Source organism: Rhinoderma darwinii, chromosome 2 (genome assembly GCF_050947455.1).
Source record: "Rhinoderma darwinii isolate aRhiDar2 chromosome 2, aRhiDar2.hap1, whole genome shotgun sequence".
NCBI classification, from domain to species: Eukaryota; Metazoa; Chordata; class Amphibia; order Anura; family Rhinodermatidae; genus Rhinoderma; species Rhinoderma darwinii.
The window spans coordinates 338920213-339064391 of NC_134688.1; the positions used below are offsets into that span (position 1 = coordinate 338920213).

The 144179-nt window shown below is 43.8% G+C and overlaps 1 pseudogene; it reads right to left on the bottom strand.

The window, feature by feature from the left end:
* Positions 1-34761: 34761 nt before the first annotated feature.
* LOC142741845 (T-lymphocyte surface antigen Ly-9-like) lies at positions 34762-85335 on the bottom strand (annotated as a pseudogene).
* Positions 85336-144179: the final 58844 nt, after the last annotated feature.

Genomic DNA, 144179 nt, shown 5'->3' on the forward strand with positions numbered 1-144179 from the left:
GGGTGTTTCTCTGCTAAGGGCACAGGACTACTTCACCGCATCAATGGGAGAATGGATGGAGCCATGTACCGTCAAATCCTGAGTGACAACCTCCTTCCCTCCACCAGGACATTAAAAATGGCTCGTGGCTGGGTCTTCCAGCACGACAATGACCCGAAACATACAGCCAAGGCAACAAAGGAGTGGCTCAAAAAGAAGCACATTAACAGGTTCCCGACCGCTGGCTGTATTTTTACGGCCAGCGGTAAGGGTCTCTGAAGTCCACCGTAGAGACTAATTCAGAGACTGTGCATGCGCGATCGCGTGCACACAGCTCTGTGCCCTGGCTGTTGCTATCCATCTATCTTTTTTTCTATCTACCTTTCTTTCTTTTATTCTATTGGAATAGGCAGGTAGGGAGTATATAATTATATATATATCCACATTTATATAATATATATAGCAATAGCGGTTTATTTTTTTGTTAGCGGTAGTGTAGATATATATACCAGTTAGTTTGTGTGTTTTATAATAAAAAAATAATAATAATTTGTTTAGTTAGTGTTAGTGTTAGTGACGTTATGGTGAGGAAGTTGTTTAGCGCCGAGGAGACATACGCCATGCTGTGGTCTGAGTTGGAGACCACATCAGAGGTGGCGTCAGAGATGGAACCTGTTTTGGGCAGTGACGATGATAGCGTTACTTCAGGTTCATCTTCATGGGAACTTTGTCCCTGATGCAGTTGAAACTGCAGAACATGAAAGCGCAGGGCCAAGTAGCGCTGTAGCACGGGACAGCCTGGTCCCTCCAGTCCAGGCTCTTGTATGGGCACCTGCCCCATCTTTTGGGCCTAGAATCCACGGATTTACTGCCTCTCCTGGCATAACCGTGGACAATACAAATTTTGTCCAAATGGATTACTTCCATTTATTTATAATGGACGACATCCTAAATCTGATTGTCCACGAAACAAATTTATATGCCGCTCAATTTATAAGGCAGAAACCTTCATCCACCCATGCCAGAGATTGGACGCCCACCAATTTGCAGGAATTAAAAAAAAATTTGGGGCTCACCCTAAATATGGGTATTGTCAAAAAGCCCTCCTGTAAAGGATCTGCCAGGCACAGCTTCTGTGTCAACGCCCATAGGTAATCAGTATGCACCTGCTTCTATGTCTGTGAGACTGACTCCATCTTCCACCACTCAGGATGGCAGGCTTAGGAGTGGGAGAGCCTATCACAGCCTGGCCAGACGGAGCTAGCTCCCGCCCTCTGTCTATTTATACCTGCCTTTCCTGTTCCTCCATGCTTGTGATTCTTCTTGTTTGGTTTCCTGGCCCTGCTGCAGCTTCTGAACTATTTGACCCTGCTTCATACTGACCCTGGCTTACTGACTACTCTCCTGCTCTGAGTTTGGTACCTCGTGCTCTCCTGGTTTGACTTGGCTCGTTCACCACTCTGGTTGCTCACGGTGTTGCCGTGGGCAACTGCCCCTTTCCCTTTGCTTTTTATTCCCTTGTATGTTTGTCTCGTGCACTTACTGAGTGTAGGGACCACCGCCCAGTTGTACCCCGTCGCCTAGGGTGGGTCGTTGCAAGTAGGCAGGGACAGAGTGGCGGGTAGATTAGGGCTCACTTGTTCGTTTCCCTACCCCCGTCGTTACATAATCACAAGCCCATACCTAGTCTACCCTGGTCCCTGACACCACTATGGACCCACTTGAGACCCTGGCTCAGCAAATGCAGGGTCTCTCCCTACAGGTCCAGGCCCTGGCTCAGAGCGTCAACCAGCCTGATGCTACCTTGGTAGTTCCCCTCACCTCACCTCCTGAACCCCACCTCAAGTTGCCCGACCGGTTCTCAGGGGACCAGAAGGCTTTTCTCTCCTTCCGGGAGAGTTGTAGGCTTTACTTTCGCTTAAAGCCTCATTCCTCAGGTTCTGAGAACCAGCGGGTGGGTATAATTATGTCCCGGCTCCAGGAAGGGCCCCAAGAGTGGGCCTTCTCCTTGGCTCCTGACGCCCCTGCACTTTCCTCCGTTGATCGTTTCTTTTCTGCTCTCGGACTCATTTATGACGAGACTGACAGGACTGCCTTTACCGAGAGTCAGCTGGTGACCTTACATCAGGGTAAGAGACCTGTTGAGGAGTATTGTTCTGACTTTAGGAAGTGGTGCGTAGCTTCTCGGTGGAATGACCCTGCCTTAAGGTGCCAGTTTAGGTTGGGTCTGTCGAATGCTCTGAAAGACCTGCTAGTTAGCTATTCCTCTTCTGACTCCCTAGACCAGGTTATGGCTTTAGCGGTACGACTTGACCGACGTCTCAGGGAACGACAATGTGAATGTTTATGTGTTTTCTCCTCCGACTCCCCCATGATGACTCCCGAGGTTCCGTTGCTTCGTTCCTCCCGGAAGACTCAGAGGTACCTATGCAACTCGGGGCCTCCGTGTCCCGCCAACAACGTAGAGATTTCCGCAGGAAGAATGGGTTGCTTCCCTTTCAGGTCTCTTTTGGTGGTAGGTCTGCTACCGGCAGTGCCTTCGTGGATTCAGGGTCCTCTGCTAATATCATGTCTGTGGAATTTGCTATGTCTCTTGCTATGCCTTTGATTGATTTGCCTAAACCTGTCCCGGTAGTGGGTATCCACTCCACTCCTCTTGCTAATGGTTATTTTACACAGCATACCCCTGTTTTTGAACTCCTTGTTGGCTCCATGCATTTGGAGCAGTGCTCTGTACTGTTGATGCAGGGATTATCGTCCGATTTGGTTTTAGGCCTTCCCTGGTTGCAGTTGCATAATCCCACGTTTGACTGGAATACTGGGGAGCTTACCAAATGGAGTAATGAATGTTTGACGTCATGTTTTTCTGTTAATTCTATTTCTCCCCCTGAGGAGGTGAACACGCTACCTGAGTTTGTTCAGGACTTCGCTGATGTTTTCTCTAAGGAGGCCTCCGAAGTGTTACCTCCTCATAGAGAATACGATTGCGCTATCGAATTGGTACCAGGAGCTAAGCTTCCTAATGGTAGGATATTTAATCTTTCTTTTCCCGAACGTGAAGCCATGAGAGAGTATATCCAGGAATGCCTGGCCAAGGGTTACATTCACCCCTCTCCTTCTCCGGTAGGTGCTGGCCTCTTCTTCGTAGGGAAGAAGGATGGTGGTCTTAGGCCATGCATTGACTACCGTAACCTGAATAAGGTCACTGTAATGAACCAGTATCCCCTTCCTTTGATTCCTGATCTCTTTAATCAGGTTCAGGGGGCCCAATGGTTCTCTAAGTTTGATCTACGGGGGCGTATATTCTTATCCGCATCAAAGAGGGGGATGAGTGGAAGACTGCGTTTAACACGCCCGAAGGTAATTTCGAATACCTCGTCATGCCCTTTGGGTTGTGTAATGCTCCGGCTGTCTTCCAGAATTTCATAAATGAGATTTTGAGAGATTACCTGGGGATATTTCTTGTAGTGTACCTTGATGACATACTGGTGTTTTCCAAGGACTGGTCCTCCCACATTGAGCATGTCAGGAAGGTGATCCAGGTCCTTCGGGAAAACAAACTGTTTGCAAAAACCGAAAAATGTGTGTTTGGGGTACAGGAGTTACAATTTTTGGGTCAAATCCTCACGCCTCATGAATTCCGCATGGACCCGGCCAAGGTTCAGGCTGTGGCGGAATGGGTCCAACCTGCCTCCCTGAAGGCGTTACAGTGTTTTTTGGGGTTCGCTAATTATTACAGGAGATTTATTGCTAACTTCTCGGTCATCGCTAAGCATCTTACGGACCTCACTCGCAAAGTTGCTGATCTCCTCCACTGGCCTCCTGAGGCTGTCCAGGCTTTTGAGATCCTTAAGAAGTGCTTTATCTTGGCCCCGGTGCTGGTTCAGCCCAACCAAATGGAGCCATTTATCGTGGAAGTTGACGCATCCGAGGTGGGAGTGGGGGCTGTCTTGTCCCAGGGTACCAGGTCCCTCACCCATCTCTGTCCCTGTGCCTACTTCTCCAGGAAGTTTTCGCCCACTGAGAGTAACTATATTATTGGCAACCGCGAACTCTTAGCCATTAAATGGGCATTTGAAGAGTGGCGTCACTTCCTGGAGGGGGCTAGGCACCAGGTAACGGTCCTTACCGACCACAAGAATCTGGTTTTCCTAGAATCTGCTCGGAGGCTAAACCAGAGACAAGCTCGATGGGCGCTATTTTTTACCAGATTCAACTTTTTGGTTACCTATATGGCTGGGTCTTTATGGCCAGCCCTCCTTCGGAGGAAGATCCTGCTTGTATTTTGCCTCCCGGTATAATCATTTCTTCTATTGATTCTGATTTAGTCTCTGAAATTGCGGCTGATCAAGGTTCAGCTCCCGGGAACCTTCCTGAGGACAAGCTGTTTGTTCCCCTGCAATACCGGCTAAGGGTACTTAGGGAAAATCATGACTCCGCACTATCTGGTGATCCAGGCATCCTGGGTACCAAACACCTCATTGCCAGAAACTATTGGTGGCCTGGGTTGCCTAAAGACGTTAAGGCCTATGTCGCCGCTTGTGAGGTTTGTGCTAGGTCCAAGACTCCCAGGTCCCGACCAGCGGGCTTACTACGTTCGTTGCCCATTCCGCAGAGACCTTGGTCACATATCTCCATGGATTTTATCACCGATTTGCCTCCATCCCAAGGCAAGTCGGTGCTGTGGGTGGTAGTAGACCGCTTCAGTAAGATGTGCCACTTTGTGCCCCTCAAGAAACTACCCAACGCCAAGACGTTAGCTACCTTGCTTGTCAAACACATCCTGCGTCTCCATGGGGTCCCTGTCAATATCGTTTCGGACAGGGGGGTACAATTTGTTTCTTTGTTTTGGAGAGCCTTCTGTAAAAAGTTGGAGATTGATCTGTCCTTCTCCTCTGCCTTCCATCCTGAAACCAATGGCCAAACTGAGAGGACTAATCAGTCTCTAGAACAATATTTAAGGTGTTTTATCTCTGACTGTCAATATGATTGGGTCTCAATCATTCCCCTCGTCGAATTTTCCCTTAATAACCGGGTCAGTAACTCGTCAGGGGTCTCCCCCTTTTTCTGTAATTTTGGGTTTAATCCACGGTTCTCCTCCGTTTCACCTGGTAGTTCCAACAATCCCGAGGTAGAGGTCGTTCATCGGGAACTGTGCACAGTCTGGGCCAAGTTTCAGAAGAACCTAGAGGCGTCCCAGAGCGTACAAAAAACTCAGGCTGATAGAAAACGTTCTGCTAACCCCTTGTTTATGGTCGGGGATCTGGTGTGGTTATCGTCTAGGAACTTGCGTCTTAAGGTCCCGTCCAAGAAGTTTGCTCCCCGGTTTATTGGGCCGTATAAGGTCATTGAAGTCCTCAATCCTGTCTCCTTCCGGCTGGAGTTACCCCCATCTTTTTGTATACACGACGTGTTTCATGCCTCCCTCCTTAAATGCTGCTCCCCGTCCTTGGCTCCCTCGAGGAAACCTCCTGTTCCCGTTCTCACCCCTGAGGAGGTGGAATTCGAGGTGGCCAAGATTGTGGACAGCAAGATGGTCCAAGGCTCCCTCCAGTACCTGGTCCATTGGAGAGGATACGGGCCTGAGGAGGGGACTTGGGTACCCGCCCGGGATGTTCACGCTGGGGTATTGGTCAGGAAGTTCCACCTTCGTTTCCCCAGTAAACCAGGTCCACTTAGAAAGGGTCCGGTGGCCCCTCATAAAAGGGGGGGTACTGTAAAGGATCTGCCAGGCACAGCTTCGGGGTTAACTCCCATAGGTAATCAGTCTGCCCCGGAATCTACGTCTCTGAGACTGACTCCATCTTCCACCACTCAGGATGGCAGGCTTAGGAGTGGGAGAGCCTATCGCAGCCTGGCCAGACGGAGCTAGCTCCCGCCCTCTGTCTATTTATACCTGCCTTTCCTGTTCCTCCTTTGCTTGTGATTCTTCTCGTGTGGTTTCCTGGCCCAGCTACAACTCCTAACTATTTGATCCTGAAGAATGTGAAAGGAGATGAATTTTCGCCGTGGTCTATACCGTGTGTGAAAAATGCTGGCATAAACTGACGCATTTGCTAAAAAAAGTTGATTTTATTTTGTTCAATCTTATTCAAGAAACTTTCAGAAGAAAACTGGACTTGCTAAAAATATGATAAACCCCTTGAAGGAAACCTTGTGGGGTCTACTTGTGTAAATGAAGTCATTTATAGGGTGTTTCTAATGTTTCAGCAGCATTACGCCCCCCAGAATACAGTATGCGGCTATAAAATCAAATGCAGAATTCCTGGACCAAAAAGGCCAAAAAGCCTCCTTTTATGCCAAGCCCTGGCACATGCCCGCACAGTGAATAAGGCACACATATTTGGTATCCCCATGCACGGGAGAAGTGGAAGAATGTGAAAGGAGATTAATTTTGTCCGTGGTCCATACTGTGTGTGAAAAATGCTGGCATAAACTGACGCAATTGCTAAATTCTTGCTTTTTTTTCAGAAAGTATTGCCCGCTATTAATGTAGTGGAGGCAGGTTAATGTAGTGGAATGCCACTATTGCCCGCTATTAATGTAGTGGAATGCCCCGAGGCCCCGAGGCTATCAGGTCTTTCCGTCCATCAGTCAATTCATGGGGCGTCCTCAATACTGTTTTATTACCTTCTTTTTACTATTCATACTGTTTCTCTAATTTGGTTTTGACAGAGTACTTGACTGTAATATATATTGGGAATATAACAGTCTTTCACAATTATTTCCTCTAACTTTTATACCAGGAAATCTGAGGGGTAGCATGCAGATTAATAATGTATTTTTACAATTAGCCTTCTACTGACCCTCTTGTTTCCACATGTACACAACAAACACACAGACTGCAGGAATTAGGTGTTAAGTGCAGGTTTCTTGATATGTGCGTTTGAGTTGTAGTGCTCGCCGATACCAAAACACAACTCTAGGATAGTGTGCTGCCCATCCAAGATGGCCACCGCTGAGTCATGTAAGGACTATCCCAACCACACACTGCGCAACTGTACAAATGTTATACAAGTTTATCAACGCTCATACATTCATACCAGACCAACTCAACAAAGGACCTGACTCTTACTGGGATCTCTGTGCGGGGACAAAATTACCCAGAATATTCTGGCAGAGTATTTGAAACAGGTATTGTAACAAAAGGAGTTACTTACCGCGCGTTTTTTTGTTTCAATGACTCTTCCAGATGTTCTGGACTAGAAGACGCTAGGAAACGTTCCTCCGAGAGAGCCCAGGGTTTCGGCACCATTTAAACTGTCATGGAAGCCCCCTGCAGTTAAACCGTGTTTGTCAGAAGCAAAATGGACTTCCCTTCTTTGTTGAGTGGTGTTCAAATTAATGTCGGCTTTGAGAAATATATACGGGCCCTCTGTACATCAAATCAGGTTCAGCAGTCATGATTCTCTGTCAAAATATCTCTCTTTTTACTGGCAAGTATAACAAATATATTTAGGTCAAAACCACAATTACTCGGCAAGACGTGGTCAAGCTATTTGCTGAAATGTACAGAATAAAGGCGTGATCTGTCTGAGACGTTTCACCACACAAGACAAGCTAAGCAGAAAAATGTTACATAACTCACATCATGTGAGATAACATCATCTTGACATGTAGGCATAAAACAAAAGATATTGGAATTAAACATAGAATAATATTAAAAATTAAACAACTGTTCATCCTTCCTTATTATAACTATGTAACCGAACCTGTAAAACACAAAACAGCAAAACAATTATCATACTTACCTTCCTGGGTCTGTGATAGTTCACTAAGCAGTGAAAGCTCTAAGCCAGGGGTCTCAAACTCGGCAGGGTAAGTGGGCCGCATATAGAAAAAGTGGGAAGTTGACGGACCGCATTACTTTCAAATTTGATACAACACAAAATTATTGTTAATAAATTACTTATTTGAACTACTATAACACTATATTACTATAATAATAATAATACTACACTACTATAAAATTAATACTACATTACTATAATAATACCGCTAGGTTTAAAATGTGAGATATTTCTCCACGTGCTTATTTCAACAATCCAGTTTTCCAGTTTAAGTGTCGCTAAATGCAATCCGGCGGCTGAGTTGGCAGCGTTTGGCAGACACACATGTCAAGATTGGGCAGCCCCTTTTTAGATAGTGCCACTGTGCCCTCTGTAGATGCTGCCTCAGTGCCCTCTGTGGATGCTGCCGCAGTGCCCTCTGTGGATGCTGCCGCAGTGCCCTCTGTGGATGCTGCCGCAGAGTCTTCTGTAGATGCTGCCGCAGAGTCTTCTGTAGATGCTGCCGCATTGCCCTCTGTAGATGCTGCCGCAGTGCCCTCTGTAGATGCTGCCGCATTGCCCTCTGTAGATGCTGCCGCAGTGCCCTCTGTAGATGCTGCCGCAGTGCCCTCAGTAGATGCTGCCGCAGTGCCCTCCGTAGATGCTGCCACAGTGCCCTCCGTAGATGCTGCCACAGTGCCCTCCGTAGATGCTGCCACAGTGCCCTCCGTAGATGCTGCCACAGTGCCCTCCGTAGATGCTGCCACAGTGATGTCAGGGGCATGCCCAGAGCTGGAGTCCTGGAGCAGAGCCGCTTCTAGCACTCTGCCTGGGATTCCAGCTCTGCTCCTGACATCACTGTCCATATATGGACAGAGATGTCAGGGGCAACCCCAGAGCTGGAGTCCCTGGAGAGCGCTAGTAGGCTCTTCCTGGGACTCCAGCTGTGGTCCTAACATCACTGGGACTCCTGCTCTGGGGAATTCCACAGAGTCCCGGAGCAGAGCCTGTACTAGCGCTCTGCTTGGGACTCCTCCCTGGGGAAGACCCTGACACACTGTCCATATATGGACAGCGATGTCAGGGAATTCCACAGAGTCCCGGAGCAGAGCCGATACTAGCGCTCTGCTCGGGACACCGCTCCGGGGAAGACCCTGACACACTGTCCATATATGGACAGCTATGTCAGGGAATTCCACAGAGTCCTGGAGCAGAGTCTGTTCTAGCGCTCTGCTCGGGACTCCACTCTGTGGAAGACCCTGACACACTGTCCATATATGGACAGCGATGTCAGGGAATTCCACAGAGTCCCGGAGCAGAGCCTGTACTAGCGCTCTGCTCGGGAATCCGCTCTGGGGAAGACCCTGACACACTGTCCATATATGGACAGCGATTTCAGGGAATTCCGAAGAGTCCCGGAGCAGAGCCTGTACTAGCGCTCTGCTCGGGACTCCGCTCTGTGGAAGACCCTGACACACTGTCCATATATGGACAGCGATGTCAGGGAATTCCACAGAATCCCGGAGCAGAGCCGATACTAGCGCTCTGCACGGGACTCCGCTCTGGGGAAGACCCTGACACTGTCCATATATGGACAGCGATGTCAGGGAATTCCACAGAGTCCCGGAATAGAGACTGTACTAGCGCTCTGCTCGGGACTCCGCTCTGGGGAAGACCCTGACACACTGTCCATATATGGACAGCGATGTCAGGGAATTCCACAGAGTCCCGGAGCAGAGCCTGTACTAGCGCTCTGCTCGGGAATCCGCTCTGGGGAAGACCCTGACACACTGTCCATATATGGACAGCGATTTCAGGGAATTCCGAAGAGTCCCGGAGCATAGCCTGTACTAGCGCTCTGCTCGGGACTCCACTCTGGGGAAGACCCTGACACACTGTCCATATATGGACAGCGATGTCAGGGAATTCCACAGAGTCCCGGAGCAGAGCCTGTACTAGCGCTCTGCTCGGGAATCCGCTCTGGGGAAGACCCTGACACACTGTCCATATATGGACAGCGATTTCAGGGAATTCCGAAGAGTCCCGGAGCAGAGCCTGTACTAGCGCTCTGCTCGGGACTCCGCTCTTGGGAAGACCCTGACACACTGTCCATATATGGACAGCGATGTCAGGGAATTCCACAGAGTCCCGGAGCAGAGCCGATACTAGCGCTTTGCACGGGACTCCAGCTCTGGGGAAGCCCCAGACATCGCTGTTCATATGTGGACAGCGATGTCAGGGAATTCCAGAGTCTAGCGGCTCTGTGTCCCGCGGGCCGCAGATGACAGCCCCAGGGGCCGCGTGCTTGAGACCCCTGCTCTAAGCTGTCATTGGTTAGTTTACATCATGTGGTCCCAGGTTACCTCAGTTCATTGGCCTACTTTTAAAAGTAGGCCATTGAACTTAGGTAACCGGCCATCACGTGATGTAAACTAACCAATGACAGCTGAAAGCTGTCACTTCTTAGTTTACTGAGCTTTGTAAGTGGCGCAGGATCACCCTTGATGCACCAGAATTTTGCAATCTAGGGCTGGACTCCTCCAGATACAAAGGAATCCCCGCGCTAGGAGTTACCAGTGTTGTCCCAGGATCATCATTTACGTTTGCCGTTGATACAGGCCTGGTCTTTTCTGATCGGGCCTGCTCCAGTGGAATGATGCCAGATGGCACGATGACGTTATCGCGCCGCCTGTGCCACTAAAAAAGCGCTGTTCCCTTTCCTCGCCTGCGCTTTCAATTGTATCCGCTTCCTAAGGACGCAGATACAATTGAAGTGACCCTCTGGTCCCGGGGAATGGGTCATACAACATGGTAAAATAATACATACCTTACCTGGTGACCTCCAGTTGTGACGTGGATCCTCCGTTCCCTTCAGCGCTGTCCTGAAATGGTTGCAGGGCTACTAAACTATGAGTCTGAGCAGGGCCGGCCCAAGGTTGGATGGTGCCCTGTTCAGGACTCTCTATTGCTGCCCTCGACAAACCAAAAATGAACCACTTATATACTGTACATACATAAAGGCACATATTTAGACATACAGGCAAATATATATACACACACACACACACACACACACACACACACACACACAGACACACACGCATATATATATATATATATATGTATATATATATATATATATATATACATGCAAATACTGGAACATATATAAGTGTAACACCTGCAGAGAAAGCATTGTGTATAGAGGATGCTGCAGTTAATGCCAAGCAGGGACTTACGTCAACAAACATTAGCACTTCTTCTTCTGAAGTGCAGTGGACTACATGTCCCAGCAGCACTTGCTTCTCTATACCTCTGCAGCCTAGGAGAGGAGCAGCAGAGGGGAGCAATGATTGGCTGAGCAGGGGATTGTGGGACAAGGCTGAGCAGGGAGGGGAGACAGTGGCCATTTTTGGGAGAGACACATGGTCAGGAGATAGGGAGACTGTGAGTGCATTGCAGAGAGAAGAGAGTCCTGCACTGGGGCACACAGCACAAAGACCCAGAGACAGTCCTGACAGCCCAGCAGCTCACTGTATGGGAGGAGGAAATGCTGCAGCAGCATCACCTCTGCAAAACAGCCTGATTCCAGGGAGGTTCCCTGGTCTGCAGCACAGGAGGATTTTGCCTGCCACTCCATTGTCGTCCCCGCGTCTGAACGCTGCGGCCCCGAGCTGGATCCCAGGGGAATATCATCTTTGCTGCAAGATGTAGTGAGTACACATTGCTGGAACTTATTGTGCTGATATTGAGGACTTAGTGAGAGAACTGTTCTTGAGAGGAATTCCAGTAATTAAGTGCACCAACGGTTACAGAAAAGCGCGCCAACGTCCGCGGCAACAGGGCCCCAACGTTTGGACTGTGTTCATTGCATTACTGCAGCCATTAGTAACATTATAATGTGACAGTAACAGAATAAGTGTGTGCCAGCTATTACCAGTAGTATAAGTATGGGAGAGTGATCATTATCCTGTGTGGGTCACTGATATACTGTATATGTTTGATGAAGACAGTATCCTAACCCTGTGTTATCCCCATAACATTTCTGGGAATATTGATATGTGTTGTACCAGCCAGGCCTGGCATATAGTCCATGCCCACCACTAGGGGGTCACACAGAACTGTAACTGTTATGTAATTTGAGTTTTATTTCTTTATTTGCATCATTCTTATTCAGATCGCCCTTGTTTACCTTTCCCTAAACAAAACGGTTGAGTAGTTTCACCATAATCGCTTGTGTGGACTGAGCTCAGGTGGGGGTTTCCCTAGTCAACCCCTGGCAGAAGAGGAAGACCCTCCTGCTTTCCTATAGAGCTCCTAGCAAGATTCGGGTGGGGGCACTGCGCCATAGTGAGGTGAAAACTACAATACACCCTGCCTACAGAGGTCGGCCCAAAGGGGTGTTACATAAATACATAAAGGCACATATATAGACACACTGGCACATCTATACACGCACAGAGACACATGTACACATACAGGCCCATATATACCCACACATGCGCACATATGCACAGTACAGATAATGTAGTAGACGTTACCTGCAGTCCTATGTAACACCACAGATAACACAGTGATAGCTCTCTGAGTACAGATAATGTAGTAGATGTTACCTGCAGTCTTATGTAACACCACAGATAACACACAGTGATAACTCTCTTAGTACAGATAATGTAGTGGATGTTACCTGCAGTTCTATGTAATACCACAGATAACACACAGTGATAAATCTCTGAGTACAGATAATGTAGTGGACGTTACCAGCAGTCCTATGTAACACCAGACATAACACACAATGATAACTCTCTGAGTACAAACAATGTAGTAGATGCACACACACATAAACATATACACATACAGACACATATATAGGCACTTAGGCACACAAATACACACACAGAGACACATATACACACACATATTGGAACATATACACATAGCAGACAGATTCTCTATTAGGCACTCATCATTTCCCTTTCTCACAGGCTTCTTGCAGGAGCGGGCTGTGGGCGGAGCTTCCTCCTCTCCTCTAGCTTCTTCTGCTCCTGTCTCCTCCCTGCGGGCCATGAGTCTGAGACACTCCAACTGTTCTTGGATTGGCTACAGCTGCTCACGTGAGCAGTTCTGTCCAATCCATGAACATAGGGAGTGTCTTAGAAGTGATGGTGTAGCCACCAACTCCCCCCTTGCCCTGTGAGTGACCTTACCGCTGGTCGGTCAGCTAACGAAGATTTTTTTTCTAGAAAAAAATAAACGATCCTGAACCCCCCCTGCTGGACGCCCTAGGAACCTGCACCCCCAGTGACTAGTGGCAAATACGGGACTGTATGTATACCTTAGAGGGTTTTTTTTGTTTGTTTTTTAAATAGATCAGTCAGTGTATTTAGTGTAACTTCTTAATTTGTTTTTATTAAAAATGTGTTTAACTTTTTTAGATATAGCCGAATCTAGCGCGGAATTCTATTCCTGGCAGGTCTGCGGATCTCGCGGGTTCAGTGAGAGCATGCCCTGCGTGTCTCTGACATTCAGGATCCACCTCGAAATTATCACATCTAAGTTCATAACTGGATCCTGTGTTTCAGAGACAAGTAGGAACCGCTGACACTGAACCCGTCAGGTCCGCGGGACTGACAGATTCAAGTAATAGCGAATGATACAGCTGTACTGTATAGAGAATATAGAACAGCTGTATCTCAGAAAGTAAAAATAATTTTTAATAAAAACTAATTAAAAAGTTACACAAAACACACTGAATGATCTGTTTATTAAAAAAAAAAAATGGGGAAAAAAAAGCCCTCAAAACTGTTCATAGCCTTTAACTCTTGCCTAAATTTGACATAACTGTACGTCATGGTTGGCAGGAGGTGCCCACAATTTGCTGTACCTGTACAGCACACACTGATGGCTCGTGTTCAGAAGTCGATACCCTGCTGTAATGGCAGGGATCAGAGCTAGCAGTTTGTAGTTTTCACTCTGTCCACTGAATCTCACAGTTAGACTGAAACTTCCTGCTGCCTCTCTGAGGGGGCGGCGGCGGCGCTGAAAGCATCCGCCGTCACCCCCTCCTGCACTATAATTGTACTTATACATAGGCCACTTATACATAGGCTGCTATACAGCGCCTTACAATGACGTAATTGGCGCGATGTTATCATCGCGCCGCTTGCGTCATTGAATGACAGGGCATGGCAGCCTACCAATCAGTGCCTTTCAACGTTGCAACGTTGAAAGGCGCTGGTTGGCTGGGCAGAATGATTTGCCCTGCCACTCAGCAACGCTTGCATTATTCAGCCCCAGCATACCTACTCAGAAGAGAGCAGGTCTGCATTACAAGAGGACGGCACGGGAACGGGATTTAGGTGAGTAGGTACATTTTTTTTCTGTTAAAAGTGTGAGGGCTACATGTGGAGCACTACCTACAGGGGAGGACTGTATGTGGTCCACTCACTACAGGGAGGGCTGTATGTGGGGGCTATATATGGAGCATTATCTATAATGGGGCTGTATGTGGGGGCTGTATGTGGAGCATTATCTACAGGACAGGCTATATGTGGAGCACTATCTACAGGGCGGCTGTATGTGGGGACTATATGTGGAGCACCATCTACATGGGGATCTATGTAGTGCACTATCTATGGGGGGCAATATCTACAAGGGCTCTATGGGAGAGTATCTACAGGAGGCTCTATAGGGGGCACTGTCTACAGGAGGCGCTATGTGGGGCACTATCTACAGGGGCTCTATGGTGGACACTGTCTACGGGGGCTCTATGTGTGGCACTGTCTACAGGGGACTGCGTGGGGCACTCTCTACAGGGGGCTCTGTGGAGCACTGTCTACAGGGGGCTCTATGGGGGCAGTGTCTGCAGGGGGCACTATATACAGGGGACATTGTGTGTGTGTGGGACAAAGTGTATGGTGCTATTATAATAAGGGACACAGAGTATGGTTCTATTAGAATTAGAGGTGGAATATATGGCGCTATTATATTTAGGGGCATTGTGTGTGGCACCATGAGAATTTTATCTTCGTTTATAGGTGCAGAAATGTTTGAAAAGTCAGAAGCTGAAGACATCTGAGCGGACAACTTCAGAAGTCATAGAGGTCTGGACCGGATGGAGACATCACCTGTGAGTCACTTAATGTAAATGTTTATGCTGCCTCTAATCAGTACTGTAGTCACTGTATGATCTGCAGCGAGATAATGGGTGGTATGATTTTATTTTTGTGAGGCTGGTAGTGATGTAGAACAGCCAGGGGAATGTCAATCAAGATCTGGGGGCGCCATTTAAATTTTCGCCTCAGGCAGCAGAAAAGTTAGAATCGACTCATGTTTTAACGTCCGTCACACGGACGTAATCAACGTTCGTGTGAATAAGGCCTAAGAGCGATGAGACTATGGACCTCTCTGCGACAAAATATGAATTATCTGAAAGAGTTCAAAAGAAGGCAGGAAGCCTTTCTTGATAGATATAATATCACCAGTTATACTGTATGTACAAGATTATGGCCGTTAATCCAGGAATTTATTCTGTTTGCCATATTTAGAGTTGGAAAGGAATTTTTTCCAGCCAATATGAGGCAATTAGCAACTATTTCATGGGAGGTTTTTTTGCTTTCCTCTGAATCAACACTGCATAATAGAATAAACGTGATAGTAACTAAGTTACAATGATTTTATATTATTATTACTCTATTTCTCCACTGGGATGCAATTCTGTAGAAAATATTTAATTGCTCTGGGACTAAATTACAGGTATTCTGTCTTGATCTTCGTACAGTAATAATGAAATTAAGATTTATTACACAGTTTATCAGTGTTTGTATACTGATGTGAATACAGGAAAAAACTGTAATTTTCCATCAGCAACTCTTCTGTTTCTATGGTACAAATCTAAATGGTAAAGTTAAAAGAAACAATTGAGCCTTTGTATAGTCTATAACACAGGATTCAAACGGATTAAAAGGAGCTACTATGATGCTGTAAATATTCTGTTACAGTTCCGGAAGAAAGGGTCAAAACAGAAACCCCAGACATTTAGATATTCAGAATTGAAGAGAAAAAAAATCATTGCTTGCTTTAAAACTTTAGGTAAAACCTCTGTTCATGTGCTCTATTTAATTATATGGATGGGGTGGAGGGGGTACCCTGCTAAATACGTTCCCCTCTCTATTAGCCAAAGCAGAGAGCTGCTAAAAAAGAGCCGGTACTCAGTCCAACAGTTGGACTCATCCTAGCAATGTATATTACCTGATCGCCCTTTCATTTTAATGTTATATTCTTCCTGTGTTTTTACCTGTTCACCAAGGGGCTCAGAATCCGGACCTGCCAAATTCAGCTTATTGCTAGTAGGCCTAATTTAAAAAAGGGGTTGTCGTAGTCAGACCATCTCTTTTGATAGTATGAAAGGGTATTTAGAGAATGTCTCCACATTTTGTTTTAATGAAAATACCTAAAAAAATACCAGCAATTCCTTCCTATTATTCCCCTTTATTTCGAGCTTATCCTTTTTCATATTTCAATCCAAACTGTGAGAAATTATTACATTTTAGCCATTTCCCCATCCCTAGTATAATGTACTGTCAGATGGTTCGCACTAATCTGTATTCAGTGGAACATCCAATTGCAGTGAATAAAGTCCAGCAATTCACTTAGAAATACATATATAAAAATGATATGCAATGGGGCTACACACTGTATAGTCCGGATAAAAATTCAACACACTGACTCCAGGAAAAGTTCCTCACCATCCCCAATATCAAGGTTAGATGTGGTAGATGAAGTATCAGAACACACTTGGTGTTTCTACTGCATGGTCTCCCAGCCTTCACATAAAGTGGTTCTGCAAAGGATAAAAGCAGACAAACATAGACTGCAGCGTTGCATGAAGTCTTTTGGTACTTTTATTTCATATACTCACAGAGTGACAGAATAAAAAGCGCTCATAAATGTATAAAATCTCCACCTTGCACGCCAAGCCTCTCCAGCCCGACCCTGGGTTTTGCCTTGTGCAACACCGTCAGACATACCTCCATCTTTACACATAACATACCTATTCTAAAACAATCAGCATGTTTTACATTAAAAATGCAATATAAAATATTATTTCCTCCACTCTTTTTTTTATTAATAACAGATTATATTATGACATCTGAACAAAAACTGAGTATATAGCAGAAAAAGTCCACTGCAATAAGACATTGTTCACACTTACTCTACTGCAGACAGATTATAGATTCATATGATTCTGTGAAAATAAATTTATATCAGTAGTCCACCCTATTGCAATCAATTTATTCTTTGCAATGACACTTTGCTAAACCCCATAAAACATGGCAAATTAATAAACATAAAAGCAGTAATAGCGAAATACTGCACACAGTAATGGATATGGATATATACTAATTAAGGGGGACCCCTTTTTTTTTTTCCATCTTTTTCCTTTAATGTTATTTATATGATCTCTTATTTGCTTTACTCTATCTGACTTAACATAATTGAGGTCTCTTCATTTTTTTCATGTATCAAAACAATTGATGCAATAATCTGTATACAGTCTATTGTTATTTAACTATCTCTTACTTGGGTCTAAGATGGTTCCTTCCGCTATGCAAAGGCCAGATAATTTATGTTTACCTGGCCAGGTTTTGTTAAGTGGTTCCTTTTTAGTCACTGGTCTTCTTGTATGTACAGTACTTTACTGGGGATATGGTGTTCTAACTATTTATATTATATAATAAATTTGATATTCTTTCATATCCTAGTGTGTGCTGGATACGTCCAGGAATTTTGCTTTCTTCTTCTCTCCTTTTTTCAATATATATACATATATATATATATATATATATATATATATATATATATATACACACACACACACACACACACACACACACACATATATATATATATATATGTATATATATATATAAAATCTTAAGAGTAAGAAAACAAAAAACCTTTTCCCATTTTACCCCAAAAGCAATGTCAATTATTTTTTTTTAAATGAACATTTAACATAACTGTTATCTCTGCGTCCGTAAAAGTCTGAACTATTACAATATAACAACATTTAACCCGCACAGTAAACGCTGTGAATCACTGTTTTTTGGTCACCTCATCTCCCACAAAAATGGATTACAGAGTGATCAAAAAGTCTCATGGTACCAATAGGAACTTCAGCTCGCCCTGCAAAAAAAAAAAATGGCCCACATCGCTCAACCGAGGGGAAAATAAAAAAAAGTTATGGATCTCAGGATATAGCGATACAAAAATGTTTTATTTTAACAATTCGTTTTTTCCTCGTAAAAGTAGTAAAACATAAAATAATATATAAATTTGATATCGCCGTAATCGTATTGACCTACAGAATAAAGCTAACATGTGTTTTTACCACAAGATGAATGCTGTAAAAACAAAGCACAAAAAACAACGGCGGAATCAGTTTTTTTCCCATTTTACCCAACAAAGACATTTTTTCCTAGTACATTATATGGTACAATTCATAGTAAAAAACTATAACTAGTCCCATATAAAACAAGCCCTTGTACGACCATATAGATGGAAATATATATCTATGGCCTTTGGAAGGTGGGGAGGAAAAAGCGAAAATGAAAATCTAAAAAATGGCTGCGGAGGGAAGGGGTTAACATGTTCTGGTCATTCATTAATGAGTAAACATGAGAGATGATTTACACGTGTTTTATTAATCATTGCCAATGAGTCTATAAAACCTTCCTAAGAACAAGGCTATACTGTCAGATCCAGAACTGGGGAAAGGAATATGAACAAAGGATGGCAGGGACTCAAATGTTTATACTACCAGTAGACTATCACTTTACGGAGAAGAACATATTATCAGTGTCCCAACTGAAGTGTTCAGAATGGAAATAGCTTTCATGTGAAGTCAGGAAAAACAACAACATGTATCTAAACATACAACATATAACAGAGCAGGTAACTTTGCAATTTGTCTGGACCCAGAAATGTAGAGAAGCCGGTGTTATAATTAGTGTGGTTAAAAGGGGTAATAAAAGGGTATTCCCATTTTAGCAATCCAAATTAACGTTAGAAAATATAAATATGATGATTTTTGCATGAACCTTCATTTTTTGTACCGTTCTGTAGATCTCGCTTCTCGCGCTTCCTACAGAGCCCTTCACCATCTGAAGAGCACGTGTTCCAGCATGCCTAGTAGCTCCCTGTCCAGCCACCTCTCGGCAGCTCTACACAAATGTATTGGACAGCTCCCGGGCATGCTCAGTAGCCCTGGAGCCGTTGTATACTGCTGACGATGGCACATAGCTGCTGTGTAGCATCAGAAACATGCAAATGGAGGCAAGGAGCAGACAAATGAGTGGAAAATCCATTAATTCCTGGAAGTAAATTGAAGTAGATTGGAGCTGATCAATAGGTTTATTTTTAATAGGGATTTCAGCTGGACAAAAAAAAAAAAAAGGGTGTGATGGGAATAACCCTTTCAAGATGATGCCACTTTATAAAAGAGCAGTGGCGTAGCTAGGCTTTTCTTCACCCAGGGTAAAGATTCAGTTTAGCGCCACCCCCTGAAACTTAAAAGGGCTTTCTGATCATGGGACACTTTTTCATACTGATGACCTATCCGCATGATAGGTCATCAGTATATGATTGGGGGTGGTCCGACACCCAGACCCCGCACCGATCAGCTGTTATACAGTGTTCAGAGCCAGAAGCAGAGGACTCCGACCACTGTATAGAATCTGTGATTCAATTGAATAGGATCATAGCCGCTATACAGCCTTCTGTTTCTGGCTCTGAACATGGTATAACTCCCGGTGCCAGAACAGCAGATCGGTGTGGGGTCCATTTTTTCTGTACTATTGGGGAGGCTGGGAGCATGCCCTTTGTTTGCCGTGCACCACTATTCTACCAGTTAATATAAAGAGTACTATTCCCATCTCTGCTTCTACCGTCCTGTGGATAGGTCATCATTATGAAAAACGCCCCATGACCAGAAAACCCTGTTAACGCCATTCGCTGCCTTCCCCCCAATTAATGTAAAGTAACCTTTTTAGTATTTTTTATCTTTCAGCAACACAATTTACCATGCTTTACTTTTAGAAAAAAACATTTCGGATGGTACAAAAAACCTTTACTTTTTTTATACTGTTTAACATAAGGTATAATTACACGATGGTGAACTGTGGGTGTGCAGGGAACACAAACCAGCACACACTTTTATATATACGAGGAGTCAAAAATTATCCACACTCCGGCTATATTAACCACTTAAGGACACACACATTTTTTGATTTTTCGTTTTTCACTTCCCGCCTTCCAAGAGCCATAACGTTTTTATTTTTCCATCAATAGAGTGGTGTGAGAGCTTATATTTTGCGGGACGAGTTGTAGTTTATATTGGTAGCATTTAAAGTACCATATAATGTACTGGGAAACGAAAAAAAAATCTTTGCGGGCTGAAATTGGAAAAAACTGCAATTCCTCCATTATTTTTTGATTCCGTTTTTACGGCTTTCACCGTGTGGTAAAAACAACAACTTATTATGATCATGGTCAAATCAAATTTATATAGATTTTTTTTTATATTTTACTACTTTAAAAAAACAAAAATGTTTTGTTAGAGAAAAAATTGTTTTGTTTCACCACATTCTGAGAGCCATAACTTTTTTATTTTTCCATGCATTGAGCAGTGTGAGGGCTTATTTTTTGCGGGACGAGCTGTCGTTCTTATTCGTCCCATTTGTTGGTAAATATGACTTTTTGATCACTTTTTATTACATTTTTTTTGGGCGCTAAGGTGACCAAAAAACAGATTTTGGCGGTTTACCTTTTTTACTGCGTTCACCGTGCGCATTAAATAATGATATATTATAATAGTTCAGATTTTATGGACGCAGAAATACCAATTTTGTTAACTTTTTTTATTTTTTACATTACTTTAGAGGAAATTTTTTTTTTTTTAAGTTTTAATATTTCATAATTTTTTTTCACTACTAAAAACTTTATTTCACTTCTTTTTACACATTTTATTAGTCCCACCAGGGATTGTTAGATCGCTGGTACAATATACTGAAATAATAATGTATTGCAGTATATCGTCATTGTTACATGCATCTGCCAGAGGCAGGGCTTAACAGAGGCAGAGTGAAGGCAGCCCTGGGGTCCTTCATTAGGCCCCTTGGCTGCCATAGCAACCATCGTCACCCCCTGATCTCGTTTTGGGGGGGGGTCGATGAGCTGCCGGAGTGGGCCGCCCCCACTTTTCAACGCCTCAGATGCTGCAGTCGCAGCATTTGACGGGTTAAACAGCCATGATCAGCGAGATCGCTGCTCCTGGCTTAGTCCTGGGTGTCAGCTGTAAAACACAGCTGACACCCGCAGCATATGGAACACGCTCAGCGCGTGAGCGCGCTCCATACTTCTTCCCCTGCAACAGGACGTATCAGTGCGTCCTGGTGCGGTAAGGGGTTTAAACTTTTGTTGGCCGCACTGTCTTATTATTACGAGGTCATTGTATTCCCAGTCACTGCTGTACAGGTTTGAATGTGTTACATCTGTTTATTTGTGACTGCGGTGCGAGAAACAATGGCTGCCACAACTGTGATTTGCACGATAGAAGAGCAGAATGCAGTGATTTCATTTTTGTGGTGTGAGGGCGTTTCTGGTGCCGATATTTATCGAAGACTTTGTGAACAGTATGGAAAAAGTGTTTTTTCCGTAAAAAAGGGTATATAAATGGATAGAGAAATTCAAGGAAGGCCGCACAATTGTCAGCCATGAAGAGAGAGTCAGATGCCCGTCCACGTCCACGACTGATGTCAACATTGAGCGTGCACATGAACTCATACTATTGGATAGACTATCAGCTGTTTGGTCCCCTGAAAGAAGCCGAATGAGGTAGAAGATTCACGTCTCATGAAGAGGTGAAGACAGCGGTGCATTCGTAGCTCGCAGCTCAGCCTTACACATTTTTAATGTGGGAAATATGAACGCTTGTTGACAGATGGACAGAGTGTATTAAAAAACAGGGAGATTATATCTTAAAATTATGTATTTGTCTTTTCTGAAAGTTGACTAAAATAAATTCTATAGGCAGAATGCGGATAAATGTTGACTCCCCCTCGTATGTATGTATATATGTATGTATGTATGTATGTATGTATGTATGTATGTGTGTATATATATATATATATTTGATATAAGAGGATTTTATACTTGCGATTCAACCTTTGTTGTTTATGCGATTAAATGTCCTTGGGGTGTCGTGTATATAGGAGAAAGTACCCAACATATACGGGACCGCATTTCCCAGCACAAATCCACCATCCGGTGCAAAAACTTATTATAACCCATACCATAACATTTTGATAAAATGGGACATGGTATCTCTCAACTCAAATAACAGATTTTAGAACAGGTTACATTACCATGACGTGGAGGCGATCACATGAAACTATTAAAATCTAGAAAATTCTATTGGATTTATACATTTCAGTCCCTTGAACCCCATGGGTTAAATCGTGACTATGACATACAAAGTTTCTCTTAATTATTGTATTGAATGTACATATGGGTATTTCTTTACATGTTATTATCTTTTTTACAGGCTCACTGTATTACTCCATTTGATGATATGCTACCTTACCAGATTGTGTGGCGGTTATTTGCATGTACTAAGATTGCTAATTTTGTTTTGTTGTTCTGATTATATGTTTGACTAATTTTTGATTTGTCTCACTACTTTCTTTAAATATTTGCTATAATTAGCTGTTATTGTTACGTCCATGGCCGGGGATCGCCGTTCTAACTCACCCCCTTACGATCCCGGCCATGGACACCTCTCTGCTCGGCATCCTCCTCCCTCTGGCAGACGCCGGCACTGTCTTCCGGGTCCTCGCGCCGTTCTCCGCAGGGCGCGCGCGCCCGTGCGTCCGCGGCCTTGAAGGGCCAGTACGCGTCCAGCTGCCAGTAATCAGTTATCAGCCCAAATGGCTGCTGGACTATAAAAAGGGGCTCTGCCCACTGGTTCCTTGCCTGAGCGTTGTTGTATACCCTAGTCTGTCTTGCTAAAGGTCTCCCAGTGTTTTCCAGTTCCCAGTGTTGCCCGTTCCTGCTGCCTGTACCCCGTACTATTGTTACCTGCTGTAAAAGCCAAGTCGTGTCTTCCGCCGCATCCGCGGCTTCTCCTGCTGCGAAAGTCAAGTCGTGTCTTCCGCCGCATCCGCGGCGTCACCTGCTATGAAAGCCAAGTCGTGCCTTCCCGCTGCATCCGCTGCGTCACCTGCTGTGAAAGCCAAGTCGTGATCCTGCCACTGTCTACAATTTCCTCAGGTACCCGTTTTAAACTATAGACATTGTTTTGTACCTAGTTGGCCAGCTGCTACCCCGCTACGCGGTACGGCCCAGTGGGTCCACACCCCGCGTCGTGACAGCACGCTCAGGCCATGGACCCCGCTGGCCAAGTCAAGAGCCTGTCATCCTCCCAAGCCATGCAGGCAGACCTGCAGGATCTGCAAGCGCGACAGGATAAACTCATTGTGGCAGTAGACTCCATGGCGCAGCATCTTGGTGCACTAGTTTCTTCCGTCATCGCCCCTAGTGAAACTCCTCCGATCGACCCTCCGGCTACACCTCCTGGCAGCTCCAGTTCGGACTCTCTGTTCTCGCTGCCATTGCCACCACGGTTTCATGGAGATTCAAGTTCGTGCAGGGGGTTCCTGAACCAATGCCAAATCCACTTCACTCTGCACGCCCAAGCATTTCCTTTCGGACGGAGCCAGGATCGCCTTTATTGCATCCCTACTCGCCAGCAAGGCCCTGGCGTGGGCGAATCCAATCTGGGAACGACAGGGACCCATGACCAGAGACTTCCTGGGGTTTGTGCGGTTGTTCCGTTCCGTATTTGAGGAGCCTGGACGAGCCTAATCGGCTGCCACTGCTATTTTTAACCTGTGTCAGGAGGACGCCTCCGTGGGCGAATACACCATCCAGTTCCGGACTCTGGCAGGAGAATTGTCTTGCAACAATGAGGCCTTGGTAGCATCCTTCTGGCATGGCCTATCGCCTGAGATCAAAGACGAACTGGCTGCTCGAGATCTCCCCGCTGCCCTGGATGATCTGATTCAGCTGGCTAGCCGCGTGGACATAAGGCTCAGAGAGAGATCCCAAGAGATTCTTCAGGAGAGACGGCTTCCTAGACTGGCGCCCAACTTCCAGCAACCCCTCTTGCCCTGTTCTTCTGCTGCGCCCGAGGTCCCGATGCAGGTGGATCGGCTTAAACTGTCTGATCAGGAGAAACAGCGCAGGCGCACCTCTGGACTCTGTCTGTATTGCGGCCTCGCTGGCCATGTCGTGCGTCTGTGTCCCCAGAGGCCTAAGAGACCCCAATGTCTGGGATTGGTTGGAGAGACAACCCTGGGCGCTACTGCACTTGATAGAGAATTCTCGTCCAAGCTGTTCATTCCTGTGACCATTGTCGCTGGCGGGAGACCTCATCCAGTCTCTGCCTACCTGGACCCTGGCTCCACAGCCAATTTCATCTGTCAAGACCTTGTGGATCTCCTTCAGTTGCCCACTGTTTTGCTGGAGAGACGATTGATAGTTGCCTCGGTAGATAGACTGCCTTTGCCTGACCCAGTATTGTCTGTGACCAAGCCGTCGAGACTCCAGGTGGGAGCTCTTCATTCCGAGCTTATATCCCTGTATGTCCTGTCCAAGGCCGTCAACCCCGTGTTGCTGGGCTTGCCTTGGCTCCGTCTTCACGTCCCAGTCCTGAATTGGAACTCTGGAGAGGTTCTTCAGTGGGCCCCAAGTGTCTAGACCGCTGTCTGGGCCATGTCCATCCATCCCAGCCTTATTCGCCTCAGTCATTATCTGGGCTACCTCCTTGTTACTCTCAGTTCGCTGATGTCTTTGACAAAAAGGAGGCAGAGATATTGCCCCCACATCGAGAATACGACTGTCCTATCGACTTAGTTCCTGACTCTTCTCCTCCTCGCGGTAGAGTATAACCTCTTTCCTTGCCAGAGACCCAGTCTATATCGGCCTACATTAAAGAGAATCTAGAGAGGGGCTTCATACGAAAGTCTTCATCCCCGGCCGGAGCCGGGTTTTTCTTTGTCAAAAAGAAGGATGGATCCCTTCGACCCTGCATTGACTACCGGGGTCTCAATCAGATCACGGTGAAGAACAGGTACCCCTTGCCGTTGATTTCTGAGCTCTTTGATCGTATACGGGGGGGCGAAATTTTTTTCCAAGCTTGACCTGCGGGGGGCCTACAATCTAATCCAGATCCGACAGGGAGACGAGTGGAAGACTGCCTTTAATACACGTGATGGACACTACGAATATTTGGTTATGCCCTTCGGCTTGTGTAACGCTCCCGCAGTATTTCAAGAATTTGTGAATGACATATTTCGTGACCTCCTCTATGTCTGTGTTGTGGTGTACCTCGATGATATCTTGATTTTTTTCCCCAGATCTTGTGACTCATCAGGGCCATGTCCGCCAGGTGTTGCTTAGGTTAAGAGAGAATCATCTCTACGCCAAGTTCGAGAAGTGTGTGTTCCAAGAAAAGTCTCTACCCTTCCTGGGCTACATTATCTCTCATCAGGGTCTCAAGATGGATCCTGAGAAGGTCAAGGCTGTCCTGGAGTGGCCACGTCCCCAAGGCTTACGGGCCATACAACGCTTCCTTGGATTCGCCAACTTCTACAGACTATTAATCCCCAACTTCTCTTCTCTGACAGCTCCAATCTCCACCCTTACTAAAAAGGGTATGAATGCCAAGGTATGGACTCCAGAGGCGGAGATCGCATTTGAAACCTTAAAGAAAGCCTTCATGTCTGCCTCCATTCTGCACCATCCTCCTCTATTGGTGCCGGGGCTCTATTGTACCAGAGGGGTTCAAAAGGCAAGACGGTGGTATGTTGTTACTACTCAAAACTGTTTTCTTCTGCAGAGCGCAACTACTCGATTGGGGACCGGGAGTTACTGGCCATCAAGCTGGCTCTGCAGGAATGGAGACACCTACTGGAAGGCGCAGCTCATCCTATCCTGGTCTTCACGGACCACAAGAGCTTGATCTACCTACAGACGGCTCAACAACTGAATCCTCGTCAAGCCAGATGCTCATTGTTTATTGCACGGTTCCGGTTCGAACTCCGCTACCGACCTGCCGACAAGAATGTGAGGGCCGATGCCTTGTCTAGGTCTTTTGAAACAGAGGACACTGTGGAGTCCCCACAGAATATTATCGATCCCTCCTGCATCTACTCTGTCAACCCTCTGCAGGTTAGAGGCATTCCCCCAGGAAAAACTTTCGTACGGCTGGCAGACAAAGGAAGAATCCTTCGCTGGGGTAACTGTTCCAAGCTGGCAGGACATGCGGGTGCCCGTAAGACCCGAGATCTGATTGCCCGTCAGTTCTGGTGGCCCACGCTGCCCAAAGACATCATAGACTTTGTCTCCTCCTGTACGGTGTGTGCAGCCAACAAGGGTGCCCACTCCAGACCAGCCGGTCTGCTCCAACCACTGCCGGTGCCCGAGGCCCCCTGGCGGCATATTGCTATGGATTTTCTTATGGATCTGCCTCCCTCTGCAGGATGCAGTGTGATCTGGGTGGTGGTGGATCATTTTTCAAAGATGGCTCATTTTGTTCCCCTGACTAGCCTGCCTTCTGCCGCTCGACTGGCTGACCTCTTCATGCAACACATCTTCCGTCTGCATGGATTACCTCTGCATATTGTCTCGGATCGAGGGGTCCAGTTCACCTCTAAGTTCTGGAGAGCACTCTGCGGCCTACTCGGGGTAAAGTTGGACTTCTCAGCTTATCACCCTCAGTCCAATGGGCAAGTTGAGAGGATTAATCAAATTATGGAGAACTACCTTTGGCACTTTGTTTCCAGAAGACATGATGACTGGGTGCAGCTGCTTCCGTGGGCGGAGTTCTCTTATAATAACCATACCAGTGAGTCCACTACTTCCAGTCCGTTCTTTATAGTCTATGGCCAACATCCTTGAATACCCCTGCCCGGCTCTACTATGTCTCAGGTGCCTGCAGCCGATTCTACCTTCAGGAACTTTCTGCAAATATGGCAGCAGACACGGTCTTCTATTCTGCTGGCGGTGTACCGCATGAAGAGAAAGGCAGACACTAGAAGACGGGAACCTCCCCAGTTTCTTCCAGGTACAAAGGTCTGGCTGTCTTCCAGAAATATCCGGCTGAGGGTGCCATCTTGCAAATTTGCCCCTAGGTTCCTTGGACCCTTTGAGATTCTGCTGCAGATCAATCCTGTGTCGTACAAGCTTCGACTGCCTCCTACCCTCAAGATCCCTAACTCCTTCCACGTCTCCTTTCTAAAACCCGTGGTTCTAAACTGCTACTCCAGGACTCCTAGTTCCGCAGTGGCTCCTGGCAGTTCATCCGGAACTTTTGAAGTGAGGGAGATCCTGGCCACCAAGAAAATAGGAGGCAGGACATTTTACTTGGTGGATTGGAGGGGATTTGGTCCAGAGGAGAGGTCTTGGGAGCCAGAGGAGAATATCGATGCCCCTGTCCTCGTGAAGAAATTTCTTTCCCGCTCTGGTCCCAAGAGGAGGGGGCGTAAGAGGGGGGATACTGTTACGTCCATGGCCGGGGATCGCCGTTCTAACTCACCCCCTGACGATCCCGGCCATGGACACCTCTCTGCTCGGCATCCTCCTCCCTCTGGCAGACACCGGCACTGTCTTCCGGGTTCACGTGCCGTTCCCCGCAGGGCGCGCGAGCCCGCGCGTGCACGGCCTTGAAGGGCCAGTACGCGTCCAGCTTCCAGTAATCAGTTATCAGCCCAAATGGCTGCTGGACTATAAAAAGGGGCTCTGCCCACTGGTTCCTTGCCTGAGCGTTGTTGTATACCCTAGTCTGTCTTGCTAAAGGTCTCCCAGTGTTTTCCAGTTCCCAGTGTTGCCCGTTCCTGCTGCCTGTACCCTGTATCCCGTACTATCGTTACCTGCTGTAAAAGCCAAGTCATGTCTTCCGCCGCATCCGCGGCGTCTCCTGCTGCGAAAGTCAAGTCGTGTCTTCCGCCGCATCCGCGGCGTCACCTGCTGTGAAAGCCAAGTCGTGCCTTCCCGCTGCATCCGCGGCGTCACCTGCTGTGAAAGCCAAGTCGTGATCCTGCCACTGTCTACAATTGCCTCAGGTACCCGTTTTGAACTATAGACATTGTTTTGTACCTAGATGGCCAGCTGCTACCCCGCTACGTGGTACGGCCCAGTGGGTCCACACCCCGTGTCGTGACAGTTATATTTATAAACTAGTTTCTAGTCTCCACTTCAGTTGTAACGCTATTACCTATGGGACGTGTTTCCCACAAACAAAGGTTACTAGAGGTTTCATTCATAAACTAGTCATGTGATTGGAGCACTTCCGGTGGCTCTGTCACTAGTGGATACATTGTAGTATTCTGTTCTGTTCATATGGGACTTCCTGTTGGAAGTTACGTACTTGAATCAGCTGCTGATCATGTGATCAGCTCAGGGTATAAATACCCTGCAACTAGGTTCAGTGGCGGCGGACGTCGCCGCACAGCGCTGTGTTCCTTTTGATTATTCTTATTCATTCACTAATCATACGCAATCCGGCAAGGTTTAGGTTATTGCAATCATGGCCCAAAAATATATTAGACCGAAACTTGTAATAGGTATGTCAACTGATACCCACCCAGTGAATTTATCCAGATCCAAATCATAGATTATATCGATATATCGGTGAAAAGTAAGAAAAACGGACGCTGCTTGTATGCTCTAAATACTCCTCTGAGGTTTCTTGCCAAAAACAATTATAATAATATCTTTTGAAAGGGAATAGGCTTCATTTCAGCCAATCATTTACAATATTACAATAACTCTGATTCAGCCAATGTAGCGTCCATGGCCGCGGGCTGTTGGGTTTACTCACCTCATGACGCCCGCAGCCATGGATCCATGAGCACGGGTCCCGGTCTCCTTCCTAGGAGACACCAGCGCTCAGTTCCGCTCCAGTCCGATGTGTCCCGCAGGGTGGGCATGCACGCTAGTGCCCGCTCTTAAAGGGCGCACGCACATGAAAAAAATCATCATCATCAACTCATGATTTCCTGGACTATAAGAGGGCCCCAGCCCTTCTGGTCCTTGCCTGAGCGTTGTTAGTTTATCCCAAGTCTGTCTTGCAAATGGTCCCTTAGTGTTTCCCATTGCAGTTGTTACCCGTGCCCTGTTACCTGTTCCTGTATCCCGTGATGTTCTTGTTTCTGTGCCTACTAGTGTTGGAGTCGTGTCTGCTGCACCTGCTGTCATCTGCCACGTCCTGTGTCATCTGCCACATCCAGTATCATCTTCCACGTCTGCTGTCATCCACCACGTCTGGCGTTACCTTCTGCACCCACCTCCATCCATGCCAGAGCTGCGGCCACTGTCTGGACTACCCAGGTACCCTAGTGCGGGACTTTGTATTCTAGGGTGCTCTGTTGTTTGGCCAGCTGCCTCCCCGCTATGGCGGTACGACCTAGTGGTCCGCATACCCACCAACCGTGACACCCAATAGCATACAATGACAATATTTCATATTCAGCCAATCACAGACATACGTTATATTTAAAGTTTAATATTATCATTTTTCATTAGAGGCTTACATCAGAATTGCATCTGCACTTCTCTCTCAGACAACAACTCAATACCATCCTTTGCCTCGTTCTCTCCCACCAGGCTAGAACAAATTCTTATCTCACTCCCCCCACTCCTTATGAAAGAGTTGTTTCAACTTCGAGGTCACATGTATATCTTACAACAAGTTTCACATAAGCATCAAGGACACACATAGCATTAATATACTTGTGTTAAAGGAACAATGAATTCTTAGGCACAAAATTGATTCTTTAAGAAACAAGATGGAGACTCAATACAAAGTGAGAGTCTCATAGCCATACTGATTACAATTGAATAAATAAACATATTTTAATCACTTTCACAGTTTAGTTGCTCTTTTTCTTATAACATGTTTTTGCATAGGATTTTCTTAACTTAACTTGATCTCAAAAGGGGCTCTTTTTGCTCCTAGTTGCTCCCATTTGATGATCATTTTGTGAATTTCAGTGTTTATATGTGATGTTAATGTTTCTCATCTATGGGATATGGAGTAATATTCTATTGTATGATGCTATTACAGAACACATGTTGTACTTTATCTCCTAACATTATTATTATACTGAGTACCAGGGGCGTTGCAAGGGTATTAAAAGATCAGGGGCACAAGACATATATTTATCCCTCAAAAAAGATATATATATAGATCAGAGATATCTATAAGACTATGACCCCTACAGTTACCCCCCCCCCTGTAGATAGTGCTACACAATTCCCCCATTTGTAGATGGTGCTACAAGCCGAGACGGGACCCTTGCATAGGCTGGCGTGATCCAGTGACTTCATTGCGCCGACCTGCACAAAGATCCTGTCCCAACGTCTTATAGGCTGCAGGCAGTTGCTGACTGGCAAGTTTCAGCCTGGGGGCCTAGCACACTGCACTGGCACATTCTTAACCTATTTACCTCCAGCTGCCATATAAATCTGTTGCTGTTTCTTGGCTGTTCCACCACTGATGGCTTCTGTGTCCCCTGATGCTTCTATTTTTTTTTATAAACTATTGCCATTGAGTATTGTCCATGTCAAAGATATTTTAATATCTTTATATGTGTGAACCTAAAAGTGCTTAATATCTACTGCTACGGAAGTTTTGAGGGTAACACCTACTCTCATTTTCTTATAAAAAAGATGCATTGTCCCCTGTGGGCAGAGACTGTATTTGAACACCGACTCTGCATGTCATGGTCTCTTTCCGGCCGGCCGGCCTCTCTCTGATCCACCAGTGAGAGAGCATTAATTAATTTGGAACTCATAGACAAATGCAGATAATGCCCAAAGTTAAGGGACAAAGTAAATTCTGCAGCGACATTTCTTGGGGGCTCGTCCGGGATTCCAATACAGATCCAAGGAGACGATCGAAGGTGTTGTATGTGTTATAGGAATAGGTGTGTGAGTAGAAACAAATCTGTGAATGTATCTGTGGGAGACTGAGATATGGGAGCGTTTGTTTTCTGATCCCATGACATACAGAAACGTAACCAGATACCGAGATAACACTAAATGGCCTGTCCGAAGTGTTCCCTGGGTTTAGTCGGTATTAGGATTAGGTTGAAAATTGATCCTTGCAGAAGTGACGGGTACCCATCCCCGCCCAAGTGATTGTTAGGACTTCCGCGCATCCAGATGGTGACCCATAGGAGGCGCACCTGACCGATGTAAGAGTATGTATGAGGGTTAAACCTCAGACGCCCAATCTGAATAAGATGCTGATTAAGTAACATCTCTGTAACTAGAAAGTTTATAGTATATCCAAGGGAACCTAACTCAGTTAGACAGTTATGAATCATACCCATCCCTTTCACAAAGTAGGTTCTCGCAGCCTGTTGACAATTATTTCGCTGCTGTTTAGCATTAAACAGATCATGTACGTGGTTATTCCCCCATAACAGACGAAAAGATTTAGCAGGGTGCATAAGGTAACGTGTCCCCATGACAGACTAAAAGATTTAGCAGATTGCAAATGGTAACTCCCCATGAAAGGACTAAAATATTTAGCAGAGTGCATAGGGTAACTCCCCATGACAGACTAAAAGATTTAGCAGTGTGCATAGGGTAAACTCCCATGATAGACTAAAGGATTTAGCAGAGTGCAAAGGGAACCCCTAATGACAGTCTAAATGTAGGTTGAAGGGTTTAGTAGGCCAGGATTTAGCAGAGCGCATAGGGAACTCCCGTTTGACAGACTAAAATGAGTGCATGGTGACATCTGGAGCTACTGTACATGTGCCAAAAGTCCTGGCCAGCCAAGCAGAAGGGACACGCCGCCCAAGGTTTAGGGTGGGGGTAAAACAGCAGCAGATATTGTTACAAAACTATGCGGGAAAGGTTTAGCTTAGAACCTAGAGAAAATAACGTAGAAAGCGGGAATGCCCAAGCAGGGTAGTCCTCAATTATACTAGATGGGATGGTTTCCTGAGAGATGATGGGCCCTGGATTAATAGACAGAGTTGCAGAGAACAGATAGAAGTGATTGAATGTACAGAAATAATGAAAAAAAAACACAAAAAAACCCACAAGGAAACACAGTTGTCATTTGTAAGTAAGAATTAACCACCGTCTAATTCTATAGATAGTGACATTCCAGTAGAAAAGAATGCACCAACTTATAATTCTTCTATGTACAGCTTTATAAACCAAAGGTTTACAGAAACAAGAGGTTTCCTGAGGTGATACACCCTCAGTTATTAGCAATAAATTAGAGAAAGGCGTCATCTGAATTCATAAAGGAATCAATTGACTCTTCACTTCCTAAAAAGGAAAGATTGGGTGAAATGTTCAGGGATTATTGATAGAGAGATGTTAGAGGTGGATTAGGAAATGGCTAGAAATAGATTTAAAGCCAATAGGATAATTTTAAGTGTAATGACCATGGTTTGTAAAAAGAGAAGTGAGATTGATAAAGTGAAGATTCTTATAGATTTCTATCCAGATATGATTATTGTAATATACTGTATATCATCTGTCCTAAATTGTCACTAATGAAATTTCCTCTCGTTTTAGGAGTTTTTTCCAAGACATTTTAAACATTACTGTAAATATTTTTCCTTTTTGGTTTATTTAACAGTCATTTTAATAATTGCATGGGATGTCTAACAAGATATATTGTTAATCTATAGTAACAGTGTTAAACTAATATAACTAATGTACAAGAGCATGTAGCTCATAAGTTTTGGCTAGTAATGGGTTAATGCTACATTCTCTGTTAATCTGTAGTATAGCTGTGTCTGCAGAAAGTGCACATTTAGTGCAAAATATGAACTGTAACTAAAATATTAAGGAAAAAAAAGCGCCTGATAAGATCACAGGATTGAGTATTAGATGTTTTATGTTTTATATGTTATATGTTACGTTATATGTGTTTTATGTGTAGTCCACAATGAAAAACTTCATTCATATTTAATTTTAATATGATTCGCATTACTAAATGAAGATTATAGTTCATAGGATGAATAATAAAAAGAATATGAGTTTATACACAGTCATTCTGGTTATATACTTGTTTGAACAAAGGTACACACAAAAGGTATACATGTGTGAGATTGGATTCTCAGTATTATGAGTGTCTGGTAACAGCCGTTATTGTGAGTGACTGGTGTGTGTGCTGAACTATTTTTAAGGGAAATGGTTGGTCTGAAATCACCACATCAGAAGTGATTTGACAAGAAAGATTCTTATATGTCGGTGTTACACTTTAGTTTAAAGTTACTGATGATATGCTAAATTTTATATGTGCTGCACTCTATGGGGATTGCACTGAGAGGAGGACCTCACATCTCAGGAATTATTGAGGGCAGTCCTGTCCTTCTGGGCACAGGGTAAACAGTTGTAGGACACATGTCTGTGGTTCCTGTGACTGTTAAACTTATTGCAAACAGCCCCAAACTCCAGTTGAAGCAGTGCCCTCTGAGCCTCCCACAGTTGAAAAGTATTGATAAGGCCTCATGCACACGACCGTATTTTTTCCCACCCGTAAATACTGGCGTAAATACGGGTCCGGCGTCACACGTATTCGACCCGTTTTACACCAGTATTTACGAACCCGTGCCGGTAAATATGGGTCCGGTGTCACCCGTATTCCACCCGTATTTACCGGGCACGTTTTTGGCAAAATAGCACTGCACTAATCGGCAGCCCCTTCTCTCTATCAGTGCAGGATAGAGAGAAGGGAAAACCCTTTCTGTAATAAAAGTTAAAGAAATTCATACTTACCCGGCCGTTGTCTTGGTGACGCGTCCCTCTCTTCACATCCAGCCCGACATCCCTGGATGACGCGGCAGTCCATGTGACCGCTGCAGCCTGTGATTGACCTGTGATTGGCTGCAGCGGTCACATGGCCTGAAACATCATCCAGGACGTCGGGCCGGATGTCGAGAGGGACGCGTCACCAAGGCAACGGGCGGGAGACCGGACTGGAGGAAGCAGGAAGTTCTCGGTAAGTATGAACGTCTTTTATTTTTATTTTTTACAGGTTTATTCTGATCGGTAGTCACTGTCCAGGGTGCTGAAAGAGTTACTGCCGATCAGTTAACTCTTTCAGCTCCCTGGACAGTGACTATTTACTGATGTCGCTTAGCAATGCTGCCGTAATGACGGGTGCACACATGTAGCCACCCGTCATTACGAGAGCTCCATAGACTTCTATGGACTGTCCGTGCCGTTATTACGGCCTGAAATAGGACATGTTCTATCTTTTTCAACGGCACGGGCACCTTCCCGTGAGAAAACGGGAAGGCACCCGTCGCCAATAGAAGTCTATGAGCCCGTTATTACGTGTCGTAATTAGGACCCGTAATAACGGGAGTTTTTACGGTCGTGTGCATGAGGCCTAACCAGGTATGACAAGTATTTAGAGGCAGGGGTACTGAAGAAATGTGTATGTCCTTATAAATGCCCCTCGCCCTAAGAATGCCAAACAACTTGTACCTTCCAGGGTCTCATAGGGTACTGTAAAGAAAGGGTGTCCTCTGCCTCTGCCCTTATACAACCCCTATATGATGCAATAGGGCAGTAACCCTTCACTTTGACAGAGGAAGAAGTTGAAGCCATTAACTGTCTGAAGCATGCTATTGTTTCTGTCATATCCACCATCTTTTATCTGCGTAGTAGCAGCAGCTGCACTACTCAAAGACAAGGTAATAGACAGTGTTAAGATTAGCCTCTAGTTCTCATGGTGCCCCATGCTGTTAGTGAGATTCTTAATCAAACACACACTAAGCACATGTCCACTAAGTATAAGACCAGTCTCATCACCCCATATAAAACTAACCATAAAGAGATGTACAGTGTTGAACCCTGCTACATTGCTTCAGCAGGGTTCAACAGAGGAGGAAGAGAAGGATAGGTTACATGGTCAATGGGAGACTTGAGAGGGAATGGGATAAGTTGCAGGAAATAGAAGACAATGAATTTTCAAACTGGTGGGAAGTTGATTTCCCAGCGTATTTGATTCCGCAGTACCCAGGTCATCAACATAATTGTCCTGAATTAATGACAATAGAGATGAAAACATTAAAACAAAAAAATGTAACAGAGGATCCAATATCTATTCCAGCTTTTGAGGTTTTTTTTGTAGATGGTTTCAGGTACCACCATGAAAGATGCTACAAGACTGGGTATGCTGTCACTACCGAAACAGAGGTAATAAAGAAAGAGCCACTCCCATCATCCATGTCAGCATAGGAGGTGGAGTTGAAGGTACTCGCTGAGGTGTGTAGACTGGCTGAAGGTAAAACCACAAATATATAGTGACTCTAGATATGCTTTTGGTATTGCACATGATTATGGCCTAATCTGGAGGAACAGGGATTTTGCTGGATCCACGGGTAAACCCATAATGTTGAGAGAGTGAAAGAACTGTTTGAGGCTCTGACACTGCCAAAGCAGGTAGGTATACTCAAAGTGCAAGCTCCCCCGAAGCGAGGGGAAATAGACTTGCAGACGAGGCTGTTAAAGCTGCGTCTCTCACATCCCTCAAAGAGGAGGACGTATTTTTAACCAGCATAGCATCTGGTCCCATAGACATGATAATATTATGTAGACTGCAAAGTCAAGCCACAAAAGAAAAAGGACAGTGGCAGACAAAAGGTGCCAGTGAAGGGGAGGATGGAATATGAAAGGTGGGTAACAGGATGTGCCTACCCAAGAGTCCTCTTCCCCATGGTAACCCAACTAATGCAAAGACCAAAGCATGTGTCAAGAGAAGGAATGTGCGCAATGGTGACCAAATGGTGGGTAGCCCCAGGGTTCAGCAGTGCTGCTGCCAAACTGGTAAAAAGGCATATGGTAAAGGCAGACTACCCATATCAGCGATTGCAGATTGACTCAGTTACCAAAGGTGGGACAGTATGAACATGTACGAACATGTATGAACAGTATGAAGATGTCTGTGTAGATCTGTTCTCTGGGTGGCATAAGGCATGGCCAGTAACGAGGGCCACAGCAAAAGAAACAGCTAAAAGATTGCTCTCAGAAGTGGTATGTAGATATGGGGTCACTGAGACAGAAAGTGACAGAGGAACTCACTTTAGTGGAGAGGTACTCCAAGACATCTTGCAGGCCCTGGGCATAGAGCAGCTTCTCACAACCCTTATCATCCCAGAGCAATGGGAAGGTAGAAGGGTTGAATAGCACTTTAAAGTTAAAAATCCAGAAGGTCATGGCTGAAACCCATAAACCATGGATTGAGTGCCTGCCCATTGCACTCTGACCTCACTAGTTATGTGGGAGCTCTGTAAAAACAGCTCATACAGATGTATAAAAATGTTTATGATTCCATTCCAGATCCTAAGTGAAAGGAGTACATTGTTTACAGCCAGGGGACTAGGCATGTTTAAAGAGACACCGTAAAGCACTAGAGCCGCACAGTGATGCTCTGTACCAAGTCCAACTCACAACTTCCACATCCGTTAAATTAGAAGGAAAGACAACTTGGATACACGCCAGTCACTGCTGAAATGTCCTCAATCACGATGTTAAACTGTGGGTCTCTTCAAGCTCTAGCTGATCTTCATCTTTCTGTCATCTCTACTTTACCTATGGTCTAAATCAGGGGTCTCAAGCACGCGGCCCGCGGGCCGAATGCGGCCCCTGGGGCTGTCATCTGCGGCCCGCGGGACACAGAGCCATTAGTATCGGCTCTGCTCCGAGACTCTGGAATTCCCTGACATCGCTGTCCACATATGAACAGCGATGTCTGGGGCTTCCCCAGAGCCGGAGTCCCGAGCAGAGCGCTGGTGTCGGCTCTGCTCCGGGACTCTGTGGAATTCCCTGACATCGCTGTCCACATATGAACAGCGATGTCTGGGGCTTCCCCAGAGCCGGAGTCCCGGGCAGAGCGCTAGTACAGGCTCTGCTCCGGGACTCTGTGGAATTCCCTGACATCGCTGCCCATATATGGATAGTGTGTCAGGGTCTTGCCCAGAGCGGAACAGAGCGCTGGTGTCGGCTCTGCTCCTGGACTCTGTGGAATTCCCTGACATCGCTGTCCACATATGAACAGCGATGTCTGGTGCTTCCCCAGAGCCGGAGTCCCGAGCAGAGCGCTGGTGTCGGCTCTGCTCCGGGACTCTGTGGAATTCCATGACATCGCTGCCCATATATGGACAGTGTGTCAGGGTTTTCCCCAGAGTGGAGTCCCGGGCAGAGCGCTTTTATAGGCTCTGCTCCGGGACTCTGGGGAAGCCTCTGACATCGCTGTCCATACATCGACAATGATGTCAGGGGCTTCCCCAGAGCAGGAGTCCCAGTGATGTCAGGAGCACAGCTGGAGTCCCAGGAAGAGCCTACTAGCGCTCTGCCTGGGACTCCAGCTCTGGGCAAGCCCCTGACATCACTGGGGCAGCCTCTACAGAGGGCACTGGGGCAGCCTCTACAGAGGGCCCTGGGGCAGCCTCTACAGAGGGCACTGGGGCAGCCTCTACAGAGGGCACTGGGGCAGCATCTACAGAGGGCACTTTGGCAGCCTCTACAGAGGGCACTTTGGCAGCCTCTACAGAGGGCACTGTGGCAGCCTCTACAGAGGGCACTGTGGCAGCCTCTACAGAGGGCACTGTGGCATTATCTACAAGTGGGTGTGTGACAGTATCTGAAGAGGACACTGGCATTATCTAGGGGTGTGCTGCATTATCTACAGAGGGCACTGTGGCCTTATCTACAGAGGGCACTGTGGCCTTATCTACAGAGGGCACTGTGGCCTTATCTACAGAGGGCACTGTGGCCTTATCTACAGAGGGCACTGTGGCCTTATCTACAGAGGGCACTGTGGCCTTATCTAGGGGTGTGTTGCATTATCCACAGAGGGCACTGTGGCAGCATCCACAGAGGGCACTGCGGCAGCATCCACAGAGGGCACTGCGGCACTATCTAAAAAGGGACTGGCCAATCTTGACATGTGTGCTAACTGAGCCGCCGGACTGCATTTAGCAACACTTAAACTGGAAAGCTGGATTGTTGAAATAAGCACGTGGAGAAATATCTCAAATTTTAAACCTAGCACTATTATTATAGTAATGTAGTATTATTATTCTAGTAATATATTATTATATATATTATATATTATATAATATAATATAATATATTATAGTAGTTTAAATAACTAATTGATTAACAATAATTTTGTATTGTATCAAATTTGAAAGTAATGCGGCCCGTCAACTTCCCATTTTTTCTATATGCGGCCCACTTACCCGGCCGAGTTTGAGACCCCTGGTCTAAATGATGTCCTAGAAGAGGAGTTTAAGAACGAGTTTATCAAACATCAAGTGATATCAGTATTGACTAAATTCCTGGACTGTTGTATATGTATCCATTCCCCTCTTTCTTCAAAAACGATATCTGAGGATAGATGAAATTATTGCCTTGGCCTTGCAGTCCATCTCTTTTCCCTAGCGCATAATCCTAAGGGTATGTGCACACGTAGTGACAAAAAATGTCTGAAAATACGGAGCTGTTTTCAAGGGAAAACAGCCCCTGATTTTCAGAAGTTTTTTGAGCAACTCACATTTTTCGCTGCGTTTTTCGCTGCGTTTTCGCAGCGTTTTTTACGTCCGTTTTTGGAGCTGTTTTCATTGGAGTCTATGAGAAAACGGCTCCAAAAACGTCCAAAGAAGTGTCCTGCACTTCTTTGACGAGGCAGTCATTTTACGCGTCGTCGTTTGACTACTGTCAAACGACGACGCGTAAATTACAGGTCGTCGGCACAGTATGTCGGCAAACTCATTCATATGAATGGGCAGATGTTTGCCGACGTATTGGAGCCGTATTTTCAGGCGTAAATCGAGTCATAATATGCCTAGTTTACGCCTGAAAATAGGTCGTGTGAACCCAGCCTAACTCTCCTGGAGTTTTTTTCTCTTGTAATAGCAGCGTGGGCATTCGTTCCCCAGTTGTTTAACCGTGTAAGACATTTAAAAAGGGAAGCGCTGGGGAAAATAGATCTCAGGTCAGGAATACTGCAGTCCGTGATTAGATGATACCCCAATGACACTGTGTGATATGTAAACATAGCTCGGTTAATAAAAATTACACGTTGTTTGATGCTCTAAACCTCACCGATTGTGAGGGAAATGACACAAAATCTGTACCTTGTGTGGGGATAAAAGCAACTGGCAGTTCCCAGTGCTCCGAGACAGCTAGTAAATGGTTGACGCAGGGTCTAGAAGGCGCAATACAAGGTAATCTAACTAATAAAGAGGTGGCATCGATGAATGCCACCGGTCGGGACATGATCTTGTTCTCCTGGATTGCAGCAGTGTTAAATCACTCCAGGGATGTGCTTCAACCCAACCTATACTTCATATATGTGGGTTTGAAGCATATAAGTAGTTGCCACCCAGGAGACCACGAGTATTTACCCTAGCTAGACTACAATCAGTTACTTAGAGATATATTATGTTTAAACTTGTAACAAGTTTGATTGCAAAAGTATGAGCAGTTAAGAAAACAGCACAGGATATTAAAGTGCATGTGGTTCAGACCATCCCCCACCCAAAGAATCGGGGAGTAAGGAAACATTCAGAGCCACCTGTTTACGTGACACTGAATGCTTCCATACCTGATAAATTTATCTGTCTAGCCACAGCACAACACCAAGGTGGATGGTATTGCCCGAATTGTAAAACCTAGAATTCCCTAAATCTTCAGGTGTGTTCAGTATGTAACGCTGTACACTCACCTATTGCTAGACATGTACACTGAGTACCCATCCAAAGGTGAATGGCACATGGTGCCCTGATTCAGGGGAGCTGATCAGAACGTAGCCATTGGATATTCATCCCTATACATTTCCATCATGTCGGCGGCACATCTTTCTGTTTTTACACACCAAGATATGCTGCCGACTATCGACCAGTCGATTATCCAATGAACGAGTGCTTGCTCATTCAACGGCTGATCGTTGCTCTGATTACACAGGTAATCCTGAAAACAAAGCAGCTGTATCTCAAGAACTGAAAGTACAGTTGCACCAATCACACTTATATAAATATATATATATACACTACCGTTCAAAAGCTGCTCCCACAACAGCTCTATGGGGTTGAGATCTGGTGACTGCGCTGGCCACTCCATTGTAGGATGAAATTGGCTCCAATCAAGCGCTGTCCACAGGGTATGGCATGGCGCTGCAAAATGGAGTGATAGCCTTCCTTATTCAAAATCCCTTTTACCTTGTACAAATCTCCCATTTTACCAGCACCAAAGCAACCCCAGACCATCACATTACCTCCACCATGCTTGACAGATGGCGTCAGGCACTCTTCCAGCATCTTTTCAGTTGTTCTGCGTCTCACAAATGTTCTTCTGTGTGATCCAAACACCTCAAACTTCGATTCGTCTGTCCATAACACTTTTTTCCAATTTTCCTCTGTCCAATGTCTGTGTGCTTTTGCCCACATTAATCTTTTCCTTTTATTAGCCAGTCTCAGATATGGCTTTTTCTTTGCCACTCTGCCCTTAAGGCCAGCATCCCGGAGTCGCCTCTTCACTGTAGACGTTGGCACTGGCGTTTTGTGGGTACTTGTAAAGAATTTGCCAGACACAGGTTCTGTGTCGACGCCCGTGGGCAATCAGTGTGCACCTGCCCCTATGTCTGTGAGACTGAGTCCATCTTCTACCACTCAGGATGGCAGGCTTAGGAGTGGGAGAGCCTATCACAGCCTGGCCAGACGAAGCTAGCTCCCGCCCTCTGTCTATTTATACCTGCCTTTCCTATTCCTCCTTTGCCTGTGATTCTTCTATGCTTGTTTCCTGGCTTGCTGCTGCTGCTTGTACTACTGATCCTCTGCTTGTTATTGACCTTGGCTTTCTGACCACTCTCCTGCTCAACGTTTTGTACCTCGCTCTCTCCTGGTTTGACTCGGCTCGTTCACCACTCTTGTTGCTCACGGTGTCTTCGTGGGCAGCTGCCCCGTTTCCCTAGCTTCTGTGTACCCCTGTCTGTTTTGTCTGTCTTGCACTTACTGAGTGTAGGGACCGTCGCCCAGTTGTACCCCGTCGCTTAAGACGGGTCGTTGCAAGTAGGCAGGGACTGAGTGGCGGGTAGATTAGGGCTCACCTGTCTGTCTCCCTACCCTGTCATTACAGTACTATTTAATGAAGCTGCCAGTTGAGGACCTGTGAGGTATCTATTTCTCAAACTAGAGACTCTAATGTACTTGTCTTGTTGCTCAGTTGTGCAGCGGGGCCTCCCACTTCTCTTTCTACTCTGGTTAGAGCAGGTTTGTGCTGTCCTCTGAAGAGAGTAGTACACACCGTTGTAGGAAATCTTCAGTTTCTTGGCAATTTCTCGCATGGAACAGCCTTCATTTCTAAGAGCAAGAATAGACTGTCGAGTTTCACATGAAAGTTCTCTTTTTCTAGCCATTTGGAGAGTTTAATCGAACCCACAAATGTAATGCTCCAGATTCTCAACTAGCTCAAAGGAAGGTCAGTTTTATAGCTCCTCTAAACAGCAAAACTGTTTACAGCGGTGCTAACATAATTGCACAAGGGTTTTCAAGTCTTTTCTAATCACCCATTAGACTTCTAACACAGTTAGCAAACACAATGTACCATTAGAACACTGGAGTGATGGTTGCTGGAAATGGGCCTCTATACACCTATGTAGGTATTGCATTAAAAACCAGACGTTTGCAGCTAGAATAGTCATTTAGCACATTAACAATTTCTGATTAATTTAATGTTATCTTCATTGAAAAAAACTGTTTTTCTTTCAAAAAGAAGGACATTTCTAAGTGACCCTAAACTTTTGAATGGTAGTGTATATATATATATAGATCACATAAACAACACAAAAGTTTGAACAGCCCATTCCAACAAAATAATATAAAATGTGTATGCAGGTGCAAGAACACCTGTGACTGCAAATATACAGCAGAAAAAGAATGGCGACAGCACACTGCGAACACCAATGCAACCTAAACCACTAAATATAAATAGATATGAATTACTGCTAAATCTACTTATAATAGGGAGGTTCTTAGTTCACATTTTGATCAAAAAGTGTTTGCCCACCTGCCACGACAAGGCGTCCTCTGTAAGGTGGGGACCTACTCTGCACATACACCCAGAACTGGGACTAAGCCTACATACAGTGAAGGAAATAAGTATTTGATCCCTTGCTGATTTTGTAAGTTTGCCCACTGTCAAAGTCATGAACAGTCTAGAATTTTTAGGCTAGGTTAATTTTACCAGTGAGAGATAGATTATATAAAAAAAATAACAGAAAATCACATAGTCAAAATTATATATATTTATTTGCATTGTGCACAGAGAAATAAGTATTTGATCCCCTACCAACCATTAAGAGTTCAGCCTCCTCCAGACCAGTTACACGCTCCAAATCAACTTGGTGCCTGCATTAAAGACAGCTGTCTTACATGGTCACCTGTATAAAAGACTCATGTCCACAGACTCAATTAATCAGTCTGACTCTAACCTCTACAACATGGGCAAGACCAAAGAGCTTTCTAAGGATGTCAGGGACAAGATCATAGACCTACACAAGGCTGGAATGGGCTACAAAACCATAAGTAAGACGCTGGGTGAGAAGGAGACAACTGTTGGTGCAACAGTAAGAAAATGCAAGACATACAAAATGTCTGTCAATCGACATCGATCTGAGGCTCCATGCAAAATCTCACCTCGTGGGGTATCCTTGATCCTGAGGAAGGTGAGATCTCAGCCGAAAACTACACGGGGGGAACTTGTTAATGATCTCAAGGCAGCTGGGACCACAGTCACCAAGAAAACCATTGGTAACACATTACGCTATAATGGATTAAAATCCTGCAGTGCCCGCAAGGTCCCCCTGCTCAAGAAGGCACATGTACAGGCCCGTCTGAAGTTTGCAAATGAACATCTGGATGATTCTGAGAGTGATTGGGAGAAGGTGCTGTGGTCAGATGAGACTAAAATTTAGCTCTTTGGCATTAACTCAACTCGCCGTGTTTGGAGGAAGAGAAATGCTGCCTATGACCCAAAGAACACCGTCCCCACTGTCAAGCGTGGAGGTGGAAACATTATGTTTTGGGGGTGTTACTCTGCTAAGGGCACAGGACTACTTCACTGCATCAATGGGAGAATGGATGGAGCCATGTACCGTCAAATCCTGAGTGACAACCTCCTTCACTCCACCAGGACATTAAAAATGTCTCGTGGCTGGGTCTTCCAGCACGACAATGACCCGAAGCATACAGCCAAGGCAACAAAGGAGTGGCTCAAAAAGAAGCACATTAAGGTTATGGAGTGGCCTAGCCAGTCTCCAGACCTTAATCCCATCGAAAACTTATGGAGGGAGCTGAAGATCCGAGTTGCCAAGCGACAGCCTCGAAATCTTAGTGATTTACAGATGATCTGCAAAGAGGAGTGGGCCAAAATTCCATCTAACATGTGTGCAAACCTCATCATCAACTACAAAAAACGTCTGACTGCTGTGCTTGCCAACAAGGGTTTTGCCACCAAGTATTAAGTCTTGTTTGCCAAAGGGATCAAATACTTATTTCTCTATGCACAATGCAAATAAATATATATATAATTTTGACTATGTAATTTTCTTTTTTTTTTTTTTTAATATAATCTATCTCTCACTGGTAAAATTAACCTAGCCTAAAAATTCTAGACTGTTCATGTCTTTGACAGTGGGCAAACTTACAAAATCAGCAAGGGATCAAATACTTATTTCCTTCACTGTATATATCTGGGGATGGTAGGAACCAGCATTAAACTAATTAAAATCACCCAGGGTAGAATGGGAGGAATGCCGGAACAATAAATGGAGGCAGTAATGCATATTTATTTATATTTAGTGGTTAAGGTTGCATTGGTGTTCGCAGTGTGCTGTCGCCATTCATTTTCTGCTGTATATTTGCAGTCACAAGTGTTCTTGCACCTGCATACACATTTTATATAATTTTTTTGGAATGTGCTGTTCAAACTTTTGTGTTTATGTGATCCATATATTTGGGGTTAGTGACTGCCTCCATTTTTTGTTCTTGCACTCCTCCCATAAATATAAAACAGGTGTACATAGCCTTAAAACAGAATCCCCTCTCCCCACACATAACATTTAGGGTCAGTTCACACGTTCGTAAATACTGCGGATTTTCCGCAACGGAATCTGTTGCGGAAAATCCGCAAAAAATACAGAAGCAGCAATGTGGATGAGATAAAAAAAAAAATCTCATCCACACGCTGTGTAAATACTAAGAAAAAATGCTCAAAAAATTACATGCGGTGCAGAGTTTTATCCTGCAACATAGCAATTGTATTTGCGTAAACGCTGCTTTTTAGTAGTTGCGGTTTTTTGCGGCTTGTTCGCAGCAATTCTGCAGCAAAAAATGCAACTCAGTGAAAAAAAAAAAATCTAATACTTACCAAGGAGTCTGTTTCTTCTCCACGTCAGAGATATTTCATCCTATTTGACTGCTGCCACAGGCTGCAGCGGACTCGTGGCATGAAACGTCATCCCAAGAGGCCGGCCTGGATGACGTCAGAGGCCTGGCCTCCTGGCATGATGCTTCACAATCACAGGCTGCAGTGGTCTCCTGGGATGAAACGTCAGTGCTGCAGCGGACATTCTGGGTGTAAATCTGCACCACAGTTTGGTGCGTTTTTTTGCCCGTAATTCCCTGCGGCACATACACTGAATGCTCTTACTCAGCGCTGCGTAACCGCCCCGTGTTATCTCCCCTCACATAGCATTCACAGCCAAGTCACCCGCCCTCACAAAAAAGTTTTACACAGAATCATGTCCCCCCCACATAATGCAGGGGCGTAGTTAGGGGGGGGGGACAGGCGAGGCACGTGCCCCGGGCGCAACTTAGAGAGGGGCGCCAGCGCCTCCCCCTCCTGCACTATAATTGTACCTGCGTCTATAGGTCATAGGTACAATTGGAAGCAATGAATGGCCGAGTACATTCCTTGCTCGGCCATTCAGTGCCTTTATACTAGTGAAGCGGCGAGATACTTTGCGCCGCTTGCATCGTTGAAAGGTGCTGATTGACAGGGAAAGTCATTCTGCCCTGCCAATCAGCGCCTTTCATAGACACTTCATTCAACCCCAGGAGACCTGCGCAGAAGAGAGCAGGTCTCCATTGCAGCCGGACGGCGTGGGAACGGGTTAAGGTGAGTTTGTATAGTTTGTTTTTTTATCGTAATAAAAAAGTGTGTGGCATCTATGGGGGGTGGGCTTTATCTACAGGGGCGGCTTTATCTACAGGGGGGCTTTATCTACGAGGGGGCTTTATCTACAGGGGTCTCTATCTACAGGGGGGCTATATACTGGGGTGGGCCATATGTGGAGCGCTATATACAGGGGTGGACTATATCTACAGGGGGGCTATATACAGGGGTGGGCTATCTGTAGAGCACTATATACAGAGGTGGGCTATCTGTGGAGCACTATATACAGGGGTGGGCTATATCTTCAGGGGGCTATATACAGGGGTGGGCTATCTGGAGCACTATAGGGAGAGCTATATGTGGGACACTATATACAGGGTTGGGCTATATGGGAGCACTATCTACAAGGGGCTCTATCGGGGGCACTATCTACAGGGTGTCTATGGCAGGCACTATCTACAGGGGGCACAGTGTGTGTGTGACACGGTGTATAGTACGCTATTATATTTAGGGGTGTAGTGTGTGGTATAATGAGAACTTTATCTTTGTTTATAGGTGTAGAAATGTTGGAAAAGTCAGAAGCTGAAGACATCTGAGGGGCAAACTGCAGAAATGGGCTTTGACTGGGAGAAGTCCTCATAGAGGTCTGGACCGGATGGAGAAAAAGAACTAGAATCTGAGACGTCACCGGAAAGTCACTTAATGTAAATGTTTATTCTACCTCTAATCAGTACTGTAGTAACTGTATGATGTGCAGCGAAATTATGGGTGGTATGATTATGATATGATTTTTTTTTTGGTTGAAACAGCATCTCCCAGCATATCATTACCATTGGTCAGGCCATGCTGGGAGCTGGAAACAATTTAGTACAAACCTATACATCAGGGCTTGCACTAAATTTCTGCTGGTGTTGTATATATGTACTGAGCTTGGTTCTGGTACTATATATATATGTGCTGAGCTTGGTTCTGGGGCTGTATTTATGTACTGAGCTTGGTTGTGGTACTGTATATATGTACTGAGCTTGGTTATGGTACTGTATATATGTACTGAGCTTGGTTGTGGTACTATATATATGTACTGAGCTTGGTTCTGGGGCTGTATTTATGTACTGAGCTTTGTTCTGGTGTTGTATTTATGTACTGAGCTTTGTTCTGGTGCTGTATATATGTACTGAATTTGGTTCTGGTGTTGTATTTATGTACTGAGTTTTGTTCTGGTGCTGTATATATGTACTGAGCTTGGTTCTGGTGCTGTATGCATATACTGAGCTTAGTTCTGGTGCTGTATTTATGTACTGAGTTTGTTCTGGTGCTGTATATATGTACTGAGCTTTGTTCTGGTGCTGTATGTACGTAAAGAGCTTGATTCTGGTGTTGTGTATATTTCTTTTAAAATGTACAAATGTTTTTATGCTCGCGTTACATTAAAAAAAATGTGGAAAAGAAATGACACGTCATTGATTGGTAGAGAACACAAACATGGCGAGGGGAAGGAGATGTCGGGAAAGAGGTTGGGGTGGCACCAAACTGAATCTTTGCCCCGGGTGCTGGAGAACCTAGCTACGCCTCTGCATAATATTTACAGTTACGTCCCCCTCCCCTACAAAAACGATTTCTAAAGAATCCACTCCCCCACACATAACATTACAGTTCCCTCCAGTCCTGTCCTGGAGGAATCTTCATCAGCTGCCTGGTAGAAGTTGCAGACAGGAGAGGAGGAGAGCTGTGTGTCACTGCTCCTCTCCAGCCCTTTCTTCTTTCCGTCCACCCTGCCTGCTTGGAAACTATATGGGGCTGTGCAGTGCAGCAAACTGCAGGGCCACATATTTTATTGCAGCCTGGTGAGAAAGAAGACCTGTGATTCTCCTGCACAGAGTGTGACCTGGGACAGCTGCATTATACATCAGAAGTGATGTCATATAATGCAGCCACCCGGGCGGAGGTCACACGTTCTGTGCAGGAGAATTGCAGGGATTCTCTCCAACCATGGCCTGCGCTACTCTTATTTCCCGGCAGCCCTAAAGTACTAGAGATTCGGCCTAGGGGCACATGCCTCCCTGCCCCTAGTGAATCACAGAGCAGGGAGCTCAGCTGATAGCTCCCTGCTCCGCCATAGAATTCAATTGTATCTGTCCCCCCCTTAGTAGAAAGTGTCACACACAGACCCCTGTAGATTGTGCCACACTCAGCCCCCTGTAGATAGAGCCACAGCCCTCCCCCTTGTAAATGGTGCCATACACTTGCCCCATGTGTATAGTGCCACACAGCTCCCCCTTGTGTATAGTGCCACACAGCTCCCCCTGTGTATAGTGCCACACTGCTCCCCCTTGTGTATAGTGCCACACAGCTCCCCCTTGAGTATGGTGCCACACAGCCCCCTTTGTGTATAGTGCCACACAGGCCCCCTTGTGTATAGTGCCACACAGCTCCCCCTTGTGTATAGTGCCACACTGCTCCCCCTTGTGTATAGTGCCACACAGCTCCCCCTTGAGTATGGTGCCACATAGCCCCCTTTGTGTATAGTGCCACACAGCCCCCCTTTTGTATAGTGCCACACAGCCCCCCCCCCCTTGTGTATAGTGCCACAAGGCAATGGCGCATCCAAGAAAGTTGTATCAGCCAGGGAGATGTCACTCAAACCTAGAAAGGTGGGTATGGAGGCTGGACTATGTCACTCTTCAGGGTAGTGGCACCACTGCATTACCCTCTAATGAGTAATTAGAATACAGTGTGCGTCGTTTTAAAAGTGGATTTTAAGGATTTTGCTGCATCTAAAAAAATCACACAAGGGAATGTTTGGAAATATTGTCAGGTCATGCTTTACCGCATGGTGGCGGTTCAAGGAATTACAACTACCTGACAGATTCCCATTAAATATACAATGAATTGAGAACAATTCCATCTGCCCCTCAATTTTGTTATTATATATATATAGCTTATATAACTACAGATCCAGAACCAAGCTCTGACATACATACAGTACCACAACCAAGCTCAGTACATAAATACAGTTCTAGAACCAAGCTCTGACATATATACAGCACCAGAATAAAGCTCAGTACATATATATAGCACTAGAACCAAGCCCATAGATATATACAGCACCAGAAGCAACCTCAGTACATAAATACAGCACCAGAAGCAACCTCAATACATAAATACAGCGCTACAACCAAGCTCACTACATAAATACATCCCCAGAACCAAGCGCAATACATATATACAGCACCAGAACCAAACTCATTACATATATATACAGCACCAAAATCAATCTCATACATATATACAGTATACAGCACCAGAACCAAGCTCAGTACTTACATACAGCATCAGAACCAAGATCAGTACATATATACAACACCAGAACAAATATAGCTCAATTTAGTGCAACCCCTGCCGTATAGGTTTGTACGGCGTAAAACTACAGCTCCCAGCATGGCCCAAACAATGGTGAGGATATGCTGGGAGATGCGGTTTCACAAAAAAAAATCATACCACCCATCATCTCGCTGCAGATCACACAGTGACTACAATACTGATTAGAGGCAGAATAAACATTTACATTAACCCCTTAACGCCGAAGGACGGATATATCCGTCCTTTGCAGCTGCTAGATAGCACAGGATGACGGATATAACCGTCCTGTGATCGCGCGGGTGCTGACGCGATCAGCGGCAGGAGCATGGCTGTTATACACAGCCTGGCTCCTGCTGAAACTGCCGGAATCAAAGCACGCTCCGATTCTGGCAGTTTAACCCATTAAATGCCGCTGTCAATAGTGCCGCTCTGTTTTCTCCCATTCCCCCCATAAAAAATGAAATAAAAGTTAATCTATAAGTCCTATGTACCCCAAAATAGTACTAATGAAAACTACACATTGGCCCGCAAAAATCAAGCCCACATACGGCCACATTGACGGAAAAATAAAAAAATTACGGCTCTTGGAATGCGGCGATGCAAAAACAAGTAATTTTTTTCTACAAGTCTTTTTATTGTGCAAACATAGGAAAACATATAAAACGTTTACATATTTGGTATCCCCGTAATCGTGCCGACCCATAGAATAAAGTTAACATGTTATTTACGCTGCATAGTAAATGGCGTAAATTTATAACGTGAAAATTAATGCTGGAATAGCTGCTTATTTTCAATTCTCTCCTAAAATAAAGTTAATAAAAGTTAATCAATATATTATAAGCATCTAAAAATGGTACAATTACAAAACACAACTCGTCCCGCAAAAAACAAGCCCTAATACGGCTATGTCGACGGAATAAAAAAAAAGTTACGACTCTTGGAATGCTACCGTGAAAAAACAAAAAATAATCCTTGGTCCTTGGTCATTAACGTGCAAAATGGCCTGGTCATTAAAGCGTTAAGTGACTCACCGGTGACATCTCAGATTCTAGTTCTTTTCTTCTCCCTCCGGTCCAGAAATCTATGATGGATTTCCATCGGCCATGACCCATTCCTGCAGTTTTCCGCTCAGATGTCTTCAGCTTCTCACTTTTAAAACATTTCTGCACCTATAAACAAAGTTACAATTCTCAACACCTCTAAATATAATAAAGCACCATACACTGCAACTCTAACTATAATAGCGGCATACATTGTGTACCTGAATATAGTAGTACCATACACTGTCACACACACACAAACACACACACCCACAGGCACGCACGCACGCACACACACACACACACACACACACACACACACACACACACACACACACACACACCGTGCCCCCTGTAGATAGTGACCCCCATGGAGCCTCTGTAGATAGTGACCTACATAGAAGCCCCTGAAGATAGTGCCCACATATGGACTCCAGAGCTGCAAGGCAATAGTGCTAAACACTGAGCCACCTTGCTGCCCTACATATAGATAGTGCTCCATGTATAGCCCACCTCTGTAGATAGTGTCTCACATATAGCTCCCCCTATATATAGTGTCCCACATATAGCCCATCCCTATAGAAAGTACCCTAAAAATAGCTCCCCTATAGATAGTGTTCTACATATAGCACACCCCTGTATAGTCTCACATATAGCTCCCCCTATATATAGTGACCCACATATAGACCCTCCTGTATATAGTGGCCCACATCCCCACATACAGACCCCCCGTGTAGATTGTGCCCCACATCCCCACATACAGACCGCCCCTGTAGCTAGTGCCCCACATCCCCACATATAGACCCCCCTGTATATAGTAGCCCACATATAGACGACCCCCCTGTAGATAGAGCCCCTGTTATAGATAATGCCACTCACAGTTTTATGAGAAAAAAAACAAAAAACTTTACATACTCACATGATCCCGTTCCTGTTCGCTGATGATGCAGATCTGCTCTCTTCTGAGCAGGTCTGCAGGAGCTGAACGAGCATCATCCAATGACGCTGATTGGTGGGGCAGAATGACTTGCCCCATCAATCAGGGCCTTTCAAGCATGGAAGCCAATCAGCGTCATTGTAAGGCGCTTAATGGTCGGGCATGCCCGGCCATTCAGCGCTAGTGCATGTATTTGGTTGTTGCTAGCACCGGGGCCCCCTCCGGTTCTAGCGACGCCTACAGGCATGAGAGAGCCCATACTTATTGGCGGCTCAGCGGCACGGGCCCCAGGGGCATAACTAGGAAAGACTGGGCCCCATAGCAAACATTTCACTAGGCCCCCCTCTCCTGGGTGCCACACACAGCCCCCCTTGTAGATAGTGCCCACTTAACATAGTGCCATATAGCCCCCTCTGTAAATTCTGCCATACAGCCCCCCTGTAGAGAGTGTCATACAACCCCCCTGTAGATAGTGCCTTACAGCACCCTGTAGATAGCACCCCCACCTCCCCATTGAAGTTAGCGCCCCCCAAAAAAATAAAACAAAAAATTATATATTCACCTAGGCCCGGTTCCCGTGACGAACGGAGCTTCTCCAAAGTATCCTCAATGACGATTGGATCCTTGCGTACACCGGCGTGATCCAGTGACGTCATCATGCCGGCTTACACAGGGATCCAGTCCCTGCACCTGATAGGTTGCAGGCAGAACGTGGCCTGTAGGCTTTAACCTAGTAAATGGCAGAGCAGGGAGATATCTCCCTGCTCTGCCATAGTGCATACTTCCCAACTCTCAAGTATCACAAAGAGGGAAAACTATTTTTTCTTTTAAGCCATGCCTCTAATCCCACCCAATCCCCAACTATACACACCCGGTTCAGCCCACACAGTATCATGCTCCCATAGTGCCTCCCACACAGTATAATAACAAATAGATGCCCCAACACATTATAATGCCCCATAGCGGCCACAATACGGTATAATGCCCCCATAGCTGCCACCATACAGTTTAATGCCCCCATAGCTGCCACCATGCAGTATAATGCCCACATAGCTGCCACCACACAGAATACGGACCCATAGATGCACCCATACAGTAGAAATCCCACACAGATGCCTCCATACAGTATAATGCCCATACAGATGCCCGTATGCAATATAATGGCAAAACAAATTCCCCCATACAGTATAATGCCCCATAGCTGCCCCATGCAGCATAATGCCCCATAGCTACCCATACAGTATAATTCCCCCATACAGTATAATGCTCCCAAAGCTGCCACATACAGCTTAATGCCCCATAGCTACCCCATAGAGCATAATGCCCCAATAGCTGCACCCATACATCATAATGCCCCAATAGCTGCCCCATATAGTATAATGCCCCTCTAGCTTTCCTTATACAGTATAATGCACCCTTAGCATTCCCTAGTGCCAGTGCCCTTGTAGATAGTGACAGTGCCCATCTAGATAGTGCCCATGTAGATAGCACCACAGTGTCCCCTGTAGATAGTGCCCCTATATAGAGCCACAGTATCCATGTAGATAATGCCACACCCCCTTGAAGATAGCGTCACCCCCCTGTTGATAGTGCCATTGGGACTCCCTCTAGGTGCGGAATCTCCAGCCAGCGCATAGGCCGAGGAATCCGCTCCAAGAGGGAAGCCCTGATTTCACTGTTCATATATACAGTGACGTCAGTGGCTTCTCCTTGAACGGAATCCCCGTTGCCCACACTGGCTGTGGATTCTGCTCCATATATGGACAGTGACCTTAGGGGTTTACACTAGGAGCGGAATCCCCAGCCAGATCAACGGCAACGAGGATTCCACTCAAGGAGTAGCCACTGACATTACTGAACATATATGGACAGTGATGTCAAGGGCTTCCCCGAGCACAGTGCTTAAGGTAGCACTGTGCCCGGGGAGTCCTCGGCGAGCAGAAGAGCTACCTCAGTTCCTCTACTCTGAACTAATTCTGAAGCAGGGAGCTGATGGTTTCCTGCTTCAGAATTGTGTTCAACAATATCTGCGTACTTTATAGTTGGGGTCGTTAACGACGCGGCGATACCAAATATGTGTCACTTTTTAACTTTTTTTTTTAAATAATAATAAAGCATTTTGTAAGGAGAAAAAGTGAGTTTTAAATTTTTTTTCTCCTTGTTTTAATTTTTTTATTAGTCCCACTAGGGTACTTCACTATGCGATCATCCGATCGCTTTTATAATACACTGCAATACTTCTGTATTGCAGTGTATTACTTGCCTGTCCATTCAAAATGGACAGGCATCTGCTGGGCCTTACCTCTGGCATGGCCTAGCAGGCATTAGCCAGAGGCAGACTTTCGGGCCTTTATTATGACCCCAGCAGCCATAGAAGACACCGGCACCCTGCGATCTTATCGCAGGGTGCTGGTAGGGTGAGAGAGGGAGGTCCCTCCCTCCCTCCCTCCAAAACAACTCAGATGCGGCGCTTGCTATTGAGTGCCGCATCCAAGGGTTTAAACGGGCGAGATCAATACTTATTTCGATCTCGAAAAACACTAGGAACAGAAGGAGTCATGCACTATTGTAATAAAGTTTGCCAATGGCATAGAAAAATAAATTTTATTTGGACAATACAAAATACATAGAGTTAAAAAAGACTACAAATCTGAAGACTGTACACCTCCCAAGTGGTGAAGATGAACCTAAAGGAACCACTCCTTATGTTGGCAGTTACAGGAAGAAAAAGCTTATCTGACAGATGTAGCACTAGGCATAAGAGCCAAGGTATGTACATTTAAGTAAATTACATCGTACATACAGCCAGAGTCACAGAGCTATTTAAGGTAAACATTGTGAGTGGATTTCAATCAGTGCAAAAGGTGCTCACAGAGAATCCCCACAGAGCAGACAGATCTTCACAGAGTTTTATCGCCACAGGAAAGGAGCAAGTAAAAAATGTAAAGCACAGCATAAAGTGTTACTGACCCATGTGGTTCCTGCAATTCAGTATCTTCCCGAGTACGGAGAGACCCCGACGCGCGTTTCGCATAGATGGCTTTTTCAAAAGGGGTATACTAACTTCAACTAAAGCCTTCCACTTTAAATATACTGGATGATCCGATCAGCTGTTAAAGTTTGACCAATGGGATCTCCCCGGCCGTGCCTGTCAGGCTAAGGCACCGCGAGACTCACGCACCTGAGAGCCGAGTCCCCACTGCGCACGCGCGGCTCTGGAAACCACGCACGCGCAGAGGAGCGCAAACGGCAAACAGAGCCAAAGCCAGCGGTGACGCGTCTGACAGGCAGGGCCGGTATACACAGTCATAGAGTGAAACACCCAGGGTAAGTTCCAAACTGAAACGGATTTTAATACTACGGAATCGTAGATAGTAATCTGTTGTATACATTTATAGTGGGGCAAAACTAAAGACAACGATGTAATATATCAGAAACACCAAAGGAGATAAAAGATTAGTGACGGGTGGCACCATATATGCAGTGATAAATAAATAGAGTATATAATCAAGTAAATGAACATTTATCATTTCATATAAATAAATGAATATGCTGAAAGTGCACAAATAATCCATAGTGAAGTGACATATTAATATTACGTTATCAGCATGCAATGCTGAGAATCATCGACAGTGAAAGAAGCCCCCACCACAAAGAGGGGGGTACATTATAACAGACAAATCAGTAACAATATATGTTTACTCCAAAAAATACCATAGGATATCAATCCTACGGCATATGGATAAAACATACATAATGTGATCGTTATAATAACAGTGAATAAAGAATAATAAAATAAAAAATTGTAAAGTATAATAAATTGTCCCACAACGTATAGAGACGCTTAGCACGACTTCAAACAGATCCATATGGCGAAAATTGGAGTCCCGCAAACCTCTTGACAGATGCTTCAAAAGTATCGATCTCAGGTCAGTGTAAATGTATATGATCAGACACAGCAAAAGTAGAAGACTAGAAGGAGAAAATTATAAATTAATAGACATACAGTATAAAAACACAAAATTTAAAAGAATGGTAGGAGAATTAAAGAAAAGACGCAAAGCTAAGTGTCTCATTCAGACCAACAGGGGCCATTGTTCCAAGGGTGATAATCCACTTGCACTCCCTCTGAGCTAACAATTTCTTGACGTCCCCACCTCTAATACCACATATCACCCTGTCTATACCCCATGCTTTAAATGATTTTGGATCACCTGCGTGGTAGGTTTTAAAGTGTTTGGGGATTGTTTTGAGCAGTGTGAGATCTTCAATTTCCCTAGCAGCGACTATGTCATGCACATGTTCTCTAATTCTGATCCGTAGTTGTCTGGATGTCAGACCAATGTATACCTTTGAGCAGCCACATGTAGCATAATATATGACATTCGTTGTGCTACAAGATATATAGTGACGGATCTTAAACTCTCTATTGTCAGTCATAGAGGAAAAGATGGATGTACGGACCATATTTGTGCACGCTACACAGTCGCCGCATGGGTAACAGCCTTGTCTAGGGTTTCTCGATGCAAATACATTAGGTTCTCTTGGCACGTAGTGGCTTTTAACCAGCATGTCTTTTAGATTCATACTTCTACGCGCCGTCTTATTTCGATCTCGCCCGTTTGAGCAGGTCTGCTCCCTTCCCTCAGCTACCAGAGGTAGCTGAGAGCAGGGAGATTTAACTGCTCCTGGCGCCGTTTTATTATTCCGATGCAGCGCCGTAAAAAGGCAACTGCATCTAAATAAAGCCTGTTAGTGGTGGTCACTATTAGGTTAAAAACAACATGAGCAAGTTTATTGCTCAGCAGTCCCGCAAAAAGAAGCACAGGTCCATAAAAAAAAATTAAAAAAATTATCGCTCTCAGAATATTGAGACACAAAAATATATTTTTTTTTAAAAGTGTTTTTATTGTGCAAAAGTAGTAAAACATAAAAAAATACATAAATTTGATATAGTTGTAATCGTAACAACGCACAAAATATAGTTAACATGTCATTTTTACTGCATGGTGAAAGTACGAAAACAAAACCCAAAAGACAGTGGCAGAATTGCTGTTTTTTTTTTCATTCCCCCCCTAAAAAAAATTATAAAACTTTTTAAATACATTATATGTACTTCACATTCCTGCCATTAAAAAATTAAACTCCTTTTTAAATGTAAAAATAAAATGAAAAGGTTTGGGCCCTCGGAATGCAGTGATGAAAAAATTAAAAAAGAAGCTGCGTCCTCAAGGCCCAAAATAGCTGTAAAGTGGACCTGTCACCTCTCCTTACAAGCCTGTTTTGGTAAATACTTGTATTACCCATGCAATAACAGTTCTGGAGCATCTTTTCTTAGAACTATAAGGTATGCATTCCTCAGTTATTTCTCATAGAAATGTATAAATAAATTGACAACTAGGTGTTACCAGTTGGAATTGTGTTGGAATGTGTAGGGACACAGCCCTTTGAAAAGGAGAATGTTAACATCCAGTTGTCAATTCATTCCTACATTTCTAGAAGGAATAACAGAGAAGCGGCACAAAGCAGAGTTCTAAGAAAAGATGCACCAGAATTGTTGTGTCATGGGGAATACAAGGATTTACTAAAAAAAAAAAGACACGTCAGGAGAGGTGACTGGTCTTTTTTAAGAGGTTAATACATTTCTCCATTGTGTCAGAGATTTCCCATAACATAACAAGAAATTTATTAGGCTAGATTTCCTCCATTACAACTTTTCCTTTGCTTCTCCCTGTGTGTCATAACACTCAATAGATTTATATAATTTTATATAATCATACAATGAACTCATCTTAAACATGCCAAACTATGACAAATCATAGCTAAGAACAATAAACTCTAAAATGTGTTTTTGCTCTTACTAAATTCCTGAACCGGCTCATACTGGTAAAAAAGTTTTACACCTTCGGATGCGGTTCCAGCATTCTTTTTAACCAACATATGCGTGCCATGTTCATTGACCCTAACAGTTTTCCAGGGACTATTATATAAGGTTTATTAAGAAGGTGCATATGTATATATTGATGTAAAAAAAAGGAATATAGTATAGAGTTTTTTTCCCCAATATAGTTAAATAATAGGAACTTCTCTGCTTGGGAACCCCAGTTGAACTAGAAAGATATGTTGGTAACTGGGTGGTGGCGGACTCAATTTATAACTGTCGTGGAAATCCATCGCTCAAAATATATTAGACTGAAATTTATACGAGTCCAAACAGACTCTCAAAGCCAGACCCCATTAGTCAGTATCCTAATTAGGATATTTCACCGATATATATCGAGAGAGGAGAAGAAAACACACAGACACGCTGATATGTTCAAAAATACTCCTCTGAAGGATTTATTATCAGACTCAAACTGTTAAACTGAAATTCAGAATGGGTGTAGGCTTGAGGTAAACCAATCAGAGACAATGTAACAATATTTGTTATTCAGTAAAAAGCATACAATAAAATACATCCCAGATACATCATTATAATTCTTTACACATTAGGTTTTGCAGGTGTCTTATCTCTTTTGGACAGAATATTCTCGTGGAGATGGGGGAGACCTTCCCTCACGCATACTTGCCACCCTCCCATCTCCCTCCCTGTCCATTCTCTACCAACTTCGCATGGGAACCAAGGTCAAAGATAAAACATACGAAATCAACATTACTTGTATTAAAGGAACAATGACTTTTCTATTCACTACAATAAAACCAAGATGGGAACTCCAGACAAGATGGCTGCTGCACGAAACTAAATAATTTAAGCATTATCATCACTTTCACATAATACATATCTTAGTAATTCGGCATCCTGCTTGATAATTCACAATGTAATTTCATACAGAGAATATAAGCAAATAAATCATCCTTCACAAACCCCCCTTTTTCTCATATTGAATTACAGAAATGATATATTATGATTATGAAACTCAAGCAATATATCAATAGGGCCACAACTAATATGATGCCATCACCAATGTCCGGTTAGGGTATGGGGTCCCACCAGTGTATTGACAAGTCCTGTACATCATCGTCCTCTTCTTCTCCTGTCTTCTGATTAAAACACTTGATACTGCTGATGGATTCACTCAGGTCTTTGGTCCTTACTTTGAACTTTGCTGATGTCATCAGGACTTGGTTTGGTCCTTCTCATCTTTCAGACCCTGTCTCTTTTAGTTTACGTCACCGGGCTGTACACAACACCTCATGCTGTGAGCCTGGTGTGAGATCCCACGTAGGCGGATTAGTGGAGTGTTATTGTGACCACCACAAACCCTCCGCTCAGCTGTCTTCTTCCTCCGGTAAGTTACTTGTCTGGGCGGCTGCTTGGAATTGTGACACTGCCGTCAGTTCATGACAAACGCGTTGTACTGGCTCCGGCTGCGCCTGCCGCACCTCAGTGATGGAGTTCATCGTATTAAAAATCTTTTAGTTCATGTTTACTGGCAATTGCTGGGGACCCCCAACCCTTGTCAATTGTTAAAATAAATACTAATCTGGTGATAACATCTACGTACTATAAAAGTTGTTCTAAGTACATACAATAACAATGTCAGGCCCTTAAACTAAATCAAACAAACACCTTTTATATAAGAAAAACTTCTCTGTTCCAATGGACATGGCACCTAGAAGATGTGTAAGTATTGGGTACATTTCATTTGCACTTGGTGTCACGCTTTCCAGCAGGATTTGTACCTTGATCTGAGCTGATTGCCTGGAACATTTCAAGCTCACCAAAATATACACAGATTCCACATGTTTATCTGACAAATGTCGCAAACCAATTTTTCTTACTCTAATTTGTATTGCATGGGAAGGCCTCTCAAGGTCTGTTCTCTTCGTGGGAGGCGGGTATGATAAGGTTGGCACCGGTCTGCCAGGACTGTTCTGTAGGTAAATCAAACAGCTCTAACAGAATTTAGCAGCAACAGCTGTAAAGCCTGGGACATACCAATTAGATCTTACCAAATCGATCCTTGCAGTCTTGGGGCATATGTGAGGTCATACACCATCAATGCAAGTGCCATCAAGAGTGCCTTGGGTGTTACCGGTTCACCTTCCCTTATCCGTCCACGTTCTGTTAGAATCTGTTTCTCACGCCTTCCGCACCTAGTTGGACTCTTCCTGTGGAGAACAAACTTTTTCATTGTATAAACATTAATTGATCTTAATCAAATAATTAATTTGAAGAAAAACATTAACAAATAACATCTTTACATCAAACGTTCACATTGAGCAATAACTAGAAATGATACATGCAAACTCATTTTTCTTCTTTATATATATATATATATATATATATATATATATATATATACATATATATATATATATATACATATATATATATATATATATATATATATATATACACACACACAAACACTGCACAGAATTTTCCTTTCACAATAACAACGACAAAAAACAAATAACTAAAAAAAATTTCAAATGGGAATATTCCACTTCTGTACCTTTTATCTGACGCATGACTCTAATAGTCCAATGCTAAGGCTGGTCCAGAACTTTACATGAAACTTAACTTCGGTATTTAATATTCCCACAACACTTCTTAAATACAATTATTAAACAAACTAACTTTGGAATAACATCTGGAGAACTGCTGATATCTTATTGTACAAACATCAGGTCAATACTTGGGATAACATTGTTCCCCTGTCACTTACACACAACGTCTGCAGTGGGGAAAATACAGGCCGGGCTTCAGGCCCCCCTGAGAACAGTTATAAACAAATGTCTCACAGGGACAGGTAGCTGGTTGGGTACAAACCACATTGGTGTACAGTACCCCCACAGTGTCATGAAATAGCAAACTCACTGATAGCATAGCATATATATGAGAAAGAAAGAGTCATAAGCTATATATAAAGTACAAAATACTATTTTATTTGATATAATTGACATAAATGATTTTAATAAAAAACATGGCGAGGTTTCTAAAAAGAAGAGATATGCCTGTGGGTCACATTTGGAGAGTATATACGACCATGGGTACATTAGTATAATAGACAATGAATGACACGAGAGCATACAGGCATATATTGCTCAAATGCACCGTTAACAATTTAACCAGCACTGCTGATATTAAAGGGAAAAAGGACAGCGTAAAGTCTATATCAAAAGTAAATGTGCCGTATGAGGAAATCCCTACTACTGGTACAAAGTGCCATTCAATCTAAAAAGTCCAAGGACTTATAGTAATAGCTGCACTCAATGTGCAAAGTATACACCATATGCACGGCTACTACTCCGGAATCACCGGATAGAGCCAGGAAGCGTACACTCACCCATGGTTGAAAGAAAGTAAGATCGTGATCCACAGACAGTGAAAGGCCACCCCAACGCGCGTTTCGCTGTATCAGCTTCCTCAGGGGGTCTCAAACCGGAGTAGTAGCCGTGCATATGGTGTATACTTTGCACATTGAGTGCAGCTATTACTATAAGTCCTTGGACTTTTTAGATTGAATGGCACTTTGTACCAGTAGTAGGGATTTCCTCATACGGCACATTTACTTTTGATATAGACTTTACGCTGTCCTTTTTCCCTTTAATATCAGCAGTGCTGGTTAAATTGTTAACGGTGCATTTGAGCAATATATGCCTGTATGCTCTCGTGTCATTCATTGTCTATTATACTAATGTACCCATGGTCGTATATACTCTCCAAATGTGACCCATAGGCATATCTCTTCTTTTTAGAAACCTCGCCATGTTTTTTATTAAAATCATTTATGTCAATTATATCAAATAAAATAGTATTTTGTACTTTATATATAGCTTATGACTCTTTCTTTCTCATATATATGCTACCCCCTGAGAACAGGTCTACACACACGAGCACATTGTCATACACTTCTACCTCGGGTAGTTGTATGTTCTGCAGTCGCTGGGACTGGTAATCTGGCCGGGCTGCACTTTTCACAGGTACCTTTGCTGTTTTACCTATGTCACGCCGTGCACACATCATGCCGGCTGCTACAAACCTAGTGGTGGCATTATTGTATCCAGGGACAAGCCAATTTACTGATACCTGGCTGCAAATACCCTTATTGTCAGGTCTGTCTTCTCTTGCTCTCTCAATTGGCTTACCCGATGATCCAATAAAGTTCCTACTACCAATGGGCCCATAATTGTGGGCGATGCCAAAAGCGTACCTAGAGTCAGTGTAAATGTCGGCCGTCTTACCTTCTGCCGGGTTACAGCCTCAGCGAGCACCTCCAGCTCCGCTCCTTGAGATGTACAAGAAGGTGAGAGTGGTTTCTGGGTAATTTACATTGTGCCTCGTATCCTGTTCTACACATACTGTATATAATAAAGTATATCTACATTACAAATTTACATTGGAAACCCATGTCACATATAGATAGAACATTTCAAAAGGGTGGAGTTTTATTGTTCCACATTCATCTGATGATCCAGAACACTTGTAAATCCCACCCACCAGGTCCTGTAAATACCTGATTAATACAAAAACAAACAAAATATGTTACTGAAATCTGGCATAAAATAAACAATATTCAAACAATTTTTTTGTTTTGCCTTCTCCCCATCTAAATCTGTAAAGACTCATCTGTGAGTGACGTCACCTCTGCCTCCTGTGTAAATTTGCTCGAGGGGGATGGTCTCTTACACAATACCTCATATTGGGTGGAGCCTACAGCACAGCTTACCCAGTGCCATATTCACCGTTCTGGAAGGATCTGGAACCATCTACACAGAAAAACCTCAAAATGTAGGTTACTGTCATACACATTTAATCTGGATTACTCCTCGAAGCTCATACACATTTTGTAGATCTCCTAGAACCAAATTCATTAATTCAAAACAAAATAAAACACAAAACAAAACTACCTGATCAGTCCCTTCAACATTCCCTCCTATTTGGACTCTGCGAAAGTAATGTAGCAGGGTTCAAAACTACAGATCAACATAATAAAATTAGGCACTCTATCGGGGGGGGGGGGGGGGGCACTAGTTTAACCCCCTGTAATACACAACAGCCTGGAACAAAAATGACTTTCTCCTGACAAAAATAAATTTTATCCATAAAATGACCTGCAACCATTTACCTGTAAAACATCTCACATTTTCAAAAATAACATTTAGGCAGCAACATAGCACGTGCCTCATGTGTGAAAAAAACAAAAAACAAGACAAATGTAATTAGTTATTCAATAACACAGAAAATAATATATCTGGTAATATTAATTACTGCAAACCAATAAGCTGTACATAAAAATAAGGAACAGAGGGGGCACATACATTTTCAAAACCCCGTGTCTCACAATATCTGTAGTTTAATACATTTGAATTAACATCAAAACATTCCAACATTAAATCTTATCACATTATAACACATTAATCTGCAGTATAGCTTTTATCTTTTTACAAACAGATCCAGCCGGCTATAATATTTTTATCGCTTGGTGTAGTTACAGACGACTGCGCGTGCGCGAAGATAAGACACGTTCCATAAAATTTTTTTAAAAAGTGGAACTGATTTTAACCCCATACACAAAACACTAACATTTTTAGACATTACTGCTGTTAAAAATAGGAAACATACAATATAGTTCTGCTTTTATTGTGGTCATTAGTTTCAAACTTCAGACATGTTACATTACACACATCACACAGATGTCTCATCACATCACACATGTTACATTGCACACATCACACATCACACAGATGGCTAATCACATTACATATGTATGACACATCACACAGATGTCACATCACACCTATTCACATTACACTCCCCCCGTTCTGACCCACATTAGTCACTGCAATGTACCCGACTGCTCCGTTTTCTTCACTCTTCCAATGAAAATTTACACCTGTATTTAAATTGTTCTTTCTCACATCATCTTACTTGTAACCACCTGTAATCACCTGCTTTGTCCTTTTAACTTATGCCTTGTCCTGGCCACTCCACTCCCTTTCTCAACTTTCCACAAACCATTGTCTTTATCACATGCAAACATCCTTCTTACCGCTGCCAGCCTCTTCAACAATTTTTTTTTAAGTGTGTTATTTTGCCTTCACATACTTTACAATTAAAGCCCCAGCTCCTTTTTCTCATTCTAATGTTGGCCAGGACCAGTGCCCCAAAGCATCTTTGTCCAACTTCCTCCTGACCCCATGGTCGGAGAGCAGTAGGGTGATTTCCGGTAAATCCCCCACCTCCAGGCAAACAGGCCACGTTTGCCGACAGATATCTCAGACCAGTCTATCTCCTAGACTGTCTTACCAATACGATATCAAAAGTCGTTCCTCCAGACATTCTAGCAGTAGGATCCTCTGATCCCTCACTGTATTGAACATCAACAATCAACAATTACAAGAGCAAATTCTTCAACACAATCGACATTCATGAACTTCCATTGATTCAAGCAGGAGTTGGTAACACTTCACTTATGCAGAACACTTGCTGCCGGGGTGTGTCTTTCAGTTCATACAGCCCGTGATGTAGCATATATCCCAAACTCTTTCCTCTAGCACTTTGCAATGGTTTCACATGCAAATTATATTTGGTAACATATATATATTATCCTCCCCGCTCAGCCGTTCACTCTGTGGGTTGTAGTCTAGGGGGCTGTTATGTATGTTGGTGATGATTTCTTTAGGGGCTCTGGGTCTGAGCCAATACCAATGTCCTTCACTGTAATTACTACTACGACACAGGTGGCATCTGGGGTAAGTGTCAGGGTCATTCATTGAATACAGGATGTTATATTACAACGGTATTCAATCCAGCGGTCTGATGTTATACTACTACAGAATTAATTACTTGGATGTTATTTTACATCAAAGTGTATATGCCGGATTATCACATGTGCTAGAAATCAGTCTGTACTGATTCCCACCTTATGCCAGTCTGGCAATGCATACAACTGGTTTATGGACCCTTACACACAATATCACTGTCTGGCAATGAGTTAGGAAAATATAAATGATTTTCTAATATAGTATTCAAAGTTTTCCCTGTTGCACTGGGTAATGGTATTGAGTGCAAATTCAATATAGACACAATTGCTTCTCCTTGCACTGGATTCTACATCATCAGGACTTAACCATTGAAGCCCCTGTGGTACTACAGGATATTACTCACAACTATCCAACTGTCCTCTCACCTACAAACAGTCAGTACCTCCCAACTATAATCCCAGACAAACGGATAACAGAACAACTATTAATCCTCAACAATTTTACACAACTAAATAACAAATGACACTACAACAAAGCAGCAAGCAGAAGTTTTGTTTTTTCCTCACAGTCCAGACTACAATCTTTTCATTTAAAATACTTCACATGTGAGTTACGACTTCTCTCCGCCATGCGCTACGTCACTGCATTCCAAAGGCGGAGGTCTTACACTTCTCACAATTTTTCTGGTTAACAATGTAATTGCTGGCAAAAATTCTCTCATGTCTTTCATATCAACAGTTTAAGATCACGTACACACCTGCAATCCTTCATCACACAAAAAGCTTCAACATACCTTTTTGGATCCATCTTTCAACCCACTTCTGACTTAGGAGTCCTCGTCCAAAAAGAAGTGACGTCTGACAACTAGATTCCAAGGCTTACGCAATACATGTGTGAATGGTGTAAGAATAAGCTCCTTACCTACCGCGGTTTTTTGTAATTCACAGATGCAAAGCCAGACCTCTCCAGTGACAGCTTATCAGACGTGCAATCTTCCGGGTTTTATCGGCACCATTACTGTCGTGGAAATCCATCGCTCAAAATATATTAGACTGAAATTTATACGAGTCCAAACAGACTCTCAAGGCCAGACCCCATTAGTCAGTATCCTAATTAGGATATTTCACCAATATATATCGAGAGAGGAGAAAAAAACACACACACACAGCTGTTATGCTCAAAATGCTCCTCTGAAGGATTTATTACCCAACTCAAACTGTTAAACTGAAATTCAGAAGGGGTGTAGGCTTGAGGTAAACTAATCAGAGACAATGTAACAATATTTGTTATTCAGTAAAAAGCATACAATAAAATACATCCCAGATACATCATTATAATTGTTCACACATTAGGTTTTGCAGGTGGCCTTATCTCTTTTGGACAGAATTTTCTCGTGGAGATGGGGGGGAGACCTTCCTTCACGCATACTTGCCACCCTCCCATCTCCCTCCCTGTCCATTCTCTACCAACTTCGCATGGGAACCAAGGTCAAAGATAAAACATACAAAATCAACATTACTTGTATTAAAGGAACAATGACTTTTCTATTCAATACAATAAAACCAAGATGGGAACTCCAGACAAGATGGCTGCTGCACGAAACTAAATCATTTAAACATTATCATCACTTTCACATAATACATATCTTAGTAATTTGGCATCCTGCTTGATAATTCACAATGTAATTTCATACAGAGAATATAAGCAAATAAATCATCCTTCACAATATGTAATATGGTGCATATGTATATATGTAGCATGGATCGCACACCCTTAAAGGAACAGTGTCATCACAAATTATTTTTTTATATGTTAAAGATGTTAGTGCTTTATTAAAAACGTTTATATTCATTTGTGTGTTTGTGTTTTACTTTTTCTTATTTTTACACTTTTTCTTCCCTATGGGGGCTGCCATTTTTTGTTCCATTTCTGTCTGTGTCGATTAACGACACATACAGACATGGAATACGGCAGCCACAGTCCCATAGGGACTGCGAACGGCTCCCGTCCCATTGACTTCCGTGTACGGCGTCTGTGTGGGAACGGCGCATGCGCCGCTCCCACACAGTCCAATTAGAAATTGGCGCCGTCCGGCGCCATTTTCCTGTGGACCGGAAGTCGCGGCCGGACAGTAATATTACTACTTCCGGTCGCGGCTTCCGGATTTGTGCACTTGGACCAGCGGCAGCAAACGGAGCGGACGGGCCGGAGGGAGCCGCGGCGGCAGGAGCAGGTAAGAGATTTCAATGTATGTTCGTGTTTGTGTGTGTTTACTACTGTATGTAAACCTACTACGCTGTGTGTTAGCTCAAAAAATGGCGACACACAGTGTAGGAGGTTACACCGTTCAAACCCCTCGTTTATCCCGGCACTAGCCAGGATAAAGGAGGGGGGATGCTGAGAGCTCACTAGAGCGAGGGCTTTTAACCCAATGTTGCAATGCTGCAATTTTGGGAAATAGCTCCATCTAGTGACCAAAAATGGGTAGTATTATAAATTAGAAATAATTTATAATATTTCCTGACTTGTGAAAAAAATAAAAAAAATTTGAACAATGTTTAATCACCCACACACTAAATGTTTAATTTTTTAAAAAAAAACATGTTTTTCTGGCAACACATTCCCTTTAAGGCCGGCCCTGACTGTACGGTGCGAAAAGTGCAGCAAAAGTCTTAACCCTGCTCATCCCTTTGAATACATGAGTATGAAGCATGAAGATAATGTAACAGAACCTCAGCAGAACCGAGTCCAATATACAAATACAGAACCAAGTATACAGCAGCGATAATATAGAGTCACATAATAATATACGAATGGAGCCGCCGTCTGATGCTGTTCACCCCACCGCACCCCGAACCACTAAGGTCTTATTATTTACCCCTATTTGCCCCTCATGTCATGTATAATAAAGATGTAGAAATAACCCGACCACTGTAATGATAAAAAGTTGAAAACCTCAGGATATAATCAGAGACCCCAAATAACCTGATCAGGAAGGGGTTAAAAAGAATCTGGTCTGATCTGATATTGAAAATGAAATGTCAATCCCACTGAAGAGAAGTATAAGGCTGTCCCCGCAGATTATCCCCACAGTGTCATGTTATAGGCAGAAGTATAACACAGATATTACATGAGGTCTACTGATATAAGAGCGGCATGTCCCTTTAAATTTTGTCACTGGTCAGCAGCCAATGGGATCGCTGGATTTGAACTTGAAAAAACAACAGTCAGTGGTCCTCAGACTGTTACAGGACAACGAGGAGTGAAGACGGACGTGGGTGAGTTCTCACATCCCATAATGTCATATAACTGACGCTGATTTATCTCATCTCCCATGATCCTTCACTCACATTATTAGGAATATGATGAGGATCTTATTATTATTCCACCTAAATGCTACTCAGACAAATGTCCTCCAAAGACTGTTGGCAGCCACCACTAGGGGGAGCTGCTGTCCTTGTCTTTATATTGCTCCCTAGAATTTCAATATGAGCTGTATAAATATTGGTGCAGTGTACTCCCCCTAGTGGCTGGTGCAGGAAATCAGAAATGTATCATTTAATTCTCTGGCTGTGTGATGGGAAGATCTGCTGGAACTGGTTATGTGGGCACTCTGCTTTGTGTCTGGTATTACCTATATTGGTCCTTCTTCTTTGTGGGGACACTATAAATACCCAGTAAGGGCCACACTCCAATGTATTATTACTGCCTATAAATATAAGTGCACAAATCCAAAGTCACAGTCCAAAAATCACCTTTATTTAACTAATACATTTATTTGCATCTTCCCAGTGACAAATGGATTATAACAAACAAGATAAAGTGAACCCTGTGTATTAATATGTAGAAATGACGCCTCCTAAATGTAAAGTGAATGTCCTCCTTTTATCGTCATTTTTAGGTGCTGATTACGTTCTTAATAAATCTTTATAACGATCAGAGCTCCATTTTTCTGATACAGAGGTCCAAATCCCCTGCATTGAGAATAATATTATAACTGCCTGCAGCCCCACTAGGGGGAGCTCAGGAGATTACTGAATACTGGTTGTACATTGCACTAATAAAACAGATTGCAGTGCCAGCAGAGTGCCTCCTTATTTACAATACCAGAAAGTTGCCTGCTTATATACAATACCAGCAAAGTGCCTCCTTATTTACAATACCAGCAGAGTGCCTCCTTATATACAGTGCCAGCAGAGTGTCTCCTTATATACAATACCAGCAGAGTGCCTCCATATAAACAGTGCCAGCAGAGTGCCTCCTTATATACAGTTTCAGCAGAGTGCCTCCTTATAAATAGTGCCAGCAGAGTGCCTCCTTATAAACAATACAAGCAGAGTGCCTCCTTATTTACAATACCAGCAAAGTGCCTCCTTATTTACAATACCAGCAAGGTGCCTCCTTATATACAATACCAGCAGAGTGCCTCCTCATAAACAATACAAGCAGACTGCCCTCTTATATACAGTACCAGCAGAGTGCCTCCACATAAACAGTGCCAGCAAAAGGCCTCCTTATATACAGTATCAGCAGAGTACCTCCTTATATACAGTACCAGCAGAGTGCCTCCATATATATAGTATCAGCATAGTGCCTCCTTATAAACATTACCAGCAGAGTGCCTCCTTATATACAGTACCAGCAGAGTGCCTCCTCATAAACAGTACCAGAAGATTGCCTCATTATATACATTACCAGAAGAGTGCCTCCTTTATTAGAGTACCAGCAGAGTGCCTCCTTATATACAGTACCAACAGAGTGGCTCCTAATATACAATACCAGCAGAGTGCCTCCTTATATACAATACCAGCAGAGTGCCTCCTTATATACAGTACAGCAGAGTGCCTTCTTATATACAGTACCAGCAGAGTGCCTCCTTATGTACAATACCAGCAGAGTGCTGGTACTATATATAAGGAGGAACTCTGCTGTACTGTATATAAGAAGGCCCTCTGCTGGTACTGTATATAAGGAGGCACTCTGCTGGTACTGTATATAAGGAGGAACTCTGCTGTACTGTACCAGCAGAGTGCCTCCTTATATACAGCACCAGCAGAGTGCCTCCTTATATACAGTAACAGCAGAGTGCCTCCTTATAAACAGTGCCATATCCTGAGTTACAGCCCGTATTATACTCCAGAGCTAAATTCGCAATTCTAGCGGCTTTAGACTTGAAATCTCCCAGCATTCTTTGCTAGTACAAGTTATACTTTGAATGTGAGGGATTGAACCAGATATTCTGCACTCATCAGATATTGGGAAAGATAACGTCTCTATTACATTATAGAGCTCAGATAAAGCTTTCACCCCTCCAATCAGCGGCACCACTAGAACCTTCATCACCGCTTATTGGAGGGGAGCCTCTTATGACAGTGACACTTTACATGATCATGTCTGGTTGCCTGCAGCTGCCACATTACAGTCAGAGCAATGTACGTGCATATGCGACACCCCCTGGTGGCGAGTGCCAGTAATTGTGCTAGACGCTGCTCTGCTAGGAATCTGGGAGAGTAGACAAGTAGGACATACATATATACTCCTCTCTACGTGTTACCCCAGGAATGGAGAAGCTCTATCGGCAAACATTTCAGAACGACCCCCACCCTATCCCTCCGTATAGCTCTCAGATGGACAATCATAATTGAAAATGCCCAATGCTGCTATCTAAATACAGTATATCAATATATATATCAATATATATATATATATATATATATATATATATACTGAAGACCCCTTTGAATCGCTCACCTGCAGCTGCACAGATACCGTGCAGCTGGATGGAGACGTTCATCTGGTCTGCCGGGTTGTGGACTATACATAGGACTTCCATGTCCTGCTGGTCCGGTGGTCTTGATGTCTGTTAGGTGCTGCCATTAATATGCAGCTCATATATAATTCCGATTGTAGAAAGTACCCAAGTGTAAGAGAAATCTGAGGTCTTCGATGGGACAGAACAATGGAGGATCACATCACATCGGTCTGCAGTATTTTCCTTTACTTCGGTATGTATAGATGGATGAGGAACGTGCTCTATAGAAAATAAAATAAAACAGTCTTATGATCACCATAGATATCACATAGCTGTCGGCAGGGACGGTTTAATCCTAGATGGTGTCCTGTGGAGTTATGCCCATATGGTGAATTATCATGCAGGACGCATATTATACCGTACCATACCATAAAGTGCCATACAATATAGTGCCTACATAACAGTACCACAAATTAGCACTTTCAGAAGACATTAATATACAGTGCCACCACTACACACCGCAGAAATAATATACTGTACAGTGCCTAAGCAGCAGTGCTACGTAAATACCACTATACAGTGCCCAAATAATACCACCATACAGTGCCCAAGTAATACCACCATACAGTGCCCAAGTAATACCACCATACACAGCAGAAATAATATACAGTACAGTGCCTAAGCAGCAGTGCCAAATAAATACCACCATAGTGTGCCCAAGTAATACCATATTACAGTGCTCAAATGATACCACCATACAGTATCTAAATAATACCACCATATAGTGCTCAATATAACCATCATATAATGCTCAAGTAATACCACCATACAGTGCTCAATATAACCATCATACAGTGCTCAAAAACCAACATAGAGTGACCAAATAGTAGCACAATCCAGTGCACAAATAATACTGCCATACAGTGCTCAAATAATACTGTCATACAGTGCTCAAATAATACCACCATATAATGCTCAAATAATACCACCATAGAGTGCTCATATAATACCACCATACAGTGCTCAAATAATACCACCATACAGTGCACATATAATACCACCATGCAGTGCTCAAATAATACCACCATATAATGCTCATATAATACCACCAAACAGTGCTCATATAATACCACCAAACAGTGCTCAAATAATACCAACATAGAGTGCTCAAATAGTAGCACAATACATTGCTCAAATAATACCACTATACAGTGCTCAAATACCACCATACAGTGCTCAAATAATACCGCCATACAGTGCTCAATACCACCATACAGTGCACATATAATACCGCCATACCGTGCCCAAGTAATGCCGCAATACTGTGCTCAAACAATACTACCATACAGTGCCCAAATAATACCACTATACAGTGCCTAAGGAATACCACAATACAGTGCTCAAATAATACCTACATACAGAGCTAAACTAATACCACCATAAAGTGGTCAAATAATACCACCATACAGTGCTCATATAATACCATCATACAGTGCTCAAATAATACCAACATACAGTGCTCAAATAATACAACCATACACTGCTCAAATAATACCACCACACAGTGCTCAAATAATACCACCATACAGTGCTCATATAATACCAATATACAGTGCTCAAATAATACAACAATACAGTGCTCAAATAATACCACCACACAGTGCTCAAATAATACCCCCATGTAGTGCTCAAATAATGCCAACATACAGTGTTCATGTAATACTAACATACAGAGTCCAAATAATACCAACATATAGTGACCAAATAATACCACCATACAGTGACCAAATAATACTGCCATAGAGTGCTCAAATAATACCAACATACAGTGCCATAAAGTGCTCACATAATACTGCCATACAGTGCTCCAAAACTACCATATAGTGCTCAAATAATTCACACATAGAGTGCTTAAATATTACCAACATACAGTGCTCAAATAATACCACTATACAGTGCTAATATAATACCAACATACGGTGCTCATATAATACCACCACACAGTGCTCAAATAATACCACCATACAGTGCTCAAATAATACCACCATACAGTTCTTATATAATACCAACTTACAGTGACCAAATAATACCACCATATGGTGCTCAAATAATACTGCCATACAGTGCTTACATAATATCAACATACAGTGTTCAAATAATGCCAACTTACAGGGCACATTTAATACCACTATACAGTTCTCAAATAATACCACCATACAGTGCTCAAATAATACCAACATGCAGTTAATATATAATACCACCAGACAGTGCCCAAATAATACCAACATACAGTGCACAAATAATACCACTATACAGTGCTCAAATAATACCACCATACAGTGCTCAAATAATACCACCATACAGTGCACATATAATACCACTATACAGTGCTCAAATAATACCAACATACAGTGGCCAAATAATACCAACATACAGTGCACATATAATACCACTATACAGTGCTCAAATAATACCACCATACAGTGCTCAAATAATACCAACATACAGAGCTCAAATAATACCACCATACAGTGCACATATAATACCACCATATATTGCTCAAATAATACCATCATACAGTGCCCAAATAATACCAACATGCAGTGCACATATAATACCACCATACACTGCTCAAATAATACCACCATATAATGCTCAAATACTACCACCATATATTGCTCAAATAATACCATCATACAGTGCCCAAATAATACCAACATGCAGTGCACATATAATACCACCATACACTGCTCAAATAATACCACCATATAATGCTCAAATACTACCACCATATATTGCTCAAATAATACCATCATACAGTGCCCAAATAATACCAACATACAGTGCTCAAATAATACCCCCATACTGTGCTCAAATAATACCACCATATAATGCTCAAATAATACCACCATATATTGCTCAAATAATACCATCATACAGTGCCCAAATAATACCAACATGCAGTGCACATATAATACCACCATACAGAGCTCAAATAATACCACCATATAATGCTCAAATAATACCACCATACAGTGCTCATATAATACCACCAAACAGTGCTCAAATAATACCACCATACAGTGCTCACATAATACCACCATACAGTGGTCAAATAATACCACCATATAATGCTCAAATAATACCACCATACAGTGCCCAAATAATACCAACTTACAGTGCTCAAATAATACCAACATACAGTGCTCAAATAATACCACCATACAGATGCTGCCCCCTGCTGGTGAAACCGATGAGATAGACTTTTTGCAAATCTTAGTTTTCCAATAAAGGGACCTTACAGGACTCAACAGGACAGGGTAGGAGAGCGGGACTGGGCTTTCTTAATCCGAAACACTTGGTGGACGGCGAGGGGGGTGGGGTGGCTGCTTAAATCACCCAGATATTGTGAAATCAATGTGAGTACGTACCATAGACAGTGACATTAAATGAATTGGAATCCACTTCACCAGTTGCATCTGTAAGGTCAATATTATAAACCCCACTGTCCTCCATCGTCAGATCCATTATAGTCAATGCAAATAAGTTATCGGATATTCGTAGACGATCCTTGAACTGAGAGTCGTATATAAAATGCGGTTTTCTAGTAGTGTCCAGTATTAAGGTGCGTGTGTTATTCTTATCAAATCTCCAGGCAATTAAAGTTATTATTCCCGTCTTCAGTAAAGGAGAATAAGACATAGTGACAGAGCCGTGTAGTAGAGCGCTCTTCTGGACGTGGATATTTGCTTCACCTCCTGCAGACACAGAACACAAGAGATTATTACTGATTGTACATCAATAGATCAAAATCATTGTATATAAAGTTCTGAAGCTTTCTAATAGATTTTGTGTTTCACCATTTTCAAGATCTCTGCTTACTGGCAGTGAAAGTGAACATTCTGGTTTAATTCAAAGGCAAAACAAAATCACCTGTATACAGTAAAATAAAAACTTCTCACATCCAAAGAAATCAAAAGGCCCCATAGCAAAAGTCGGATTTGATGCCCCATAATGCTAACCAAAGTGTCTCTATTAACACTCTATTAACAACACCATCGCAGTGACTCCAAAAATAGTAGCATTAGAGTGCCCAGGAAATAGTGGCAGCAGTATACCCCCATGAACATTGCCAGTAGCATGCCCTCCTATAAACAGTGTCATCAGTATGCTCCACCATAAACAATGCCAACAGCATGCCCCCCATAAACAGTGCCAGCAGTATGACACCATAAAAAGTGCCAGAAGTATGCCCCCATAAACAGTGCCAGAAGTATGCCCCCATAAACAGCACCAGAAATATGCCACCTATAAACAGTGCCAACAGTATTCCCCCATAAACCGTGCCAGCAGTATGCTCTCCATAAACAGCGGCAGCAGTATGCTCCCCATAAACAGCGCCAGCAGTATGCCCCCATAAACAGTACCAGAAGTATGCCCCCCATAAACCGTGTCAGAAGTATGCCCCCATAAACAGTACCAGACGTATGCCCCCCATAAACCGTGTCAGAAGTATGCCCCCATAAACAGCACCAGCAGTATGCATCCCATAAACAGTGCCAGAAGTATGCTCACCCATAAACTGTGCCAGCAGTATGCCCCGCATAAACACTGCCAGCAGTATGCCCCCCATAAACAGTGGGCAAAGCTCCAGATTTACTCAATTCCTCTTTAGCCTTCAGGATCTCCTGGTGTCTGTCCTCTGTTCACACTGGCAGTCTCGCGGCAGCAACTCATGGACATCACTGCGCGACTTTACTCTCTCTCACTTGCCCTGTCCTTGGGGCCTCACGTTTTCAATTGAGCTACACAGGCTCCCCACGCACTACAAGTGGCATCAGCCACACACTGACTGTACTTCCTGCTATTTGCTCCCCTATATCACTTTGTCCTGGCCCTTTTCTTTATGGCAGCGTCATCTAGTGGTGATAGCTAATAGTACAGTATAAGCTGTAAGCATTAGACTATATACAAAAATCACCTTTATTTAACTAATACATTTATTTGCATCTTCCCAGTGACAAATGGATTATAACAAACAAGATAAAGTGAACCCTGTGTATTAATATGTAGAAATGACGCCTCCTAAATGTAAAGTGAATGTCCTCCTTTTATCGTCATTTTTAGGTGCTGATTACGTTCTTAATAAATCTTTATAACGATCAGAGCTCCATTTTTCTGATACAGAGGTCCAAATCCCCTGCATTGAGAATAATATTATAACTGCCTGCAGCCCCACTAGGGGGAGCTCAGGAGATTACTGAATACTGGTTGTACATTGCACTAATAAAACAGATTGCAGTGCCAGCAGAGTGCCTCCTTATTTACAATACCAGAAAGTTGCCTGCTTATATACAATACCAGCAAAGTGCCTCCTTATTTACAATACCAGCAGAGTGCCTCCTTATATACAGTGCCAGCAGAGTGTCTCCTTATATACAATACCAGCAGAGTGCCTCCATATAAACAGTGCCAGCAGAGTGCCTCCTTATATACAGTTTCAGCAGAGTGCCTCCTTATAAATAGTGCCAGCAGAGTGCCTCCTTATAAACAATACAAGCAGAGTGCCTCCTTATTTACAATACCAGCAAAGTGCCTCCTTATTTACAATACCAGCAAGGTGCCTCCTTATATACAATACCAGCAGAGTGCCTCCTCATAAACAATACAAGCAGACTGCCCTCTTATATACAGTACCAGCAGAGTGCCTCCACATAAACAGTGCCAGCAAAAGGCCTCCTTATATACAGTATCAGCAGAGTACCTCCTTATATACAGTACCAGCAGAGTGCCTCCATATATATAGTATCAGCATAGTGCCTCCTTATAAACATTACCAGCAGAGTGCCTCCTTATATACAGTACCAGCAGAGTGCCTCCTCATAAACAGTACCAGAAGATTGCCTCATTATATACATTACCAGAAGAGTGCCTCCTTTATTAGAGTACCAGCAGAGTGCCTCCTTATATACAGTACCAACAGAGTGGCTCCTAATATACAATACCAGCAGAGTGCCTCCTTATATACAATACCAGCAGAGTGCCTCCTTATATACAGTACAGCAGAGTGCCTTCTTATATACAGTACCAGCAGAGTGCCTCCTTATGTACAATACCAGCAGAGTGCTGGTACTATATATAAGGAGGAACTCTGCTGTACTGTATATAAGAAGGCCCTCTGCTGGTACTGTATATAAGGAGGCACTCTGCTGGTACTGTATATAAGGAGGAACTCTGCTGTACTGTACCAGCAGAGTGCCTCCTTATATACAGCACCAGCAGAGTGCCTCCTTATATACAGTAACAGCAGAGTGCCTCCTTATAAACAGTGCCATATCCTGAGTTACAGCCCGTATTATACTCCAGAGCTAAATTCGCAATTCTAGCGGCTTTAGACTTGAAATCTCCCAGCATTCTTTGCTAGTACAAGTTATACTTTGAATGTGAGGGATTGAACCAGATATTCTGCACTCATCAGATATTGGGAAAGATAACGTCTCTATTACATTATAGAGCTCAGATAAAGCTTTCACCCCTCCAATCAGCGGCGCCACTAGAACCTTCATCACCGCTTATTGGAGGGGAGCCTCTTATGACAGTGACACTTTACATGATCATGTCTGGTTGCCTGCAGCTGCCACATTACAGTCAGAGCAATGTACGTGCATATGCGACACCCCCTGGTGGCGAGTGCCAGTAATTGTGCTAGACGCTGCTCTGCTAGGAATCTGGGAGAGTAGACAAGTAGGACATACATATATACTCCTCTCTACGTGTTACCCCAGGAATGGAGAAGCTCTATCGGCAAACATTTCAGAACGACCCCCACCCTATCCCTCCGTATAGCTCTCAGATGGACAATCATAATTGAAAATGCCCAATGTTGCTATCTAAATACAGTATATCAATATATATATATATATATATATATATATATATATATATATATATATACTGAAGACCCCTTTGAATCGCTCACCTGCAGCTGCACAGATACCGTGCAGCTGGATGGAGACGTTCATCTGGTCTGCCGGGTTGTGGACTATACATAGGACTTCCATGTCCTGCTGGTCCGGTGGTCTTGATGTCTGTTAGGTGCTGCCATTAATATGCAGCTCATATATAATTCCGATTGTAGAAAGTACCCAAGTGTAAGAGAAATCTGAGGTCTTCGATGGGACAGAACAATGGAGGATCACATCACATCGGTCTGCAGTATTTTCCTTTACTTCGGTATGTATAGATGGATGAGGAACGTGCTCTATAGAAAATAAAATAAAACAGTCTTATGATCACCATAGATATCACATAGCTGTCGGCAGGGACGGTTTAATCCTAGATGGTGTCCTGTGGAGTTATGCCCATATGGTGAATTATCATGCAGGACGCATATTATACCGTACCATACCATAAAGTGCCATACAATATAGTGCCTACATAACAGTACCACAAATTAGCACTTTCAGAAGACATTAATATACAGTGCCACCACTACACACCGCAGAAATAATATACTGTACAGTGCCTAAGCAGCAGTGCTACGTAAATACCACTATACAGTGCCCAAATAATACCACCATACAGTGCCCAAGTAATACCACCATACAGTGCCCAAGTAATACCACCATACACAGCAGAAATAATACACAGTACAGTGCCTAAGCAGCAGTGCCAAATAAATACCACCATAGTGTGCCCAAGTAATACCATATTACAGTGCTCAAATGATACCACCATACAGTATCTAAATAATACCACCATATAGTGCTCAATATAACCATCATACAGTGCTCAAAAACCAACATAGAGTGACCAAATAGTAGCACAATACAGTGCACAAATAATACTGCCATACAGTGCTCAAATAATACTGTCATACAGTGCTCAAATAATACCACCATATAATGCTCAAATAATACCACCATAGAGTGCTCATATAATACCACCATACAGTGCTCAAATAATACCACCATACAGTGCACATATAATACCACCATGCAGTGCTCAAATAATACCACCATATAATGCTCATATAATACCACCAAACAGTGCTCATATAATACCACCAAACAGTGCTCAAATAATACCAACATAGAGTGCTCAAATAGTAGCACAATACATTGCTCAAATAATACCACTATACAGTGCTCAAATACCACCATACAGTGCTCAAATAATACCGCCATACAGTGCTCAATACCACCATACAGTGCACATATAATACCGCCATACCGTGCCCAAGTAATGCCGCAATACTGTGCTCAAACAATACTACCATACAGTGCCCAAATAATACCACTATACAGTGCCTAAGGAATACCACAATACAGTGCTCAAATAATACCTACATACAGAGCTAAACTAATACCACCATAAAGTGGTCAAATAATACCACCATACAGTGCTCATATAATACCATCATACAGTGCTCAAATAATACCAACATACAGTGCTCAAATAATACAACCATACACTGCTCAAATAATACCACCACACAGTGCTCAAATAATACCACCATACAGTGCTCATATAATACCAATATACAGTGCTCAAATAATACAACAATACAGTGCTCAAATAATACCACCACACAGTGCTCAAATAATACCCCCATGTAGTGCTCAAATAATACCAACATACAGTGTTCATGTAATACTAACATACAGAGTCCAAATAATACCAACATATAGTGACCAAATAATACCACCATACAGTGACCAAATAATACTGCCATAGAGTGCTCAAATAATACCAACATACAGTGCCATAAAGTGCTCACATAATACTGCCATACAGTGCTCCAAAACTACCATATAGTGCTCAAATAATTCACACATAGAGTGCTTAAATATTACCAACATACAGTGCTCAAATAATACCACTATACAGTGCTAATATAATACCAACATACGGTGCTCATATAATACCACCACACAGTGCTCAAATAATACCACCATACAGTGCTCAAATAATACCACCATACAGTTCTTATATAATACCAACTTACAGTGACCAAATAATACCACCATATGGTGCTCAAATAATACTGCCATACAGTGCTTACATAATATCAACATACAGTGTTCAAATAATGCCAACTTACAGGGCACATTTAATACCACTATACAGTTCTCAAATAATACCACCATACAGTGCTCAAATAATACCAACATGCAGTTAATATATAATACCACCAGACAGTGCCCAAATAATACCAACATACAGTGCACAAATAATACCACTATACAGTGCTCAAATAATACCACCATACAGTGCTCAAATAATACCACCATACAGTGCACATATAATACCACTATACAGTGCTCAAATAATACCAACATACAGTGCCCAAATAATACCAACATACAGTGCACATATAATACCACTATACAGTGCTCAAATAATACCACCATACAGTGCTCAAATAATACCAACATACAGAGCTCAAATAATACCACCATACAGTGCACATATAATACCACCATATATTGCTCAAATAATACCATCATACAGTGCCCAAATAATACCAACATGCAGTGCACATATAATACCACCATACACTGCTCAAATAATACCACCATATAATGCTCAAATACTACCACCATATATTGCTCAAATAATACCATCATACAGTGCCCAAATAATACCAACATGCAGTGCACATATAATACCACCATACACTGCTCAAATAATACCACCATATAATGCTCAAATACTACCACCATATATTGCTCAAATAATACCATCATACAGTGCCCAAATAATACCAACATACAGTGCTCAAATAATACCCCCATACTGTGCTCAAATAATACCACCATATAATGCTCAAATAATACCACCATATATTGCTCAAATAATACCATCATACAGTGCCCAAATAATACCAACATGCAGTGCACATATAATACCACCATACAGAGCTCAAATAATACCACCATATAATGCTCAAATAATACCACCATACAGTGCTCATATAATACCACCAAACAGTGCTCAAATAATACCACCATACAGTGCTCACATAATACCACCATACAGTGGTCAAATAATACCACCATATAATGCTCAAATAATACCACCATACAGTGCCCAAATAATACCAACTTACAGTGCTCAAATAATACCAACATACAGTGCTCAAATAATACCACCATACAGATGCTGCCCCCTGCTGGTGAAACCGATGAGATAGACTTTTTGCAAATCTTAGTTTTCCAATAAAGGGACCTTACAGGACTCAACAGGACAGGGTAGGAGAGCGGGACTGGGCTTTCTTAATCCGAAACACTTGGTGGACGGCGAGGGGGGTGGGGTGGCTGCTTAAATCACCCAGATATTGTGAAATCAATGTGAATACGTACCATAGACAGTGACATTAAATGAATTGGAATCCACTTCACCAGTTGCATCTGTAAGGTCAATATTATAAACCCCACTGTCCTCCATCGTCAGATCCATTATAGTCAATGCAAATAAGTTATCGGATATTCGTAGACGATCCTTGAACTGAGAGTCGTATATAAAATGCGGTTTTCTAGTAGTGTCCAGTATTAAGGTGCGTGTGTTATTCTTATCAAATCTCCAGGCAATTAAAGTTATTATTCCCGTCTTCAGTAAAGGAGAATAAGACATAGTGACAGAGCCGTGTAGTAGAGCGCTCTTCTGGACGTGGATATTTGCTTCACCTCCTGCAGACACAGAACACAAGAGATTATTACTGATTGTACATCAATAGATCAAAATCATTGTATATAAAGTTCTGAAGCTTTCTAATAGATTTTGTGTTTCACCATTTTCAAGATCTCTGCTTACTGGCAGTGAAAGTGAACATTCTGGTTTAATTCAAAGGCAAAACAAAATCACCTGTATACAGTAAAATAAAAACTTCTCACATCCAAAGAAATCAAAAGGCCCCATAGCAAAAGTCGGATTTGATGCCCCATAATGCTAACCAAAGTGTCTCTATTAACACTCTATTAACAACACCATCGCAGTGACTCCAAAAATAGTAGCATTAGAGTGCCCAGGAAATAGTGGCAGCAGTATACCCCCATGAACATTGCCAGTAGCATGCCCTCCTATAAACAGTGTCATCAGTATGCTCCACCATAAACAATGCCAACAGCATGCCCCCCATAAACAGTGCCAGCAGTATGACACCATAAAAAGTGCCAGAAGTATGCCCCCATAAACAGTGCCAGAAGTATGCCCCCATAAACAGCACCAGAAATATGCCACCTATAAACAGTGCCAACAGTATTCCCCCATAAACCGTGCCAGCAGTATGCTCTCCATAAACAGCGGCAGCAGTATGCTCCCCATAAACAGCGCCAGCAGTATGCCCCCATAAACAGTACCAGAAGTATGCCCCCCATAAACCGTGTCAGAAGTATGCCCCCATAAACAGTACCAGACGTATGCCCCCCATAAACCGTGTCAGAAGTATGCCCCCATAAACAGCACCAGCAGTATGCATCCCATAAACAGTGCCAGAAGTATGCTCACCCATAAACTGTGCCAGCAGTATGCCCCGCATAAACACTGCCAGCAGTATGCCCCCCATAAACAGTGGGCAAAGCTCCAGATTTACTCAATTCCTCTTTAGCCTTCAGGATCTCCTGGTGTCTGTCCTCTGTTCACACTGGCAGTCTCGCGGCAGCTACTCATGGACATCACTGCGCGACTTTACTCTCTCTCACTTGCCCTGTCCTTGGGGCCTCACGTTTTCAATTGAGCTACACAGGCTCCCCACGCACTACAAGTGGCATCAGCCACACACTGACTGTACTTCCTGCTATTTGCTCCCCTATATCACTTTGTCCTGGCCCTTTTCTTTATGGCAGCGTCATCTAGTGGTGATAGCTAATAGTACAGTATAAGCTGTAAGCATTAGACTATATACAATGCTACAGCGCCTGCATCGTGCTGGGAGTCCTCGGTAATCATGAGCTTCAAGATCCCCCCCCCACCTACTCACCGCTGATTGGCAGCTTTCCTGCTATGCACAGTAATAGGGAGAAAGCTGTCAATCAGCGGCTGGAGGGAGGACAGCATAAACGTGGTGACCGATTCATCCTGACAGAGATCTGATCTGAATTATTCAGGAAGTAGAACTGATTTTACCACAGATTTTATTAATAACATAGATACATTGGTGTCCAATCACGATAGAGGTTCACACCCCCGCGGAAACCTTCAATTAACCAATAAGAATTAAGTAATATCAATAAGACATTAAATCACGTGAGCGTACATGGTCAATTTCCATTGTTACTATTCTATTAAGCTTCACGGTCAAAATGCATTTTAACCGTGAATCGCGGTAAAACCGCGCCATTTTTAAACAATTTTACGAAAAAAATTAACGAAAATTCAATTTTATTTTTTATATTTTTCTTTTTGTATAAATGTACATCAAATTAATCACATGGTCATTCTATACCGAATTTATATTACGCATAATAGTAATATAATGTAGTATTTATATCTGTGGGGCTCAACCTGTGGTGCTCCAACTGATACCTGCCGCTGTTAGGACATGCTGGGAGTTGTAGTTTTATAGATTGGAGACCATTGATTTACTTTGCTTGTAGATCATTTTTTCCTTGTATTACGTCATTGTATATCTGGTGCCGCCTTGTCAGCAGAGTTGGTGCCAGGCAGGTGCTGAAATATGAGACGGGGGCTCCGCCTACATCTCTGTATTTCCGCAACGTACGGAGCTGTTAGAAAGTAGGAAGAAAAATTAACTATTTGGATGTTGTAATTACACAGCCGCATTGGACTTCACGTTTTCTAGGACATTTCCCAATTATTTCCATACTGCCCTATGCCTACTACGCCCCCTGCCCAAAAAAATGTAGGAAAACCACTACTAATACGGACACCAGCCATACTTTTTGCTGTACCCACTGATGCCAAATGTGAACATACCCTTATATATCCCATTATCTGGCACAGACTGGAGAATCGATATTCTGCTTCTCTTACCTGATGGATAATATCTGGTTAACATGTCGTTACTTCGTGTCGTTCAACATTTATATACTCCGGGGAATTAGGGGATCCTGATAAAAGAGAATAGTGGAGGAATAAATGTACCCGCTGCCTCCTCTTCTTCGCCCCTCACCTACCATGTGTGTGTCATATATAAAACTGGTGCTTTTAGGTCCCATCAGGTTCCCGTAACCGGGTACTACCGCTGCGCCCGCTATACTTATTGACGCACGACCAGAGCCAGGGGGCAGCACGAGAGGAGACTTGTCCTCCTTTCCCTACAGATCCAGTAATCACTTCTATGGGGACAGCATCACAAAAATGCCCCAATCCCACAATTCATTGCAGCTTCATATTCACCCATTTAAAGGGCCTTTGGGGGGGCAAAAATAATGACCCTCTGACAGTAAAATAATGAAGTTATAGAATTGCCCCTTTACCAGTTTGCCATACTTCTCCCAAATTGTGGGACACACAAAATGCCCCTTTGGCCAAATTACAATAAGCCATGCCCCCTTGCCATTAGAATGACAGGACAGTCCCGCGCACCACCCCTGCACCCCCTATATATGTGATGATGTCTCGTACCCAGCAATGACCTGTCAAGTGACTGCCCATAGCTGCCCATCACCACAGCGACATGTGACCACAGTGGCTGAGGGGCTGAGAGGACCGGTGATGTGGGAACGGTGGCAGATGGTGAGGTGGGTATAAATTGGCGGGTCACTTATATTTGGAAACGTTTTCTTACCTCGTCCTCCATGAAGTATTATAGTGAGATATATGATAAGCGGCACCAGGAGAAGCAGACACTGCACCGGTTTTATGATCAGAAGATGAAGAGATCGACCGCCTGGTGAAAAACAGAAACACAAGTGAGAACAGAGACATTATAAAGAAATAACGCTTCTACTTAAAGGGGAACTCCACATGGAGAGACATTAGGGAAGGAGGAATTGTAGGCAGAGTGGCCGCGCTTTCTGTGGGGGGGGGGGATATGTGTTCTATGTAAATCCATCACAAATACAAGTGATGCCCCCATAACTACAGTCATAGTGCCTGCAACACTGGTGTCAGCAGAGTGCCCCCATACACACAGCAAGCACAGGTCCTCCTCTTAAGCACAGCAAGCAGAGGTCCTCCTCATAAACAGTGCCAGCAGAGTGCCTCCTTATAAACAGTGCCAGCAGAGTGCCTCCTTATAAACAGTACCAGTAGAGTGCCTCCTTATAAACAGTACCAGTAGAGTGCCTCCTTATAAACAGTGACAGAAGAGTGCCTCCTTATAAACAGTACCAGCAGAGTGCCTCTTTATAAACAGTGCCAGCAGCTTGCCTCTTTATAAACACTGCCTGCAGAGTGCCTTCTCTTAAATAATGCCAGTTGAGTGCCTCCTTATATACAATACCAGCAGAGTGCCTCCTTATAAACAGGAACCAGCAGAGTGCCTCCTTATATACAGTGCCACCAGAGAGCCTCCTTATAAACAGTACCAGCAGAGTGCTGCCTTATATACAGTACCAGCAGAGTGCCCCCTTATAAATAGTGCCAGCAGAGTGCCTCCTTATATACAGTGCCACCAGAGTGCCTCCTTATATACAGTACCAGCAGAGTGCCACCTTATAAACAATACCAGCAGAATGCCTTCTTATATACAGTGCCAGCAGAGTGCCTCCTTATTAACAGTGCCAGCAGAGTGCCTCCTTATATACAGTGCCAGCAGAGTGCCTCCTTATAAACAGTGCCAGCAGAGTGCCTCCTTATATACAGTACCAGCAGAGTGCATCCTTATAAACAGTGCCAGCAGAGTGCCTCCTTATATACAGTACCAGCAGAGTGCCTCCTTATAAACAGGAACCAGCAGAGTGCCTCCTTATATACAGTACCAGCAGAGTGCTCCCTTTAAACAGTGTCCTGAAGAGTGAGCAGGGATGGTTTGCGAGACCACACTGTACGGATAGCTGGGCTGGTCGCTGAAGGGATGTAGCCGATACATGACCCGAGACAATCAGAGGAAGGTGCAACGGCAGCGACCAACAGTAGCGCAAGACTAAGATAGAGTCAGTCCAGGTGGAGGCTTGGAGGGCCCATGTACGCAACAGCAAGCAACCACCAGCTCAAGGGGCACTAGGCCCGCAGTAGTAGCCACCAATTTAAGGCCTACTAGGCCTAAGCAGGTGGCCCCTGTATCAAGGAGGGATGGCCTTGGCCCTGTGTGTGCCGGTCACCTCAGAACAAACCCCCATCTTGCCAGCCTGATCCATAATGTGCGTCTCAGTAGTACGAAGATTGTATATCATTTTCAGAACCAATTTCTGTGCCCCCCCAGAGTGGGAAGAAATGTACATGGTATTCGTGCTATCACCAGCAAAAGACATGTGTATCTTGTGCAAAGTCAACGTTTTATTTCTTTCCGTGACACTCCTGCTGGGTCACCACCATCATACCCCACCCTTGGCCACCTTACATGTGTATGTATATCTGTTGTGTGTGCTGTATATATCTGTGATGTGTGTATACACAGGGTGTAACTATAGGTTACAGAGGTTGCGGTTGCACACGGGCCCGGGAGCCTGAAGGGACCCAAATGGTCCCTTTGACCCATATGAGGAGACCAGTACTATACATTATGTGTGATAGTTGGGGGGGCCCTGTCACTAATTTTGTATTGGACCCCACGGACCTTAATTTATACCCCAATGTATTGTGTATATGTAGAAATAAGGTGCATATGTATATATGTAGCATGGATCGCACACCCTTAAGGCCTAAGGTTTTTCTGGCAACACATTCCCTTTAAGGCCGGCCCTGACTGTACGGTGCGAAAAGTGCAGCAAAAGTTTTAACCCTGCTCATCCCTTTGAATACATGAGTATGAAGCATGAAGATAATGTAACAGAACCTCTGCAGAACCAAGTCCAATGTACAGATACAGAAACAAGTATACAGCAGCGATAATATAGAGTCACATAATAATATACGAATGGAGCCGCCGTCTGATGCTGTTCACCCCACCGCACCCCAAACCACTAAGGTCTTATTATTTACCCCTATTTGCCCCTCATGTCCCTGTACAATAAAGATGTAGAAATAACCCGACCACTGTAATGATAAAAAGATGAAAACCTCAGGATATAATCAAAGAGACCCCAAATAACCTGATCAGGAAGGGGTTAAAAAGAATCTGGTCTGATCTGATATTGAAAATGAAATGTCAATCCCACTGAAGAGAAGTATAAGGCTGTCCCCGCAGATTATCCCCACAGCGTCATGTTATAGGCAGAAGTATAACACAGATATTACATGAGGTCTACTGATATAAGAGCTGCATGTCCCTTTAAATTTTGTCACTGGTCAGCAGCCAATGGGATCGCTGGATTTGAATTTGTAAAAAAACAGTGGTCCTCAGACTGTTACAGGACAACGAGGAGTGAAGACGGACGTGGGAGAGTTCTCACATCCCATAATGTCATATAACTGACGATGATTTATCTCATCTCCCATGATCCTTCACTCACATTATTAGGAATATGATGAGGATCTTATTATTTCACCTAAATCCTACTCAGACAAATGTCCTCCAAAGACTGTTGGCAGCCACCACTAGGGGGAGCTGCTGTATATGTATTTATATTGCTCCCTAGAATTTCAATATGAGCTGTATAAATCCTGGTGCAGTGTACTCCCCCTAGTGGCTGGTGCATGAAACCAGAAATGTATCATTTAATTCTCTGGCTGTGTGATGGGAAGATCTGCTGGAACTGGTTATGTGGGCACTCTGCTTTGTGTCTGGTATTACTTATATTGGTCCTTCTTCTTTGTGGGGACCCTATAAATACCCAGTAAGGGCCACACTCCAATGTAGTGGGACTGCCTATAAATATATGTGCACAAATCCAAAGTCACAGTCCAAAAATCACCTTTATTTAACTAATACATTTATTTGCATCTTCCAAGTGACAAATGGATTATAACAAACAATATAAAGTGAACCCTGTGTATTAATATGTAGAAATGACGCCTCCTAAATGTAAAGTGAATGTCCTCCTTTTATCGTCATTTTTAGGTGCTGATTACGTTCTTAATAAATCTTTCAGAGCTCCATTTTTCTGATACAGAGGTCCAAATCCCCTGCATTGAGAATGATAACATTATAACTGCCTGCAGCCTCCACTAGGGGGAGCTCAGGAGATTACTGAATACTGGTTGTACATTGCACTAATAAAAGAGTTTGCAGTGTTCTCCTACGCTCCCCAGTGGTGGCTGCAGGTAACTACAATTTGTTATTTTATTCTAGGGTTTTGCAGGGGATTTGGAGCTCCGTATGGGGAAAACTGATCTCTGATTACTATAAAGACATATTTAAAAAAATGTAAAAGGGGTTCTCCGGGACTTACACATTAACATTCTTATGATAGTACATCAATATTTGATCATGGGGGTCTGACACCTGAGCGGACATTCAGTACATCTAGAAAGCTGCAGTGTTCGTGTCTTTATCAGGTCTGTGACTATGTCTCTTTTTTGGGTCCCAGCTTGTGATTTTGCAGTTCAGGACGTGTACAGGATGGCAGCGGGCAGCAGTTCTCTGGAGGTCAGTGTCTTCATTTTCTTGTTTTTTCCTTCCCTGTGATGGACATGTAGCAGCAGACTTGGATCCAGCAGGAGAGGTCCATGTGGCCGGCTGTCCACTCAGACAAGTAGCCGCTTATTGAGTACGAGCCCTGGACAGGTAACAAGTCCACAAATCACCGGCTGCCCATTTGGTATCTGACCCCTTGTCCTATTGTCCTCTGCTCCATTCCTGATGAGCGGGCACTTACTGGATTCTCTTCTCTTTAGGACATCTACCGCCATCAGGAAAGCGTTTATGGACTTTTACCCTTCTTAAGTGAGTTGTTTTTTTAATATATCTGATAATCCAGCACATAACAGGTCCCATTGATGGCGGATTATAGGAATGTTACTGTAATTTTATAGATTTCACACTTTCTTGCCATTTTATGACTGATCTCATTATCTGGTTGGGTTCTCTCTGTAGCTTACTCCAGGACTGAAGAGGAGAGAGATCTTCAGCGTCTCATCTACTGCACGCAATACCTGCCGTCACCAATTTTCAAGATGGAGGTCACTGATCATACCGCCTATTGTGTTCTCTATATAACAGATTCATCCATGTTCTCTCTAGAGATTTGAAGGTTTTATAGGAACATCTCAATAGACAATTGACTGAATCTTTTTTTTTTCTTAGCGCCTCATGCCGACCAACCGGGCAGCACAGAGGAAATACCTGCCTTGGCCATGGGACGAAGAAGAACCCAAGACTACACCAATGATGGATGGCCAGCTGATCGAATATCTGAAGGTGGAGGAGGACAAGACTGAGCCAGAAGAAGCAGAGGACCGTGAGGAAGATGGACATGAGGAAGACAACGATGAAGAGGAAGAAGAACATGAGGAGGAAGACAACAGTGAGGATGAAGTGGAAAGCATGGAAGTAGACACTGAGGAGGTTGAAGACAAAGAGGAGGAGGAAGAGAATGAGGAGGAGGAAGAGAAAATCGTGGAAGAGGTAAAAGACATCACGGAAAAAGTCAGCATGAAGATGAGAAGAGTTCAACATCAGGCAGGAAGAAGATGTAGGATCCGCCAGAATTCCCCCCTCCACTACATCCACAGCAACCTCCGAGGAAAGAGGAACATCATCTGGACCATCCTCCTCAGACCAATGTGCCGGTGATGTGTGGTACGGCACCATCCAAGCTGTAATACCATCAACAGCCACAACAACAACAGAAATATCAACTTCTGTAATATTAATAATAATAATAATAATAATTGTTAGGTTAAAGAAGCTTAAAAAATAATAATAGTAACAACAGTATAAGAATAGTATAATAATATTAGGTATAGTATATAGTGTATAATATAAGTAAAAATAAGAGCAGTAATAATATAATATAATATTTAGCAGCGGGTTTGATCCAGGGTTCTCGGACTGATCGCCTTTTCCCGGGGTCAAGAAGGAATTTCCCCCTGTGGCACGAATTGGCCGAATATGTCCGGGGTTTTCGCCTTCTTCTGGATCAACAGCTTTAGGATTAGGGAAGTAGTTGATAGTTCTAGCAAAATAATAATATAAATATTAATAAAAATAGTAATAATAATATAAGAAAAAATAAATATATAGTTATAATATAATGGTATTAATAAATAGTATAATAATAAATATAACAATAATTTTAGTATTGGCAATAGCCAAATATAATAATATAGATTTATAAGAATAATAGTAAAGTCAATTATAATATTTAGCAGCGAATTTGATCCAGGGTTCTTGGACTGATCGCCTTTTCCCGGGGTCAGGAAGGAATTTTCCCCCTGTGGCACGAATTGGCAGAATGTGACCAGGGGTTTTCGCCTTCTTCTGGATCAACAGCTTTAATGATAGGGCATAGGACTAGAGTAATGATAGTAGTAATAAGAATAAGAATAATATAATAATAGTAATAATAATAGTATAATATTAGTAATAATAGTAATAATAAGAATAATATAATAATAGTAATAATAATAGTATAATATTAGTAATAATAGTAATAATAATAGTATAATAATAGTAATAGTAATAATAATAATAATAATAATATAATAATAGTAATAATAAGAATAATATAATAAGAATAAGAATAATAAGAATAATATAATAATAATAGTAATGATAGTAATAATAATATAATAATAGTAATGATAGTAATAATAATATAATAATAGTAATGATAGTAATAATAAGAATAGAATATTAATAGTATTGATAGGGTAATGATAGTATTAATTGTTAGAAATAAATTATTAATTATAATTATAACCTTGTGTCGTCTCTTTTATTTTACTGTAATGAAGAAAAACATTTCATCTGAAATTATCCACATATTTGTTATAATCCTCATTTCCATTGGTTCAAGTTTCACATTTAAATATTATATTTTTAGGTTTAAAAAGTTTTGTACTAATTTTATAATATATCTTTACAATGGTTGGAGCTCCGTATCCTCTGTAAAGTCATAGAGGTAAATTATAAAATTCTGATTACCTTCAGTCACCATTAGGGGGAGTTTACCGTGTATGAATTTATACCCATCCTGACTCAATGATAAATCCAGGTTCAGTACGTTCCTAAACTCCCTCTAGTGGTAGCTGTAGGCAGCAAGATTTTTATCATTGTAAAGAATTGTCCTACAAATAGACAACCTAATTTTCTACATGAAACTTCATTGGATATCCAGCTGCTGAATCTCCTCTCATCAGCAATGATCTCACTTTGTGCCTTCTTTAGATTGTAAGGGTCTATTCACACGATGCAATCAAATTGTGGTACATTGCCGGTTTAATTGGGGGTACACACGTTTATCGATAATCTCAATAAACTGTGATTTGACTGCACCGTGTGAATAGACCCTAATAGGGGTTTTGCAGCAGACCAGCTCTGTAATGGGGCACTTTTTCAGATTGGTCCTAATATGGGCATACAGTTCCTGCCTTTGTGATGGGGTAATTTTGGGGTGCAAGATGGCTTTTATACTTTTATTGGACACTGTGGCTAGCTCTGTTATGGGGGCACTGTGCCTAGCTCTGTTATGAGGCACTGTGGCTAGCTCTGTTATGAGGGCACAGTGCCTAGCTCTGTTATGGGGCACTGTGCCTAGCTCTGTTATGAGGCACTGTGGCTAGCTCTGTTATGAGGCACTGTGGCTAGATCTGTTATGAGGCACTGTGGCTAGCTCTGTTATGAGGCACTGTGGCTAGCTCTGTTATGGGGGCACTGTGCCTAGCTCTGTTATGAGGCACTGTGGCTAGCTCTGTTATGAGGGCACTGTGCCTAGCTCTGTTATGGGTGCACTGTGCCTAGCTCTGTTATGAGGCACTGTGGCTAGCTCTGTTATGAGGCACTGTGGCTAGCTCTGTTATGAGGCACTGTGGCTAGCTCTGTTATGAGGCACTGTGGCTAGCTCTGTTTTGAGGCACTGTGGCTAGCTCTGTGATGAGGCACTGTGGCTAGCTCTGTTATGGGGGTACTGTGCCTAGCTCTGTTATGGGTGCACTGTGGCTTGATCTGTTATATGGGCACTGTGGCAAGCTCTGTTATGGGGCCTGAAGCACTGTGGCTTGCTCTGTTATGAGGGCAATGTGGCTAGCTCTGTTAGGATGCAGATACTGTTGAGCCCAATGCTGCAGTAGGGAACCGTCGGCTCCCTGCTTCAGCATTAGTACAGAGGACACCGTGGACACAGCCCTACTTTAAGCGATGAGCCCGGGGAAAGGGATTCCGCTCCTCGAGGGAAACCCTGATGTCACCGTCCATATATGGACAGTGATGTCAGGATCTCCTCCAGGCTGGGGATTCCGCCCCTAGGGGGAGTCCCAATGACTACAGGGGGGATAGTGCTATCTACAGGGGGTGGGGTGGTACTATCTATGAGGGTGGTACGGCACTATCTACATGGGCACTGTGGTACTATCTACATCGGCACTGTGGTACTATCTACATGGGCACTGTGGTACTATCTACATGGGCACTGTGGTACTATCTACGTGGACTCTGGCACTAGGGGCAGCTTAGGGGGTATTATACCATATGGGGCACCTATGGGGGCATTATACTGTATGGGGAAGTCCAATTAAAAACAATTTTGTGGGCTGAACCAATATTCTTTAGAATACAACTTGTTCTTTATAAAATTGGACTATGAAGCAAAACACTATCCCCACAGATTTAGGGCTTATTCAGACGACGGTAAATGTAATCCGTGTGACGGACGTTTTTGTAACGGCTGTTACACGACTCCATGTATTTCTATTGGGCTGTTCACACGGCCGTTGTTTTAACGAACCATGTGAAGGGCCCATGTCCTATTTTTGTCCATTTTCACAGAACCCTCAATAGACTCAAGTCTATGAGGGATCGGTGAAAATGGGTCCGGCAAAGGGGGGGGGGGACTGCGACCGTGAAAAACGAATGTCTGAGTTTACACTCGTTCGTCTGAATAAGCCCTAATACTACATGTCATAAAATCGCTTTTGGAAGTGGACCTGTAAAATAATGGGTTGAAGTCTAAATCATAACTAAACTTTTAAAAAAAGTATTGACGTCAGACTGACATGTCAGAAGTTTTGATTGGTGGGGGTTCGAGCACTGAGACCCCCATTATCGCTAAAACAAAGCGGTAGACACTCTCGGGTGAGAAATGTGCGACTTCGTTTCTGATCGGCTTTCCTCAGAGCGGTGTACGGGCTCAATGGAAAGTCTATGTGTCCATGCGAAAGTCGATTTCTCTGGCTAGATATTGCTGTTACGTGCTTGTTATGGCGCCCCCTGGTGTTCTTTTAATTCCTCTCTCATAACATTCCGTGATGTGTCCCATGCTGATCAGACAAAGCTGCACGCGCTCAGTCACTCTCCATTGAGAGGTGGAAACAGCCAATCACAGACCAATGTGATCCTATCGATCCTTCTAGTCGGAAAACATCTTGGAGAAGAACTCGATCCTGTGGATCATAAATACAATTCCCGATGCGCAACGTCATACAATTTATCAGATAACAAAATTATGCAAAATGTAATAGAGGTTTTCTAGGATGATACGGAGCGGTCCTAGAACCTGGGTCGGGGATATTGACCAGGCGGTAGTCCCCCAAGCCGGGTTGCGCTACAGTGACTGTCGCTTCCTTCTCGACCTAGTGTGCAACTATGGATCTCTCTACCCAGGCTCCTCTCTACCACAGCCTGTCACGCCTGGGCAGTTCTCATGAGATTGCACCACTCACTTAGTATTGGGAACATCCTCCGCCTCCGAGGGTCCTTTCACATTGCCTGACCACTAGTGGCTCTGAGAGCGCGATATGCATGTCACACAATACTCTGCTCAACAGGAGTACGGTCCGATGGCAAAGAGAGACTACCACAGATCTGGTCCAAGTCCTTGTTAGAAAGTGGTACTGTCTTTTTAAGGACACCCCGCTTCCTCAGCCCAGCAATGGCTCCCACAGACTCTCTCAATACCAGCGCATCGGCACCTCCTCGGCGGCAAAGCTCCAGATTTACTCAATTCCTCTTTAGCCTTTAGGATCTCCAGGTGTCTGTCCCCTGTTCACATTGGCAGTCTCGCGGCAACTACTCATGGACCACCCTGCGCGGCTTCACTCTCTCTCACTTGCCCTGTCCTTGGGGGCCTCACGTTTTCAATTGAGCTACACAGGCTCCCCATGCACTACATGTGGCATCAGCCACACACTGACTGCACTTCCTGCTATTTGCTCCCCTATATCACTTTGTCCTGGCCCTTTTTTTTATGGTAGCGCCATCTAGTGGTGATAGCTAATATTACAGTATAAGCTCTAGGCATTAGACTATATACAATGTTACAGCGCCTGCATCGTGCTGGGAGCTAGGAGCCCTCGGTAATCATGAGCTTCAGGATCTCCCCACCTACTCACCGCTGATTGGCAGCTTTCCTGCTATGCACAGTAATAGGGAGAAAGCTGTCAATCAGCGGCTGGAGGGAGGGCAGCATAAACGTGGTGACCGATTCATCCTGACAGAGATCTGATCTGATTTATGCAGGAAGTAGAATTGATTTTACCACAGATTTTATTAATAACATAGATATACATTGGTGTCCAATCACGATAGAGGTTCACACCCCCGCGGAAACCTTCAATTAACCAATAAGAATTAACCCCTTGAGTACCCAGCTCATTTTGGCCTTGAGGACCAGACCCATTTTTTCAAATCTGACATGTGTCACTTTATGTGGTAATAACTCTGGAATGCTTTTACCTATCCAATTGATTCTGAGATTGTTTTCTCGTGACATATTGTACTTTAGGTTAGTGAAAAAATTTGGTCGATAAATTCATTGCTTATTTGTGAAAAACACCAAAATTTAGAGAAAATATGAAGAAATTGTATCTGCTTGTAAAACAGATAGTAATACCACACAAAATAGTTACTATTTCACATTCCCCATATGTGTACTTTATGTTTGCATCGTTTTTTGAACATCCTTTTATTTTTCTAGGACGTTACAAGGCTTAGAACTTTAGCAGCAATTTCTCACATTTTTAAGAAAATTTCAAAAGGCTATTTTTATAGGGGCCAGTTCAGTTCTGAAGGGGTTTTGAGGGCCCTATATATTAGAAACCCCCATAAAACACCCCATTTTGAAAACTGCACCACTCAAAGTATTCAAAACAGCATTCAGAAAGTGTTTCAACCCTTTCAAATTTCATTTTTTTTTACAAAATTCATTTGTAATACATTTTTTTCTGTACCACAGAAAGTTTTACCTGAGAAACGCATCTCAATATTTATTGCCCAGATTCTGCAGTTTTTAGAAATATCCCACATGTGGCCCTAGTGTGATAATGGACTGAAACACAGGCCTCAGAAGCAAAGGAGCACCTAGTGGATTTTGGGGCCTGCTTTTTTTAGAATATATTTTAGGCACTATGTCAGGTTTGAAAAGGTCTTGTGGTGTCAAAACAGTGGAAACACCCAAAAGTGACCCCATTTTTTAAACTACACCCCTCAGGGAATTTATCTAGGGGTATAGTAAGCATTTTGACCCCACAGGTATTTTGCTATGTTTATTGGAGTTAGTCTGTGAAAATGAAAATCTACTTTTTCTCTGGAAAAACGTAGAAATTTCGAATTTTTGCAAGGAATAAAGGACAAAAAGCACCCCAACATTTGTAAAGCAATTTCTCCCGATTACGGCAATACCCCATATGTGGTAATAAACTGTTTTTGGACCCACAGCAGGGCTCAGAAGGGAAGGAACGCCATTTGGATTTTGGAGTGCTGATTTTACTGGAATGGTTTTCGGTACCGTGTCATGTTTGCAATGCCCTGGAGGGACTTAAACAGTGGAAACCCCCCAAAAGTGACCCCATTTTGGAAACTATACCCCTCAAGGAATTTTTCTAGTGGTATAGTTAGCATTTTGACCCCACAGGTTTTTTGCTGCATTTATTGGAATTAGTATGTGATTTTGTAAAACCTTCTGTGGTACAGGAAAAATGTATTACAAATGAATTTTCAAAAAAAAAATGAAATTTGTAAATTTCCCATCTACTTTGCTTTAATTCCTGTGAAACGCCTAAAGGGGCAAAACACTTTCTGAATGCTGTTTTGAATACTTTGAGGGGTGCCATTTTCAAAATGGGGTGATATATGGGGGCTTTCTAATATATAAGGCACTCAAAGCCACTTCAGAACTTAACTGGTCCCTGAAAAAATAGGCTTTTGAAATTTTCTTAAAAAAATATGAGAAATTGCTGCTAAAGTTCTAAGCCTTGTAACGTCCTAGAAAAATAAAATAATATTCAAAAAACTATGCAAACATAAAGTAGACATATGGGAAATATAAACTAGTAAGTATTTTGTGCGGTATTACTATCTGTTTTACAAGTAGATACATTTAAATTTAGAAAAATGCTAATTTTTGCTAATTTTCTCTAAATCTTGGTGTTTTTTTACAAATAAATATTGAATTTATTGACCAAATTTATTCCCTAACATAAAGTACAAAATGATTTGAAAAATCGGCTTCGTCCTGAAGGCCAAAACAGGCTCAGTCCTGAAGGGGTTAATATTGAAAGGCTCAGCAGATTACGAGGCAACCAGCAAACTCATATAAACACAATGTCACTGCGTATATTTCTAAATTAGAACAAACCGTAAAACTTTGGAAACACTTTTCCCTTTCTTTCATGGGGCGGGCTAATATCCTGAAAATGGTAGAATTCCCAAAAGTCTTATACATTTTCCAGTCATTACCTCTGTACCTCAGACCGAAAGATGAAAAATATATTAACCCCTTCCCTCTTTAGCCACTTTTGACCTTCCTGACAGCGCCTCATTTTTCAAATCTGACATGTGTCACTTTATGTGGTAACAACTTCGGAATGCTTTCACCTATCCAAGAGATTGAGATTGTTTTCTCGTGACACCTTGGACTTTATGTTACATGCAAAAATTGCTCGAAACATTCAGTATTTAAACGTGAAAAACACCAACATTTAGCGAAAAATTGCAAAAATTAACATTTTTCTAAATTTAAATGTATCTGCTTGTAAGACAGGCGGTTACACCACACATAATAGTCACTAATTTACATCCCCACATGTCTACTTTAGATTGGCATCGCTTTTTGAACATACTTTTATTTTTCTAGGACGTTACGAGGCTTAGAACTTTAGCAGCAATTTCTCACATTTTCAAGAAAATTTCAAAAGGCTATTTTTACAGGGGCCAGTTCAGTTGTGAAGTGGCTTTTAGGGCCTTATATATTAGAAACCTCCAAAAAGTCACCCCATTTTAAAAACTCCACCCCTCAAAGTATTCAATACAGCATTTAGAAAGTTTCTTAACCCTTTAGGCGTTTCACAGGAATGAAACCAAACTAGGGGGGAAATTTACAAATTTAAATTTTTGTTGTTGCAGAAATTTATTTTTAATCCATTTTTTTTGTAACACAAAGTTTTACCAGAGAAACGCAACTCAATATTTATTTACCAGATTCTGCAGGTTTAGGAAATATCCCACATGTGGCTCTAGTATGCTTATGGACTGAAACACAGGCCTCAGAAATAAAGGAGCACCTAGTGGATTTTGGACACTCCTTTCTATTAGAATATATTTTAGGCACCATTTCAGATTTGAAGAGCTCTTGTGGTACCACAACATTGGAAACCCCCCAAAAGTGACCCCATTTGGGAAACTACACCCCTCGAGGAATTTATTTATGGGTATAGTAAGCATTTTGACGGAACGTTTTTTTTGCAGAAATTTTTGGAAGTAGGCCATGAAAATGAAAATCTACATTCTTTCAAATAAAATGTAGGTTTAGCTAATTTTTTTTAATTTCCAAAAGAACTAAAAGGAGAAAAAGCACCACAACATTTGTAGAGAAATTTCTCCCGAGTAAAACAATACCCCAAATGTGGTCATAAAAGACTGTTTGGACACACGGCAAGGTTTAGAAGGGAATGAGCGCCATTTGGCTTTTGGAGCTCAAATTTAGCAGGAATGGTTTTCGGAGGACATGTCGCATTTGCAAAGCCCCTGAGGGACCAAAACAGTGAAAAAGCCGCACAAGTGGCCCCATTTTGGAAACTGCACCCCTTGAGGAAATTATCTAGCGGTGCAGTGAGCATTTTGACGCTGCAGGTTTTTTGCAGAAATTATTGGAAGTAGGCCATCAAAATTAAAATCTACATTCTTTCAAAGTAAATGTAGGTTTAGCTGATTTTTTTCACATTTCCACAAGGACTAAAAGAGAAAAAGCTGTAAATTTGTAAAAATTTGTAAAGCAATTTCTTACGAATAAAATAGTACCCCATATGTGGTAATAAATGGCTGTTTGGACACACGGCAGGGCTGAGAAGGGAAAGAGCCCCATTTGGCTTTTTGAGCTAAAATTTAGCAGGAATGGTTTGCGGAGGCCATGTCACGTTCGTAGAGCCCCTGAGGGGAAAAAACAAGGAAAACACCCAAAAAGTGACCCCATTTTGGAAACTACAACCCTTGAAGAATTCATCTACGGGTGTAGTGATCATTTTGAGCCCACAGGTGTTTCATAGAATTTATTAGAATTGGGCAGTGAAAATAAAAACAATCCTTTTTCTTCAATAAGATGTAGCTTTAGCTCAAAATTTTTCATTTTCTCAACAAATAAAGGAAAAAAAGAACCCCAACATTTGTAAAGCAATTTCTCCCGAGTACGTCAATACCCCATATGTGGTCATAAACTAATTTTTGGGCACACGGCATGGCTCAGAAGGGAAGGAGTGCCATTTGGCTTTCGGACTACAGATTTTGCTGGATTGGTTTCTGGTCGCTATGTAGCATTTGCAAAACCCCTGTGGGACCAAAACAGTGGAAAACCCCCAAAAAGTGACCCCCATTTTGGAAACTACACACCTTGAATAATTAATCTACGGGTGTAATGATCATTTTGACCCACAGGTGTTTCATAGAATTTATTAGAATTGGGCAGTGAAAATAAAAACAATCCTTTTTCTTCAATAAAATGTAGCTTTAGCTCAAAATTTTCAATTTTCTCAACAAATAAAAGGAAAAAAAGAACTCTAACATTTGTAAAACAACTTCTCCCGAGTACGTCAATACCCCATATATGGTCATAAACTGTTGTTTGGACACACGGCAGGGCTCAGAAGAGAAGGAGCGGCATTTGGCTTTTTCAGCACAGATTTTGCTGGATTGGTTTCTTGACCATGTCGCTTTTGCAAAGCCCCTAAGGTACCAGCACAGTGGAAACTAGCCAAAAGGGACTCCATTTGTGATACTACACCCCTTGAGGAATCTAGGGGTGTAATCTAGGGGTGTAGTGAGCATTTTGACCCCACAGCTGTTTCATAGATTTTATTTGAATCGGGCAATGAAATTTTTTTTAAATCTTTTTCCAATAAGTCGTAGCTTTAGTGCAAAATTTTTCATTTTCTCAAAAAATAAAGCAGAAAAAGAACCCCAACATTTCTTAAGCAATTTCTCCCGAGTATGGCAATACCCCATATGTGGTTATAAACTAATTTCATTGCTGGGGTGTCGATGAGCTGCAAACACCTTAAATGTAGCCATCGCTTTTGACGGCTGTAGTCAAGGGGTTAATGGCAGACACTACACAACAATTGTTGCATCAATATATAAGAAGATGTCCGTTCACTTAATTAATTGAAATTGTATCACTGCCTATATGAACGATTAAAATGCGATTTTTATTATAGGAAAACCATACTAAAATAGGGCTAAATAGCCAAAGATACTGGTAGAGGCGTAAGCACGGTAGACCACACAGAAGGGGGAGAAATTGGGGGTGGTGTTGACGGCACCACACACTGCTGAACGATAGATCGGATTGACCAGGTGTTTATAATATAGCACAGTGATACAGGGTTAATGGCAGGGATCGAAGCTAACTTCGGTCCCCGCCATTACAGCAGGATGTCAGCTGTCATATACAGCTGACATCCAGGGATGATGGCACCGACCCAGCTTCTGAGCCAGTACCATGCATTTCTCATAAGTATACAATATTTTGCGGGAAGCACTGGTTTTCCATGTCGTATACTTACGACAAATGTCGGGAAGGGGTTGAGCAATTATATCGGGGTTTCATTTGGGCGGGAGGGAGACCGAGAATTCCGTTCCATGTCCTACAACAACAGAAGTTTAACGGGGGTATAAACTTTCCTAATGTTTGGGCATGTAATTTGGCCGCACTTGCCAGGGTGTTATCTGACTGGGCACGAAACCCAACATATTATACCACACCACAGCTGGACCAAGCGTTCATCCCGCACATTTCCCTTATGAACTTCTTACATCTGCCTTATGAGCAAATACCCCAGGGGGCCAAAACGAACCCAATTTTAATTGCTATATGGAAAACTTGGCATAAAGTGCGTATGATATTACACCAGTTCTCTCCGTCCCTTACTCTGGTGAAAAACCCAAAATTCCAGGGGGGCAACCCCCACCACAAATTTGTCACTTGGCAGAAGGGGGCATTACCGCCATATCTGACTTGTTACATCCCCATACCTCCAAACCGTTCCGGATCCGGCGGGAAAGTCACAGTTTCTCACCACTGTCCCGCCATCCCGGGTGGTCTGTAAATGTCCCGCTGGCCGCTGCATCAGAACAGCTAATCGCTGCTGACTGCAGCAGTGATCAGAAGAAGGCAGGAGTCTTGCGGCGGTGTTCTCACTGGGATCGATGCCGGCCCGTGAGTGGACCAGTCCAGTCACCTGACCTGTCACCTCACCGGTCAGGTGACTGGACTGGTTCACTCCCGGGCCGGCATCGACACCAGTGAGAACGCCGCTGCAAGACGGTCCTGCCTTCTTCTGACGGTGAGTGACGTCAAAGCAGAGCGGAGAAGGTTTCCCGGCCGGGTGACGGCCGTTCATAAAACGGCTGTCACACGGCTGCAGTAGGAACAATAGACCCCTAATGGGGCTATCCACACGACCGATTTTTTTGACGGCCCGGGAAACCAGGCCATCAAAAAATAGGACATGCACTATTTTCGGCCGTTTACCCGGCCGCCCGGCTCCCATAGAAGTCTATGGGGCCGGGTAATACACGGCCATAACCAGAATGTGTTCCGAGTGACGGCCGTGTCTTCCGTCGCTCGCGCTCTCTCTCCTCCTTCTCCTCACAGTGCAGAGTGCATGTGAGGAGGAGGAGGGTCTTTTATTGCTCCCTGTAGGAGTCGGAATCCCCAATCCCCGGCCGGGGATTGGGGATTCCGCTATAGGGAGAAGTGAGTGACTACACTTTCCATATATGGACACAGCGACGTCACTCACTTCTGAAGCAGGTATTCTGCTACAGGAGAAGTGAGTGACTACACTGTGCATATATGGACACAGCGACGTCGCTCACTTCTGAAGCGGAGTCCCCGACCCTGTGGCCGGGGATTCCGCTTTCGAAGAAGTCAGTGACCACACTGTCCATATATGGACACAGTGACGTCACTCACGTCTGAAGCGGAATCCCCGACCCTGTGGCCGGGGATTCCTATCCAGGAGAACTCAGTGACTACACTGTCCATATATGGACATTGAAGTCAGTGACTTCTCCTGGAAGGGGGGGGGGGGGATGGGTGCAACCTACAGGGGGCTGTGTGGCATTACCTACAGGGGGCTGGGTGGCATTACCTGCAGGGGGCTGGGTGGCATTACCTACCATGGGGTCTGTGGCATTATCTACAGAGGGCTGTGTGTGGCAATAAATTCAAATGAAATTCATCCGATTTTAAAATGGACAGGGAAAAAAACAGATGCAAAACGGGTCAAAATCGTCAGTTAAAAACAGCAACACGGCCCGCAACAGAATCGGAACGGATGCAAAACGGCCGGAAAAATCGGCACAAAACGGACGTTTTGATCGGCCGACACTCGGACCCTGTCATGTGCATACAAATCAGAATAAATTTTTTCTCGAGCCACCAAAGTTGTCATTTAGTCCTAGCTTTAAAGAGGTAACTCATAAGATAACAATTCTGGATCATCTTTACTTACAATGTTGTGACATTTCTCTGTTATTCCTCCTGGAAATGTATGAAAAAGGCCTGGCCTACATGGAGACTTTTTTGTAACTGAACTAATTAATTTCAACTATAGTATATATGTGGTCAATACAAAGAGCTAGCACATGATTTGTTCTTTCCAGGGACTTTACAAAGGACCAGGGGACATTCATTGCGTGCTGAGGAAATGTATTTCAGACAATAATATAGGAAAGGGTTCTTGACTGGAGTAAGTAGAGTCGTGTTATACCTTAACCTTTACCTGTTAATCCTTTACAATCTTCTGTGACCCACTTGAAGAAACACCACGAGACCAGGTTTAGATTTAATGGCCACAGCAGCCGTTTTATTAGTTAAATATATCCAAAATAATTTACCAAAACAGGGAAAACTTGTAATTCCAACAATTAAATTAAACCACAACAATCAAAAAACACAAGCCTATCAGGGTCATAACATCTTTTAAACTTAACTATCACAGAAGAAGTTCTTGAAGGCACCCACAATGTCTTGGCCATCTGCCCACACCACTTTTCTTACCCCAGCTGTAAACCGGCTCGGAGGCACCGAGTACCTTTTGCAGATGACCTCTGTTCAAAAATATCAAGCTTCTAAGCATGGGCGTAACTAGGAAAGACTGGGCCCCATAGCAAACTTTTGACTGGGGCCTCCCTCCCCTGGGTGTCACACACCCCCCCCTTGTAGATAGTGCCTTTTTTACAGCCCCCCTGTAGATAACACCATACAACCCCCCCTGTAGATAACGCCATACAGCCCCCTCTGTAGATAACGCCATACAGTCCCCCCTCTAGATAACGCCATACAGCCCCCTCTATAGATAACGCCATACAGCCCCCTCTGTAGATAACGCCATACAGTCCCCCCTGTAGATAACGCCATACAGTCCCCTCTGTAGATAACGCCATACAGCCCCCTTTGTAGATATCTACAGAGGGGGCTGTATGGTGTAATCTACAAGGGGGTCTGTATGGCGTTATCTACAGGGGGCTGTATGGCGTTATCTACAGGGGGTACTGTATGGCATTATCTATAGGGGGGGGTTGTATGGCGTTATCTACAGGGGGGACTGTATGGCGTTATCTACAGGGGGGTCTGTATGGCGTTATCTACAGTGGGGGCTGTATGGGGTTATCTACAGGGGGGGTTGTATGGCGTTATCTACAGGGGGGACTGTATGGCGTTATCTACAGGGGGTTCTATATGGCGTTATCTACAGTGGGGGCTGTATGGGGTTATCTACAGAGGGGGCTGTATGGCGTTATCTACAGGGGGGGGTCTGTATGGCGTTCCCTACAGGGGGGGGGCTGTATGGTGTTCCCTACAGGGGGGGGCTGTATGGCGTTCCCTAGAGGGGGGGCTGTATGGCGTTCCCTAGAGGGGGGGCTGTAAGGCGTTCCCTAGAGGAGGGGGCTGTATGGCGTTCCCCCCTCCTGTAGGGAACGCCATACAGCGTGTCCCCCCCTGTAGGGAACGCCATAGAGCGTCCCCCCTGTAGGGAACGCCATACAGCGTTCCCCCTCCCAAAAAAATGCGACCTACAGCGTGTCCGACAAAAGACATGTATCCCCTATCCACAGGATAGGGGATACATGTGTGATCGCTGGCAGCGATAGGGAGAACGGGGGACCGAAAGTCCCCCAAGTTCTCCATGACTAACCTCTGACTTCCGGCGTCTGCGCAGCTCACTAAAAATGAAAGGAGCGCTGGTCACACATGCGCACAAGCGCGACCGGCGCTCCATTCATTTCTACGGAGCTGCCGACACAGACCCCGGAAGTCCGAGGTTTGTGATGGAGAACATTGGGGGACTTTCGGTCCACCGTTCTCCCTATCGCTGCCAGTGATCACACATGTATCCCCTATCCTGTGGATAGGGGATACATGTCTTTTGTTTAATGGCAGAGCGGGGAGATACCTCCCTGCTCTGCCGTAGTGTTCAGTGGCGTCCCGCTGTAGCAGCCATAGCGGCTGCTAGCGGAGACTCCGGCCATGGTGGGGGCCCATGCCGGCGGGCGACACGGGCCCTCCCATGCCGCGGGCCCCGTAGCAGCTGCTACTGCTACTACGGCGGTAGTTACGCCACTGTTTCTAAGGGATGACACCCTAAGAAGCCTCCCAGTATCCAGCCGGACATCTGAGGGCCACATCTTCCAATTTTTTGGGGTGGATGCACACCCGCGATGGATGCACACCACCGCTTTTAATGACCAACCTCAAGGACTCCCCATGCAGCTGTCATGGCGAACAAAGACAAAAAAATATACACTCAAACGAATGATACAAGAAGAACCCCTACCCCCATTATTACAATAGCGGCCAACTATCAATCAAAAAAGCAACAGTGAAAATAAATGAAGGGCGGGCGGGAAACGCTGTTGTCTCTGCCTCCGCTTGGGACATAATGCAGAGGAAATGGCGGGAAGCCTCTCCTAATACTGCCATTCCCTCAATCTCCCTAGGCCGCTCCCCCTCTCCTCCCATGTAACCCCCATAGGCTGACTGTGCTAAGACCTCCCTCCTATCCCCGTCATGAAGGCCTCCCCTCATCGCCTTTTAGGCTATTGTACGGTCTCTTCTTTACAGCGAAAGTAGTCAAACTATGGTATTCCCTTCCCCAAGAGGTAGTAATGGCAGCTACTATGTCAGCATTTAGAAAATGGCTAGATATTTATTTACTGACGAATGGCATTGAGGTTGGGTTCACACTACCTATTTTCAGACGTAAACGAGCCGTATTATGCCTCGTTTTACGTCTGAAAATAGGGCTACAATACGTCGGCAAACATCTGCCCATTCATTTGAATGGGTTTGCCGACGTACTGTGCAGACAACCTGTCATTTACGCGTCGTCGTTTGACAGCTGTCAATTGACGACGCGTAAAAATACAGCCTCGTCAAAAGAAGTGCAGGGCACTTCTTTCAGACGTAATTTGAGCCGTTCTTCATTGAACTCAATGAAGCACAGCTCAAAATGTACGGCTGTCAGAGAAGCCTCGCAAAATGTGAGGAGCAGCATTTACGTCTGAAACGAGGCAGCTGTTTTCTCCTGAAAACAGTCTGTCTTTTCAGACGTAAAAGTCTGCTACCGTGTGCACATACCCTGAAGGTTATAAATAATCTAGCAATTAAAGACGTGGAATTTAATGAGAAATGTTGGACTTGAAGGACCTATGTCTTTTTTAACCCCTTCGGGACAAAGCCATTCTTTGATCTTTCATTTTTGTTTTTCACTCCCTGCAGTAAAAACGACAACTTATCTTTATTTTTTGGCTCAATACGATTATGGTGATACAAAATTTTTATAGTTTTTTTTTATATATTTTACTACTTTTATTGATAATAAACTTTTTGGTAAAAAAAAAAGTTTTCTGTCGCCACATTCTTAGAGCCATAACTTTTTTATTTTTTCACTGATTGAGCGGTGTGAGGGCTTATTTTTTCTGGGATGAGCTGTAGTTTTTACGGCATTGGCACATTAAATAACGCTATATTGTAATAGTTTAGACGTTTACGGACGCAGTGATACCAATTTTGTTTACTTTTTTGTTTTTTTTATTACTTTAGGGGGAAAATTGTTTTTTTTTTTAAACTTTTTTTTTTTTACACACTTTATTAGCCCCCCTAGGGGTCTTGAACCAGTGATCTAACCTAAGGTTACAGACCTGATGAAGGGACCGGTCCGGTCCAGAAACGTGTTGTCGTTCCAATAAAGAGTACCTTTGCGAAAAATACCTGAAAGAACTATTTTTTCCTTCAAAGCCTGGTGCGGATACCGCACATTATACTGCATTTTTTACCTATCTCTTAATTAAATATTTGTTCCCTGCAAGGAGGATTCGTCCACCGAGGGACCGCAGTTGGTGGCAGCCAGCAAAGACATTGAACATTCCACAAAAATCTCGGAGGAGCGCCGCTGTTCCATTTTTTTCACATTTGTCCGTACTGTATATAGGCACTGACATGGCTTGTTCCGTTATACGGCACTGATATTGCTGGTAGTATTAGGCCCTGTTCACTTTCATTTCAATGGGAGTCAGACGTTTTTTTTTTCCGTTAGCTAATTTTTTTCAGCTAGCAAGAAAAAGAAATGTTCTGCTCAATCTTTGGGTTGATTCCAGCCGAATCTCCCATTAAAGTCAATGGAAGGAGGAATCTTTCTGCCGATGGCAGGAATACTTCTGCTATGGATTTTGCTGGAGAACCTGCCACGCAAAATCCGCCATGTGAACTGACCCTTACATGGCAGTATTTTTTGGGTGGACTGTATGGAACTGATAGACAAATAATGACGAGTTTAGGATTCAGTCAGATTTTGTTTAGTGGCGCAACAATAACACCCAACTGGCTCAAAAACTCCTCCATGGGAAAGGTTATTTTCCTCTGTGGGAAGGAGATGTCTGGCCTTACGACTTGTGATATGTGATAGACCCAGATTCCCAAACAAAATTAATAAACCCAAAAAATGCAGAATAAAGACACAAAACACTTTAATCGGGTGTTAAATGGTCAAAGATTTATTTAATGAAATGACCAAACCCAAAATGGCAAACCTCCGACTCACGAAGAGTCACCCTCCAGCACACAGGAGAGGAAAAACCCCCTGTGGGGGAAACCTCTAGGGAAACCATGGCTGGAGGATTGCCCTTCCTCTGGGCTTAGAAGGTGCCAAAATATAACTTATTATAGTATGAACAGAATTTGTACATTTTATCAGATTTACAAATTACGACATTACAAAGAACAAACAACATTAAACACATAATCCGGCTGATCTGGTTGGCTATGGCGGATGGCGTCTTTCTTTGGCACCCATTGAAATGAATGGGCTATCCATGTAATTTACAGATGAGACGGGTCCTACAGAGGGGTCCTCCAGATGCCTTTTTTGTAGCAGCTGTCTCCGCTCGGGCTAATAGAGGGGGATCTCATGCTGGAAACCCCCCTCTATTACATTGATATGCCCCCTAACAGCATATGCAAAGGAGTTGTCTAAAGCAGATAACCCGTATGAAGAAGATGGCATTACTGTGATGAAGAAGCGGTCTTGGGTAAAGGGACTTCCCTGCTAGAACCTCCAAACTGCATCAAGGTCGGCATTGGTGGGAAGTTAAGCTCAAGGTCCTCAGTCGCATCAAATATGGCGCTGAACGTGGCAGTAAAACCTTCTAGTATGGAATCTTCTGTATGTCATAAACATGTGTATTTATGACATCAGCACATCTGTCATCATTACTACAGGTGTTTATTACCACTGCCCCCTCATTCATTGTGAAGTAACCCACAGTGGTCTGAAGTATTAACCCCTTGGCGCACCATGACAAAACCTACGTGGCAGGGCTTAATAGGAAGTACAATTCACAATATACTGCAATACATCAGCATTCTAACAGTCGCTAGTACAAGTCCCCTACAGGCACTAAAAAAAAAAAATCGTAAAAGTTAAATAAAGATTTTTGTGACGTACAAAAAAATAAAAAATATTAAAAGTAAAAAAAAAAAATAATTCTATTTTTTTTCTCAAGTAATTTAAAAGAAAAACAACATAATTGGTATTACCACGTCTGTAAAAAACTGAATTGCTGTTTCTTGGTCATCTTATCTCTCAGAAAAGAATTTAAGAAAGAGTGATGAAAAAGTCTTATATAACAAAAAATTGTACCAATAAAAACTACAGCTTGCCTTGCAAAAAATAAGCCCCCACACTGCTCAGTCGACGGAAGAATAGAAAAACGATGACGCTCAACAAATATTTTTTCTTTATAAAAGTAGTAAAAGATAAAAAAAAACTAAATAAATTTGGTAACGTTGTAATCAAACTGTTAAGTCACACTCCAGCCTCTCCCCATTTTCCCTGGATGGTATTTTATTGTGAAAAAGGTGGCAACCCTTTGAGTATATTTTGCCGGGTTGACCGCTGTGGTAAACAGCTGAAAGAAAAAAAAGGCCTATTTTCAACTCTCCTAGCATTGCTATAGCAACTCGTTCCTGCTCTTCCGGCTGGTCTGTGTTCAGGCGGCCATCTGTGATTGGCTGCAGGGGTCTCCCTGGATATTGAGCAGCCGCTAACAAGGACGCGTTGCTATGAAAGCACAATGAGAAGTAAGTATAGGTCTTTATTTTTTTTTTAACTTGCAGAGTAATCGCAACAAATTCCGCAAACAATGGCATATTTATGAGCAGCGAATCCAAAGCATAAATTAACATGCAGATTTATAATCCGCACCGCAGGTCAATTTATTTATGTATGCTGTGCAGAATTTTGTCGCAATGTAAGGATGAGATTTGTTCAAATCTGATCCACTTTGCGGCTACTGTAATATACTGCAGATTTTCAACCCTCTAATCCGGATGGAAAATCTGCAGAGTATACGCCACGTGTGAACATACCCAAAAAGAGGCACAATTAATTGTATTCATTGCTAAAAACCAACAACTCTGGTGGACTAGGGATGTACATGGTCAATCATTTATCTAAATGACCGCCACGGCAACTTCCCTCAGCAAAATCAGCAGTTTGACAGGGGTTTCAGGAGTTGTTTCGTTGCGGCCCCTGTATTAATGGGGTTGTCTGTAATGAGACAACCCCTTCAAGAGGGCTGCATGTTGTGCATTTAAACCTGTATTTAAAGCGGTATGTCTATGACAGATCCTCTAACTATTAATTCAGGCCTCTAATCCTGAGTAGTGTTTTATTAGGTATATACCTGAGTAGACGTTTGCATATTTATTTCTTCTTTTCTATATCTGTGAATTCTAAACTTGTAAATATTGACCATAGGGGCTTAAAAAATGAGAAAAAAAATACCAGTAACCATAAGACCGACAGACCAGCATCCTACATTACCTGTACCAGAGCACACTTGGTGGGAATCTTAGGCAGTGTCGTACTGGAGTACCTTGGGCCCACCAATGGATATAATTCTTGGAGCCTACTCTTAAAATGTACGTAGTAAAACACAGACCAATATTGCCACCATCTTATGACCATATAGAGTTAGATACCAGTCTTACACAGGTGTGCTGCAGACAGTTACATACAGTGACTTACAAGAGATTCCTTCTCAGAGTGGAGTTATTCACTTTCCCTTTTCTTCTTTGTCCAGTCCAGATCACCATGACGACTTCTTCCAGCCACGACTTGCCTCTGCAGAATTTGCAACACATGTACTGTGCTTGGTGCTGGTGCTGTAGTTATGTACTGAGCTTTGTTCTGGTGTTGTATTTATGTACTGTGTTTGGTTCTTGCGCTGTATTTATGTGCTGAGCTTGGTTCTAGTGCTGTATTTATGTACTGAACTTTGTTCTGGTGCTCTATATATGTACTAAGCTTTGTTCTGGTGCTGCATACATGTATGAGCTTTGTTCTTGTGCTGTATATATGTACTGAGCTCTGTTCTGGTGCTGTATATATGTACTGAGCTCTGTTCTGGTGCTGTATATATGTACTGATCTTGTCTCTGGTGCTGTATTTATGTACTGTGTTTTGTTCTGGCACTGTATATATGTACTGAGCGTGTTTCTGGCCCTGTATATATGTAGAGAGCTTTGTTCTAGTACTGTATATAAGTACTGAGCTTTGTTCTGGTGCTGTATATATGTTTTGAACTTTGTTCTGGTGCTGTATATATGTACTGAGCTTGGTTATGTTGCTGTATATTTGTGTATTGAACTTGGTTCTGGTGTTGTATTTATGTACTGTGCTTGGCTCTGTTGCTGTATATTTGTGTATTTTACTTTGTTCTGGTGCTGTATATATGACCTGAGCTTTGTTCTGCTGCTGTATTTATGTACTGAGCTTGGTTCTGGTGCTGTATTAATGTACCGAGCTTGGTTCTAGTGTGTATTTATGTACTGAGCTTTGTTCTTGTACTGTATATATGTACTGAGCTTTGTTCTGGTGCTGTGTATATATACTGAGCTTGGTACTTGGTATTGCTGTATATTTGTGTATTGAGCTTAGTTCTGGTGTTGTATTTATGTATTGAGTTTGGTTCTGGTGCTTTATTTATGTACTAAGCTTTGTTCTGGTGCTGTATATATGTATTGAGCTTAGTTCTGGTGCTGTATATATGTACTGAGCTTTGGCAATGTATCTGTACATTAGGCGGAAGATTTGTTGCGGCTTACTGTGCACAGCCTAACTAAATATGCTGAGCACGCTTAGGATATTGAATGTGCGCATACGTTATGGGTGAGTTTAATATAATGAATGTCGGTAGGTAGGTATGTACGCTTATCTAATTATATACATAGTGTGCCAATCCAGATAAACATTCAGGACAGGGAATTTCATTATTTAGAGTCCACTTTAATATAGGGGTTATTTGCAATATTGAATTTTTTTATTTGATTATTAGAAACATTTTCCATGGCGCAATACACTGTGAAGCACCGCAACTCCCCCCCCCCCCCACGACACCTATATGTTATGTCTGGGAGTGGCTAAAAGCTGCCACAGAAAGAACCCCTTTGGCACCCATTGAAATCAATGTGAACTGGGCCTAAATCTCTATAGATAAAAACTGCCTGCACCAGCAATACCTAAACGTAATACCTCTGATGACCACACAGTGGCAGTGCTGGCATCTTCCATTTAAACTACCATATTACTTTACAAAAGTATCTATCTGCAAGTTATTATGGCACTAAATCTCTTAAAAAAAAAAAAAAAAAAAAAGAACATAAATGGTACAATCAGAATCTTAAAGGCATAAATGTAAAGAGGCACAGTAGGAGTCTGTTGGGGTGAAGTTGACTGAGCATCCAGACAATACGGAATATTAACCCCTTCCCCCTGCTTGCATTCTGGGCCTTAATGACCAAGCCATTTTTTAAGTTTTTCCATCGTCACATTCAAAGAGCTATAACTATTTTATTGTACCGCCGATGCAGTTGTATGAGTTCTTGTTTTTTTGCGGGACGACTTGTAGTTTTTATTGGTACCATTTGAGAGTAGATGCGACTTTTTGATCACTTTTTATCACATTTTTTTTAAAGTCAGGATTAACAGAAAACAGCAATTTTTCCATTGTTTTTTATTTTATTTTTACAGAGTTCACCGTGCGGGTTAAATAATGTAACAGCTTTATAGTCTGGGTCGTTACGGACACGGCGATACCAAATATGTGTAACTTTTTTGCTTTATTGTGTTTTTTTAATAGTAAAGCATTTTGTAAGGGGAAAAAGTGGGTTTTGAATTTTTTTTTCACATTTTTTTTATTAACTTTATTAAACTTTTTTTTTTACTTGTCCCACTAGGGGACTTTCATATGCGATCATCCGATCGCTATTATAATACACTGAAATACTTTTGTATTGCAGTATATTACTGCCTGTCCGTTTAAAACGGACAGGCATCTGCTAGGTCATGATCTGGCAGCTGAGAGCAGGGAGATTTGACAGCTCCCTGCTCTATTTACTTTATTCTAACGCAGTGCCGTGGAATAGCGGCTCTGTAGAATAAAGCCCATTAATGACCGCCGTGAAAAGGCTAATCGGCGGTCATTAAGGGGTTAACCTTGCGCCGCAACGTTTACATTTAGGATAATTTTTTTTAATATCATAGGAAAATTGGAACGAGGTGTGAAGATCTGCTGCATTCACATGTAGTGGTCTTATCGTGATTTGCACAAATCCACAGCTTTTTTTCCCCACAATTTTCTCGAGCATAAGTGTAGTGTGCCATACGGCAAAACCACATGTGACTTTACAGCGCATTACGCTTTCTGGCTCTTGATCTGTCGATCTTCTGCAGAAATCCCATTTATCTTCTACAAATCAAATGAAATTTCCGCCCCAACTGTTAAAATTTCATGCCATATTGTCTAATTGTAACATTATGTGAGTTTAATTTTCCTATAAAAAATTCCACCCCTAACTTGCTTGTAAAATCGCATCTGTTCTTCGACACTAGATCACATATTATCAATGTAAAAATAACATACATTACAATTTCTACAGGGCGATCTCATTCATCACGTGTCTATAAGGAGCCATTATTCCAAGGCCATGTTCACACCAATTAGAATATTTGATATATCCCAACAAAATTTGTGTGACGTGGATTTCACCATTTGCAATAGGAGAAATCCATGCAAATTTGTTAAAATCTTATATGCGACTTCCGGTGGGCGGGACATTCAGGGTGGCCGCATTTTAACAGCGCTCCTGAGAACGGCGTATCCCATCTGGCTGGTATCGTGGGCATCGCGGCAGAAACGGGTCCAGAGGACAGCTGGAAGGCTGGGGACATGAGCGACTTACCCTCGGAGCACCATATTGCCACACCGGAGTCCGATCTGATAGAGAGCAAACAGACACTCGCCGGGGCTGCAGAGACCGGGAGCCGCCATCTTGAAATCCCAGTGTGTGCCTGGAGCAAGGTCGGTCTGTGAGCCGGGGGAGTGAGAAGTGAAGGCTCTGACCGTTGTGGAGAGAGGGGACCTGGAGAGCTCCTAGCGCAAAGGAGGAGCTGGGACACGCGGTGGGAGAGCACTGGCCGGCCATACGGCCGACAGAGACACGTGCAGAGGCTGCACGTGGTCCAGGCAGGGGCTGCTGCACAACTACAGAGGAGGTCACAGGGAGTACCCCGCAGTATCACTGGATGCCTCAACGCCGTGGGACAGATAAGTACCAAAAATCTACATGACTGTATGGGACTGTTACACCCCTGAAATACCTCACTGGGTGTGTTTCTCAGTGGAACGCTTTATTATAAACCTGAAGTGGGGATAGCTTGCCTGGAACGCATTTCTGAGTGGGCGGACTGTGCAGTCTGAAAAGAGGGCCGCAGTGCTTGTGTTGTAACGTGTACCGCTATTTCACATAGACGCGGCAGGACCGGCTGTGGTAGGGGGGCTCATAACAGTTTAAAATAGAACTGTCTTGGTTTACGGGACACAGGTTACCAGGGTGATATTGACATACTAGCTCCAGCCCCACGCCTCACCCACCATACTGGCTCAAATGCAAAAGACTGTTTTCTCCCCTTTGGGCGCTACCCTGAAGATGCATATGTGAACGCATAAGTAGCTCCTCCACAGACTATACATACCTAAGCCCAGGGGCGTAGCTAAAGGCTCATGGGCCCCGATGCAAAAATTCTTACTGGGGCCCCCCCCGCAAACTTCTCATGGCCGACGGTCCGCAGCTTTCAGCTGCATCGCTGGGTCTTCTATGTAACCCAACAATGCAGCACTAGCAGCCGGGGCGTCACTAAGGCTGGGTTCACACACCCTATTTCCGGACGTAATTCGGGCGTTTTAGCATTGAATTACGTCCGAAAATGCGGCTCAAAAGCGTTGGCAAACATCTGCCCATTCATTTGAATGGGTTTTACGATGTTCTGTGCCGACGGTCATTTTTTTTTACGCGCCGCTGTCAAAATGCGGCGCGTAAAAAAGACGCCTGCGTCAAAGAAGTGCCTGTCACTTCTTCAGGCGTAAATGGAGCCGTTTTCCATGGACTCCATAGAAAAACAGCTCCAATTACGTCCGTAATGGACGCAGCGAAAGACGCCTGCACATGCCATTACGGCTGAAATTACGGTGCTGTTTTCTCCCGTAATTTCAGCCGTAACAGACGCTGCCGTGTGACCATCCCCTCAGGGCTTAAAATGTCGGGGAAATAGCCCCAATACATATGTGTCCGCCCAAAAAAATGTGTTTATAGGAGACAGCATAGCATATCTATAGCACTACGACCCTATCAACTATGGATAGGATTAGATACAGTGGCTGAGCAGACAGTATCACACATGATAGGATTAGATACAGTGGCTGAGCAGACAGTATCACACATGATCGGATTAGATACAGTGGCCCAGCAGACAGTATCACACATGATAGGATTAGATACAGTGGCTCAGCAGACAGTACCACACATGATAGCATTAGATACAGTGGCTCAGCAGACAGTACCACACATGATAGGATTAGATACAGTGGCTCAGAAGGCAGTATCACACATGATAGGATTAGATACAGTGGCTCAGCAGACAGTATCACACATGATCGGATTAGATATAGGGCCCAGCAGACAGTATCACACAAGATACGATTAGATACAGGGCCCAGCAGACAGTATCACACATGATTGGATTAGATACACAGCTCAGCAGACAGTATCACACATGATTGGATTAGATACAGGGCCCAGCTCGCTGACATTGTGTCTCCAGCGCTGGACCCAGGATAGGTAAGAATAATAATTTTGCTTCTTTGTTTTACTGATTATTTTTGTGTGTTTGTGTTTTTTTACAGGTTCGGTTCTTGGACTTCGGATTTGAGGACTTCAATGACGGCGTTTTTTTTATTCTCAATAAAATGGTTAATGAGGGTTGTGTTTTTTTATTTCAATAAAATATTTTTTTTATGTGCTTGTACTTTTTTAAACTTTATTATCACCGCCTTAGTAATGGCCGCTGGCTGATTGACAACCTCCATTACTAAGGCGGGGCTTAATGTTAGCAGGTGCAGAGGCTACACTAACCCCCATTATTACCTCGGTACCCACCGCCACCAGGGGTACTGGGAAGAGCCGGGTACGAATCAGTACCCGACCATCTGTAGTGACGGGCAGGCAACGGGGTGGCCGCAGGCTGGTAGTATTAGGATGGGGAAGGCCAAAACAAGTGGCCCTTCCCAACCTTGTAATGCTGCCTGCTGCTGCTGTGTTGTATCTGGCTGGTTATGAAAATTGGGGGGGACCCCACATCGTTCTTTCCAATTATTTTTTTATTTTTAAATGACATGGGGTCCCCCCCATTTTTCATAACCAGCCAGATACAATAAAGCAGCAGCAGCCTAGCATCACCAGGGTAGGAAGGGCCACTGTTTTTGGCCTTTCCCCTCCTGATAATACCAGCCTGCGGCCACCCCAGTGGCCGACCATCGCTACAGATGGTCAGGTACTGGATCGTACCCGGCTCTTCCCAGCACCCCTGGTGGCGGTGGGTACCGGGGTAATAAAGGGGGTTAGTGTTAGCCTCTACACCGGCTAACACTAAGCCCCGCCTTAGCAATGGATGCTGTCAATCAGCCGGCGGCCATTACTAAGGCGGTAGTAATATAGTTTAAAAAAAACACAAAGACATAGAAAAAATATTTTATTGAAATAAAATAAAAAACCCCACACAGCCCTCATTAACCATTTTATTGATAATAAAAAAAAAGCTGTCATCGAAGTAGTTCTGGAATCCGACGTAGTCCAACGACCGAACCTGTAAGAAAACACACAAAAAATTATTAGTAACACGTGTGTTAGGCTTAGATACAGGGACCATGTGTGATACTGTCTGTGGGACCCTGTATCTAAGCCTACCACAACGTAGGCTTAGATACAGGGTCCAGCAGACAGTAATCTTATACAGTATAAGATTACTGGGTGCTGGGGCCCTGTATCTAAACCTACAGTGTGGTAGGCTTAGATACAGGGCCCATCAGACAGGATCACACATGGGCCATGTATCTAAGCCTACCATGTGATTGGCTTAGATACAGGGCCCAGCAGACAGGATCACGCATGGGCCATGTATCTAAGCCTACCATGTGATTGGCTTAGATACAGGGCCCAGCAGACAGGATCACACAATCCTGACGTCAGGACCTCCGCTGCCATCCGGAACCAGGAAGGTAAGTCAAGTATGTTACTATAGTAACAGGGGCCCGCGGCCCGAGTTACTATAGTAACTTTTTATTGATGTGGTGCGGGGGGCCGCGGGCCCCCCTGGCTTCGGGGCCCGGTCGCAATTGCGACCGCTGCGACCCCTATAGCTACGTCAGTGGTCGTGGGTCCATAAGTATAGCGGGCGCAGCGGTAGTACCCGGGTCCTGGAACCTGATGGGACCTAAAAGCACCAGTTTTATATATGACACACACATGGTAGGTGAGGGGCGAAGAAGAGGAGGCAGCGGGTACATTTATTCCTCCACTATTCTCTTTTATCAGGATCCCCTAAGTCCTCGGAGTATATAAATGACACAAAGTAACGAAATGTTAACCAGATATTATCCATCAGGTAAGAGAAGCAGAATATCGATTCTCCAGTCTGTGCCAGATAATGGGATATATAAGGGTATGTTCACATTTGGCATCAGTGGGTACGGCAAAAAGTATGGCTGGTGTCTGTATTAGTGGTGGTTTTCCTACATTTTTGTGGGCAGGGGGCGTAGTAGGCATAGGGCAGTATGGAAATAATTGGGACATGTCCTAGAAAACGTGAAGTTCAATGCGGCTGCGTAATTACAACATCCAAATAATAAATTTCTCTTCCTACTTTCTGACAGCTCCGTATGTTGCGGAAATACAGAGATGTAGGCGGAGCCCCCATCACATATTCCAGCACCAGATATATAATGACGTAATAAAAGGAAAAAATTATCTACAAGCAAAGTAAATCAATGGTCTCCAATCTATAAAACTACAACTCCCAGCATGTCCTAACAGCGGAAGGTATCAGTTGGAGCGCCACAGGTTGGGCGCCACGGATGTAAATACGATGTTCTATTACTATTATGCGTAATCGAAATTCGGTATAGAATGACCATGTGATGTACATTTATCCAAAAATAAAAATTGTAAAAAATAAAATGGAGTTTTCGTTAAAAAAAAATTCGTAAAATTGTGTAAAAATGGCGCGGTTTTGCCACGATTCACGATTAAAATGCATTTTGACAGTGAAGCCTAATGGAATAGTAACTATGGAAATTGACCATGTACGCTCACATGATTTAATGTCTTAATGATATTACTTAATTCTTATTGGTTAATTGAAGGTTCCGCGGGGGTGTGAACCTCTATCGTGATTGGACACCAATGTATATCTATGTTATTCATAAAATGTGTGGTAAAATCAGTTCTGGTTCCTGAATAAATCAGATCAGATCTCTGTCAGGATGAATCGGTCACCACGTTTGTGCTGTCCTCCCTCCATCCGCTGATTGACAGCTCTCTCCCTATTACTGTGCATAGCAGGAAAGCTGCCAATCAGCGGTGAGTAGGTGGGGAGATCCTGAAGCTCTTGATTACCGAGGGCGCCTAGCTCCCAGCACGATGCAGGCGCTGTAGCATTGTATACAGTCTAATGCAGGGGTCTCAAACTCGGCCGGGTAAGTGGGCCGCATATAGAAAAAATGGGAAGTTGACGGGCCGCATTACTTTCAAATTTGATGCAATACAAAATTATTGTTAATCAATTCGTTATTTGAACTACTATAACACTATATTACTAGAAAAATAATACTACATTACTATAATAATAGCGCTAGGTTTAAAATTTGAGATATTTCTCCACGTGCTTATTTCAACAATCCAGCTTTCCAGTTTAAGTGTCGCTAAATGCAGTCCGGCGGCTCAGTTAGCACACATGTCGAGATTGGGCAGCCCCTTTTTAGATAGTGCCACAGTGCCCTCTGTGGATGCTGCCGCAGTGCCCTCTGTGGATGCTGCCGCAGTGCCCTCTGTGGATGCTGCCACAGTGCCCTCTGCAGATGCTGCCACAGTGATGTCAGGGGCTTGCCCAGATACTGCCATACACCCACTTGTAGATAATGCCACAGTGCCCTCTGTAGAGGCTGCCACAGTGCCCTCTGTAGAGGCTGCCACAGTGCCCTCTGTAGAGGCTGCCACAGTGCCCTCTGTACATTCTGCCACAGTGCCCTCTGTACATTCTGCCACAGTGCCCTCTGTAGATGCTGCCACAGTGCCCTCTGCAGATGCTGCCACAGTGATGTCAGGGGCTTGCCCAGAGCTGGAGTCCCGGAGCAGAGCCGCTTCTGGCACTCTGCTTGGGATTCCAGCTCTGCTCCTGACATCACTGTCCATATATGGACAGAGATGTCAGGGGCAACCCCAGAGCTGGAGTCCCAGGCAGAGCGCTAGTAGGCTCTTCCTGGGACTCCAGCTGTGCTCCTGACATCACTGGGACTTCTGCTCTGGGGAAGCCCCTGACATCATTGTCGATGTATGGACAGCGATGTCAGAGGCTCCCCAGAGTCCCGGAGCAGAGCCGATAATAGCGGTCTGCCCGGGACTCCGCTCTGGGGAAGACCCTGACACACTGTCCATATATGGGAAGATATGTCAGGGAATTCCGCAGCGTCCCGGAGCAGAGCCGACACCAGCGCTCTGCTCGGGACTCCGGCTCTGGGGAAGCCCCAGACATCGCTGTTCATATGTGGACAGCGATGTCAGGGAATTCCGCAGAGTCCAGGAGCAGAGCCGACACCAGCGCTCTGCTCCGCTCTGGGCAAGACCCTGACACACTGTCCATATATGGGCAGTGATGTCAGGGAATTCCGCAGAGTCCCGAAGCAGAGCCTGTACTAGCGCTCTGCCCGGGACTCCAGCTCTGGGGAAGCCCCAGACATCGCTGTTCATATGTGGACAGCGATGTCAGGGAATTGCAGAGTCTCGGAGCAGAGCCTATACTAGCAGCTCTGTGTCCCGCGGGCCGCGTGCTTGAGACCCCTGGTCTAATGCTTAGAGCTTATACTGTAATATTAGCTATCACCACTAGATGGCGCTGCCATAAAGAAAAGGGCCAGGACAAAGTGATATAGGTGAGCAAATAGCAGGAAGTGCAGTCAGTGTGTGGCTGATGCCACATGTAGTGCGTGGGGAGCATGTGTAGCTCAATTGAAAACGTGAGGCCCCAAGGACAGGGCAAGTGAGAGAGAGTGAAGTCGCGCAGGGATGTCCATGAGTAGCTGCCGCGAGACTGCCAGTGTGAACAGATCTGTAGCTTTGCCGCCGAGGAGGTGCCGATGCGCTGGTATTGAGGGAGTCTGTGGGAGCCATTGCTGGGCTGAGGAAGCGGGGTATCCTTAAAGAGACAGTACCCCTTTCTAACAAGGACTTGGACCAGAACTGTGGTGGTCTCTCTGTGCCCTCGGACCGTACTCCTGTTGCTCAGAGTATTGTGTGACGTGCATATCGCGCTCTCAGAGCCACTAGTGGTCGGGCAATGTGAAAGGACCCTCGGAGGCGGATGACGTTCCCAATTCTAAGTGAGTGGTGCAATCTCATGAGAACCGCCCAGGCGTGGCAGGCTGTGGTAGAGAGGAACCTGGGTAAAGAGATCCATAGTTGCACACTAGGTCGAGGAGGAAGTGACAGTCACTGTAGCGCAACCCGGCTTGGGGGATTACTGCCTGGTCAATATCCCCGACCCAGGTTCTAGGACCGCTCGGTGTCATCCTAGAAAACCTCTATTACAATCTGAATCATTTTGTTATCTGATAAATTGTATGACATTGCGCAGCGGGAATTGTATTTATGATCCACAGGATCGAGTTCTTCTCCAAGATGTTTTCCGACTAGAAGGATCGATAGGATCACATTGGTCTGTGATTGGCTGTTTCCACCTCTCAATGGAGTGTGACTGAGCGTGTGCGGCTTTGTCTGATCAGCATGGGACACATTACGTAATGTTATGAGAGAGGAATTAAAAGAACACCAGAGGGCGCCATAACAAGCACGTAACGGCAATATCTAGCCAGAGAAATAGACTTTCGCATGGACACATAGACTTTCCATTGAGTCCGTATACCGCTCCGAGGAAAGCCGATCAGAAAAGAAGTCGCACATTGCTCAGCCGAGAGAGTCTGCCGCTTCATTTTAGCGATCATGGAGGTCTCAGTGCTCGAACCCCCACCGATCAAAACTTCTGACATGTCAGTCTGACGTCAAGACTTTTTTAAAAGTTTAGTTATAAATGAGAAGGTGCAAGTCAGAAAAATTATTTAGACTTCAACCCATTATTTTACATTGCGCCTGAGGTCCACTTCCAAAAGCGATTTTATGACATGTAGTGTTAGGGCTTATTCAGACGAACGAGTGTAAACTCAGATGTGAAAAACATTAGTTTTTCACGGTCTGAGTCGCACCGTGCGGGACCCGTTTTCACGGATCCCTCATAGACTTAAGTCTATTGAGGGTTCTGTGAAAATGGACAAAAATAGGACATGGGCCCTTTAAATTGGTCGTTAAAACGACGGCTGTGTAACAGCCATTACAAAAACGTCTGTCACACAAATTACATTTACCGTCGTCCGAATAAGCCCTCAATCTGTGGGGATCGTGTTTTGCTTCAAAGTCCAATTTTATAAAGAACAAGTTGTATTCTAAAGAATATTGGTTCAGCCCACAAAATTGTTTTTAATTGGACTTCCCCATACAGTATAATGCCCCCATAGCTGCCCCATACGGTATAATACCCCCTTAGCTGCCCCTAGTGCCAGAGTCCACGTAGATAGTACCACAGTGCCCATGTAGATAGTACCACAGTGCCCATGTAGATAGTACCACAGTGCCCATGTAGATATTACCACAGTGCCCATGTAGATAGTGCCATACCACCCTTATAGATAGTGCCACCCCAACCCCTGTAGATAGTGCTATCCCCCCTGTAGTCATTATGACTCCCTCTAGGGGCGGAATCCCCAGCCTGGAGGAGATCCTGACGTCACTGTCCATATATGGACAGTGACATCAGGATTTCCTTCTAGGAGCGGAATCCCCGGCCAGAGAGTCCCGGAGGAGCCACTGATGTCACTGTCCATATATGGACAGTGACGTCAAGGGTTTCCCCGGGCTCATCGCTTAAAGTAGGGCTGTGTCCAGGGTGTCCTCTGTACTAATCCTGAAGCAGTGAGCTGATGGTTCCCTACTGCAGCATTGGGTTCAACTGTATCTGCATCCTAACAGAGCTAGCCACAGTGCCCCCATAACAGAGCTAGCTACATTGCCCTCATAATAGAGAAAGCCACAGTGCCCCCGGGCCCCATAACAGAGCTAGCCACAGTGCCTCATAACAGAGCTAGCCACAGTGCCCTCATAACAGAGCTAGCCATAGTGCCCTCATAACAGAGCTAGCCACAGTGTCTCCATAACAGAGCTAGCCACAGTGTCCAATAAATGTATCAGCCATCTTGCGCCCCAAAAATTACCCCATCACAAAGGCAGGAACTGTATGCCCATATTAGGACCAATCTGAAACAGTGCCCCATTACAGAGCTGATCTGCTGCAAACCCCCTATTAGGGTCTATTCACACGGTGCGGTCAAATCACAGTTTATTGAGATTATCGATAGACGTGTTTCCCCCAATTAAACAGGCAATGTACCACAATTTCATTGCATCGAGTGAATAGACCCTTACAATCTAAAGAAACCACAAAGTGAGATCATTGCTGATCAGAGGAGATTCAGCAGCTGGATATCCAATGAAGTTTCATGTAGAAAATTAGGTTGTCTATTTGTAGGACAATTCTTTACAATGATAAAAATCTTGCTGCCTACAGCTACCACTAGAGGGAGTTTAGGAACGTACTGAACCTGGATTTATCATTGAGTCAGGATGGGTATAAATTCATACACGGTAAACTCCCCCTAATGGTGACTGAAGGTAATCAGAATTTTATAATTTACCTCTATGACTTTACAGAGGATACGGAGCTCCAACCATTGTAAAGATATATTATAAAATTAGTACAAAACTTTTTAAACCTAAAAATATAATATTTAAATGTGAAACTTGAACCAATGGAAATGAGGATTATAACAAATATGTGGATAATTTCAGATGAAATGTTTTTCTTCATTACAGTAAAATAAAGGAGACGACACAAGGTTATAATTATAATTAATAATTTATTTCTAACAATTAATACTATCATTACCCTATCAATACTATTAATATACTATTCTTATTATTACTATCATTACTATTATTATATTATTATTACTATCATTACTATTATTATTATATTATTCTTATTATTACTATTGTTACTATTTTTATATTATTCTTATTATTACTATTATTATACTATTCTTATTACTGTTATTATATTATTATTCTTATTATTACTATTACTATTATTATTATTATTATTATACTATTCTTATTATTAGTATTATTTTTACTATTATTACTATTATTATACTATTATTATTATTATTTATATTATTATTACTATTATTATACTATTATTATTATTTATACTATTGCTATACTATTATTATTATTATTTAAACTATTATTATTATTTTTTGCTATTATTACTATTATTATATTATTCTTATTATTACTATTATTACTAATATTATACTATTCTTATTCTTATTATTACTATCATTACTCTAGTCCTATGCCCTATCATTAAAGCTGTTGATCCAGAAGAAGGCGAAAAACCCTGGTCACATTCTGCCAATTCGTGCCACAGCGGGAAAATTCCTTCCTGACCCCGGGAAAAGGCGATCAGTCCTAGAACCCTGGATCAAACCCGCTGCTAAATATTATAATTGACTTTATTATTTTTCTTATAAATCTATATTATTATATTTGGCTATTGCCATGACTAAAAGTATTGTTATATTTATTATTATACTATTTATTAATACCATTATATTATAACTATATATTTATTTTTTCTTATATTATTATTACTATTTTTATTAATATTTCTATTATTATTTTGCTAGAACTATCAACTACTTCCCTAATCCTAAAGCTGTTGATCCAGAAGAAGGCGAAAACCCCGGACACATTCGGCCAATTCGTGCCACAGGGGGAAAATTCCTTCCTGACCCCGGGAAAAGGCGATCAGTCCAAGAACCCTGGATCAAACCTGCTGCTAAATATTATGTTATATTATTACTGCTCTTATTTTTACTTATATTATACACTATATACTATACCTAATATTATTATACTATTCTTATACTGTTGTTACTATTATTATTGGTTTAAGCTTCTTTAACCTAACAATTATTATTAATATTACAGAAGTTGTTATTTCTGTTGTTGTGGCTGTTGATGGTATTACAACTTGGATGGTGCCGTACCACACATCACCGGCACATTGGTCTGAGGAGGATGGTCCAGATGATGTTCCTCTTTCCTCGGAGGTTGCTGTGGATGTAGTGGAGGGGGGAATTCTGGCGGATCCTACATCTTCTTCCTGCCTGATGTTGAACTCTTCTCATCTTCATGCTGACTTTTTCCGTGGTTTCTTTTCCCTTTTCTACGATTTTCTCTTCCTCCTCCTCATTCTCTTCCTCCTCCGCATTGTCTTCAACCTCCTCAGTGTCTACTTCCATGCTTTCCACTTCATCCTCGCTGTTGTCTTCCTCCTCATGTTCTTCTTCCTCCTCATCGTTGTCTTCCTCATGTCCATCTTCCTCCCGGTCCTCCGCCTCTTCTGGCTCAGTCTTGTCCTCCTCCACCTTCAGATATTCGATCAGCTGGCCATCCATCATTGGTGTAGTCTTGGGTTCTTCTTCGTCCCATGGCCAAGGCAGATATTTCCTCTGGGCTGCCCGGTTGGTCGGCATGAGGCGCTAAGAAAAAAAATGATTCAGTCAATTGTCTATTGAGACGTTCCTATAAAACCTTCACATCTATAGAGAGAACATGGATGAATCTGTTATATAGAGAACACAATAGTATGGTATGATCAGTGACCTCCATCTTGAAAATTGGTGACGGCAGGTATTGCGTGCAGTAGATGAGACGCTGAAGATCTCTCTCCTCTTCAGTCCTGGGGTAAGCTACAGAGAGAACCCAACCAGATAATGAGATCAGTCATAAAATGGCAAGAAAGTGTCAAATCTATAAAATTACAGTAACATTCCTATAATCCGCCATCAATGGGACCTGTTATGTGCTGGATTATCAGATATATAAAAAAAACAACTCACTTAAGAAGGGTAAAAGTCCATAAACGCTTTCCTGATGGCGGTAGATGTCCTAAAGAGAAGAGAATCCAGTAAGTGTCCGCTCATCACACATCAGGAATGGAGCAGAGGACAATAGGACAAGGGGTCAGATACCAAATGGGCAGCCGGTGATTTGTGGACTTGTTACCTGTCCGGGGCTCGAACTCAATAAGCGGCTACTTGTCTGAGTGGACAGCCGGCCACATGGACCTCTCCTGCTGGATCAGAGTCTGCTGCTACATGTCCATCACAGGGAAGGAAAAAACAAGACAATGAAGACACTGACCTCCAGAGAACTGCTGCCGGCTGCCATCCTGTACACGTCCTGAACTGCAAAATCACAAGCTGGGACCCAAAAAAGAGACTTAGTCACAGATCTGATAAAGACATGTACACTTCAGCTTTCTACATGTACTGATAGTGAATATTCGCTCAGGTGTCGGACCCCATGATCAAATATTGTTGCACTAGCCAAGAAATGTTAATGTGTAAGTCCCGGAGAACCCCTTTTAAATTTTTTGAATATGTCTTTATAGTAATCAGAGATCAGTTTTCCCCATACAGAGCTCCCAATCCCCTGCAAAACCCTAGAATAAAATAATAAATTGTAGTTGCCTGAAGCCACCACTGGGGAGCGTAGGAGAACACTGCAAACTGTTTTATTAGTGCAATGTACAACCAGTATTTAGTAATCTCCTGAGCTCCCCCTAGTGGAGGCTGCAGGCAGTTATAATATTATTCTCAATGCAGGGGATTTGGACCTATGTATCAGAAAAATGGAGCTCTGATCATTATAAAGATTTATTAAGAACGTAATCAGCACCTAAATATGACGATAAAGGAGGACATTCACTTTACATTTAGGAGGCGTCATTTCTACATATTAATACACAGGATTCACTTTATATTGTTTGTTATAATCCATTTGTCACTGGGAAGATGCAAATAAATGTATTAGTTAAATAAAGGTGATTTTTGGACTGTGACTTTGGATTTGTGCACTTATATTTATAGGCAGTAATAATACATTGGAGTGTGGCCCTTACTAGGTATTTATAGGGTCCCCACAAAGATGAAGGACCAATATAGGTAATACCAGACACATAGCAGAGTGCCCACATAACCAGTTCCAGCAGATCTTCCCATCACACAGCCAGAGAATTAAATGATACATTTCTGGAATCCAGCCACTAGGGGGAGTACACTGCACCAATATTTATACAGCTCATATTGAAATTCTAGGGAGCAATATAAATACATAGACAGCAGCTCCCCCTAGTGGTGGCTGCCAACAGTCTTTGGAGGACGTTTGTCTGAGTAGCATTTAGGTGGAATAATAATAATAAGATCCTCATCATATTCCTAATAATCTGAGTGAAGGATCATGGGAGATGAGATAAATCATCGTCAGTTATATGGCATTATGGGATGTGAGAACTCACCCACGTCCGTCTTCACTCCTCGTTGTCCTGTAACAGACTAAGGACCACTGACTGTTGTTTTTTTACAAATTCAAATCCAGCGATCCCATTGGCTGCTGACAGTGACAAAATTTAAAGGGACATGCCGCTCTTATATCAGTAGACCTCATGTAATATCTGTGTTATACTTCTGCCTATAACATGACGCTGTGGGGATAATCTGCGGGGACAGCCTTATACTTCTCTTCAGTGGGATTGTCATTTCATATTTATTATCAGATCAGACCAGATTCTTTTTAACCCCTTCCTGATCAGGTTATTTGGGGTCTCTTTGATTATATCCTAAGGTTTTCATCTTTTTATCATTACAGTGGTTGGGTTATTTCTACATCTTTATTATACAGGGACATGAGGGGCAAATAGGGGTAAATAATAAGACCTTAGTGGTTCGGGGTGCGGTGGGGTGAACAGCATCAGACGGCGGCTCCATTCATATATTATTACGTGACTCTATATTATCTCTGCTGTATACTTGGTTCTGTATCTGTACATTGGACTCGGTTCTGCTGAGGTTCTGTTACATTATCTTCATGCTTCATACTCATGTATTCAAAGGGATGAGCAGGGTTAAAACTTTTGCTGCACTTTTCGCAACGTACAGTCAGGGCCGGCCTTAAGGGTGTGCGATCCATGCTACATATATACATATGCACCACATTTATACATATACACAATACATTGGGGTATAAATTAACCCCTTAAGGACGCAGCCTAGTTTGGGCCTTAAGGCTCAGAGCCCATTTTTCAAATCTGACATATTTCACTTTATGTGATAATAACGTCGGAATGCTTAAACCTATCCAAGCGATTCTGAGATTGTTTTCTCGTGACACATTGGGCTTCATGTTCGTGGTAAAATTTGGTCGATATATTCAGTGTTTATTGGTGAAAAATTGCAAAATTTAGAGAAAATTTAGAAAAAATAGCATTTTTCAGAATTTAAATGCATCTGCTTGTAAAACAGACGGTTATACCACCCAAAATAGTTACTAGTTCACATTTCCCATATGTCTACTTTAGATTGGCATCGTTTTTTGAACATTCTTGCATTTTTCTTGGACGTTACAAGGCTTAGAACATAAACAGCAATTTCTCATATTTTTAAGAAAATTTCAAAAGCCTTTTTTTTAAGGTACCTCTTGAGTTCTGAAGTGGCTTTGAGGGGCCTATGTATTAGAAACCCTGATAAAACACCCCATTTTAAAAACTAGATCCCTCAAAGTATTCAAAACAGCATTTAGAAAGTTTTTTAACCCTTCAGTCATTTCACAGGAATGAAAGCAAAGTGGAGGTGAAATTTGCAAATTTCATTTTTCTTGCTGAATTTCAATTGTATTCAATTTTTTTTCTGTAACACAGAAGGTTTTACCAGAGAAACACTAATAAATCCGTATTGTCCAGATTCTGCAGTTTTTAGAAATGTCCCACATGTGCCCCTACTGTGCTCGTGGAATAAAACACAAGCCCTAGAAGCAAAGAAGCACCTTTTTTTATTAGAATATATTTTAGGCAGCGTGCCAGGTTTGAAGAGGTGTTGAGGTGCCAAAACAGTAGGAATCCCCCAATAGTGACCCCATTTTGGAAACTACACCCCTCAAGGAATTCATTTATGGTTGTTGTTACCATTTTGACACCACAGTTTTTTCACAGCACGTATTTGAATTGGGCTGTGAAATGAAAAAAATTTCATTTTTTCCAATAAAATGTCATTTGTGATAATAATTTCTTATTTTCACAGGGAACAAAATACTCCATTTTGTTGCCCAATTTGTCCTTAGTGCGACAATACCCCATTTGTGGTATTTGTGGTGATAAACTGCCGTTTGGGCCCATGGGAGGGCTCAGAAGGAAAGGAGCGCTATGTGTTTGTTGGAGTCCAGATTTTGCTGGATTTGTTTGCGGGTGCCATGTCGCATTTGCAGAGCCTCAGAGGTATCAAAGCAATGGAAACCCACCAGTAGTGACCCCATTTTGGAAACTACACCCCTCAAGGAATTAAAATATGGTTGTTGTTACAATTTTGACCGCACAGTTTTTTCACAGCACCTATTTGAATTGGGCTGTGAAATGAAAAAAATGAAATTTTTTCCAATAAGATGTCATTTTTTAGCAAAATTTCTTATTTTTACAGGGAACAAAATACCCAATATTGTTGCCCAATTGCTCCTGAGTGCAGCAATACCCCATTTGTGGCGATAAACTGCCGTTTGGGCCCATGGGAGGCCTCAGAATGGAAGGAGCACTGTGTGTTCTTTGGAGTGCAGATTTTGCTGGTTTGGTTTTCGGGTGCCGTGTCGCATTTGCAGAGCCCCAGAGGTATCAAAGCAATGGAAACCCACCAGAAGTGACCCCATTTTGGAAACTACACCCCTCAAGGAATTCATTTATGGGTAATGTGACCATTTAGACACCATAGTTTCTTCACAGAACTTATTTGAATTGGGCTGGGAATTACAAATATATATATTTTTTCCAATAATATGTCGTTTTAGCTCAAAAATTCTTATTTTCACAAGAAATAAAATACTCCATTTTGTTGCCCAATTTGTCTTGTGTGCGGCAATACCCCATTTGTGGTGATAAACTGCCGTTTGGGCCCATGGGAGGGCTCAGAAGGAAAGGAGCGCTATTTGTTCTTTGGAGTCCAGATTTTGCTGGATTGGTTTTCGGGTGCCATGTCGCATTTGCAGAGCCCCAGAGGTATCAAAGCAATGGAAACCCACCAGAAGTGACCCCATTTTGGAAACTACACCCAAGGAATTCATTTATGGGTGTTGTGACCATTTTGACCCCATAGTTTTTTCACAGAACTTATTTGAATTGGGCTGGGAATTAAAACAAAATTATTTTTTTCAAATAATATGTAGTTTTGGCTGAAAATTTCTTATTTTCACAAGAAACAAAATACCCCATTCTGTTGCGCAATTTGTTCTGAGTGCAGCAATACCCCATTTGTGGTGATAAACTGCTGTTTGGGCCCATGGGAGGGCTCAGAAGGAAAGGACCACCATTTGGCCTACTTGGGATTTTCTAGTGCGAAGTCATGTATGCAGAAGCCCCTGAGGTACCAGTACAGTTGAAACCCACAAGAAGTGACCCCATTTTAAAAACTACACCCTTGAGGCATTCATCTAGAGGTGTAGTGAGCATTTTGACCGGAGACCTACACCCCATAAACTGTAATGTGGGTTCTCCCGGGTATGGCAATACCCTACATGTGGCTGTTATCAGCTGCCTGGGCACACAGCAGGGCTCAGAAGGGAAAGACGAGGGGGGATAAGCTGTTAGGAGTGCATCAGGGTAAGTAAAATTGGGGTAAATTATAAACCAAGGGATGTATGATAAATTTTAAAACACTCTTTCATACAGAGCTCTGGTTATTCGGGACACGTGTCACATTGATATATTGTGTCATCCCTTATCGCCCTCTTATAACAGACTTTGCACCTCTTTTGACTTTTTCCCTTCTTGCCAGTTTGGGGAACTTCTCCTGGAAAGTGTTGCCCTGGTACGATGTGTGTGGCCCCGCTTCCAGAAGTACTGGGTGCCCCCCCCTTCTTTGTCCCTAAAGATTAGGTTCTTGATAACCACCTCTTGAAATTCCAGGAAAGTTCCCCTCTGGCCAGTACATCGATGTAGCAATGCCATCTGTATGATGTGCCCGGCCAACTTCTTATACCACACCGCATGGCGCTGTAGGTCTTGATCTGACAAGTCCCCCCCTCCCATGTACCTATTGTAGTCCAGGATGCAGTCTGGTTTGGGGGTGGCCTTTCCTTCATATATTCTAAACCTGTAGGTATACCCTGATGCTCTCTCGCACAGCTTATACATCTTCACGCCATACCTTGCCCTCTTACCCGGCAGGTATTCGCGGAATTGAACCCTCCCTTTAAAATGTACCAGGGACTCATCAATAGAAATACACTTCTCGGGGGTGTATGCTTGGGAAAACCGGGCACTGAAACGGTCTAATAGGGGTCTCCGTTTATACAAACGGTCAAAACTGGGGTCATCTCGGGGTGGGCACGGCTCATTATCAGTATAATGTAAGAAGCGAAGTATTGCCTCATTTATTTATTTTTTTAGGTTCTGAAGTTGCTTTGAGGGGCCCATATATTAGAAACCCCTATGAAATACCCCATTTTAGAAACTAGACCCCTCAAAGTATTCACAACAGCATTTAGAAAGTTTATGAACCCTTTAGGTGTTTCACAGAAATTTAGAGCAAAGTAGAGGTGAAATTTACATTTTTTTTTTTGTCAGAAAATCCTCTTTATACCATTTTTTTTATAACCCAAAAGGATTTATCAGAGAAACGCATCTTAATACGTATTGCCCAGATTCTGCAGTTTTGATAAATATCCCACATGTGGCCCTAGTGCGGTAATGGACTGAAACACCGGCCTCCGAAGCAAAGGCAAACCTAGTGGATTATGAGGCCTCCTTTTTATTAGGCACCATGTCCCGTTTGAAGAGGTCTTGTGGTGCCAAAACATTGGCAACCCCCCAAAAGTGACCCCAATTTGGAAACTAGACCCCTTGAGGAATCCATTGTAGTTTTCTTGGGGTGCATGCGGCTTTTTGATCAGTTTTTATTATATTTTTAGGTGGCGTGGTGACTAAAAAACAGAAATTCTACTATTGTTTTTTTATTCTATTTTTTTACAGCGTTCACCGTGCGCTATAAATGACATATTCACTTTATTCTGCGGGGCGATATGAATACGGCGATACCAGATGTTTATAGTTTTTTATTATGTCTTATGGCGTTTGCACAATAAAATAAGTTTTGTAAAAAATCATTAACTTTTTGTGTTACCTTATTCTAAGCGCCAGAATTTTTTTATTTTTCAATCAATAAAGCCGTGCGAGGACTTATTTTTTGCGTAACAAACTGTAGTTTCGTTCAGTACCATTTTTAGGTACATGGGACTTTTTGATCTCTTTTTATTCAATTTTTTGTGAGGTGAAGTGACCAAACAATTGTGATTGTGGTACGGTTTATTATTATTTTCTTTTACGGCGTTCACCGCGCGGGATAAATAACAAAATAATTTTGTAGGTCAGGCCGTTACGGACGCGGCGACACCAATTATGTATAGTTTATTTGTTTGTTTATATGTTTTTATTAATAATAAATGACTGATAAGGGAAAAAGGGGGATTTTTACTTTTAATACTTTTAAAACTTTTATTTTCTTATTTTTACACATCTTTTTTTCACTTTATTACTTTGTCCCACTAGGGGACATGAGGGCAGGAGACCCTGATCGTTATTCTAATACACTGCACTACATGCGTAGTGCAGTGTATTAGAACTGTCAGCTACTCACTGACAGCAAGCATAGTGGGTCCTGACTTCGTCAGGACCCACTAGGCTTCCGTCTATGGCATAGCCGGACGCCATTGTTTGGTGTCCGGTTGCCATAGTCACCATCGCCGGCCGCTGTCGTGTAGCAGGCCGGCGATGGAAGTTTAACCCCTAAAAAGCCGCGCTCTCTATAGAACGCGGCTTTTAAGGGGTTAATCAGCAGGGACACAGCGATCGGTCCCCGCTGTAGGAGCTGTGACAGCTGCTGTCCGAGACAGCAGCTATCACAGCTCCTGCATGTGTCGGGAGGACGGCCGAAACGGCCGTTACTCCCGAGACGTACTATTAGGTCATGGAGCGCGAACGATACAGCTGCCATGACCTAATAGTACGTCCAGGAGCGGGAAGGGGTTAAGGTCCGTGGGGTCCAATACAAAATTTGTGACAGGGCCCCCCCCAACTATCACACATAATGTATAGTACTGGTCTCCTCATATGGGGCAAAGGGACCATTTGGGTCCCTTCAGGCTCCCGGGCCCGGGTGCAACCGCAACCTCTGTACCCAATAGTTACACCCTGTGTATACACACATCACAGATATATACAGCACACACAACAGATATACATACACATGTTAGGTGGCCAAGGGTGGGGTATGATGGTGGTGACCCCGCAGGAGTGTCACGGAAAGAAATAAAACGTTGACTTTGCACAAGATACACATGTCTTTTGCTGGTGATAGCACAAATACCATGTACATTTCTTCCCACTCTGGGGGGGGGGGGGGCACAGAAATTGGTTCTGAAAATGATATACAATCTTCGTACTACTGAGACGCACATTATGGATCAGGCTGGCAAGATGGGGGTTTGTTCTGAGGTGACTGGCACACACAGGGCCAAGGCCATCCCTCCTTGATACAGGGGCCACCTGCTTAGGCCTAGTAGGCCTTAAATTGGTGGCTACTACTGCGTATTTCGGGCCTAGTGCCCCTTGAGCTGGTGGTTGCTGGCTGTTGCGTACATAGGCCCTCCAGGCCTCCACCTGGACTGACTCTATCTTAGTCTTGCGCTACTGTTGGTCGCTGCCGATGCACCTTCCTCTGACTGTGTTGGATCATGTATTGGCTACATCCCTTCACCGCCCAGCCCAGCTATCCGTACAGGGTGGTCTCGCAAACCATCCCTGCTCACTCTTCAGGACTTGTCGCCACCCCAGGCCCAACAGTTTGACACTGACTAGGTCGGTCCTCATTAGTCTATCTCAGGCTCCTCAGCTCCAGCTCCAAGTAGTCGGTATATCCTATACTTTCTATATTAGGCACTCTAGTGGCACTGTATATAAGGAGGCACTCTGCTGGTATTGTATATGAGGAGGCACTCTGCTGGTACTGTATATAAGGAGGCACTCTGCTGGTATTGTATATGAGGAGGCACTCTGCTGGTATTGTATATAAGGAGGTACTCTGCTGGTACTGTATATAAGGAGGCACTCTGCTGTTACTGTATATAAGGTGGCACTCTGCTGGTACTGTTTATAAGGAGGCACTCTGCTGGCACTGTATATAAGGAGGCACTCTGCTGGTACTGCTTATAAAAAAGCACTCTGCTGGTTCCTGTTTATAAGGAGGCACTCAGCTGGTATTGTATATAAGGAGGCACTCTGCTGGCACTGTTTATAAAGAGGCACTCTGCTGGTACTGTATATAAGGAGGCACTCTGCTGGCACTGTTTATAAGGAGGCACTCTGCTGGTACTGTATATAAGGAGGCACTCTGCTGGCACTGTTTATAAGGAGGCACTCTGCTGGCACTGTATATAAGGATGCACTCTGCTGGTTCCTGTTTATAAGGAGGCACTCAGCTGGTATTGTATATAAGCAGGCACTCTGCTGGCACTGTTTATAAGGAGGCACTCTGCTGGCACTATTTATAAGGAGGCACTCTGATTGTGTCAGGTCCGTATTTCACACCGAATAACCACCTCTGTAAATTGAAAGCTGAAGGCATGCCTGGAGAGAAGTACACCACACAGATGTTTGGTACAGCTTCCCTCTCTGTCAGGAGGAAGACTGAAAAAAAAACTTTTTATTCAGAACAAAGAAACACAGAAAGAGACACATGCCTCCTCCCCAGAGATGTGGGAGTGCCCACGCCCCCACCAGTTTCTCAGACTCACTCTTCTTGCATTCCAGGGGGCGGTGTCTTCCATAGGTGTGTCCGACATGAACAAAGAATTTGTTATATATATCAGTATATTACACAAAGAACTGAAATGTATATACATATGTGTGAGGATAATATTTTTCAAACAATATACATGGTAATGATCCCTGACAGTCCCCCCTAAAAATATTATAACTCTATCCCTGAGTCTTGCCTAGCAACCTACCACTGACCATTTGAACCAGGCGGGGAGGGGTTTTGGATTTCTTCACCAGCTTGAGACGAGCTACTCCTGATGAGTAACCCCCCTTTGTACCTGGACTTCCAAGGTGTCGGAGTGGTCCTAACTTTCCCTATTCTCCTCTGGATACAGGATGGTTGTCTTGATATAATCTACAAACCGCTGCTGGTTGTAATATATATATATATATAATTAATCCGGTCTACATTTTATTAATGGTAACAACTGTCGCACCGTCACTTATAACAGGTCATGGGCAGCACAGTGACCTTCACCTCACACCTCCACATAAAACTCCTCAGATTGTAATTTGCAGCACCGTGGCATATTTACACACATTATAATTATAAACCTCAGACATTATAAACAATAGGGCCTCAACTAATAATCATAATGCTACCGTGTTTCCCCGAAAGTAAGACAGTGTCTTACTTTCTTTTTATCCCCAAAAGCCCGACTATGTCTTACTTTCGGGGTATGTCTTATATTGTAAAAAAATTGTCGAATTTTTTTTTTTTTTTTTTTCACAAACTTTATTTAACTGTTTTACATTTTTTTTTTTAGTCCCACCAGGGGACTTCACTATGCGATGTGCCGATCGCATATATAATGCTTTGGTATACTTAGTATACCGAAGCATTATTGCCTGTCAGTGTAAAACTGACAGGCAACCTATTAGGTCATGCCTCCGGCATCGCCTAACAGGCAGATGCTGAAGGCAGACCTGGGGGTCTTTGTTAGACCCCCGGCTGTCATGGAAACCCGACGGCGACCCGCGATTTGTTTGCGGGGGCGCCGATCGGGTGACAGAGGGAGCTCCCCCCTCTGTCAAACACATTAAATGCCGCTGTCACTATTGACAGCGGCATTTAATGGGTTAAACTGCCGGAATCGGCGCGCGCTTCGATTCCGGCAGTTGCAGCAGGAGCCAGGCTGTGTATAACAGCCGTGCTCCTGCCGCTGATGGAGACGTATGGAGAGGGGGGCGGCGCGGAAGTGGGCAGGAGGCGGCAATACCCCCGTGTTTCCCCGAAAGTAAGACATATGTCTTACTTTCGGGGTACGGCTTATATTAGCCGACCCCCCTGAAACCCCCGATACGTCTTACAATCGGGGGTGTCTTACTATCGGGGAAACACGGTATCACCCTCAGGTTTCGGGTCCCATCAGTTCATTGCCAGTCCTGTACACCATCGTCTTCTTCTTCTCCTGTCTTCTGCTCTTCACTGACTGTCACCCTCAGGGTAACCCACACAATTGTGGAGTCAGACTACGTTGGTGTCCAGTGGGGGAGTTATTATTACCCCCTCCTAGCCACTTACTTATCAAAACACTTGATCCTGCTGACGGATTCACTCAGGTCTTTGGTCTTTTCTTTGATCTTTGCTGATGTCATCAGGACTTGGTTTGGTACTTCTCATCTGTCCGACACCGTCTCCTTTAGTTTATGTCATCAGGCTGTACATAGCACCTCATGTTGTGAGCCTGGGGTGAGATCCCACGTAGGCGGATTAGTGGAGTTGTATTGTGACTATCAAACCCTCCGCATCTGTACTCTTCCTCTGGTAAGTTACTTGTCTGGGCGGCCGCTTAGAATTGTGACACTGCCGTCAGTTCATGATAAACGCGTTGTAGTGGCTCAGGCTGCGCCTGCCGCATCTCAGTGATGGAGTTTATCGTGTTAAAAGTCTTTTAGTTCATATTTTCTGGCACTTGCTGGGGACCCCCAACTCTTGTCAATTGTTAAAATAAATACTAATCTGGTGATAACATCATCCGCATACATTATAAACGTTGTTCTAAGTACATACAATAATGTCAGGCCCTTAAATGACACCAAACACCTTTATATAAGGAACAACTTCTCTGTTACAATGGACAGGGCACCTAGAAGATGTGTAATTGTTGGGTACATTTCATTTGCACTTGGTGATACCCTTTCAGCAGGATTTGTACCTTGATCTCAGCTGATTGCCTGGAACATCTCCACCTCACAGAAACATACACACATTCCACATGTTTATCTGACAAGTGTCTTAAACCTATTTTTCTTACTCTAATCTGGTTCGTTCTACCTGGGAAGGCCTCTCATGTCGGTTCTCTTCGGGGGAGGCGGGTATGATAAGGTTGGCACCGGTCTGCCAGGACTGTTCTGTAGGCAAATCAAACAGCTCTAACAGAATTTAGCAGCATCAGCTGTAAATCCTGGGACATACCAATTAGATCTTACCACGTCGATCCTTGCAGTCTTGGGGCATATGTGAGGTCATACACCATCAATGCAAGTGCCATCAAGAGTGCCTTGGGTGTTACCGGTTCATCTTCCCTTATCCGTCCACATTCTGTTAGAATCTGGTTCTCACGCCTTCCGCTCCCAGTTGGACTCTTCCTGTGAAGAACAAGCTTTTCATAGCCTAATCAGTAATTGATCTTAATCAGATAATTAACTTGAAGGAGAACATTAACAATGACAGATTTATTTTAAACGTTCACACTGGTCAGTAACTAAAACTTACAAACTGATTCTTCTTCTTTATATACATATCTATACATACACATATACACTGCACAGAATTCTCTGCTCTAAAATTTCCCTTTCACAACAAAAATAAACAAATAAAAATGTTTTCGAATGGGAATATTCCGCTTCTGTACCTTTTATCTGACGCATGACTCTAATAGTCCAATGCTAAGGCTGGTCTAGAACTTTACATAAAACTTAACTTCAGAATTTAATATTCCCACAACACTTCTTAAATACAGTTATTAAACAAACTAACTTTGGGACAACGTCTAGAGAACTGCTAACATCTTATCATTGTACAAACATCAGGTCAATACTTGGGATAACACTGTTCCCCTGTCACTTACACACAACATCTGCAGTGGGGAAGATACGGGCCGGGTTTCAGGCCCCCCTGAGAACAGATCTACACACACGAGCACATTGTCATACACTTCTACCTTGGGTAGTTGTATGTTCTGCAGTCGCTGGGACTGTTAATCTGGCCGGGCTGCACTTTTCACAGGTACCTTTGCAGTTTTACCTATGTCACGCCGTGCGCACATCACCCCGGCTGCTACAAACCTAGTGGTGGCATTATTGTATCCAGGGACAAGCCAATTTACTGACACCTGACTGCATATACCCTTGTTGTCAGGTCTGTCTTCTCTCGCTCTCTCAATTGGCTTACCCGATGATCCAATAAAGTTCCTACTACCAATGGGCCCATAATTGTGGGCGATGCCAAAAGCGTACCTAGAGTCAGTGTAAATGTCGGCCGTCTTACCTTCTGCCAGGTTACAAGCCTCAGCGAGAACCTCCAGCTCCGCTCCTTGAGATGAACAAGAAGATGAGAGTGGTTTCTGGATGATTTACCTTGTGCCTCGTATCCTGTCTTGTACATACTGTATAATAAAATCTCTTTATTACAAATTACATTACATTAGAAACCCATGTCACATATATATATATATATATATAACATCTCAAAGGGGTGGCGTCTTCATCCTCTAAAATAAAACCAAATGTTATACACTTCTCCAGACTCATCTGATAATCCAGAATACTTTGAGAATCTCACTTTTATCAGGTTCTGCAAATACTTGATTAATACAAAAACAAATAAAAATAAAACATTCCTAAAAACTTTACATCAAATTAACAATGTCCAGACAAGTTTTTTATTTTTTTTCCCTTCTCCCCCATCTAAATCTGTAAAGACTCATCTGTGAGTGACATCACCTCTGCCTCCTGTGTAAATTTGCTGGAGGGGGATGGTCTCTTACACAATACCTCATATTGGGTGGAGACTACAGCACAGCATACCCAGTGCCATATTCACCGTTCTGGAAAGATCTGGAACCATCTACACAGAAAAACCTCAAAATGTAGGTTACTCTCATACACATTTAATCTGGATTACTCATTGGGGTCTCTTACACATTTTTAGATCTCCTGAAACCAAATTAATTAACTCACAACAAACCAAAATTGTACCTGATCAGTTCCTTCACCATTCCCCCCTTTGTGGACTCTGCGAAAGTAATGTAGCAGAGTTCAAAACGACATCTCAACATAACACTAGTTTAACCCCCTGTAATGTACAACAGCCTGAAACAAAAATGACTTTTTCCTGACAAATACATTTGATCTTTACAATGATATAACTCATCAAATCAAAAACAAAACAATTGTAGTTAGTTATTCAATAAAAAACAGAAAATATTATATCTGATAACATTAATTACTGCAAACCAATAAACTGTATATAAAAATAGGGAACGGTGGGGGCACATACATTTTCAAAACCCCGTGTCTCACAGTATCTGTAGTTTAATACATCTGAATTATCAAAACACATGAAATCTGATCACATGAGAACACATAAATATCGTAACTTTTATAAACAACAGCGCATGCGCAAAGAGAAGACATTTATTTAGGTTTGTAGACATTACTGATATATATATATCTAGCAGTGCATATTGTAATCCCTTTGTCCCATCAGCCCTGCAGACTGCACCCAGTCACACACTCACAGCTTCTAACAGCGTCTAGTCTCACAATCTTAACACTTTCAATGCCGGCAAAACAACATACGTATCTGCAATCATTCATCACACTATTGTATAGGAATTATCTACGTTCAAAACATCAACCACATAATTTGTAACAGTATCGAATCTGTCGCCACCATCTCTATATTATGATGACGTGTTGTTTCATCAGTGAACTAGACTGGAACTTCTGTAAATAAAAAAAACATTACAAATTACAAAATTAACAAGGCGATTATTTCATACTGATTTGGTTGGGCCGGGCGTGGCCACATCAGGGGTGGGTGGTGGGGGGCAGCCTCTCCCATTGGAAACACAGTGCGCAGCTGTGAGGGGGGGGGGTTTCCCACCAACAACGAGGACACACTCAACATGAGGTACGGAAGCCATTACCGGGCGTCGGCTGGTCCTGTTTTCTAATACATACAATACCTTTCTTATTCCTAACTTCCTCTTCTGCAAATCCCTCTAAAGCACTTTCCATCAATTTCTTCATTTTACCCACATACTGCTTCCCTTCTCTTCGTTTCATTAAATCATATGCCTAACAGTCTATATTATACACGTAATTTATATAACAATTTTCAGTCAACGACTCCCAGGCCTCGCCGGATATATTAAAATTCCTCAGTCTACAGCCTCCGGTCCGCCGAAATATTATTTTTATTTAGACTCTCCTGCTTCGCTGGAAATATTACAATTTCACAGTCTAGCTCTCCGGTCATGTTATATAATTTTATTTAGACTCTCCGGCTTTGCTGGAAATATTAAAATCCCAGTCGATAACTCTCCGGTCTCTTATATAATCTTATTTAGACTCTAATTACCCAGAGGATGGTTAGTCGGGCGCGACTAAGGTCTCACAGGTTTTTTTACCCTCACAGCGGAAAATATCACCTCTGTCGTCTGAGATAATCCAGGAAATCAACAAAAGGGTTCTACAGATCGCCACAAGACTGTCCACTAACACAGATAAGACGAAGATTTATAAAATCAATTCGCTTACCGTGTTATTGCGGAGGTGATCAAATTCCTTCAGTGGGCAACTTTGAGTCCTCTGTTTCACCCTGTGATTGTCGGTTGTCCGGATTTTGATATTTCCTCGAGTGAGGTCCCTGTTCGGGCGCCAAATGTCAGGTCCGTATTTCACACCGAATAACCACCTCTGTAAATTGAAAGCTGAAGGCATACCTGGAGAGAAGTACGCCACACAGATGTTTGGTACAGCTTCCCTCTCTGTCAGGAGGAAGACTGAAAAAAAAAACGTTTTATTCAGAACAAAGAAACACAGAAAGAGACACATGCCTCCTCCGCAGAAATGTGGGAGTGCCCACGCCCCCACCAGTTTCTCAGACTCACTCTTCTTGCATTCCAGGGGGCGGTGTCTTCCATAGGTGTGTCCGACATGAACAAAGAATTTGTTATATATATCAGTATATTACACAAAGAACTGAAATGTATATATATATGTGTGAGGATAATATTTTTCAAACAATATACATGGTAATGATCCCTGACAATTGCACTGTTTATAAGGAGGCACTCTGATTGCACTGTTTATAAGGAGGCACTCTGCTGGTACTGTATATAAGGAGGCACTCTGCTGGTACTGTTTATAAGGAGGCACTCTGGTGGCACTGTATATAAGGAGGCACTCTGCTAGTACTGTATATAAGAAGGCACTCTGCTGGCACTGTTTATAAGGAGGCACTCTGCTGTCACTTTTTATAAGGAAGCACTCTACTGGCACCGTTTATAAGGAGGCACTCTGCTGGCACTGTTTATAAGGAAGCACTCTGCTGGCACCGTTTATAAGGAGGCACTGTGCTGGCACTGTTTATAAGGAGGCACTGTGCTGGCACTGTTTATGAGGAGGACCTCTGCTTGCTGTGCTTATGAGGAGGACCTCTGCTTGCTGTGTGTATGGGGGCACTCTGCTGACACTAGTGTTGCAGGCACTATGACTGTAGTTATGGAGGCATCACTTGTATTTATGATGGATTTACATAGAACACATATCCCCCCCCCCCAGAAAGCGCGGCCACTCTGCCTACAATTCCTCCTTCCCTAATGTCTCTCCATGTGGAGTTCCCCTTTAAGTAGAAGCGTTATTTCTTTATAATGTCTCTGTTCTCACTTGTGTTTCTCTTCTTCACCAGGCGGTCGATCTCTTCATCTTCTGATCATAAAACCTGTGCAGTGTCTGCTGCTCCTGGTGCCGCTTATCATATATCTGACTAAAATACTTCATGGAGGACGAGGTAAGAAAACGTTTCCAAATATAAGTGACCCGCCAATTTATACCCACCTCACCATCTGCCACCGTGCCCACATCACCGGTCCTCTCAGCCCCTCATCCACCCTGGTCACATGTCAATGTGGTGATGGGCAGCTATGGGCAGTCACTTGACAGGTCATTGCTGGGTACGAGACATCATCACATATATAGGGGGTGCAAGGGTGGTGCGCGGGACTGTCCTGTCATTCTAATGGCAAGTGGGCATGGCTTATTCTAATTTGGCCAAAGGGGCATTTTGTGTGTCCCACAATTTGGGAGAAGTATGGCCAACTGGTAAAGGGGCAATTCTATAACTTCACTATTTTACTGTTGGGGCCTCTGGTCATTATTTTTGCCCCCCCCCCCAAAGCCCTTTAAATGGGTGAATATGAAGCTGCAATGAATTGTCACATATTCCAGCACCTGCCTGGCACCAACTCTGCTGACAAGGCGGCACCAGATATACAATGACGTAATACAAGGAAAAAATGATCTACAAGCAAAGTAAATCAATGGTCTCCAATCTATAAAACTACAACTCCCAGCATGTCCTAACAGCGACAGGTATCAGTTGGAGTGCCACAGGTTGGGTGCCACGGATGTAAATACGACGTTATATTACTATTATGCGTAAACGAAATTCGGTTTGGAATGACCATGTGATGTACATTTATCCAAAACTAAAAATCTTAAAAAATAAAATAGAGTTTTTGTAATTTTTTTTGTAAAATTGGGTAAAAATGGCGCGGTTTTGCCGCGATTCATGCTTAAAATGCATTTTGAGGAACATGGTCTAATTTCAAGATCAACCTTTCTAAATCTGAAGCGTTGAATGTTTCTCTCCCGGTCCCGTTAGTGTCGCTTCTCCAAAGTAACTTCCCTTTCTTGTGGCCCTCCAGAGGCATTACATATTTGGGTGCCCGTATAAGTAGAGACCTCACACAACTGTTTACAAATAATTTCATCCCCCTGCTGGCCAAGTTTCATACTGATCTTAGTTCCTGGCATAAGACTGAATTTTCCTGGTTTGGCCGTATTAATATTATTAAAATGTCTCTCCTCCCCCGATTACTTTATCTCCTGCAGACGATCCCCATCTCTATCTCATCTTCTTATTGGTTGCGGCTTCAGCAGTGCTTTGGCTCCTTCATTTGGCCGACTGGTCGTTGTTTACGTTTGAGCCGAGCTCTTCTGACTCGTTCCAGGGAGGCGGGTGGGGTTGGTCTGCCGGATTGTCGGCTCTATTATCTAGCGTCAACTCATGCGCGTGTTTTAGATTTTTTTCATAATCGGGAATCAAAACTGTGGGTCCGTTTGGCTCAACAACTATGTCCCAGTACCCTATCTACCCTGCCGTGGACCCTGCCTGGGAATAGACTGACCCAAGCCTCCTTTGTTGTTCACCATACCCTCTTGGCGTTGCGGTCCTTAGGGCCTGGAAGTACGCTGGTGGACCCCCTGGGTCCTTTAACTCCTATTACGGATAATCCAGCCTTTCCGGCTGGTAAGACTGGCTGCTCCTTCCTAGGTAGGTCATCCACCGACCCCATGTATTTTGCCCAGGTCCTCTCTGCTTCCTATCTTCTCCCTTTAACCTCCATCTGCCCCGATGATGTGCCCTCTACTCGCCGTATGTATGAATACGCCCAGCTAAAGCATTTTTATGGAGCCGTTAATCGACGCACACATCTCCACCGGTTGTTAACTGACTTTGAACGCCTATGTGTCTCCACCCAGCCCCCTACTCATGCCATCTCCACATTATACAAACTACTCCTTTCACAACGATCCCACCAACTCCCCTCCTTCTGCGGGGCCTGGGAGAGAGAATTACATACTACATTTACGGATGCACAATGGAAGAGATGTTTCTCCCTTTCTCAAAAAGCCTCTATAGCCAGTAGGGCCCAGGAAACTAGTTACAAAATTGTCTCTAGATGGTACCGGGTCCCAGCTGCTCTTCATAAATGGTATCCGTCTGTGCCTGACAATTGTTGGCGTTGTGGTGCTGTGGGTGGTTCCATGTCTCATGTTTGGTGGAGTTGCCCCTTGTTGAGGAGTTTTTGGGATGCAGTACTTAAATTAATATTGGAGGTTACTGGAGTCTCTGTTCCCAATTCTCCGGAAGCAGCTCTTTTATTTATGTTCCAGATGCCAATACACGTTTATAAAAGTTCTCTAACTAGACATCTCCTTCAGGCGGCAAAATCAGTGATCCCGCGTAGGTGAAAAATGGCAATACCCCCAACATTAGATGAGTGGTTTCGGGAGGTTGCCTTGATACAGCGCATGGAACACCTGGTGGCTCATTCCCCGGTAGCTGTGGTAAAATATACGTCGACATGGTCTCCATGGATAGTGTTCCTTTCTTCCTCTTCATACCTCACGGCCTATGCTCCAGAAGAAGCTGGACGCAGCACGCAGGGCTTCAGAGGGAAGCCTCCATGACAGGACCTAGTAGGGAAAGGGTTAATCAAGAGGGAGATGGAGGGAGTAGCAGGGGGAGGTAGAAGAGAGGTAGGGAGGAGTCAGGGGACGTTACCAGCCTTCCCGCTGTTTTCGGCATTGAGCCGGAAGCAGCGGGAGGAAGAACACACAAAAGTTACAAGCTCCCTCTGCTGCCCCGCTCCGTGCTTACCTGCCATGTCGGAGGTCGGCATGCTTGAACAGCTGCGTGCGGCAGCTGCATTCCACGGTCCCGGGTGGTTGGAGGAGACCGTGGTTGCACTGTCAAGGATCCCGGAGGCTGACTCGCCTCCATGCCAGGCCCGGCGCTAGTACTGTGGCGGCGGGGGGGGGGGAGTTGGCAACCCGTGCTCCTGTTCGCATGAAGCAGAGAGCGTCGTCAGGGGCGGCGGTGGCTCAGGCCGGGTCTCCCCGTCGCTCCCGGCGGTCCCGCCCTCCAGAACGCCTCAGCCCGGAGGTGGTCCCGCGGACACGGCGTCGCAGGGGGAGCCCTTCAAAGGACGCAGCAGGCCAGGCAGCTGGGAGGGCCGCCTCTTCCCAGGCCCTGCGTCCTGGCAGGAATCCCCAGCCGCGACGAGGTCCGGCGGTACACAGGGGGTCGCAGGCCGGGCTCCCTGTCACCCCTCCTCCATCGGACGCAAGATCCAGAGAACAGCCTATGGTCGCCCCGCATGGTGATGTTCCGGCCAGGGGGCAGGCTTCCTCGAGACCTTCAAGGAGGACGCCGTGATCATCAGCGGCGTCGAGGCAACAGGTCCGGTCGGAAGTCTGGGTCCCTGCGGTCGGGCGGCAGGTGGCCGGCCCATCTGTCAGCATGTCGTTGTCCCCATGTAGGAGATGTCGGTGGGATGGTCAGTCGTCAGCGAGAGAGGATCTGGAGGATGGCGAATTGGACGATTTCCGGCGAGGTCAGGATTGTCCGGCTGACGGGAACACAGCGCCTGGGCAGCCCGGTGAGTGCGTATCTCCTTCTTTGCTGTATCCAGCGATTTTTATGTCGGGTGTTGGGGCGGGGGCAGCAAGCGTGGCATCGGCTGCCGGTAGCGGCGCGGTCGGGCGTGACGGCGTTGGCTTAGCGGATTTAGTGGGTTGCTTGCGGGAGTTGGTCGGGCGCTTAGATAGGGCTGTGGCGCCGGTAGTTACGGCGGGGTCCCCGGCGGTAGTTTGGGAAGGTCCCCGTGAGGTTGGATCGTTACAGTCGCGTCCCGGGATTGTGGAAGGGTTGGCGGCGTCTAAGGAGGCGGTCGCGGTATCCGTGCAGACCGAGGTGCAAAAAGAGGGCGATCGGGTGCGACTTGATGATCGTGCTCGTGTCGAGGTGTATGCATGCTTCAAGGGTCCGTTAGGGGCACACCTAAAACAGGAGGTCCGCGAGCGGATCTGGAAGGACGAGTATGTGGAGATTTTTTCTCTTCTGCCGCTTGCAAAATTCAATTTGGATAAAGGCAAGCGGGACGAGAGTAAGAAGGAGGAACAGGAACGTCGGCGGTATAGGCTTATCCCGCAGACGTTCGTCAATTGGTCGCAAGCGTTTGCCATTTTAGCCAGCGTGATCGGAGAGAAGGCGCGTGAAAATTGCTCGGCGTTATTTTGCTATTTTGATGCCATCGGGGAGGCTCATAGGGCATACGGGGGTCAGGCGTGGTTAAGGTACGATGAGCAATTTCGACAGCGAAAGGCGGTTCGGCCGGCGATTCGGTGGGACCAGAAGGATATTGCGCTTTGGTTGAGGGTGACGGCTCCGGTGAAGCAGTCCTTTCCCGGGAGCATTGGCCAAGGAGGTCAGTCTAGCCAGGCCGGGCAAGGTTCAGGGGCAAAACTGGGATTCTGCTGGCAATTTAATGATGGCCAGTGTAAGTTCGGGGCCACATGTAAGTTCAAGCACGTGTGTTCAGAATGTAATGGTTCATCCCACGGGGCTGCCAAGTGTATGCGAAAGAAGCGGTCATGGAACCAGTCCTCCTCGGCTGGTCAAGGGGTTGTCGCCGGTGAGGTTGGAAAGGATGGTCCCGTATCTAAATGAGTATCCAGATAGAGTTGCGGCCAAGTTAATTCATGAAGGTTTTCGTGTTGGTTTCATTATTCCTCCGCCTCCTTATGAGGTTCCTGCGACGCGGCGCAATCTTAAGTCGGCTTACTTGCATGCCGAGATCGTGTCGGAAAAACTGTTTAAAGAAGTTTCGTTGGGTCGCATAGCGGGGCCTTTTGTTGATCCGCCAATAAAGGATTTAGTGGTGTCCCCATTGGGTATTGTGCCAAAGCGAGAGCCCCAAAAATTTCGTTTAATTCAGAATTTATCTTTTCCCAAGGGCTCGTCGGTGAATGATGGGATTGATCATGAGTTGTGCTCCATAGTGTACACATCATTCGACAAGGCGGTGGGGCTAGTTCGCGCTGCGGGGCCCGGCGCGCTGTTAGCAAAAACCAACATTGAGGCGGCTTTCCGGTTGTTGCCGGTTCATCCAGAGAGCCAACGGTTGTTGGGTTGTTTTTGGAATGGGGCTTTTTATGTGGATAGGTGTCTTCCGATGGGGTGTTCCCTTTCTTGCGCGTATTTCGAGGCATTTAGTAGCTTCGTGGAATGGGTGACGAAGGGCGTAGCCGGGGTCGACTCTTTGATACATTACCTGGATGATTTTTTGTGCGTCGGCCCAGGGGGTTCGCCTATTTGCGGTAATTTGCTGCATTCATTGCAGAAGGTTGCGAAGGATTTTGGGATCCCCTTGGCGCCAGAAAAGACTGAGGGCCCGGTATCTACCATTTGTTTTTTGGGAATTGAAATTGATTCGGTGGCAATGGAGTGTCGACTTCCTGTGGATAAACTAGGGTCATTGAGTCAGGAGGTACGGCGGGCTTGTAGGTTGAAGAAGATGACGTTGCGCGATCTCCAGTCTCTGCTGGGGAAGTTGAATTTCGCTTGCCGGATTATGCAGATGGGGAGGGTTTTTAGTAGACGTTTGGCGGCAGCGACGGCGGGGGTTCGTGCGCCACATCACTTTGTGCGGCTCAGGGAAGAGCATCGGGCTGATCTGCAGGTTTGGGATGATTTTCTTGGTCAGTATAATGGTCGCTCTCTATGGATGGCTCCAGCGCAGGATACGAGTGACTTAAATTTTTTTACGGATGCGGCTGGGGCAGGTGGGTTTGGTGCGTACGGGGGTGGTCCTTGGTGTGCAGGTAACTGGCCGGCTAGCTGGGTGTCCAGTGGACTCATGCGGATTCTGGCCCTGCTCGAGCTGTTCCCTATCGTGGTTGCGGCAACCATTTGGGGGGACAGGCTCAGGGATAAGAAGGTCCGTTTTTACTGCGACAACATGGGGGTGGTGCTGGCCATTAATAACATCACCGCATCCTCTCCTCCGGTAGTTCAGTTGTTGCGACGTTTAGTTTTGGTGTGTTTGTCTTTGAACGCGTGGGTGGTGGCGGTGCATGTGCCGGGGATACGGAATTGTATCGCTGATGCTCTTTCTCGCTCGCAGTGGGATCGATTTCGTCAATTGGCACCGGGAGCGGAGCGTCTCGGTTTGGCTTGTCCGGAACATCTCTGGGATCTGGTTTCGGTCCCGTAGAGCGATTGGTCGAAAGGTCATTGGCACGTACGACATGGAGTGCTTATTCTGCTTGTTGGAAGCAGTGGGAGGAGTGGGTAAGAGAGTTGGGTAATGTCAGCACGGATCAAGACAGGTTGGTGGCACTTTTGTATTGGTTGGGGGACGCTTGGGAGGCGGGGTTTTCGTTGGCGAAGGTCAATCGTTTCGTTTCTGCATTGGCTTTTGGTTTTAAGTTGCGGGGCTTTCGGGATGTGTCTAAGAAATTTTTAGTAGGACAAGCTTTAAAGGGTCTGCGTCGAGGTAGGGTCGAAGCAGATTGTAGACGGCCCGTGTCTTTTGCTCTCCTCGTTTCTTTGGGCGTATCACTAGTGTCTGTCTGTCGTTCTTCGTCCGAGGTTGAGTTATTTCAGTTAGCATTTTCCTTAGCGTTTTTTG